The sequence below is a fragment of the Cupressus sempervirens genome, chromosome 2 (assembly GCF_028749045.1).
Source record: "Cupressus sempervirens isolate cs-2001-9-10 chromosome 2, ASM2874904v1, whole genome shotgun sequence".
NCBI lineage: Eukaryota > Viridiplantae > Streptophyta > Pinopsida > Cupressales > Cupressaceae > Cupressus > Cupressus sempervirens.
The window spans coordinates 299660355-299804533 of record NC_143119.1 but is presented as its reverse complement, the minus strand read 5'-3'; the positions used below and the strand labels follow the sequence as shown (position 1 = coordinate 299804533).

The 144179-nt window shown below is 36.7% G+C and overlaps 2 protein-coding genes across 4 annotated transcripts; one reads left to right on the top strand and one right to left on the bottom strand.

Annotated features, from left to right (window-relative positions):
- Positions 1-32455: 32455 nt before the first annotated feature.
- LOC149572267 (ARM repeat superfamily protein) lies at positions 32456-133484 on the top strand. Of its 3 annotated transcripts, none has more exons than XM_089813501.1 (20): positions 32496-33159; positions 79820-80363; positions 81059-81313; positions 86510-86601; positions 87208-87417; positions 87493-87684; positions 87843-88076; positions 126807-126985; positions 127154-127247; positions 127344-127400; positions 127603-127737; positions 127897-127965; positions 129857-129970; positions 130758-130919; positions 131031-131159; positions 131266-131367; positions 131461-131552; positions 131707-131847; positions 132086-132728; positions 133109-133484. In XM_089813501.1, the coding sequence occupies exons 1-19, from the start codon at positions 32635-32637 to the stop codon at positions 132699-132701; spliced, it is 3942 nt and encodes a 1313-aa protein (XP_089669627.1). In that variant the 5' UTR covers positions 32496-32634; the 3' UTR covers positions 132702-132728; positions 133109-133484. The 3 variants fall into 3 exon arrangements, with proteins under 3 accessions (XP_089669626.1, XP_089669627.1, XP_089669628.1); XM_089813502.1 differs by having other exon boundaries at positions 133213-133302; XM_089813500.1 differs by having other exon boundaries at positions 32456-33159; positions 132086-133484.
- Positions 48277-49804, bottom strand: LOC149572268 (uncharacterized). Its single transcript, XM_089813503.1, has 3 exons — positions 49435-49804; positions 48914-49312; positions 48277-48787 (listed from the first exon to the last, which is right to left on the bottom strand). Exons 1-3 carry the CDS (start codon positions 49654-49656, stop codon positions 48401-48403), a joined length of 1008 nt encoding a protein of 335 aa, XP_089669629.1. The 5' UTR covers positions 49657-49804; the 3' UTR covers positions 48277-48400.
- Positions 133485-144179: the final 10695 nt, after the last annotated feature.

Sequence of the window (144179 nt, the reverse complement as noted above, 5' to 3'; positions counted from 1 at the left end):
AAACGAAAGGATTTCGTATATATAGCAGAAAAATTAGATAGGTTTTTCATCAAAGGAAACCTAGATGAAAGCAATTTAAATATTCAAACCACCATTTTACTAATAGCAAGTTCAGATCATTTTCCAGTTAGAACTAAATTTTTTGAGCCTCATAAACTTGCCAGGAGTTCATTTAAATGCGAGAAAACGTGATTTTAAGACTCCAATTTCCTAGAAAACATCAAGGTATGGTGGTCACAAAATGATTTTAAAGGATCAAAAATGTTTATTTTTGTATCTAAAATGAAAATGCTAAAAGAGAGAATTCTTAGGTGGAACAAAGAACATTTTGACAATATCTTCAAAGAAAAATTGGACATAGAAAATAAATTAAAGGAGTTAAATCTAGAAGTGATTAAAAAAGGAATGAATATTGAAAGTTATCTTTTAGAAAAGGAACTGCTTGTAAAACAAGAGGATATACTTTCTAAAGAGGAAATCTTCTGGAGACAAAAAGTCTCGAGAAAGATGGCTAGAAGAGGGAGATAGGAACACTAAATTCTTTCACAACTCAAATCTTTATAATAGAGCTGATAGCAAAATAACAAGCATCAAAAATCAACTAGGGCTTTTTACAAAAAAACCAAATGAGATCTCAGAAATCTTTGTAGAATATTTTTCAGAAAACATTAAATAACTTTAAAGGATCTAACTGAGAGGCTCAAACTAGTTTACTGGGAGTAATACCTAAATTGGTTATAGTGGAGGATAATAAAGAATTAAATAAACCAATCACCTTAGAAGAAGTAAGAATGGTCATTTTTAACATGAACCTGGACAAATCACCAAGTCCATATGGTTTTTAGGCTTTCTTTTATAAAAAATGTTGGGATATCATTAGCATAGATCTTTGGAATGCCATTGAAGCCTTAAGGAAAGGAGGATCCCTTCTATCAGAAATTAATTACACATTTCTCGCACTAATTCCAAAAAAAGCAGGGCCAGAGACTCCAGGTGATTTTAAGCCCATTGCACTTTGTAATACCATCTACAAAATATTCTCTAAGATACTAGCCAATAGGATTAAGTTAATTTTCCCAAAGATTATTGCCAAGGAGAAAATAGGTTTCATTCTAGGTAGATCTATTATGGATGGCATTCTTATTCGAGAAACCATTCACTTGGTTCAAAAAAATAAAGAGGTTGGTATATTCATGAAGCTTGACATACAAAAAGCATACAATATGGTGGATTGGTGATTCTTATGTAAAACACTTCAAGCATTTGGCTTTTCACATCAATGGATTAACCTTATTTTCAAATGCATCTCCACCACCCAAATTTTAGCCCTTGTTAATGGATCCCTGGAAGGCTTTTTTTAGATTTCAAGGGGCATTCAACAAGGTGATCTCGTATCTCCCTTTCTATACATTATCATGGCTGAAGCTTTTGGGAGATTGTTGAATAGAGCTCATAACACTCAAGATATCAAAGGTATAACCGTTACTAAGAATATCCCTAATATCACTCATCAGCAATATGTTGATGACACGATTCTTCCAAGAGAAAGTTCAATTAAAGAAGCAAAGGCTCTAAAATCTATTATAGATGGATACATGATTGCATCCAGTCGAAAAGTGAATGTTTTGAAATCAGAAATTTTCTTCATAACACAAATTCCAAGGTGGAAAAATAGATCTGGCACATTATGGGATACCAAAAAGGTTCTTTTCCATGTAAGTATCTTGGTATTGAGTTAGAGAAAGAGGCAATGTCAAACAAAGTTTGGCACACCATAATGAAGAAAGTAGAAGCACAGATTGGCTGTTGAAAAGAAAAGTGGCTCACCAAAGCTGGTAAGAGCACCAAGATTAGATCGACATTATTAGCTATTCCTACATACCCTCTTTCCTTTCTTCCTCTTCCCAAGACTCATTTTCATAAGATAGAAGCTAATCTCAAAAAAAAATTATGGAGTGATTGCAAGGAATCCAAAAAATTGGCCCTCATAAAATGGGACAATATTTGCCGACCTAAGGAATGTGGAGGTTTAGGTATAAAAAATTTACAATGGCAAAATGAGGCTTTAGGAGCTAAATTAATATGGCGTCTCTATACAGAAATAGGGCATAAATGGGCCAAGATTATGTATAATAAATATTTGAATAGAGAAGATCCAAACTTGATTATTAGGATGAAATCTCTCCCTAAAGGATCAGAAAGCTGGAATTTCATGGTTAAATGTCGTAACCTAGTGGGAAAACACCTTACGTGGGACATTGGTAAGGGGGATGAAGCTCTTTTTTGGGAGGATTCCTAGGATGGACATCCTTCGATAGACAGTAGTCCAATCCCATGAGGCCTAAAAGAAAAACTAATCAATTTATGGGGACGTAGAGTTTGTGATTATAAAATTAAGGTCTCCTCAAAGGAATTTTTAGGATGGATTTAGAAACTAATAAACGAAATTGATTTGGGCCCAAAGGCTATAAAGGCATATGAAAAGATTATTCAAGGAAGGAAAGTCAAATAGCTTGAAAGGAGAGATCAGCTCATTTGGGCAGCATCAAATGATGGTAGGTATAATGTGAAAAATGGGTACAAAGCTTTGATTAATTCAAAAAGATGGGAAGAAGTGGAAATCCCCCTCAAACTCTACTGGGATATTGCTTGATTGCCTAAGCCTAGATTCTTCTTGTGGTTAGCTTCTCAAAACAAGATAATGATGGCCAACAGAATCTACAAGTTAGGATTTGAAGGTCCATCAAGGTGTGTTCTTTGCAAACAAGACAGTGAAAATGTAGATCACCTTCTCTATAGATGTTTGTTCTCCCAAAAATGTTGGGATTGGTTAAGACAGAATCTGGGCTAGTCCTCTCCTTTGCCTAGATCTTTTTCTGACATGCTTACAAGATGGCCCAACAACCTTTGTAAGGGTATATACAGTAAACTCTAGAATATTTACCCTTCCATTCTTGTGTGGTAAATCTAGAAAGAAAGAAATAGAAGAATCTTTCATGGTTCAGAATTAAACTCAGAAGATTTATTTCATAAAATAGAAGCGAGCATAGTGGAAATAGTTAATGCTCATATAAGGAAATTGAGAATAGTAGAAGGATCATTCTTGTTCTAGGATGGCCAAGTCAAGAAGGTGTAGCCTAATCTGATCAATCCTCCTCATGTCTATCTGAAGAATAGTAAGGAGTCTAGAGAGAAATGTCATTGGACCCCTCCACCGAAGGAATGGTTTAAGCTTAATTTTGACAAAGTGGCTAGAGTAAACCCTGGGATTGCAAGAATCATATGCATTATTAATGATCATATAGGTCATTGGATAGCTAGAAAAGCCAAACCCATCAGCCCCACTTCTAACAATTTAGCAAAGCTTGAAGCACTTGAAGAAGTTCTGAAGCTCTGTCGCTCTCTAGGATTATCTAAAATTATAGTTGAAGGTGATTCTTACATTGTATTAAACGTGATAAGAAGTAGAGGTACTCCAAACTAGGTTCTTAATTCTAAGTTAAAAGAAGTCATTAACATTCTAGATGAATTTGAAGAATCAAGGATTTGTCATATTTTTAGAGAAGGTAATTGGAAGGCTAACCTTCTGGCAAACAAAGGAGTAGATGGAGTTAGCCTCTATTTATTCAGGAAGGATCTCTGATTTTAATCATTCCAATAGTAAGGCAATTGTTTCTCTTTTTGATCAACAATAATAGTATTTCTTCCTAACATTTTAGATAGCTAGTTTAGGTACTCTCAGATAGGATAGACTTTTAGAAGGTAATTATTATATTTACTTTTCTTGTTTTTTATTATTTGGATCATAATAGATGGGCAACTAGGTTTTAGACTCTAATCTTCTTTATCCTCTGTGATAGCCTAATGATTTCGAGGGTTCCCTGTCACCTTGCTTTTTGGCTTTGGAATAACACCACATAAGGAGGTTGAGATGATGATTAGGTTTGTTTTTCAAGCCAAAAGCCTAGTCTTGTTTAGTGAGTATGCCTTATGATCATGTAGTGATGTCAGGCAATGAAGTGTGCGAGGGACTTTCGTGAAACTTTGAGAGACTTCATTATCTTTTTCCCCCCATTTTTTCATATATTTTGGTCTCTTTCTTTGGATTAGCCTGCCACTGATGCATTCAAATATTTGTGTTTACCACTCTGTTGAAGCTCGCACCATGGCCTTTTGGTGTAATATCAAACCTGAAAGATGGAATCGCATTCTAAGGAAAGTCAATGGTATGACCAAAATTGCAATCAACAGAGCTATTGGAGAAGGGTATTTCAATTACAAATACACTTGGAGTACAAATAGTGACATGATCGACATTTTCATTGGATGCATGGCCAAAGCAGGGATCTCCAAATGGGCAATGGTAAGGCTATGTTTAAACTTATTTGATTCCACTTGGAGCAAAGGTATCACTAAAGCCATTTCAAGCCTAGATGAAAACTTTCATGTGCCTTTACCTGAGATGTACATGAACCATCCTCCTAATAGTTTTATCATAGCTAATATTCCTAGGAGGTTGGCTTTAGTGATTAGAGATTCTATTACTTTCAATCTGAATTGGCCCAAGATGGAGTCTTGTTTTCATTTCTTGCTTGGATGGAGGAAGATTATGATTGGTGTTGACATATCATGGTTAAGTAATTATCTTGGTTTTTTCAAAGCATATATTCACTCGAGTGTCATTTTTGATCATCTTCATCTGGTCAATTTTTGCACACCTAACGTTAAGGAATCCAGTAGAGATAGATCTACGTTTGAATTTCCACCTCATTTCCGATCTGAATGTTAGAATGATATCTTGGAAGTTATTATGGTATATTGGAAAAAGTAAATTTTGTGAGGTTTCTGCTAGGTTCCATATTTGGTTCGACTCTCAGTTAGGGTGAACATTTTGGATTATCGACTATGTCATCTGGTCCTTTTTTGTAGGAGGGTTTGATCTTCAATATGTAAAAAGATAATAGGCTCATGTATTTTCATCTCTTTATAAGAAACATGTCTTAGTTACCTCATATGGGGGTTTTTGTCCAGCATAAGGTGAGTTATGGATTGACAGAGGCATATTGTCAATAGTCAAGTATATTCATGCTCTATGTGATCTATTCAGTTTAGACTTAACTTTTATCTCCCTGAGGGATCCAACAACATATGATCCTCAGGATTTTATATATATTTAGAACTCATATATGATACAATTATTATAAAAACGGGTTGTATGGTTTTGGTTATATTGATCTTAAAGTGTTTTGGATGCTTGTTTCAATTAGTATAAATATGGATCGTTATGTTTATATCGGTGTTACTATATGTTATACAGAGTGTCCAAAATTAGTGCGAATTTGAATTTCTTTCTGTTGGGCTTTCTGCATTGATAATCTAAATAGTAATACTAAAGGGTTTGGCTCTCTTTTTATTTCATTTCTTCTTTCCAATTTATTCATGGTTTGCTGGATAGTAGAGGTTGTTTCTAAACCCCAACTAGTAAAAATGGTTTGATTGTATATTCCTCTCTTAAGTATATGTTTTGGATAGGTAGATACATACTGCTTTAGGTTCACTTGAGGAAGTTGAATTCCAACCTCGATTTAGATTAGTTTCAAGTTTTGACCCTAGATCATCATTCTCCATTTTATAGCATATTATCAGGAGAGATGTTCTATTTCTAAACACCCATTTGTTAGGATTGATCAATTTCTTTAGTGTAGTTTTTGGGTAGGAGGAGTTAAGATCAGTGATAGTTTGGCTCTTCGTCACTTTATTTGAAAGTTAAAGTGGACAGCATGCTCCATGATAATAAGGACAATCCTATTAAGAATTAGTTTTAAGGAGGTTAAATTATGTTCAAATCTCCTCTAAACAGGGATATATGCAGTACGATTCAATTAAGGATTTTTGTTCGATGCTTAATGTTTGGTATTAGGATTTAAAATGATAAAACCAGAGTTTTTATTTGTTATTGAGCACTAATACTTAGCATTTTTGGCTATTTACTTAAGCTCCTTTTGAAGATTAGTATAGGGTTGGCTATTTGATTTAAAAGATAGATTGGTTGCTTCGATGTTAGAATTTGATAGGTTCATTAATAAACTTCAACATATTTTGCAAACTAAAAAAGGATTGACTTCAATTATTTTGATATATGAATAGTACATATAAATCAATGTAAGTTGCTAATTATTTCCCAAGGTACCCATTATTTTTAATATATGATCATGCAGTTTTATTACTAACAATTTTGATGGTAAGTTAAGAAAGTAGGGCTAAGTTCTATGCACAGTTACGTAGGGATACAAAAGAACAAAAGTTTAAACGGTCACTCCACAAAGATCACAACTATATTCAAGGATTAATGACAAATATATTCATTTGGATTGTATATTGTTGGAAATAATGAACTTTTGAACTAGGGTATGCCCCTTTTATGCTGTAATAATAAAGGATGTTAGTCCCAGGCTAGACTAGAGCTTTTCTTCTCTATTGTTTCCTACCAGTGCCCATTTGAATGGAGAAATGCTTATGTAAATTAGTAATTTGATTTAATAAATATAATCAGGGCCTTGGTCATTTACCAATCAAAAAATATTTTCTTTCTTTTCTTTTTTAGTAATAAATGAAATTTAAATTGACGTTAAAATATAAATAACATATTAATATTATTAGGTCCATATGAATGTATAAGAAAGAAATCCCTACATAATATTCATCATTAAACTACAATGCTTGACCTTTCCTTTGGGCCTCTTCCAATTTATGTATGCAATCCTCAACATCAAGAGAATTGTAGGATACTAAGGAATACATGATAGATTTTTCATCTCATATCTCTCCATTGTTTGGTTATTGGGATCTCAACATAGGTTGGATAGATAAATTATATTGTGATTGTTGGGTGGATATTTTGCAACTGACATTTTTGGGTAAAAATCCAATCACAAAATAGGATGACCAGCCACAATGTGTGAGACAAAGTCTCTCCTACCTTAAAGGGAAGGCTCCCCCCTTCTCACCATTCCTTGGATCAACTCAAGGCAAGCAAAAAGTTGAAAGATATTTATGAAATGGGTGTTTCCAATAGCCTTTCTTCTTAACTTTCAAGATAGAATCCACTTATTAGTGGAGCGAGTAATGGGTGTATCACCTAATCTAGTAGTGTTAATTCAATACTACCTAATAATAAAATCATTAACAATACTAAATAGGTCAACACATGTTATAGGACTAAGGTTATCACCAAGCAAGAAGGCAAACCAAGAATGGTAGGCTTCTTATGATATAACCCATGATGAAGTGGATATGTCCCTAATGGATGGAGATGTGTGCTCAAATGGATGGGTGATTATCAAGTGTGCATATGGATGAAGGTTTCAACAATCGAGGTATAGAGGGATTTCAACATTATGATGGTATTTTGATAGTTTTAAAGCTCTCAAAATAGCATTATAAGTTTCCATGAAGGTGATTGATGAATTGTGAAAGGGAAGGCCTTTATTTATAGGCCAAGGGGTAGTGAAATGGAGGGTCAAGATGCAAGGATGGAAGATTCATGAGGGAGGGCTAAGATGCTTTCAAAGAGAAGCACATGGATTGTGCTTGTTTAGATCCAATAGGGGAGTGACACTTGTCACAAGGAGGATGAGTGTGAGGGGATGAGATAAGGGTTGGTCAAAGGGAGTAATGAGGGAGGTTGAGTATACAAGAGGAATATAAGACTCATAAAGAGGGATGTAAAAGTCATTAATGCTCTTGCATGGGGATGGAAGAGGATAAGGAAGATCTTTTTACTTTGGTTTGGGTTAGCAAGTCTTAACCCTTGTTTAAAGTTGTGCACATGTTTACGAGGGGGATTAGAATTAGCTTAGGAAGGGGGTTAGGGGGCAAGTGGCTTAGCTTTGATGAGATGAGTTAGTTAGGAAGCTAAGTGAGGTTAGTATGGGTGAATGGGTTGGATTAGGGATAAAGTTAGGTTTTAGGGATGTTTTAGGGGTTTAGATATTTTATTAAATGATTTATTTAATAAAATGGGGATAGGGGATTAAATTAAATTTATTTGAGAATTTATTTAATTTAATAGAGGAATAGGGATTTAATTGATAAGTTATCATTTTATTTTATCAATTGGACTATAATTAATTTAATTAATTAATTAACTAGGGGATGACGATTAATTAATTAAATAATAAATATTTAATCAATAATTTCCTAGGATATGACAATATATGGTTACCTAGTTATGTAATCAGATTTAGGTGTCTACATTTTGCCCCTCTTTGATATAGTGTTAAAAATAACACTATTTCAAAGAAGTTTAGATATAAATGACATGAAGAAGACTTTTTGAAACAACATGGTTGCCCCAGTTTTGAGTAGAAGAGGAGAGAATGGACTAGGTGATGCCCCCTCAAGATGGTGGTGGGAAAGAAGGCAAGGCCCAACGACTTCTTGAAAAGTTGTAGTTAGCCAAGGAGAGCAGGAGAACATAGAAGGATAAAAAAGGGATGGAAAAAAGGGGGATAAAAAGAAATAAGGTTAGGGGACAAGGAGGACACAGGAGGAAGCAAAGAAGAAGATAGGGCACCCCAGGGGAGCTATAAGGGGCCTAAGGGGGGCTAGGTAGGGTTATTTACTTTCATACAGATGAGGAGATATTGCTGCTAGGAGCTCTGAGTTGGATGATATGATGGTTGTGCTTGGATGACCACAACATTGGGTGGACATGGTACGGTGAGTACGAGTGCGGCAGACGCCAGATAGATTGATAGGGTCAAAAAACCAACCTTCAAGTTTTTTACTTTCTGTCTTTTTTAGCATTCCCACAATGATAAAAAGGTGATCCCACAGACACGGGTCTAGGGGGATTGCTAGCAGGATCGACAAGATCAAATCCCATGAAAATGGCTTAGGGTAGGGTTTAAAAATAGGCCCTAAAAATAGCTCACGAGATCACAAATTGGGGCAGACATTATCCATGGGAGTGAGGGTAGGGTATGCACTTCGCCTAGCGGGGGCATAATCTCGTCGAATAAATTGGGTCAATACAAGAACAAGATAGGGTTTGACCAGGAGAGGAAGGTGCAAGTGAGATCTCGCGAGAGCATTGGTCAGCAGGATCGCTAGGTTTAGCCAATGCGAAAATGCACTGGAAGGAACGTAGGTTAGGCTAGCTGAGGGGTCAAAAGTCAAAGAGCAATCTTGTGAGAACATTATTCCACAAGATTGTGAGTTTGCAAAAATTTGTGGGAACGTGGTGACGAGGACATGGAAAAAAGGGGGAAAAAGGGGAAGTGTGTAGACAAAATAGGGGTTTGAGAGGGGAATGGGTGTTTAAGTGAGGGGATGCAAATTATGAAAAGGAATATTGATGTATGAGTAGTTTTTGTGTGTAGTGGTCTTTGGACACTCTGGTGTTATGCAAGCAATGGGCGGTCATGCTACATGTTAGAGAGCAGTTGATTCTGATAGATTGGATGAGGATTAAGGGCATCACCCTAGGATATCTAGTGAGGTTTCCCCCATATACACACTTGTATGGCAATGGTGACAGCATTGTGCGAGTGGTGGCACAGCGAGACAAGCACATTCCACCTGCCTATAGGGGAGATGATTGTGACACTGGAGGACGTGTATAGGATATTTAGATTACTAGTGTAGGGGATGCTAGTGATGGCGATGCAAGAGATGACTGCAAAGGTAGTGGTATAGGGGCTAGTAAGGCCAAGCATTGCATTTTGGATTCGGAGAAGGCAATTTGCACTGGATGAGCACTTGGACTGAGTAGTCGCAAAGAGGTGGATCTATTTCTATGTGTATGGGTTAGTATCGAGGTACATTGCTCCAGATATAAGTGGGACATGAATTACCTTGGCACTGATACTAGTGATTATGTGGATAGTAGATACAAGGGTCCCAGTGGCCTAGGGATCTTTGATGCTGATAGAGTTATATCATAATTTGCACCAGATTGTGTATCAAGGGGCCAAATGGTAGGGGAGGAGTATAGGGTTCCCCACATTACTACAGTTTTGGGCATAGGAGCACATCACGACATTTAGGTCAATTTGGTAGAGAGACAGGCAAGTGGAGGAGCCAGTAATGTACAACTAGGGAGAGCCCTTGACATATCACCACACATAGGATTTGGGCTACTGGCGAGTCTAGGTAGATGAGATAAGGGCAATATTATGGAGACCATACATGGGTTTGGGGTCATGGGCGAAGGAGGGATAGTATCTGCAATATATTATCTCACCATGTTTTATTTTTGGGTGATGGGAGTATATAGCCAAGTAGTATCAGCCAGATAGGGTGTTGTGGCAGTTTGGATGGAGGCAAGTGGCTCCAAGGGAGCCAAACTGGTACCAACGAGTTACTCATGAGCTAGTGTCTATGTATGGGCCAACACTAGGAATTATTACAGGCCTGGAAAGAGTTAGTGCCATAGCCTTGGGATTGGTTTGGCAGGGTGGTAGATGCAAGCTCCACACAAGAGTACCGAGACTGGTTCTAGCAACTAAGGCTGATAGGTCGAGCGTAGGTGATGAGGGTTGTAGTGGTGGCAGGGGAGATAGCCCAAGCAGCCAAACAGGACAAATATGTAGTGAGAGGGCTACGACAATGGGAAAATGATGTGGCATGGGAGGAGGGGTTGGTTAGGTAGAGGTAGAGGAGAGAGGAGAGGCAAGAGGAGAGGCCAGTGGTGGAGAGGGGATAGGGGTGGAGGAGGAGTAGAGGCCCGTAGGTGGAGGAGATGGGAGTATAGGAGGGGGCTCATCTGCAGGGGGAGGAGTTGATGGAATAGCGAGCTAGTATGTGTCACTCCAATAGACACATGAGGCAGTGAGCCAACTACTATAGGATACCCAGAAGGAGAGGGATCAACTCCAAAGAGAGTGTGATCACGTGAAATAGAAGCAGGATGTAACAAGGGGGTAGGCAGAGAGGGCAGAGATAGAGGTGGGGACATTACAGGTGGAGGTTGGGCAGGTGGAGGGGAGGTTAGATGTGGTGAGCTTGGAGAGGTAGGTAGTACAGGCAAGGGTGGATGCTCTTCGACAAGAGCAAGATAGACTGGTGGTGGAGGTGGTGACCCTGAGAGCATAGGTGGCAGTCGATGGAGGGATGGAGGAGCTGAGAAGGTTATAGGGAGAGGTGGAGGATTTGAGGGAGATGGTAGGGTTTTACCAAGGGAGGTACAATGTAGCAATTCCCTTGGATCAGATTGAGCATTACAGGTGGCCGACAGAGTCAAGGACAGTTGGGACCCACATTGGTATGTACGGAGGAGGGGGAAAGAGTGGATGGAGCATGGGGAAATCAGAGAGGATAGGTGGGTCCCAACGCACAGGGTATAGCTAAAGGTGAGAGAAGGGGATGAGCGGGAGGAGGGATGAAGCGAAGAGCTTGAGGACAGTAGGAGGATAGATGGGGCCACCACCTCCACCATCAGTAGTGTCAAGGCAGAGAGGGACACATATGAGTCCCATGATGAGGAGGCGGTAGATGAAGGAGAGTAGTGATTTGTTGGTTTTTGATATATGATACTTTTTTGGATCTTCTGGTTGATGTATTTTTGCAAGTACAGACCCAATGTATTTTATATGTATGATATGGATATTGGATAGCTAGACTATGATAGACTGTGGTATTTTTGCACGGGGGTGATTTTTTCATTTATTCTTTGTGGATGATATATATATATATATATATATATATATATATATATATATATATATATATATATATATATATATATATATATATTTATATATTTATATATTTATATATATATATATATATATATATATATATATATATATATATATATATATATATATATATATATATATATATATATTTATATATTTATATATATATATATATATCATTCTTTGGGGTGGGATATGGATGTATGGACTTAGGATGTCATGATTATGTTTATGATGTGGATGTTTATATATGATTAGATGTAAACGAGAGACTAATGTTTTTGTATGCAGGATGTGATGTGTTATGAGAGATATGATATTGTTGGCAGTTTGTGATGCAGGATATGATGTGATTTGTTTTTATAGTGCAAGATATGATGTTATTTGATGATGTGATTTGTTTTGATAGTGCAAGATATGATGTTATTTGATGATGTGATTTGTTTGGATAGTGTAGGATATGATGTTATTTGATGATGTGATGTGTTTTGATAGTACAGATGCAAACTTATGATGATGGTTAGGCTAAAAAGAAATGTTAAACTATGATTAAAAAGATGATATAATGAACATAAACTAGGATAATGACTTATGAACTAAATGAACATAAGCTAAGATAAAATGAATGTGAGTTTTATGATGATGGCACATATTTAAAATGAACACCAACAAAGATAAAATGAATATGAGTTTTATGATGATGGCGCATATCTAAAATGAACACCAAAAAAGATAAAATGAATGTGAGTTTTATGATGATGGCACATATTTAAGATGAGAACCAACAAAGATAAAATGAATGTGAGTTTTATGATGATGGCACATATTTAAAATGAACACCAAAAAAAATGTGATGACTGAAATCAATGTTTTTAGCAGAACATGTGAGAAGTGAACTAAAGAGTATGATGATAAAACATGAGAAATATATCTAACATGTAATGAAAGAACTGAACCTGTGATGGGGAAGTATGATAAGATAAATCCAAGTTATGACAAGATAAATGAGCTCAATCTATGATAATACAACAGGCTAAATAAATTAGACACTAGGATGCGAGGAGATAACAAATAGATATAAGCAATGATGGTAAAAAATAAGATACAGGAAAATTTATGATGGTGGGAAAGGATAAACAAAACTCAATCTAGGATAATGATCTATGATAAAGAATGAACTTTAAAACATAAGAGATACTGAGTCTTAAGAAGATGATGTTGGAAAATGATTAACCAACAAACTCATAGTCAGGATGATAGGAAATAGGATAGGTGAACTTAGAGCTAGGTTAGTGAACTATAATAAAGAACATAATATGATGGTGAAACCTTAGTGTAGGTATTAAAAATTTGTAAGAGTATGATAATGAAGATAGCTCAATGTTAGATTCTGATGATCGAAATGGCTTGGGGTAAAAGATGATAAGGTAGGAATGATGAGGGGTTATGATATGAAAGGTAAGTAGGGTGATGGGAAAACAGATGTGGGGGATAGAGGAATAGTGCAGCATATCACTGATCGATGATGACCATGGTCAGGGGATAGGAACAATATGCACAACTTTAAACAGGACATGTGTAGAAGACTCTATGTATGGGATTGAGTAGGAGATCAGGATGATGGGGAGAGGTTAGGTCATGGGGAATAAGAGTTGTGAGGGAGTGGGGGTAGAGAGGATAGGAGACTAAGAGAATGTGTAGGAGAGGGTGAGTACAGATTTGCATGTGGGTGATATGAAAATATAATTCTTTGTATGGGGGAAAATAGTGAGAGTGAGGGGATATACTGGAAGCTTGAGAGTGTGGTACTTCGTAAAGAAGTACCACCATGTAGTGTGAGCACTTTATTTGATATAGGAATATTAGGGATCTACCAAGGTTACTAAGAACGTCAAGGCTATTTCCTCAACATTACATAGGACTAACTCAAAAAAGCACGCAAGGATTGCCTTAGCATCACACATGAGTTCTGGAGAAATCAACATGGAAACGATGTTGGGTGATCCACAAGAAAATGATATTTTCCAACTAGATCATGTGATCATAAATGAAAACATGTTTGGAATATGAAAGGGTGATATTCGACTGACTCACAAGCAAAAAAAGACCATGGTCAAAACCATGCTTTTCGAGTTGCCCCAGTCAAAGCATACCATGATATGGAAGACCATGGTGACCATGAGGAGGGAACAACTAAATCACCTAGAAATGACTGATCAAAATATACAAGGAAAAAAAAACCAAAAAATAGAAGAAAGAACAAAATCTAGAATATAGTAACCTTTTGCCAAAGAGATCGGAAGAACTGGATACTGACAGGCCAATGTTTGGGATAAGGAAGGAAGCATTCTATAAGGATTTAGTGATGGTATGGTTAGGATGGTGAAAAATATTGGCAATGATACTTTTCCTACAAATGACTTGGCCAAGGATGCAGGGTCTCGATATAAGATTCGAAAATGTACAGGCATGATTATACAATGGGTGACTCAAGAACATATGATAGAATACAATAGTGGGTATGTGTATGATGAGGGAAAGCTCAAGATGAGGAGATAACATTGTTGTAATATAGTTATTGTTACATGGGTATGATACATAAAGTACTACTATTGTTGCAAGGATAGGATACATAGGATACTGTTGTTTTTTCAAAGACATGATACATAGGATACTGTTGTTGTTACAAGGATATGATACATAGGATACTATTGTTGCTACAAGGATAGGATAGATATATGAATTATAGATATAATACAAGATCTAGGTAGGGTTTTTTAACTAATGGATGTTGAAAGGTGACGTCATGAGGCATGTGGGAGTGTGAAAGTGATACTATGGGGAACACCTTGGAAAAATAGGGAGATGGGTGATGAGGTATGAAGGGGTGATGGGGGAGATGTATGCCATAGATACATAATAAAAAGGCTAACTACACTTGGCACTTAATTGCTAGGTTTTCACCAGGGTACCTGTCTAAGGCTCTTGAGTTGCCAAGTTTTCACCATTGGACACTCATTTTTCTTTACCTAATTTTTTTCTTAAAAGGGGGAAGGATACACTAAGGATGTCTTAGGCATAGAATTTCTTGAGGTGAATGATGTTGGTGGGATCATTCAGAATATCACCTTCAAGTGTGGATAGTTGATAGGCCCCTGCCAAAAATGTTGTGACCACATAACGACCAAGCCACGTGGGCTCAAACTTGCCTTTCTTTTCTTGGTCAGCTTGGACCTTCATGTTTTCCTTGAGGACCATTTCTCCTTCTTGAAAGTGGTGCAGATGGACCTTCTTGTTGAAGTTGTGCTTGAGGCAATTCTGGTATACCATGAGGTGGTCATAGGCTTGTTGCCTTTTTTCATCAAGTAAATCGAGCTAGGTAAGTCTAGCCACTTTGTAATCTTCATCTGATATCTAGCTCCATAAAGAAATGCGATGGGATGGGAGTTCAACCTCAATAGGTAATACTGCTTCAGCACCATAAACCAAGGAGTATGGAGTTGTGCCTTTGGATGTACAAAACAAGGTGCGGTAGGCCCATAGGGCAAGGTTGATTTGTAAATGCCAATCACAGTCAAAGTCGTTGACAACTTTCTTTAGGATTTTGAGTAGGCTTTTATTAGTTGCCTCTGCTTGATTGTTACATTATGGGAAGTATGGGCTAGAAAAATGGTGATGTATATGAAGGGAAGTGCACAATTCCTCCATAATGAGATTTTCAAAATTACCTCCATGGTCAATAAAAATGGTAGCTGGGATGCCAAAGCGAAATATGATATGATATAGGATAAATTTGGATACCTAAACTCTCGTGGCAGTGACAAGGGGGATTGCTTCTACCCACTTAGTGAAATAATCAATGGCAGTGATTATCCACTTCTGTCCTTTTGAAGAGAGAGGTGTGATAACACAAACAAGGTCAAACCCCCAACAGGAAAATGGCCATGGTGGTGCAATAGGTTATAGATCCTGAGCTAGGGTGTGGATGAGATTAGCATGTTGTTGACAAGGTAAACATCGTTTCACAAAGTCACACACATCATGCTCTAGAGTTGGCCAATAATAACCAGTCCGAAGGATTTTCTTAGCTAGATCTATTCCACTCATGTGAGCACCACAAAGTCTGGCATGTACCTTCTTGAGAGCCATTGTAGCCTCATTTTGATCTACACATTGAGAGAGATTATAATGATAACCATGATGATATAGGGTTTGAGTGATGATAGTATAAAGGGAAGCTCTGTGAATAAGGTTCTGGTGTTGGGTTCATGTGAGGTGGGGAGATATGATACCATTTTGTAGGTAAGCATAAATTTTGTGGTCCCATGGGGATTGGGGGCCAACCAAGACGCACACCTATGTTGATTCATCATTCTCGTACACAGGCTCATATAACTACTTGACTAAGAATTAATACTATGTAGCCTCCTGTGGGATCTCTAAAACTGAGCCAATAGTGGCCATGGCATCCACAACTTTGTTTTGCAACTGGGGTATCTGTATGAACTGTATTTAAGTAAAATGTTCCCTTAATTGATCTACCAACTCTTTATAAGGTTGCAACTTGTCATATTTTGTTTGATATTCATCTAGAACCTATTTGATGATGAGTTGTGAATCTTCGAAGACCTGTAACTCTGTGATGTTCCATTTGACTACTATTTTGAGTCCTACAATAAGGGCCTCATACTCTGAGATGTTGTTGGTACACTAAAACTATAGTTTAAAAGATTTAGGAATGTAATCTCCTTGAGGTATGACCAAGAGTATGTTGGCTCCGGAGCCATTGGATGTGTAAGATCCATCAAAGTATAACTTCTAGGACGGTTGTTCATCTATTAAGCAGAGGTGCTCGTCTAGAAATTCCATAATGAGGGGGTGATCTGCAACCAATGGTGCATTTGCCAAGTGATCTGCTCTAGCCTATCCTTTGAGAGCCTTCTAATCAATATATTGGATATCAAATTCACTAAGAAGCATGACCCATTTAGCCAGGTGACCTGTAAGCACCGTACATGAAAACATATATTTTAAAGGATCAATTTTGGATATGAGTTGCACAATGTGGCTTAACATGTGATGATGCAACTTCTAAGAAGCAAAGACTACAACTAAGCAATCCTTTTCCATTGGTGTATAATTGAGCTCATATCCCACTAGAGTATGACTGGTGTAGTAAAAAGCCCTTTCCTTACCTGCATCATAAAGTGTTGTTGGGGTAACTGTGATGTAGAGTATGAGCAGATGGCCTATAACCAAATGAACCAAAATAGGTGGATTAGCTAAGTATTGTTTGATTAGTTCAAAATTGCTTTGGAAAATGGGGTCCCACCTAAAATTCTAATCTTTTTTAATTAAATGTGTGAATGGTTGACACTTGTTAGCAAGCTGTGAGATAAATCGCCTAATTGATTACAACTTTCCTTGAAGAGGGCAGAGTTGCCTGAGTGTCGTAGGAGGAGCCATATCCATGATGGTTTTGACCTTCCTAGGATCAATCTCAATACCACACCATGATATAATGAATTCGAGGAGTTTTTCCCAAGGTAATGTTGAAGACACATTTCTTAGGATTGAGCATGAGACGATATTTAGCCAATCAATCAAACACTTCCTCAAGATGAGACAAGTGATCAAGGGCATTAAGAGATTTGACTAAAATATCATCCACATAGTCCTCAAGAGTTTTATGGATGAGCTCATGGAAGATGACTATTATAGCGCACTGATATGTTGCCTCAACATTCTTTAACCCAAATGACATCATGTTATAACAAAATGTCCCCCAAGGGGTGCTAAATGTCATCTTATGCTAGTCCTTCTCCACTATTTGAATTTGATTGTATCCAAAGAAACCATCCATAAGTGATAAGTTTGTAGCCTGTTGTGAGATCAACAACCATGTCTATGTTTGGTAATGGGAAATCATCCTTCGGACAAGCCTTGTTGAGATCTCGAAAGTCTGTGCAAATTCTAATATCACTAGAAGGTTTTGTGATAGGTACCATGTTGGAGATCCATTTTGAATAGTCAATTGGGTGAATGATCTTTGCCTCTAGAAATTTTTCTAACTCCACTTTAACCAATAAAGCAACTTTGGGGTGCATCTTACAAAGCTTTTGCTTGATAGGTTTAGCCTTTGGATCCATGGCCAAATGGCATACTACTAACTTGGAGTCCAACCCCAGCATGTCTTGATAGGACCATGCAAAGTGACCAACATTTTCACAAAGGACTTTGATGAGAAGGTTTGCCTGCTCAGGTGGTAGATATGTCACGATATTTAGTGGTATCTTAGTTAGACTAAGGTCTAGTTTCTTCTATTAAGACTGATGATATGGCAGGCCTATGATCCTATAGGGGGAGGATGAAATCTCCATCTTTGAGTGCCTCTAAGAGGTTTTCACCATCGGATACGTCCTTTATTTTCTTTTCATTTTTTGAATCATTCAATGGTGCTCCAGTGGAGTTTTCAATAGAGGATGGTTTTCTTTTACTTTTTTGCTTTTTAATTTCATTTTTCAACTCAATTTTGCGACTAGAGATTTCCTCCTCCCCAAAGTAAACTGTTGGGTCCAGTTTGTAGACATATGCTGATGGTGGCGGCGATTGTTTTTATGCGGTGCTTGTGCCCCCATAAATTTAAGGAGCACGTGCTCTATAGAGAATTTGTCAACATGGACAACACTTGGTTGGTCCCAATCAATGAGTTTGAGGTGAGCAAGTGGTAAGTCTATGAGATTTAAGGATAATTGGCAAAGTACACAGGCTCCTAGGATAATTTTGTCAAGGAAAATATCATTGTATGATTTCTTTTCTACCTCCTTAGGAATGTCTTAGACCTCAACGAGACTATTTTGGATGTCTGTGAAGGCATGGCCTTCTTTCGTAGTGCCCCCAGTTATAGGGAGTCCATAGCCTAAGCCTTTCTTTTTCTTTTCTTGGTATGCTTCTATAGGCTACCTAATGCATGATTCTAGGTGACCCATACCGCCTCCTTGATAATCCCATTGTTCAGTGGCAAGGCGATGTGACCAGGGATATTTTTGTTTAAAGTGATCAAGAAGTTCTTTAGTTTTTGGAGGTGGCTCTTTTTAATAGTCATGTGCTAATGTCTAGAGCATTTTCCTCTCCATTGAGGATACCTTTGGTAATAAATGTGGTAGGGCCCAGCTATTTAAGTTGAGAGGTGGTATTTGGCCTTGACCCTTGATGTGGCGGGTGCCCTTGAGTATGCGGATCAAGTGGTAGAGTATCGACAACAAAAGCATATGTGAGACTGTATTCACCATAACCTTTGCAGTTGATCTTAACCGTGGAAAGAGTGGAGGCTAAAATGGTATCTGGGTCATGGTAGGTGCCAGAAGAACTAACTGTGGTGTGGCCAACTTTGATTCCAGGACAATGGTTGGTGTATGAAGCTTTGACTGCATTGTAATAAGTAAAGGGTTCAGGATCTACGTGGATGGTTACCTCTGTGTCATCATGAAAAAATTTAGTGCATTGATGGTATGTGGATGGAATGGCTTTCATGGCATGAATCCATGGTTGGCCAAGGAGGATGCTGTATGGAAGGTTAAGATCAACTATGTGGCAAACTGTTTCTTAAGTAGCTGGGCCAACTTTGAGAGGGAGCAAGATGGTTCCTTTAGTGGTGTGCTCCAAGTTGTCATATGCTTTGATGGTAGTTACCTCATGAATGATATTTGCCTTAGCGTATCCTGCTTGTTTGATGAATTTTAAAGTACATAGAATTAAAGTCCATCCATTATCTATCATGACCCGTTTGACTGCAAAGTCAGAAACCATGGCAGCTATGTGAAGTGGAAGTATATGATCAGGTTCAACTATTGGGATGTTAGAAGTCCTAAAGGACAAAGCACATGATGTGGAAAGGTGGCCGACCAAGTTGCGAAACTCGGTGGCATTTATGTCAATAGAGATGCATGACTCATGGAGAATTCTATTGAGGATCTCTTGATAAAGTGGGCTTCTTCGTAAGAGATCTAGAATGGAAATATGAGCTAGCATGTTTCCAAGGTGTTCCAAGATATTATACTGTGGTCCTAATGGGGGTGATCCTGATGAAGGTGCTCTTGATGGAGGTGGCCTTGATGGTGTAGATATAGATGGGCCAGCTATATAAAGTCGAGCTTAGCGAGTAGTAACTGCATATTGGGTATCTGGGCCTTTGATGTTTATAACATTGATAGACGACTTGACTTGTGATATGCAGCTAATAAGGTTTCCATAGTCCAAGTATGTTGAGGTAAAGTTTTGAGACTTATCTCAATTATCACCTTGTTTGTTTTGAGCATTGTTGGGTTTCTTGGTAGGAGCATTTGTAGGCGCTTTTCCTATGTTGGTGTTATGAGGAGGAAAAGTGTTTTGATATATCATTAACCCTACATTGGGTGAGGCTTGTGCCCCCATTGTGATCTCTTTTTGGTCAATAAGGTCTTGGACATAGTCCTTGAGTTGCATGCACTTGAGGGTGGTATGTCCTTTGACGTGATGAAATTTGCAGAACTCATTATCCTTATACCATGATGCTCTAGATTGATTGGGTTCCAAGGGTTGTGTTTGTGGATGTTGGATAAGATTATCCTTGGCTAGTTTCTCAAAGATTGCATCAAGAGGTTACCCCAATGAGGTGTATACACAAGGTTGTCTCTAAACACGTGGTTTAGGTCTAGCCAAAAGTGTGATAGCATTAGTCTAATTTTGATGGCTAGGCATTTGGACATTGTGTAGGAGGTTGTTGCTAGATTGACGGTTATTGCTAATAAGTTTGTTGTTAAAAAATGTGGTAGGTATGTTGGTAACTACCCCAATGATATGAACATGTCAATTGTCAATGACGCCATCTGTTACTATGTTCTTATTCTTATTCCAATATCGTGGTTTGTCATTGCTTGGTCCTTACTCCTGGGTGTTTTCTTTGTAAATTTTGATGACACCATCCTTGATGAGCCCCTCCTCAAGCCCCATCCCCTTTTCCTCATTGTCCTTGTATGTTTGTAAACAGTTTATAACCATGTGATGGGCAAGACTAGGATGTGCATTGTTTATGAACATTTTGACAAGGTGATGTTTGGGGATGGTACATGAGATCCTAGTTGTGAGGGTTTGCCAATGTTGTAAGTATTCTACAAGGCTTTCTCCTCCTTTTTTCTTGGTATGAACTAGGTCTACTACAGATAGCTCAGTCTCAATGAGATGAGCATATTGAGCCACAAAGGCTTCAAAAATATCAGTGAAGGTTTTAATGGTACCCTAGGGTATACAATATAACCATTCGAGGGTAGGCCCCCCTAAGCTTTTCAGAAAAAGTCACATGAAGAATACATCATTATAAGCTACTTCTTGGCAATGCATATAGAATTCCTTGACATGTGTGACTGGATCACTTTTTCCTCTAAATTTATCAAACTTGGGGATCTCAAAATGTTTAGGAAAAGGTGTCATTATGATGGTTTTTTCAAACAGATATGGACTATCATTTTAAAATTTAAAATTTTTGGAGTTTGTCCCATCCTTGAGGGCTATGAGAGCATTTTTTATCTCTTCCTGTTTAGAGTTTATAGGCGGGGTAATGAGTGCCCCCGATCTAGGTGCCCTATTGTGGAATGCGTAGCAGATGTTGAAGGTTGATATAGGAAACATTGACTGCCATATGGTGGTTACAAAAAAAAAAGGTTGTACAACTAGTGGGATGGATGCTATGGGTTGTTGGAATGTAGTTTGTGCATATTATCACATCTGTTGAGAAGATTGTTGATGGGAAGGGTAAGTATGAGGTTGTTTCCCTACTAGATAATTCTGTGCGGATACTTGGGCATACTGTTGGTGTGATGATTGCAGCTGAAAAAATTGTAGCGTCGGCAGTGCCCCATGCTTTGGGAATGTATACTTTGCCCAATATATGTTGGTTGTGCTCCTACTTGAGAGAGAAATTGACTATTAATAGAGGTAAAGTAATTAATGTGAGGAAAAGTGTTCATAGCAGGATATTGCAGTGGAGGGGTGATTTGACTATTACCCAAGGTGGCATAGAAAAATAGTTGGTCATGGGTGGTAATAAATAGACTTGAGGAGTGCAGGATGAAAGTGATTGAGGTATGGACATGGATGCAGTGCTGAAGGGGAAGCTAGTGGCAGGCCCTTGTGCCATACCATTACTCCAAGGTCCTAAAGGGAATGAGGCCGAAGTACTTTGGCTAGTAACAAATGGATTGATAGTGATGTTGGGTGGGATGGAAGATGAGGTGTTTGACCCAAGTGGAGGTATTCTGGTAGTGAATGGATTGGATGTGTTTTGATATGAAAGGGAAAATGTAGTGTTGATGTGTAGAAAAGGGGGACCTTATGAAGCAAGAAAGTGGGTAGTGGAAGAAAGTGTAGATGATACACTTGTGGTTGGTTAAGATGTGGTATGTAATAAGGGTTGAGTGATGACTGGATGGGTGTTTTGTGGAATGGGAGCACTCACCTAGGTTGAGGGTATATTTGGGTTTGCTGGTTTTGTTTGTGGTGGTTAGTACCCACTATTGGGTGAAGAGAAAGGATAATGAGGGACAAATGACCCTGCAGATGGTGGTTGCCACCCAAACAGAGGATGTGCAAGATCTGTAATGTTGGTAGGTGGTAGGCGTCCAAACTCAAAGGCACCAACATTGTCCCTTAAGAAATTTGCCATTATGGGTGCTTATTTTGATCTATGATGGCATTAAAAATGGTTGCATGGCTAGGTTAGTTCATAAAAGTATCAATATCTATAGAAGAACCTGTCTCTTTTGGGGTTTGCGATGCTGGGTCCAGTGGGGTTATGGAAATTATGGGGTATGGTTGAGCTCGAGCTATGTTACTACTATGACTAGGATCCATGTCTCTCTTTTTTCATGTGTTCTTACCAAAATGTGTGGTGGGTGGCATGAAAGGATAACTTCCCTTAGGATGAAAAGAAAGAAGGATGATGCTAAGTGTGTGTGAAAAGGTGATTTGCTTAAGTTTGACTAGGGTGGATTAATTCCCTAAAATGCAAAGAAGAGTAGGTGGAAGTGTGTTTAATGATGCCTTTAGGGACCTAAATGATATAGTACTAAGTGAAGGAGATTGTGTTCCGCTAAGTGTGATCCTGAAAATGTGATGGTGATATCAAACCCTAAGGTAGCCTAATGTCTATTTTTGGAAGATAAAGAAGGATCAAGTGTGTAACCCAACCTTTGGCTCAAGGTGATGTAGGACACAAGTGATAACCTATCCTAGGTAATGCTTAGTTTCAAGGATCACTATGATGGTGAGATGGATGGAAACTATTTTTAGGGAAACAAAGCTTAATGATTTGATGCTAAATGCTTCTAAGTAGGCGAGTAAATGGTGGAGGGTGCTAGGTCTTTAATGATGCATGTGGATGATTCTTGAAAACCTATGGTTGATGTGAAAATGGGAGGAGGTGATTCTATTTTAAATGCTTGTATGGGATAGTGGTTTTATGTGAAAGACTAAACTTATGAGGAGATAATTGGGCAAATGTGTGTGGAAAAATAAGGACCTAATTGGAGTGAGTAGCACTAGAGTTGTTGATAAGGCTATGGATGACACCTTGTTGGAGCGTTAGGTTTTAAATTTTGTAATCACACTCAGTTTGTAGTGCAATGTCTGCGGCATCATTCTCAATTTGGTTTAGTTTGGAAATCCTTGGGTTGGGGGTATGTTTTTTGTGTTTTGCTTCTATTTCCTTGTAAATTGGTATTTGTGGAAGTTTAGCCTTTTTGAACTTAGTCTTGGTTTGGCCTAACATAAGATAACTCTAAAGGATTTGATCATAATTGTGGGGATTTATAGGCAGTGACTACACTAAGTATACCTTTTAACCTTGGGTTGGAAACATAAATTAGTTAAGGAATAGCTAAGTTTCCAGAAATGGTAAAGTAGTGAAGTGGGGCAAACTAGGCTTTAGGATTTGTTGAGAATGAACTTGCTAACAATCCTTTTGGAAAAAAGTAAGGAGCACCTGTTCTGAAGACAAATGTGTTGTTTTCAGTCAAATAGGATAGGTAACAAGGACAATTTGTAAAAGAAAAATTTGGGCTAAGGAGAAAAGGGTTTGCTTGCAATTAGATTTTGGTACTAGTTGTTTTTGAGATAACAAGTATAGTTTTGGAAAAGGTAAAGTTGAACCAACAAGATAAAAGTTGTTGTGAATGGTCTTGCTAAAAACTATTTGTGAAATAACAAGGATGGGATCTTTTGAAGACAAATGTGTTTTTTTGGTCAAGTAGGATAAGTAACAAGGATATTTTAAAAGGGACAAACTTTGGACTAAGGAAAAAAAAGATTTATAACTAGATCTTGCGTAGTAGTTTGTTGTTGAGGGAACAAGTATAATTTTGGACAAGGGAAAGTTGAACCAATGAGACAAAAGTTGTTGCAAATGGACTTGCTAACAACTACTTTCTTTGAAATAATAAAAGATGGGATCTTCCTGATGCGAGGGATTTTTGAGCAAATAGTTTCTCAAAGGACAAAGCAACTTTGAGAAAGATAGACAAATGATCTCTTTAGCAAAAGGATTTGATAATAACCATAGAATTCTGTATGTTTTTACAAATGTTTTTCACGGATCTTGAGCACAAGTAAGACATTTCAAACACACTCTTTATTCTTAAGGTCAAATTTTTGGTTACAATATGCTATTCAACGACCCACAACTTGGTGTCTCCTAATTCTAGTGCAAAATGTCCCTCTAATTAAAGAGGTGAGTCGATACAAGAGTCGATCAAAAAATGATACACATCAAAGCGTCTTCAAGTTATGGCAAATAGAAGTTCCCCTTCTACAAGAACGACCCTTGGAGATGAAACCCAAGTGGCCTTATGCCTCTACCAGGGGAGCACAATGGTGAGTAATCTTGAGGGATGTTGTTTCCCTTGCACCGTGAATGAACATACCATGAAAAATTGAGAATTTTAACTAAAAAGGGTTGTAAATGGGTCCATGGCATCTCACCAAACTTTCTCGCTCTATCACCCAAGTTCAGGCAGTGTGTTTCTGGGGGTAGCCTGAGGTGGGAAAACTTTCTTACGATTTGAACATGTACATGAGATACAGTTACCAAGAACACAAGATAACATGAATCAAAGATAACTTAGATAAATTATAGACAAAGCTTATAACTCACACAAGTAACAATCTCACTTAATAAAAGTCAAGTCTCAAATGCTCTTTTGTATTCACTTTCTCTCAAAATAGTGCTACACAAATAATTGCTGCCACAATTTCTCCAAAGCTCACTTGCATAAAGATTAAAGATGATTTTTACAATGAGGGGGCACTCCTTTATGTAGGCACGAGATTTGATAAAAAGGTGGAGGAAAAAGTGGGAGCAACTCAACCAACTTTGACCTAGTTTAACTAGAAGAGAAATTATAGGGTTACATGCAAATCACATTACATATTTTTACATACATGTAAATTGCATTACATGTAATTACATATTTTGATGTAATGCATCCTCTTAGACCTACAAACAGAAATACAAACAAAAACAACAATCTTAAAGATTGTTTCTCAATGCCTTGAATTTGGTGATGATATCATGCATTGTAGGAAGATCAACAATTTCCATCGTCTTTGATATGGTTCAATCCTTACTACATCTACATATGCTAATTGTAGAACCTTGGAATTTGTTTCCATAGAATCCAACAAGTGTTTTGTTGAGGATTTGTACATGAAAAACTTGTTCATTGTGTGTGAACCAAAGTCTTCAGAATCTCCATCAGCATTGATCCTGATTGTATGTTCTGAGCTTATCCTTTCAACTGTAATGAGATTGCCATGTTCATTAATAACCTGACATCCCATTTGTTTCAAGTCACAAGTAACACCTGTTTCAACTACTTGACAATCTCCACGGGCTGTCTACAACTTTGTAATCAACTTCCTCAATGTTTCCTCTTTGTAGCCAATAAGTCCTTGAAATCTTAAGAACATTTCACATGACAAAAGAATGTCACATGAAACCAAAGCATATAGATCAAATCTTTCCATTTCATCCCAATCATTGAGGATTTCTTTCAAATCATCTACCTCTTGAGTCAAAGAAGAGATCAAGTTTCACTTAATTTCATTCATCTCTTTGACACGCTTAAGAATTGCAAAGGTTTCTGTGATGGCTCGAGAGATGATTTCCCCTATCCAAGACTTGGCGGCTTCAATTAGCTTTCTCTCCTTGGAAGTTTGAGACACAAAAATAATACTTTGAGATGATTGTTGTGGAATGGCCTCGTTCAAGCGAGAAGCCTCCTATTTCAATTGATTTTCCTTCTCCCATAGCTCATGATTGCTCTTTGATACATTATCTAATGCATCCTGAGCATCTTGTAAACAACTCAGAAGTGACTATTTCTCAATTTCAACCTTAGTAAATGTGTAATCAGAATGAGTAAGTTATTCAATAGGTTTGTCCACCAAGGGCTCAACAACTTCAAAAAAATTGGTTTTATCTTAATCAACCAAAATCCTTGAAACAATCTTATCTTTCAAAGATTTGGATTTGTTCTTCTTGACAGGGATATTATCTGGTGGTACAACCACTTTTCTTCTCTTTTCTATTATTATGCTCAATCATGCAGGTAGGTTGAAACCTTTATTTGTAGAAGCAGGTATAGTGGAGACCATTGGCATTGATCTAGATTATATTTCCATTGTAACAGAGCAAGATTCAATCTGCATAACTGAAGGCATAAGAACATGCTAAGAAGACTCTATCATGAAAAGCTCAAAACCTATCAAAGATGTATCAAGTTGGGAAACTTGACCACTTGTAAGAGTTGGAAAATCCTCAAATACATTTGCCAAATGCTCATATTATTCATTTGCAGGAATGAGAGGAGCAGCAGAAGAAATAGGAAGAGCCATTGTATTGACTTTCGAGACTAGAATTGAAGGAGTGAAAATAGTGGAGAATGAATCCACATCATTATCTACTTCATCCAGAAAAGGTGCTTCATGTATAGATGGTGCACAATTTTGTGCAAGTTTTTGTGGAGATATGATCATGACATCCCCTTCTTCATTTGTATCTTCTTTATCTGATTTTGTCTCCAATTCCTCTTTTGATTCTTCCTCTAACTCTTAAACTAGTTCAAAGATTTGAGGTGACTTAGAGCCTTTTCCACCCTTTAATTTGAATTTGAGAGAACCCTTAGCATTAGAAGATGAGGCATCTTCCCTATAATCTCTAGCTACAACTTCCTGCCTGGAGGGCCAAAGATTCCACAATCCAAGCCCATTTTAGGATTAACTCTTTTAAGGCCTTTATTTTTCAACCATTTGTTAGTGTTTACCAAGATGGATTGAAATCTATCCATGATAGATGTACCTTCTTTCAGTTTCCACTAAATAGGAAAATGACACTTCTTATCGAAGCTAACTTGATGAAATCCTGGATCAAGGATGTTATCGTCATCTTCAACTTGGAAATCTGAAGGAATTGCCAACATGTTGAGATCGATTATCTACTGCAGGGTTAATCTATAGTAGTCCATCCTCATTATGTCAAGCTCTATTCTCATACCAATCTAGATGTCCTCGATGTGATAAACATGCATGTAAGATATTTTCATTTGAGAATTCATTTCTCAGTAATCAAAGTCAAATCTAGCTTTGAACTTCTTCAAGGTGATCAACTGCAACTCTGCTTCCATGTTCTTTGCTTTGGGCACAAAATTGATTGAACAGTTGCCAATCGCCAAGGGTTTGGCTGAAGTAATGATGAAACTAGGCCTATGCATAGCATGTTGATCACTTTGCACGTCCACGAGCCATCTAGCCAGCTTCATCAAGATGATTTGATCTATAGCATACTTACGTAAGGTATATGGTTTTCCTTTGTAATACCCAACTCTCAAGTCTGTAAAAGTTGGAAACCGAATGAAAATATAGCTGTATTGATTCTCCTTTTCCCATGCTACATCAGATACCCTCTTGACTAATAAGCGTCTATTGAATAAGCACCAAAAATGCCCAAAGAAAGCATCTTGGACTCTTCTATAATGGAATTTACTATTTTCCAGAGTGGTTTGGTCATAGTAATCCCAAATAGGAATCTGAAGATGATCTCCCTTGGTTGAGAGACCAAAGAAAGATCTCATGGAAGCAACAATCTAGACAAGGTAGGAGTTCATGTAGAAGGGCGTTGAAGTTCCCATGTTGAGCAACTGCTGGCAAAGTGTAGTGCTAATCAACTCTCTCCAAAAGATGTGTTCTCTGTTTTCCATGATTTGAAAGATGAACTTGTACATCCATGGCCCAAAATTAGTAGAATCTTTAAGACCACAAACTCTACTGAGAAGGATGACGAGGTCTTTGTAGTCTTGTTTGAAATTAGACTGATGGATGGTCTTTGGCCATCTTGAGAAGTTGTTCCTTTTATTGTCTAGCCAGTATTGGTTGACATATTTCAAATAATCACCTTTCTTCGAATTCCAACATGCCAAAGATGATTCATTGGTTAGATCTGCACACTCCACTTTATGTGGCACTTTGAAGATCTACTTAATGACTTCTAGATCAAGGCTAATGATAACCTTGCCATCAATGTCCTTGATATTCTTTGATTTTGGACTAAAACATTGTGCACATCCAAGAACAAAATTAGGTTCCATGGCTACCATAGGAAATGTAACCACCAAGTGAATGTTACTTCTTTTGATGTGCTTCATCTTGTGGCCAACAAGAGCTTCAACTCTCCACAAAAAATAACCATGTCCACATGACTGATCATTGTGTCCATTACATTGTCAAGAATAGATATGACTGATGATGGAGTTGCATGAGCCAACTCTTTATCATATTGATATTTCATCTTTCCTTTGGATTTTGATGATGAGGGCATCTCTTGAGTTTGCGCTACAATACAAAAATCCCAAAACATAAACACATCATCAAAAGGAATCGCCATAAGTTGATTTGTGATCAACAATGAAATTCAAAAATGGATTAGAGACTTTATAAATTCAATGAAATAATTTAAAAAAGAAATCATATGCATATGTAGTGAATCAAGATGAATTGTGAATGGAATGCATAATGTGAAATGAAGTTTTATGAAGGTGGAAAATGGAAGATGGAATGAAATGAAAATATGTGAAGGTGGAATGCATGGGAATGCGTGCAAATGAAGATTGTCAAATTTCAAACGTGATTTAGGGTTTTCAAGACATTATTGCATGAAAAATGATTACATGTAAGTGAAACATGCAACGAGGGATGGAAAGTGAGATGAGAAGCGAATGCAGATGGAGGATGCACTTTACATGCAAGTGTTAATGGAGGATGAGGTGCAAAACATGGAAAGACATGCAAACATGTAGTGAATGAATATGGAGAGATGAAAATGGAAAATGGAAGAGGGACAATGAATTTTATAGTCTTCTTTAGTGAAAAGGTGAAGTCAAAGTACATAGAAAATGAAAGTGACATCTTTTTGACTTTTCAAAAAGTGACTTTAAGTCAAAATTGGGGTTTTGAGATGCAATTACATGTAAAGATTTTTGTGTAATCATGTCATGCGAGTTGATGTGAAAAGTGAGATGAGTGAAAATGGAAGTAGAAAATGGGATTACATGCATGTGTAGATGGTGAATGAGATGGAAAATATGTAATTGCATTCATTGGATGAGATATGATGTGTTGTGACATGAAAGATGGAAGTGAAATATGATGATGCTTTCACATGAAGTGAAACAACAAGAAGTTCTTGGGAAAGAACTTGTAACTTCTCCAAAGTGGAGAAAATAGGAAAGGAAGCACAAAACACAAAAACTTAAAAGAAAAATGTACCTTTGGAAAGTGACTCAAACATGTCAAGATGCAAAACACTTCACACAAATTCAAATTTGGAGTTTGGGGAAAAATCAAAAACATGAAAATAAACAATTTCTTCATTTTTAAAGGAAAAATGCACATTCCATGGTATAGATTTCGACAAGTGGCAATAATCAAGCAATAATATGCATAAAATCAGCAAGATAAGCACAAATTAAATAGCAAGAAAGAATAAGTTCACTTACATGAGGATTAAGTGCCAAAAATGGTGGAAAAAGATGCTCCAATGTTGAAAATTTCTTTAAACATACTTAGACTTTTTCCACCTTTGTAAATATGAATGGGAGAAGGCAAAAAACAAGGTGTTTTAGATGGAAGATACCAAAATGTGCCCTATTATTGCTCTAAGATTCAACATTTTTTAGTTGCTTGTGCTACGAGACACTTTTAGATAAAAACATTTTTCACCAAGCATATGATCAATTCTTTTTGATAATTAAACACCAAAACAAGTGCCAAGATGCAATGTAATAACCAAAAGAGACCGAATTGATTCCTGTTACAACAAAAATGTGCTCTAAAAATGATACATTTTGAAGTTTTTTTTTCCAAAAATGTGCCCTAGGATAGAGCTTAGAAAAATGATTTTCAACAAGATGAATCCATTTTTGATGTTAGAAATTCCATTACTAAGAGAAAACAACCCTATTGGAGAAGATCTCATGCAAAACCATCAAGAAAATCTCTCACAATCTCCAAAATTAGGTTCCTGGATGCCCAATACATGTGTTCTTCCAAAATCAAACTTCTTGTAGGCAAATGCATGAAAAAGGTTAAAATCAGACCTTTTAGTGTCCATAACATGTTTTAAAATGTGCACAAGTCATAAATCGGACATTTTATAATTGATTGCATATTTTAAAAATTCCCCACGAGGCAAATCACACCTTTTGGGAGGCATGACACATTTTAAAACATGGACATGGTTAAAATTAGACCTTTTGGGGAGGACTGCATATTTTAAGTGAAATCTCATGTTTTTAATGCAATGACACATAAAACTCTCTTTTTGTTGTAATGACACCAAAAAGGTCCAGTTTTGATAGTCTTATGCTTTTTAAGTTGAACTTTATACGCAGTGACATTTAAAATGTCCACTTTTGATGGATTTTACATGTAATATCATATAAAATGTCCACTTTTGATAACTTAAAGTCATTTAACAAACATATATCAATTTAAATTCATTAAAATGTTACTTTAATGGGACATAAACCACATTTATATATCATATAAAAAATATAACATATAAATATCATTTAAATTAGCATTTTATTTAAATCTCAAAAATTAAACTAAAACTATATAGTTTATATAGTCACTTTAAGGGAAAAACCAGAAAGTAACTCAACTTAAAATTATAACATAAAGTGCACTATAGTTATTTAAGTGAAAATTTAAATGATAAAGTAACTTAAAAACATAACATAAAGTGAATTTAAGTTATATTTTTCAAAAGTGAATGTCACATTAAAAATATGATATGATATTTTTAATTCATGTTGTTGTATAAAAAATGTCCACTTTTGAGGCACTAAAACAACTATAACGCTTCACTGACAACTCCAATTACGCTCTAGGTTAGACCAAATCAAAGAGAAAACTGAAAGCCATGACATGAGCAAAACCAAGGACTAAAAACCAACAAATGCAAACTCAAAAGCAAAAAAAAAAAGATGATGAAGACTTCAAAAATCAAGCAAAGGCTCAACATAAAGCAAAACGAAAAAGACTTGACCAAAGCCTTCAGTAAAACAATTTGATATACGAATTGAAGTTGATTGATTGATCACCATTGAGCAATTGAATATCAAATTCAACTTAGAGAGACATGAAATGAGCTTGAAAAAGTTTTGTGCTGTTACCAACATTTTGTGGTGACAAAATGTAGGACAACAGTAAGAAATATGGATTTGAGCTAAACATTAAAAGTCAGTGAAAGGAGTGCTTAGAGAGCAATGCACAACGAAAGAACTTGAAACATAACACAAATCAACAATAAAATCATAAAAAACTTGAAACAAAACACAAATAAATAATAAAATCATAAAATTTATTCCTTCACTCATGCAAACTTCATTTTGCATATTGTAATCACCATCTTGAACCGTTTCTTGACCTTTGACCTTCAAATAAATTCATAGCAGAAGAGAAATTTAAATACATGACAACTTAAAAAGGTTATACATGGAGAAGGAAAAAACAAGTTAAAAGGAAACAGTTTGATACAACAAATCTTAAGAGGAGGGAAAAAATAGAAACAAATAGATAATTTCTTTAGTTTATGTGGTATATAAAAAGATATGAATTACAAAAGCTAGCTTAGTCGGAATGCTGTTCCATTGGATGTTAAAAATCTATCTATCTATCTATCTAAATAAAAGAAAGTGAAACAAAATATAAATAATAACAAATAAGCACAAAATAACAAAGATTTTTTTTTTTTTTGGACTAGCACTAACAATTTTCTGACAATAAATTGTAAAATCCGAAAGCAAAGCTTCCACATACAAACCTAGAAACTTAAAAATATATTCAACACCAATGACAAATTTAATTGAATAAAAATTATATTAAAAAATATTATTTTTTGATTGGTAAGAGTATATTATAAACTAATTATTATACTACTAGACTAAATCAAATAAATTATTAAAAATTATTACTATACTCTTTACCAAGGCAAGTACTAACGATTAGTAATACTTGTTTAGTGAAGTAACAAAATTCATAAATTAAAAATATTTTTAATTTTTTTAAAGGTTAAGTGACTATTTGAACCAATAGAAAACAATATTGAGCAAATTGAAAAAACACTCGAGATATTCTTTGAAAAAAAAGAAGACAGGAAATCTTTTAATTGCTATTTTAATCACACGATTCCTTCTCTAAAACCCTAACACTTCATTCCGCAATAGCATTCGTGTAATACCAATAGGCAGGCTGAGGATTTTAGGAAACTTTCAATTGTTTCAGCATAAATCACAAGGGCTTCGGCAGAGAATTTTGAGGGTTTTTGTAAAATTTTACAACTGCTATGGCGAAAATGGATTCTGACGACTTCGACGAATTTTCGATTAAGGGAGAGCAGCACGAGGATCTCTACGATGACATCATGTTGCGGTTTCAAAACTCCCAAGCTCCCGAGCACAAGCATCTCTGTGCCATTGTGGAGGGCATGTCCCAGGTCTTGAAAGATCAGAATCTGCCCCCTTCTTCTACTGCATATTTTGCAGCCACAATGGCGTCTCTTGACCGTCAAATCAAGGACGGTTTATCAACATCTGAAGGTGACGGAGACCCCGTTGTTACGGCGCTTTGTACCTTTTTAGCCACGGTTTTGCCCAGGGTTTCATCGGCTGTAATAAAATCGAAGTGGAGACCTTCAGTTGACACGCTTACTAAGCTTCTCAAGAATAGTTCTTATGTGTCCGCGAGTGCGGTCAAGGCTGGAATGAAGTGCATTGCGAGTTTTCTTTCTGTGGCGGACACTTCAAATTGGCCTGTAATTGCTCCTGCGTATGTGATTCTTTTGAATTATTCCACCGATCGTCGTCCCAAGGTATATTCATTGGACTCAAAAAGCTAGGAAAAACAATCACACTGGAAGTCCAAATGCCGAAGATATAGATTAACTAATCCAATAAGTTTTCTTGCAAAGAAGAGCATGCTTTTAGTTCAATTTAGATGATAATAATCCTCATTAGCAGAATAGACTTGACTATGGGGTTTATGGAAATGCATAGCTTATAAGTGTATAACAATGGAGTGAACAGGAAAATATGAAAAGGGAGGCGATCAAGAAGCATAATTCAATTATCTCAATATCGGTGCCTAAAGGCTAAAACCCAAAATCTAAGTCAAGCAGCCACACTTCTGGTACCGGAAGCAAGAATGCCCAACGTGATCGTTTCGTCAACAAAAAAAACACCTTTAAATTTCGCACATATTTAAAGAACTGATTTCTTAGACAAGAATAGATTTCCACAATCAGATAAAGTATGAAGATGCGCATTCTGGATTCGATTGTGTGCCATTTTTTTGCATCAACGTTTCGAATCACACTCTGTGATTCATCATCAGGATATGAATAGCTGGAGGAGAAAAAATGATGAATCACAGAGTGTGATTCGAAACGTTGATGCAAAAAAATGGCACACAATCGAATCCAGAATGCGCATCTTCATAACTGATTTCTTTAAAATGCATTTTAAATTAGAATAACAGCAATTACGTACAAAGTTCCACAACTAAGCGCGTTACTTGCCATTGTCAATTTGTTGATATACATAGTTATAGTGCGTAGTATTAATCCAAATACAAGAAAATGAGCCTTGTACATAAAGGAAAAATGCTTCCAATGCAGCTTCGTTTTGATGTTTAAAGCAACTGTCAAACGAACTAATTGAAAACTTAAAACTAAGCACAAGAGGATCTATTATCACATAGGACAATACTAATTTTCCCACAATCAGTGTTGGTATCAAAATCTTTGCCGGCAATAACCTGGCAAATCAAAAGAAAGAAAATCTCTTTAAAAATGAGGATTTAATCGGGAATTGAAAGTTTTTGATATTAGCAGCAGCAAAACAAAGGTGCTGTTCCATAGCACAACAATTCAGAAGGATTACAAGCTGATTGCCATTAACAGCACATTAACAGCAAGTAAATAAGATCAGATAGACAGCAACCTAAACTTACCTCTATCAAAAACAACCCAACATCTACTGAAAATAAAATCAGATAGCAGTACTAAAGATACTACCTATACCGGAAGAGTTAAAAGTACAACATAGAAATATTTAAACTTAGCCACGCAGGGCTATCCAACCACAAGTCATTATCAAGATAGAACCTATCAACATAAATATTTAATGCAAGGTCCAGCAGGTTGAAAAAAAACCAAAAAACCAAAAAGCCAGCAACACGCATTAAGTCTTCTTCATAGTCAGGGTCTTCGACAACAACACCTTGGTCCAATTTTCGGTCAGAAACTTAAAAAGTTCCTTGTAATCATCTTCCTGTGCTACCTTCCCACCATTCACTATCTCCTGCAAATGACAGATTGTGTTTGCTGAACTGTGCATGACCTTGAGGGTGAAACAGCTGACCTTCTGCAACCTCTTCCTGATACCAGCAATTTCAGTCCCGGAATCCAAAGTTAACACTAAATATAATATCCAAAATCTATGAAAGTTGTTAATAAATAAAAGTGTCCATCTACAGCAATTATAATTCGCTAAACATATAATGCTTGCTTCTGGCTAGCATCTCTCCGGCCATCAGAGACCTAAATTTTACCAAGGAAAGTTAAAAAATACGCAAGTCCCTCAGTCAAGTTTAAGTTTCTGATGGTTGGATGGACATCTCCATGTTTCTGCGTCAAAAAGTAATTACAGCTGTGCCAGCTGGAAAAGAACACCAGCTGAGCAATAAAATATTAGCAAGTTCGTCAATCAATTAAAATTTGAGAAATAATATAAAATTTCCCCTTTACTTTCATATAAATAAATTTATAAATCTCTAAATCAAAATAAGATTTTTAAAATTAAAATATAATCCAGATGTATGTATTAATAATAAATTAATAAAATTATAAACTTTAACAAAAAATGAAAATCCTAAAAGATAAATTGTAGAAGTTTACAAAATTATAATTATTCATAAATAAATGAAAGCTATTTAAGCTTTTAATAGAAGTTTACACAAATATGAAGCTATAAACAAAATAAATAAGCCAAACTTCCATTTAAGAGAAAGGACTTGGCCGTTGGCATCAGCCTTTCAGAGCCAACATTGGCCCTGCTATGGCCACATCGGCTGCAGCTTAACTATTCTTTCTTTATATTTTAACCTTTACTAATAAAAATATCAAAAATTGCTAAGTTGGATGTTTTGGTATGGGGTTGAGTATAGGTATGAGGTTTTGGTATGCCATGATGACATCAATTTTTTTCTTGGGTACAGCTCTATTATGTGTGTGTGTGTTGTATAATGGTTGGTAGAGCTTTATTGTAATTGTGTATTGGAAGCATGGTGCTCCTATGGTTGGGCCCATATTGCACCATCATGTTTAAAATATGATAACAGCTTGAGGTCAAATAGAGACCGAAGAAGTTGATCCTTTTGGAACGCTGGTGAGTTTTTGGACTGTTGAATGTTTGAATTTGAGAAACTTCAATGCCTATCTGTCTATGTCAAAGACCTTAGTCTTTACTTGCGGATTGGATGCACTTGTTAATTGTAGTACCTAGTAATCATTGTAAAGGCAGATGAAACCCAAGGTGGAATAGTAACTAATATCAATGTTTCACTTTTTCCTTATCAATTAGGACATGATCAATGTCTTGTTGAGATTGAAGGGGTCATTTAAGTCTAGTTTGTAATTGTGATCAAATATCTTACAGGGTTTTGATCAAATGAACCCTAGCCAAAGGGAATGTTTAACTCTTAAGTTGCCATTAGGGATTTTGGTATGGATGCGGGTTTGAGATTTGGGTTCAAAACTCGTCCAATTTTTTTTTTTGGGTTGGGTTCAGGTTCATTTTGGCTACGTCCATAGAAGATTTAAAAAATAAATTAATATATAAATACATGTAAAAATATGCTGCAGCAAATAAGTTCATATGCCACTATGCTAATATTAAAGCGACTTAGCAAAACACACCACCACATATACTAATATTTAGTTCAAATGACATAACAAAATGCCAAAATATACCACCTATATCAATGCTTTGGTTCAAAAAAAAATAATGTCAGTATTAATAATCAGTCATTAATGATCAAATATCATAAAAAATCATCAAACAAATCATTGTCATTCTGCTGTTGCAAATTAGGAGCACAAAAAGTGCCACTAGCATTAGTACTGGTGGCTTAATGCCCAGCCTCAAGATCTGCCTTAGGGTCAGCCTCATCATCAATTGCAAGTGTATCAAAATGGGCTTCCGATCCCGCATACTCTGGTTCAGCATCCCAATGCATTGCCTCCCCTTTTTTGTAAGTATTGTCTTCATGTGTTGCGAGCCTCAAGTTTGAAAGCACAAAAACCAAGTAATCTGCCTTCTTGGAGTTTAGTCTGTTGTGTTTTATTGAGTGGATGGAGTATGTGCTCCATTTCCTCTTAGATGATGATGAACTAGCGACCTATCAAATTTTACAATTTTGAAATTAGAGAGTTAAGAGTTTAATATATCTAAAAATATACGTTTTATATTCATCAACAAGAAAGCAAGAGTCTACAACACAACGGTAAACTGTGAGCCTCTTATCTAGGAAGTCTTGAGTTCGAGACTACTTGAGCTTAATAAATAATAACAATAATTAATCACAACACAATAAAATAATTAATCTTGGCTTCAACCTCTTAGCGATAAAAAAAATATTCATCAACAAGAATTTAGAAATTGGAATCTTAAGAGTTAAGAACTTGTGATAAAATTTTGATGGCAATGGGTTACAGGTTTTGGTAAATCTATCCATGGAAGTACCACCATTTATGAGCATCAACATTGTTCTTGTCTTTAAGAGCTTCAAGACCACAATTATTGGTGCTTGCGAAACTCATGAATTTAGACCTCACTGCAGGTTGGAGGTGCTAAAAAAAAAGTCTTCAAAGGGCTGTTTTGTACCCTTGGTTAAATTTATTAGCTACATATGAAATTTTGAGTAATATGTTTTATAAACTATGTACATACACTAACATGTATCAGGGAACTTTTATTTGGTTTTATTTATACTGACCACATTACAGGTGTCATCGTAATAGCTTGTCTTCAGCAGTGACTTGAAGATGTCTTCATAGTCAACTTTGTTTCCTCTCTGGTTGGTTTAAGGCTCGATATTTGCCTTGGTTACGTGTGCTTGCTGACATCGACTATATTCAACATGTCATATTGATGCAGGAGCATCCAGAGGTATAAGGGCAATCCTGTGTCACCTAAAAAATGTACTTAGACTTAGTTTCTGTTTCATGTCTTTACATTTTTGGATACCCATTTGGCTCAAATAAAGGTTCCAACTCTCATAGTTCAACTATCAGTGCGTTTGAAAATCCCGAAAAAATAGGAGCATGTATTTGGGCCATCATTTCGGTAAACTAGAAGGTGTGAATTGGCCAGATGAATGTAATCATGATTTAGAGCATTCCAGAAAAAGAATCAGGTCAATAGGCCCCACGGTTTGAAAGTTATTGCAATTTTTCGGATTTTGGAGACCTCCTAAGAATGCTTCAAAGTCAGGTTTGGGGCATTAAATGACCTCGAAAAGGGTCGAAAAAGGGGGACGAGCGAAGCTCTTTCAAAGGGCTATAGAGTGCTTCGAGAGCTTTTCGAAAATGTAAACGGTTCGTCAATCGGAGCTACGGTTCAAAAGTTATGCCTCTCGGAAGTTCGGCTACCGTTTCTGGATTCTTCTAGATTTGCACTGACTTCTAACGCAGCTTCTGGAACCTTCTATTTTGTCAATGGATGCCTACTAGCACTTTCTAAAATGTACTCCTAGTCCTTAACTCTCCGGGGTCTATTTAAGGAGATTTTTGGCATTGTAAAAGGCAGTTCGGATTGGAGCTTGAGAGGAGGTGCTAAAAGGAGAAATATTCTCCAGATTTATGCTATTGTAAGCCCGTAGGGCATGTTCTGAAGTTTATTTTCTCTGTACTATTTGTACTAGCTTATTTTCTCAGTTAATATAATTTCCCTTTTCTATTGTGTCCATTCTGTTGTTGGGTTGTGTCCCCATCAAGTGGTATCAGAGCGGGTTTTCCTGAGTGTGTAGACAGAGCGCCGACTGTGAGGCAATTTGCACCAGGACTGTGTGGTTGTGGGTTCGAGTTAGAAGATGCCTCCACGAAGAGAGCGTGGCGGAAGGGCCAGAGCTATTGATCCTGAGGAGGTTAGAGCCCTCCAGAGGCAGGTACAAGCATTGCAAGAGGAGCTTCGTAGAGGAGCAAATGTTGCCGCAGGTGACAACAGTGAGGATGACAATGAAGAGGAAGTAATGGGACCAGAAGAGGAAGAAGACGGGGAAGTTCTGAATCCTGTAGAGGAAAGGCTTTTTAGGGCCATTACTAAGTTTGGGAAGAGACCTACAATTGAAGTGGGTATATTTTCAGGAAATCTGAAACCAGATGAGTTGATCGATTGAATCAATGAACTGGAAGAATACTTTGAGTATGAGGATATAAGGGACCCAGATAGGGTTAAGTTTGCAAAGGCCAAACTGAAAGGCCATGCCAAAATCTGGTGGCAAGAGATTCAATTTGAAAGACTTAGAAGAGGAAAGGAGAAGATCACAAGATGGGATCGCATGGTGGACAAATTGAAGAAGCAGTTCATTCCTGTGGACTACGAGCTTGATCTGTTTAAGAAGATGCATGGGTTAAAGCAAGCAGGAAGATCAGTCCAAGAATATACAGAGGAGTTTTACCGACTCCTGATTAGAGCGGGGCATGCAGAAGCAAATAAGGAGAAGGTTGCTCGTTATATCAGTGGGTTGCGACCTAGCATCCAAGAGGAATTAAGTCTGGTAAGAATGACCAGCGTTGAAGAAGCATACCAGTTTGCCCTACGAGTTGAAGAAAAGCTGAGTAAAAGGTTTGAAGGAAGACAAAGAGGGCGCGGTCAAGGAGGAAGGGGAAGCGGTAGATCATCTGGAGGCCGCAATGAAACCCAAAAGAAAAATGAAGATGTGGGTACTAGCAGAAACCAGAGGAATGAGGGTTTCAACCCCTCCCATGATCAAGACTTTGGAAATCAAAGAGGAAGAGGTAGAGGGCGTGGACAAAGAAGAGGAGGCTTCTGTGGTACCTGTTTCCATTGCAATGAAGAAGGTCATCGTGCCTTTGAATGCCCTCAACGACAAGGAAGGATAGATAGGAGAGCTGAGGGCCAAGCTAGGGTTGCTCATGTGGATGAGGATGCACAATCATCACATTCAGAGGATGCAGAAAGAGGAGAGACCTTGGTAAATGAAAGAGTCCTACTAAGTGGTGAAAATGAACTGGGACAACGGAGGAGTTTGTTCCGTACCGGATGCAAGTGTGAGGATAAATGTTGTGATGTGATCATTGATGGTGGTAACACTGATAACTTGGTATCAGAAGAGATGGTCTCTAAGCTGAAGCTCAAGAGGGAGAAACATCCCCAGCCCTAGTAAGTGAACAATGTTTAGTAAAATTCAAAATTGGGAGTTACTATGATGAAGTTCTCTATGATGTTATTTTGATGGATGTTTGCCATCTATTGTTGGGTAGACCATGGTAGTTTGATAGGCATGCAATACATGATGGACATGCAAACACATACTCTTTGACAAAGGATGGAGTTCGCCACAAATTGAAGCCCATGAAAAAGGAAGGTGAAAAGGTATGTAGCAGTGCTAGGATTTGTCTTGTTGATGGAAGGAAGTTTTTAGATGGCATGAAACATCAGCGTATGTGCTATGCTTTGATTCCTAGAAAAGATAAAGAAGGTAGTAGTGAAATACCATTTGAAGTTTCAGATTTACTAGGGGAATTTGGAGATATTATCTCTGATAATGTTCCAGATGGATTGCCACCAGTAAGGCAAATCAGTCATCAGATAGATTTGATTCCAGGAGCTAGTTTGCCTAACAAGGCTGCTCACAGGATGACTCCTACTGAAATAGAGGAGCTAAATAGACAGGTTCAGGAGCTGTTGAGGAAGGGCTTGATTCGAGAGAGCCTGAGTCCATGTGCAGTACCTGCAGTACTTGCACCAAAGAAGGATGGAGAGTGGAGGATGTGTACAGATTCTCGAGCTATAAATAGGATAACCATCAAGTACCGGTTTCCTTTACCAAGGATGGATGATCTTATGGACTGCTTGAGTGGAGCTCAGTACTTCACAAAGATAGATCTGAAGAGTGGCTATCATCAGATACGGATTCGAGAAGGAGATGAGTGGAAAACAGTCTTCAAGACCAAGGAGGGTCTTTATGAGTGGTTAGTCATGCCCTTTGGATTAACGAATGCCCCAAGCACCTTCATGCGGCTCATGAATGAGGTACTTAAGAAGTTATTGGGAAAATTTGTTATTGTCTATTTGGATGATATTTTAATTTTCAGCAAGACTTTGGAAGAACATTTACTGCATATTCGTAGTGTCCTTGAAAGGCTAAGGGAAGAGAAACTGTTAATTAATCTAAAGAAGTGTGTCTTTGCAAAAAGGGAGATAGTCTATTTGGGATTTGTTATATCACGTGAAGGTCTCAAAATGGATCCAGAGAAGGTAAAAGCCATCTTGGAATGGCCTACTCCAAGGACTGCTACTGAGGTAAGATCATTTCATGGTTTGGTTAGTTTTTACAGGAAGTTTATTAAGAATTTCAATGGCATATGTGCACCCCTAACGGATACAATAAGAGGGGATAGAAAAGAGTTCAAATGGACTGCAGCAGCTGCGAGAAGTTTTGAATTGCTGAAGAAGAAGGTGATTGAACAGCCTGTGTTGGCACTTCCAGATTTTAGAAAAGTATTCCAGGTGGATTGTGATGCTAGTGGTAGCGCTATTGGGGCTGTATTAAGCCAAGAAGGTAAGCCTATTGCATATTTTAGTGAAAAATTGAATGATGCAAAGAAGAAGTATTCTGTTTATGATCAAGAGTTCTATGCAATAGTTGAAGCCTTAAAGAAATGGAGGCACTATTTATTGCCAAAGGAATTTGTTTTGTATACTGATCATCAGGCATTACAGTACCTAAATAGCCAAGGTAAATTGAATCAGAGGCATATGAAGTGGGTAGAATTCTTGCAGAGTTATACATTTGTGTTGAAGCATAGAAGTGGAAAATCTAACAGGGTTGCAGATGCATTAAGTAGGAGACAGCTGTTGCTTACAACAATGCAGGTTGAAGTAGTTGGGTTTGATGAACTCAAGAATTTGTACCCCGAGGATCCTGATTTTGCTGAAGCATGGAAAGCTTGTAAAGAACCTGTTGCTGTAGATAGAACCAAGTGGTTAGACTATTTGATTCAGGATGGCATGTTGTTCAAAGGTAGTCAATTGTGCATTCCAAGGAGTTCCATGAGGGAAAATCTGATTAAGGAGAAACACAGTGGAGGGATGGCAGGACATTTTGGTCGGGATAAGACCATTGCCATTCTTAGAGAACATTATTTTTGGCTTCAAATTACACAGGATGTGAAGAAGTTTGTACAGAGTTGCCAGGTTTGTCAAGTTGCCAAGGGGTTTAGTCAAAATACTGGCCTATATCAGCCATTGCCTGTTCCATCAAGGCCATGGGAGGACATAAGTATGGATTTTGTTCTTGGATTGCCAAGGACACAAAGGGGTAATGACTCAGTATTCGTGGTGGTTGATAGGTTCTCCAAAATGGAACATTTCATTCCATGCCACAAAACTCATGATGCTGTCCATATTGCAGACTTGTTTTTCAAAGAGGTGGTAAGACTACATGGTCTTCCAAGGAGTATAGTTTCTGACCGAGATACTAAATTTGTGGGGTATTTCTGGAGGACATTGTGGAAGAAGTTGAGAACAGACTTGAAATTCAGTTCCACGCATCACCCACCAACTGATGGCCAAACAGAAGTGGTAAATAGAAGTCTGGGCAATTTGCTGAGATGTTTAGTTGGAGATAAGCCCAAGGGATGGGATTTGATTCTACCACAGGCAGAGTTTGCTTATAATAACTCTGTAAATAGGAGTACTGGAAAATCACCATTTCAAATTGTATATGGGAATAGCCCAAGGACTGCACCAGAATTGAGGAAGATAGAACAAGGGGAGAGGACAAGTGCTGAAGCTGAGGAATTTGCTGAACACATCAAGTGTTTACATGAGGAGGTTCAAGCACACATTATCAAGATGAATCAAGAGTATAAAGCTAGGGCTGATCAAAGGAGAAGACATAAGGAATTCCAAGTAGGGGATCTAGTCATGGTGCACTTACGAAAAGAAAGATTTCCAGTTGGTACTTACAACAAGCTGAAAATGAAGAAATTTGGCCCCTGCAAAGTTTTGAAGAAACATAACTCAGGAAATGCATATGAGGTGGAGCTGCCAGATGGTATTCACATTTCTCCCATTTTCAATGTTGCAGATTTAACAGAGTATTATGATGATGGTGCAGATGAGGAGCTGGTTTTAGAGCCATGTCCAATTCCTGCTTCTAAGAAGGAGGAGATAGAAGACATTCTAGATCATCGTGCGGGTAGGAGTACCAGAAATAGGCAGTATGAAGAGTATTTGGTCAAATGGAAAGGATGGCCGATCGAGGACTCAACTTGGATTTCAGCAGCTGAGGTTTCCCATTTGGGATTTCCTCTACCATCCATAAAGTGACAGGGTCACTTTTCAATCTACCCTGGGTGTCTGATGCAGGAGCATCCAGAGGTATAAGGGCAATCCTGTGTCACCCAAAAAATGTACTTAGACTTAGTTTCTGTTTCATGTCTTTACATTTTTGGATACCCGTTTGGCTCAAATAAAGGTTCCAACTCTCATAGTTCAACTATCAGTGCGTTTGAAAATCCCGAAAAAATAGGAGCATGTATTTGGGCCATCATTTCGGTAAACTAGAAGGTGTGAATTGGCCAGATGAATGTAATCATGATTTAGAGCATTCCAGAAAAAGAATCAGGTCAATACGCCCCACGATTTGAAAGTTATTGCAGTTTTTTGAGTTTTGGAGACCTCCTAAGAATGCTTCAAATTCAGGTTTGGGGCATTAAATGACCTCGAAAAGGGTCAAAAAATGGGGGACGAGCGAAGCTGGTCCATAGGGCTATAGAGCGCTTCGAGAGCTTTCCGAAAATGTAAACGGTTCGTCAATCGGAGCTACGGTTCAAAAGTTATGCCTCCCGGAAGTTCGGCTACCGTTTCTGGATTCTTCTAGATTTGCACCGACTTCTAATGCAGCTTCTGGAACCTTCTATTTTGTCGGTGGATGCCTACTAGCACTTTCTAGAATGTACTCCTAGTCCTTAACCCTCCGGGGTCTATTTAAGGAGATTTCTGGCATTGTAAAAGGCAGTTCGGATTGGAGCTTGAGAGGAGGTGCTAAAAGGAGAAATATTCTCCAGATTTATGCTATTGTAAGCCCGTAGGGCATGTTTTGAAGTTTATTTTCTCTGTACTATTTGTACTAGCTTATTTTCTCAGTTAATATAATTTCCCTTTTCTATTGTGTCCATTCTGTTGTTGGGTTGTGTCCCCATCACATATAACGTATAAGACATATTGTGCCTGACGCGAACGGTGCATAATAAAGGAAGTCCATATTTCAATTGTTGTTAATAGCCTCGCATATGTTACTCAAGAACATGCGTATGTAATTGGTGGTTGTCACTAAAGGATCTTCGTTGGCAGTTACTGAAGACATATTGCTCTTCATTCATGGGTCGGGTCAAACAAAACAAGCCCTTGGGATTTCTCACATCTAAATAAAGACTTTTGTTTTGTTGCTTTAGTTCGGTGTTAAAAGTTGTTACAAGCTGCTCCATATAAACATTTCAAAGACGTCTATATCTCATTGATCAATGATTTGCTATTATTTGTTGGAATTCATTCTCGGTGCCATCCTTCAGGTCATAGCATGTTGTATATTGGTTTTATCGTTTCTTCTCATAAAACAATAATTTTGATTGATGCTATTAATCAACATTTTCTTCAAGCTTCTTTCTTATCTAAAGTGATTCATATATCATGCTTCTTTCTTATCTAAAGTGATTCATATATCACATTGATATTGAGATTATAAATCTTTTGGTTTCTTCAATATAAGTTTGATTTTGGTGGGGCTGGGTTGTTTCCCTTTGTGAAGAGGGTTTTTTTCCAGGATAATGGTTGTGTAAAGATCCTTATTTGTATTTTTGGTACAAGTTTTAACACCCTTGAGCAACTTTAGGATCTCTGTATGGGGCAATTCTAGTGGTGCTCCCCCTGAGGACCGATTGACTATAGAACCTGGGGCTCAATGTAAAGGCAAGTAGATGCAAAGGGTAGTCATTTTGTTCCATCTCTCTACCGTGATTACTCGTAGTTCCTTAAAGAACTTTTCGTCAGGATCTTCCTCTCTTTCATTTATGATGTTTCTAATATCCTTAATCATGGAGTCAATTTCATCATATACCTCACCCAAGCAAGGCCTATCCATGTCATTGTATCGGATCATGCTCAAAATAGGCTTAGTAAACTTTAGGAGTTACTTACAATAATCCCGCCAAGAGTCATCTAGCATCAATGCCTTAATGGAATTTGCCTGACCACTATTAGATTGCCTCCATATGCTCCAATTAGCATTGATCACCATTCCAAAAAATGCCTCCTTAACGATAGTGTCCAAGGCCAAAGCATTCTCAACAACCTATTTTAAGATCAAGATTCAAAACAATAATAAATTAAAATCTCGATTAAAACTAGAATTTAAAAACATACCTCAATTATACGTGTCACATTAGGGAAATTGAAAGAAGGTCCAAGAAGCATAACCCTCTAAAGGGGCTCAAACTAGATCAACACAATTTTAGGAGGATGCAAGGGGTGCCAATGCCAAATCTAAGTCCCTTATCAAGATCTATACTCCAAGGGCAACTATCTATCAATATTGCTTTCCTTGATTATTATGTTATGGATTGATTTGATTAAGAGACTACCAAATGCAAGTAAATCAACCAAATGGGATGTAAATGATGAATAAACTTGTTTAACAACTAGAACCATGCAATAATCAAATCTGAAACTAAATGCTAAATGCTACGAAATGATAAAATGAAGTACAAAACTCACCTTGTAAGCCAATGTAGAGGAAAAACTCAGATTTGTAAAATTGCTGTAAAAAAATGTCAATATGTTCCAGATCTAGGACATGCGAACTGATATATCTAGATTTTGTGAATCTGGGAGTCTCTCGATAGGGACGACTTGGAGGTCAAGGATGACTTGGGTGAGGGATGAGGTTCTCTCACTTGCTTTGCACAAATTTTTGAGATTTGAAGTCAAGTCTACAACCTTAACCCTCGATCTGAATTTTGAGTTCTTTGCTCTGAAAATCTGTAGATCTTCACCTACAAGTAAGAAAAAGGGTTTTTGGTGGTGGGGAGGGGTTTGCCTTGGTTGAGGCTTTGACCTTAAAATGATAAAGCTTAAATAAACAAGACAAATGCAAATATCCACCTTGCTTGTCACACCTCCATGAAGGATTCAAATTTATTCTCCTTAAACATGTATCAATACTTGTATGTAGATGATCTTGTAGGATGTCTCCACCAATGCAAATAGATCCACCAATACCAAATCATAGATCCATGAATGGAGATATGCTCTTGAACGCTTAGATGATTGAACTCTTGAATGCTCCTTGAAAGCTTGCTTGAATGATGATGCCTTGGATGAGTCTCGCTGTCAAATGAATGCTCAAAAGACAACAATGGAGGCTTGATAGTTGGGTATAATAGCTTACGTGATTCATGGATAGTTTGCATAGATCATGGATTTTTAAAATGAGGTGAAGAGGCCTTCTTTTATGGTGATTTCAGAACAAAAACCAAGAAGGGCCAATTCAAGAAGACAATAAACAATTGAAAAACCCAAAATTAAACTCGTGATTTGAGGCAAAATGCCTTGAGTAAGGGAGTACCTCGTCCTTTACCAAGGGTTAGGGCAAGGTTGTTCCTTATCTGGGGGTTAGGGATGACTTCGACCCTTACCCTAAGGAATTTCAGCCTCAGGATGAGCATTGAGATCTTGGGGATGGAAGATAATGACTAGAAACGGAGTGAAAACTTGAGAACAAGAGCAATCAAAGTATAAGTGCATTGATGGACCTAGGAGATCACAAAGGGGAGGGCTAAAAAGTCTCACAGAAGAAGTGCTTCCATTTTCAGACGATATATTTAGTCCCTACTTTTGCGGAAGTGTGAGCCAAACTGATGCAGTGCAAGGTTGAGTGAACCCCCAATGTAGCTGACCAAGCCCCCATTAAACATCCATACAACGAAAACACAACACAAGATACAAGTTCTGATAGAAAAATAAACTCTTTTATTCATAAAGAACTGATTACATGCAATGCACTAGGCTGTAAGGCCTTCTCGGTTATGACAAATACAAAAGCAATTACAATAACAGTTTTGGAAGACCTCGCAAGATCCAAATACTCCCTGTTAAAACTTAAGCCCAAAAATCAAAGATGATAAACAACAATAAGAAAGAACCAAAATTGAAACAATAAACACCAGAAATATCCTGGGAAAACTGTTCTAGAATGAAGGGCAAAACTCAGCCACACAACAAAATTATCATATATTGATTATAAAAGTTCAAGTGTGCAATGCCTATCACTTGAAGCGATGTATATAACTTAAGGAGAGACTCTTCACATACCAACCAAAGGTCTCTCCAAATTCCCAAAACGTGACTCCTTTTTTCAAATACAATTACATTTCTTTGAATTTCCATGCGTCAACACATGTCGAATGACACGTCATTACATTTAATATTACAAATTAAACTTAAGTGTCCTTATCAACTGAAGGTGATAATAACGGTAATAATGTTCATATTTCCAGAGATAAAGATCTCTATTGCAGCTACAATCTTCAACACTCCCTCTTAGCCAGAAAGAGATCTCTAGTTGAACAATCACACAAAACTGCAACCAAAATGTCAATGATAAGTTCTTATCACGTAGATCCTATAGAATTCATGGAATCCCTCAACATGAAACCGTGTAACAATTACTCATTGTTAATAATCATGGAATCACTGAACATGAAATATTTGTAAGACTCACAACTAAGCCTTTAATCACTGACTCTCTCAACGTGAATTGTCATGGAATCTCTCAAGTTGACATCCAACTCCCATCACGTAATCCCTCAACGTGATGACATCATGAACTCTCTCAACATGACGTTCACTATTGCACAGTGAAAGAGTTATCATAGCTGATCTTACAATCTCATTTATTCACACAAGAATATAAATATGCATAACAAAATAAGGACTTAGTTCCATTTAAGTCTCAAATTTTACAAATACCACAAGCATTGCAAGCATATATATAAAAAACAGGGATACTATAAAGACTCCGTCTCAACCCAAAAACAACTCTCTTTGAATAGTATATCATCTTCCTCTTTTAATGGAGATTTGAATCATCAGCCTAATGACAGTAAACAACATTCATATGTTCATTTTCATAGTCCACATAACTTTTGCATAGAATCATCCCATTGCTTCTTGTCATAATGCGAAGTATAGAGATAAATGCTAAAATTATATAATATTCTCAATAATATAAAAGATATGTGATCTTTACTCATAAGATAATACATATTCCTTTTAACCTAAGTTGCCGATTCGGGTTCGGGGACGGGTTCGGGTTCGGGGTTCGGTTCGTGGGTTCGGGCAATTTTTTTTTCCCCATTTGGGTTCGTGGGTGGGTTCGTTAGTGTATATATATATATATATATATATGCAAAAAAAATATAAACTCATATAGTTGTAAAAGTAAAACTAAGTCATTCCATAGTATGAATATATCAATGTTACTTGATTATTGATCAATGCCAAATGTCAAAGATAAACATTAAATACTCACTCATTAATCTATGCTAATGTTGTAAATAAAATCATACATTGAATTACTAAAATGCAAAATGGAATTTCAAAACATAGACTACTTCATCAGATTGATAGATAATAAATTATGACTTAATAAAGTTTGAAACTGTGAAACATAGTGATAAATCATAAATGACTCAATGAGTCAATGACAAATGTTTAAACATAGTTTATCAAAGATGCAAATGCCCTTCAAGGGTCAAATGGGTCATCAAAAAATGAGGGATCAATGGCTTCATCCTCATCTATATCATTGACATTTTCCACATCATTGGAACCCAAACCGGTTCCACTAGCCCCAGATGCAGCCACATCCTCCTCCTCGTCCTCCTCAACATCTAGCAAGGCAATTCTAGATATATCTTGGACAGTCATATCCAAGTTAGAAGTCTCAGGTAGTACATCCCACAACTTCTCTGGTCCCTTCTTATATCCTGGATCCTTGCGTGATAAGAGGCGCCAGTTGTTGTGAATAAATACCAAGTCCTCTGCTTTCTTTGAACCCAACCGGTTACGCTTCACTGAGTGGATAAAGGAGTATGTACTCCAATTCCGCTCAGCAGCAGAAGAGCTTGCAACCTAGAGAGACAACCAACAAATTTTAAAAAATTAGCTAAGTAATTTTACAATACAATAGGAATTTGAGAGTGCTAATTCGACAAGCTAAGTAGCCATAAGAAAAGGAAAAAAAACTTAAATACATACTTGTGACAAGATCTTAATGGCAAGAGGTTGGAGGTACATGTAACTTTCCCCATGTAAGTACCACCATCCAATGGCATCCAATTTACTTTGGTCATTGATTGCATCAGGCTCTGCATTTTTGCTTGAGACAAAATCAACAAACTCTCTCCTAACATTTGATGCCACATCAGGATCACTAAAGAGCCTGTTAAGTGCCCTCTTATACCCAGCAGCAACTTCAGGATCTCTATATGATGCCACTCTACCAGGAATCACAAGTATCTCACTGCTATAATATCTAGGAGAAAGTGCATATGCCAAGAGGTGCAAAGGTGTAGTCATCTTGTTCCAACGATGTAGAACAATTTTCTCCACCTTAGTGTACAAGGTATCAGGATCCTGCTCTCTCCTCTGAATGACCTGGGATGTCAAATGATGTACATGTAAGTTATCTTGATGTAGTGTTAATAACTTAATTAAAATCAAAAATCAAAATCTCTCAATAAACAAGGATAAAGTATTGTATAAAAATTTAAACTTACTGATTTCATTCTTTCTAGCATAGAGTCCATGGCATCATATATGTTTCCCAAACAAGGCTCATCCGTGTCGGCATACCGAAGCATAGACATGATGGGCTCGGTGAGTTCTAATGCATATTCCACCCTATTCCAAAAATTATCACTCAAGATCAAATCCTTTACAGTTTTGGCCTTTTCTGTATCAGCTTGCTTCCATCCACCCCATTTGTTGCTAATAACCATTTGACCCAATGCCTCTTTCACCCTCACAAGTCGTCTAAGGACGATTGTGTGTGAAGCAAACCTTGTTTCAGCAACCTATTACCATGTTAATTCAAATTGTAAGTTAATATGATAACACAAAAATTTAAGAATATGTATTAAATTTTGTAAAGTATGACACAAAAATTAATATGATAAATGAAGCTAAATAAAGTTGAAAATTTACCTTCAATAATTCCAAGCGGGAGAAAGTTCTAAAAATTGCTTGTGACATATGGTGGTTTGTCACAAACATTTGGATCTGCTCACCCTCCTCATACACATTTTTCATCCATTCAATTTGGCTGCCCATTGTTTTCATCACCAAGTTCAAGGTGTGGACAGTGCATGGTGTCCAAAAGATATGCTCATATCCTGCTTCTACCAAAGCACCTGCAGCCTTACAAACTTTAGCATTGTCCGTTATTACTTGGACAACATTGTCAACTCCCACGGACTCTATGGATTCAATGAGAAGTTGGGCAATAAAATTTGCATCCTTTACTTGCCCTTCACAATCAACCGCCTTCAAAAACATTGCCCCCTTGGGGCAAACAGCAATCACATTTATTAATGGACGGTTTTTGCAATCTTTCCATCCATCAGAGACAATGCTCACCCCCGTTTGGATCCAAGAATCTCTTATTGGTTTGAGGAGGTTTTCTACATTCTTTCTCTCCTTATGCAATATGGTGGTTCTCAACTTTTCATATCCAGGGGATTGGTAACCATGAGGTGCATCATTTATTGCTTTCACCATCTCTCTCCAATAAGGGGATCTCACTAGATTGAATGAAACACCATTTGTAATGAGGCAACGCCCAACCTTTATGTCAGCAATTTCTCTCTTGTCATTTTCAAATGCCGTATCTGATGGGCCTCTCTTGCGGGATGCGGGTGTTTCTATTTCATCTTCATCCATAGATGGGGTAGGTAGGAAGGAATGTGGTTTACTAATTGTTTGAGAGGGTGGTATTGGTGGTATTTGCTTTGACTTATCTTTTTTTACCTTTGACACTAACCTATCAGCCTCTTCTTGTTCTTTTAACATGCCTGCTATTTGAGGAGCTGACAACCCTTTTTTACCTCCCTCTAGGGGCCCCTCACACATGGAAATCCCTTGACCTGGTGGACCTATCAAATGATGTTTAACCCGGAAATAGGAGCTTCTATATTGGTTTTGGCAAAAATTGCATTTCCATATATACCCTCCCCCACCAGCACATTGCTCAATTCTTGTTGTATACTTCCACAAAGGAGAGCCTTTATCAATTTTAAACCTTTGGGATCCCACCCCACCCACTGAACCTTGACTACTCATTCTTGGATTCTTGCAATCTATAAAAACAAATTTAAAAAAATATTTCAAAACTTATACAAAACTTGATAAAAATTTAGAACAATAAATATAAAAAATTTAAAAAACTAAAAACAAACTATGAAAGGAGCAAAAGGAAGGATCAAATGCATACCTGGAACACTCAACACTGATTATTTGAAGGATTTGAAACTCCACAAATAATCTCTAAAACCTTCTCTTCAAACTTGCAAAATGGCCACACCAAAATGAGAGAGCAAAATGACAAAGCAAATGAGAGATTAGATGAATGAAATGCATCTAATAGGCCTTACTTTAGGGTTTGGCAAAAAAAATAATGAAAAAAACATTATTTTATTTCTTTTTTGGGCCACTTTTTGGCCCCACTTGCCGCGGGTCCGCCCGGATTCGCCCGGGTCCGCGACCGGTCCGGGCAGGGTCCGCATTTTGGCCTGCGGGTCCTCCCGGGTCCGAGCTCGGACCCGGACCCGAATGAATCCGGACCCGGACCCGAGCTCCAGGGTGCGAATCCGGTAACTTAGCTTTTAACAATAAAACCACATTAAAAACTTATTTGAACAAAGTCTTGTTTAACATTTCAAACTAGTTTTGTCTCATAAGAGCATATTTGTGAATACCAATCACCAATCTCAGCTCAAGCTTGGTTGCTGTTCAATGATTGTTGTCACAAAAACCTCCAACCGTCGAAAACAATATCTATACAAGGTTGAGGACTTTGTCAATTGACAACCATTCAATCCACAATTGCCATGACTTAATGCATGAATCTAAGTCTTTTGCTCAAAACCACAGGGTTCAAAATTTCTCCAATAGATTGTCATGCCCATAAGAATGAATCCACATCAGGAGATACTTGAATCTGAGGAGCACCTCTCACAATATCAACATTGCTATTCGTATGATAAGAGAATCCTCATGCCTAACATCACCTGCACAAATAATCACACTAATATGATGAAAATAATAGATTGAGATCTTCTCATCCTCGTCCTTATTTTACAGATGCAATCGAAACACAATTCACCATTTTGTTCAATTTGCAAAATTGTCTTCATCCATACACCCCTCTTTCTCAGAGATTACACTTGCTTTCATTGCTAAGGATCATTACACATGCACATTGATGTTTGAATCGAAGCAAGAGAATGACAATAGTTATGCCCTTACAAACTTCTTCGCTCATATAATAAAATGCTTGACAATGCAAAGATGACAGGAGGGGAAAAGAAAACTGTTGTTACAAAAATCCCGTCGGTTACATCATTTTGCAGATGTTGCATGATGCGTTGTCCCTCACATCCGTAACACTCTAGCAGTGATGATGGGATGTCTCAACAAGTCATGCGTCGACCGCCTTGGCCGCAATACTGCCTTAGCTGCAATATAAACTTTTTTAACGGTATCATAGTAGGTGTGCAACACATCAGCTGCAAGAGTCAATCCTATGTCCCTTTTCTTCTTAGAAAAGCTATCTAGTGGATTATCCTTGTGTTTGAATTTCTCCATCTTAGCCCTCGACTTTGCAGGTGCGCTCTTCATTTCTTCTTGATGCAAAAGTACGGAAGGAGACAAAGGAGATTTGAATCACTAAGAGTACATCTGCCAACAGAGATAATAGTACCCGCTTGCCAAGAACACAAGAAGACGACTTGAAAAATAAACGTTAAAGATTCGTAAGATATCGTAGGAAATGAGAATAGATATAGGCAAAAACTCTCGAAGAAAACATAAAGCATCGACAAGGAACCTTGAATGGAGAGAAGACAAAAATAAACAGCCTCAATATTAATGATACATGATATCAAAAACAAATAAAAAACTTACAATTGCCAAAAGAAAACACTTAGACAAAATCACGATGCCAAGACAAAGCATGCACGGTGCCATACATACACCTTCACACGATCACATTAAGAAAACTTTAATATAACTCCTTAAGTAGGGTTGAGAACAATAGCAATAACCAGAATAAAAGAATCTCTAATGAGGCATGGAAGGAGTTAAATAATATAAGAAGAAAAAGCTCTCCCAGAACTAACATAAACATTTTCTTAAATGCTGAAATCTAACTAGGCTTTGATACCATGTTAAAACTTTAGCCCAAAAATCAAAGAGGATAAACAACAATAAGAAAGAATCAAAATTGAAACAATAAACACCATAAATATCTTGGGAAAACCCTTCTAGAATGAAGAGAAAAACCTAGCCACACAACAAAAATATAATTTATTGATTATAAAAGTTCAAGTGTGCAATGCCTATTGCTCGAAGCAATATATATAACTTAAGGAGAGACTCTTCACATACCAACCAAAGGTCTCTCCAAATTCCCAAAATGTGACTCTTTATTACAAATACAATTACAACTCTTCGAATTTTCATGCCTCAACACATGTTGAATCAAACATGTCATTACATGTAATATTACAATTTAAACATAAGTGTCCTTATCAACTGAAGGTGATAATAATGGTAATAACGTCCACATTTCTAGAGATAAAGATTTCTATTGCAGCTGCAATCTTCAACACTCCTAACCCTAGCTAGCGTAGATTTGTAAAACCATAGCAATCTAGTAGAAACCCCAAGGAAGATACTCATTGCATCGACTTCCTTGCCTAAATTACTACCCAAACCCCTCTTTTATACTTGCACGACCACAAATTGGCCTGTTACAAATAGAATCATCTAGAATCCAAATAAACATAACATGCTTTAGTCGGCTTCCAACATATATTAAATGCACATAGGATAAAGAACCAAGATCCCAAATAGGTCCTCACACATCCCATGATTGTTCTACATCACGATCAAGCAAGACATATTAAATGCACCAAGGATGCTGATCAAATCTCCCAAGAACACCCAGTCGATGAGGCAAACCACCAAACGTTAGCAACAACTACCGAGCACGCCAAGTAGCACCGAGCATACTGAGCAAGCACGTTCACCGAGCTCCAACAAGCATCATCGAGTGCGAGTAGAATATCAACCAAGCACCACAAGAATCACCAAGCTCCTCAGTTACCAAGTTCCTTGGGTGAAACTACAACTAGGAACTACCCCAATAGTAACTAAGCGTCACCTCTTTTCAACCGAGTCTACCAACTCCAAGATCAAAACCACTCCAACACATAGGATTGCTAACTACCCCAGGGTGGAGTTGCATCACAAACTCAAACTCATGGTAAAGTAGATAAAAAACATAAGATAATCTTATCTAGACTAAGGAGAGAAGGAAACAATCAAGCCTTTAGTGAACTTGCGTCCAATGTCAAGTCCGAAATCAAGTCGAGAGATATTACTGACGAAAAAGCAAAAAAAGAAGAAGAGTGTGATTAACTTGTCTAATAAGATTTATGTCTCACTATGAATTACACTAGAGACATGCTTGCAACAAAAGATGGATTGATAGTCTAGCAAGCGTGTGTGATATGCTAGGCAACCAGTCAAGGATGCTCCCTTAGGGACTCTCGTCACCAAAAGGGAATTGCAAAAGATGATCTAGGGATAAGGATGTGTGTATCCTAAAGGGACCGAAAAATGCATAATTAGGGATCAGGGCTCAAGGATTGTTAGCAATCCAAGGAGGGATCCAAAAAGAGCAAGGATCACGCTTTACAAACTGTTAGTTGCCCAATAAGGGATCCAAAAAGAGCAAGGATTAGGACTTCCAAATTGTTTGTAGTCCAATAAGGGATCTAAATGAAATATCACAGTGCGTGTGTGCAAAATGTGAGTGAAGTGTATGCCCCCACGGTAAAGCAAATGCTAATGCCTCAATAGGAGCAATGGCTTTTATGACGTGTGTATCTTAAAGGGATCGAAAAATGCATATGCAGGGATTAGGCCTCGAGGATTGTTAGCAATCCAAGAAGGGATCCAAAAAGAGCAAGGACCAGGCTTTACGATTGTTAGCAATCCAAGAAGGGATCCAAAAAGAGCAAGGACCAGGCTTTACAAAAAGTTAGTAGTCCATAAGGGATCGAAAAAGAGCAAGGATTAGGCCTTATAAACTCTTAGTAGTCCAATAAGGAATGAAAATGAAATATAACAGTGCATGTGTGCAAAACATGAAGTGTATGCCCTCATGTTAGAGCAATTGCTAATGCCTCAACAGGAGCAATAGCTTTAACAAAAGTGTACATGCATCCACTAGAAACGTTTCCATTGTGACATGCCCCCAAGCAAGGGCACATCAAGGGAAATGAACAAATGATAAAAAGAGAGCACATAAGGGACTTACCAACTATGGGGTCAATATGATCATATGATAATATATGAAATATTATAACAAATATGAAATGTCACCATTCCTCAAAGGAAGTAGAACTACAATACAACGGAGGAAAGGCACGTAAGAGTTACAAAGAAAGCCTTTTTGGGACGACATCACAAAGACCATAGAAGGTTCGGGACTACCATGTTACAACATCCCAAGAGGACTACACAAGGCACATTTATGAACATCGGCACATTTACAACACGACATATAACAACATAGAGAAGAAAAGTACAAATAGAAGAATGAGTACAACATGCTCAGTTACATTATTACCTTGCACTAACGGAGCAACAAGGATCATTTAAATCAATCTAGACAAAACATATAGCACAATATAGGGGAAGCACATTACAAAATGCAATCACATAAAGACCACTGTGCAAGAGGAGTTAATCAACCATATTGCCTGCCCCCCATCTTGGTCTATAGCATTTAGGAAAGTTGGGCAGTAGCAGATCCTTTAATACAGAGGCATCAAGCCTCCCATTCACAAGGCAATAATCGCATTATAGGGTTGAGAGTCCAGACAACAATTATTGTAACAAGGGCTTAAAGACTAAATCAGAATTTCTTAGTGATTGATAAAGAAAAATGCTCATATTTTCAGAATGATCTAATGAAATTAACTGAGAATAGTGCATGTCCATTATCTCAAGTATTCTTGAGATAAGGTTAATGAAGTGGTGTCATCATCAAACCCATACTATAAATCATCGATCCTTCCAGTGATCGATTTAAATCATAATAGAGCTGGTCCATAGAATTCAGATTGGAGAATATAACAGAATTATTATATATTCTATGCAAATTAGCCTTAATTAGTATAAGGCACAAGACAAATGCTTTGATTGATTTCTCCACTGTCTAATTAATAAAGCTATGGACATTGATATTATTTGTTCAAAAATTAAAGTATACATTTGCAAATATGTACATCTATATCAAATAAAAGACTTGTGTACAAAAAGAGGTCTCTTGAAATTTATGTCATAAGAGACTAGTCAATACCCTAAGACAACTTAGAGGGGGAGATTACAACACTCCAGATACAATCAGCAAGGTGTGTTTTTAGTGAATTAATGATATTAACAATCTGTCATATCTCACTTCATACCTCCTTAACCACCTCAAATGAAATAAGTGGATTGCATCTATCCATCACATAAGTCTATTATGTGGCAATCATTAAGAAGAGTTATGACAATTATTAAAGGTCAGCATCTTCCAAAGGTTGTCTCTCTTCATAAATATAAAGGTATAAAATGTAAAAGACTTCGTTAGAGGAAGGCATAAATGAATAAAATAAAAAAAATTAGAGCAGATTAGTAATATATATACAACATTCGAGAGTGAAATTCTGATTAAGACTAGTATAAATGAGAATGTAAATATGCTTGATATGTATGCTTAGTGATATGTATTAGAATATTATAATGATTCTTTAATGGCCATCTTAGTAAATCTTTAGTTTATTAGGCAGTTTCTATTTCACGATTATTTTTTTTAGAAACATTGTCTTTGAGAATCTATACAAGGATCTTTCGTCTCCTTTTTTGACTATAACAACTTTGGTTTACCATAATATGGTATTAGAGCTAGATGATGGGTTTTCATAAATTTTAGAATTTTGAGTATTTTCTGATCTGGATTATTTTCCATAAGTTTGTTTTCCGATTTTTGGAAATAAAAAAGTAATAGGTATTTTATGAAAATTGTGGTTTGTCTTGGAAGATTTTTGCTGAAAATTGCAATCTTGCTATAGTTTTTTGATTGCGTGATTTCTTGGTTTGAGCATAGGTCTCTGATATTTGAGAGTTGCATGTACTTGCATGTTTGTTGCCAGCACTTGAGTGCACTTACATGTGTTGTTTTACCACATGAAGTCTCATGTTTTTTCCCGTGAAGGTTTCTTTGATGGGTTTACATAAGTTTTTCGCTTAAATTTTTTTTATGGGTTTTCATATTCCCCCCCCCCCTAAAAAAATAGGGCTGGGTATTAATAATTTTTCCCTCAAAAATTATCTGGTGGGTTTATAATTTTTCCTCAAAAACAATCCAGCTGGTTAGAATATTTTCCTCAAATTATTTAGTGGGTTTTGCTGATTTTTCCTCAAAAGCAAAGATTTGTATTCTTTGATCTGTGTTTCAGATTTTGTTGTGTGGTTTTGATAGGTTTTTACCTGGAAAATTGTGATTGGTGTTTCTGATTTTTCTTTAAAAAAAAATCGTGCCTTTTTTGTAGTCTGTTTTGGGGCATCATGCTCATATGCAAAGTTTGGAGGGTTTGTCGTTTTTTCCTCAAAATGGTGCTAGCTGTTCTCAGTGTTTGTCTTTGTCTCCAGTGAAGAACAACTCTATTATCCATTATCAGGTTGGATGCTTTTGTGATGATTTTTGGTTAGATGTTTTGTTGATTTTGGGTGGGCTAGTGACAAACTCATCTCTATGGAAGGCTCTTCTATATTTTTGCAAAGCATTCTGAAACTAGAGGCACCCTTCTTTGTTCTTTTTTGGACGGATTTTGGCTTCTTGATAATTAATATATTGCATATCCGAGGAGGGTCACAACAACAACATAATGTTTTGCAGAATTTGTTTCCGAAAGTTAGCAGTTAGACAATGACCTTCAAGGGAGGGTATTAGAATATTATAATGTTTACTTAATCGTCATCGTAGTTAGTCTTTAGTTTATTAGGCTGTTATTTTTCTCACGATTGTTTCTTTTAGAAACACACTCTTTGCAAATCTATATAAGGAGCTTTCATCTCCTTTGTTTAACTATAACAACAACATCGATTTACCATAACAATATGCAATGTGGCTAGATATTTATATTCTTTAATACATCATTAACTAAGATATTAAGAAATCCTTGTCAGTCTATTGTGTTTCTATAATTAAAAAAAATTATCCATTCCCTGTTTGCTCAAGCTACCATATGTGGAATGGACGAAAATTTGTTAGGGAGAGGCAGTAGACCAGTTTCCTTGAATCAAGTAGGTAACTCCAAGTTAATTGAATTCTCCTAGTTGGATGTTTATGCCATTTTTGGGCCAAGGCGTTAGTGTCTTAGTTGGATGACGCACTCTCTTGGGCTTAATTAGGCTAAATTTTCTTCCTTGATAACCTAGGTTCCCTCAAATTAAGTAGTCCACTCCAAGTGATGGAATTGTCTTAGTTGGATATTCCTTCCATTTTTGAGCCAAGATCGAGTTTTCTTAGTTAAATGCTGCGCACTCTTGGGCTTAATTGGGCTGAATAATCTTTAGACACCCCTTTGTGGCTTCTTTCTCTCCAAACAATGCTATGGTTGATTATCTACATTACTTGTGGATGCATCTCGGCTCTAAAACGTCGTCCGCATATTAGAAATGGTCTAGGGACTTGGGGACAACTAAGGGACGCCCTCTTCTCATACCTGATTTGCCAAAAAACCACTGGAAATGTTTCAAAACTTGGGATACCTTCAAAATTTCTGGGGACGTCCCTGTGTATTGGGGATGCTTTGGACACCCCTTGACTGCCCTTAGGACAGACAAGTGTCCCCAATGGGATAGGCAGAGTTAGCACTTCAAAAAGCACATTTTTTTCTCTAAAGCTATCTCTCAATTTTAAAGTGGGTCACTCTTTCCAAGTTTACCGTAACACGCATATTATTGTTTTTTAGTTAATCTCTTATGATTAGTCATGCTACATGCTCAGAATCATATAGCAGAAATTTTGCAAGGTGTTAAAAAGTCTGAAAAAGGCATTACAAACTTGGAACTTGCAAGTTGTATGTCATTTTGTGGCAATACATTAGTGCTGGGTTGGTTTGCGGTCGATTTTGAGTTTTTGGTGAATATTGGAGGTTGCATCAAAGTGCCATCTTGCTGTAACAGAGCTATATCATGATCAGAACTGTATATGAAACCAGTTCATATTAATATCATTCACTTACAATGAGATGGAGATCTTGTTTCAAGAGTGTAACCGTAATTTAGATCATTAGTGAATGTGGTCTAGAGTTGGAAGAGCATTAGGAGATATTTACTTGATTCATTGTCTATAGCAGCCCTTTCTGGAATCAAAACCTGCAACAGTCAACTCCAATACAGTTTCCAAGGCATTTCATGTTGGTATTTCATAGGATGTTATTTCATGTACTGTCACTGGTGTTTAAATGATATCTTCCAAACTAATTGTAAACACTATAATGTGTACACTGATAATTTATATTAGACTTAAAATGATAGTAGTGTATTTCAATTTGGAAGGTAGCTTATTGTTGTTATTGCTATTGACAATGAATTCTGAATTATGTTGTTGGATTATTTCAATTTTGTAGGTTATTGTTTTTAAATAACATGGAGATTGACAACGAATTCCAAATTATAATTTATAACTGCACACTGAGCATTTACTATTGCAGTGTTGTATCTTAAGGTTCTAAATATATGATGTTTAAAATTTAAATGACAAGCTTTATCCATGTTTTCATATTAATGTAATGCATATATACACATTTCCCTGAATAGTTTAAATTTTCCTTGTATTTTATATAGCTGTCCCCTTTGCCATTTCCTTGCCATCTTCAAACTTGGCAAAAAAATTTGTTGCCTAGGTTACTTGTCCCACCATTCGTTGCCACCCCTGTCCCATAACTTTGGGTAATCTTGTTGATTATGGGAAACAAAACTATTGATAGCTTGGTTCCTAAAACTTGGAAGCTATTGAATGGTTTTTCTAACTAGGTTAAGATGATTATTAATATGTATGCACTTATAATTGTTGTCAGATCCATAACCCCAATAAAAATAATTGGTCTTATGAATAATATTTCAAATATTGTCTGACATGATTGTACGATCTAAACCAAAGTTGATCTTGATACAGATATTTTATTGGTAAATATATAATTCTAAGTAAATTACATTTCTTATTTTTTTTGAACTTGTGATTTTAGGGCAAGATTTAGTATCGTCCCAAGAGGGGAGGGACATCGCAATTGGTACCAGAACATCGTTCCTACCATCTTGAGGTAATATAGGTGATGCAACTTAGCCAAAGAACTCAAAGGGCCTTGGACAGAGAAAAGAAGAAACTTGCATAGTCGAAGCCACTTAGCTAAAGATTGTAAAGGGCCTTAGAGAGAGAAAAGAAGAAAGTTGCATCCAACAATTAAAACGATACAATGGGTGAACAAATGGGAAATGAATTGAGAGCCTGCACAACTAACATACAACTCAAGCTTCCACCGAGCTAAATGTAAAAACAATAAAATTACTACTACAAACCCTGAAAAATATGAAGAACACTATAAAAACCTTCAATCCACCATAATTTCCACCTCCAATCAATTCTGAAAATGATAGAACTCTATTGGGGTCAACACCTAGAATAACTAGACCCTCCTTCATATGTAGAGAGGGTTCATAGGTTTGAGGAACTTGCTGAATCATATTCAAGAATTGATCTTAAGATCAGAAGAAACATTTGATTTAGAGAATTTTCTGAGGCTGGATCAAGAATTAATCCTAGAAGGGAATGAGGCCAACCTAATGAAATCTTATATCGCAAAGTAGGCAGGGAAGGCCACTGCTCGCTTATGCATCCAAAATTTGTATACCATCCCTAAATCCCAAGATTAAAGATGACACCTTCAAATGACCATCTTGCATTTATAAGGAGTTGCACATGATTGGTCGCACCGTTGCTTGATTATACAAGGCCACCAAAACAATAACATATATGGTGACTTGTTGAATATTTGTCGTTGATGTCAAAGGTTGACGATCAAGGTTGTATAAAGTTTGGAGGATTACGCAAAATAACAGAGAATTGGAATAAAATGCTTATCAAACTGCTAATAGTTCATCAGTTCTTCGGCAGCTACTTTGCTACTTGCCTGAGCTGACGGTTACATGCTTGAGCTTCTTGGTTGCATGCTTCACCTAGTTAGTTGTCTACTTGTGCTGGTTACTTGTCTACAGTTGGCTGGTTGTTGTCTTGGTTGTGTGCTTGAGCTGCTTGGTTGTTTGGTTGAGCTGCTTCGTTGTGTGCTTCACCTAGTTGTTTGTCTGCGTGTGCTGGTTACTTGTCTACTTCATTTTATTGGTTGTTGTCTTGTGTTGGTTACTTGTATACTTAAGCGCAACCTTGATTTTATTTATAAATTGGGAGCTTTTATTTAATTATAACACAAATGGGGAATGCTATTTAGGTCTAACCATATACAATCAGGTCTTCAATTTTTTTGATGAAAGGGACAAATTGGTGAAGATTGAATGGTCATTGCTCATATTACTGGACGCTATAGAATTCGTGAATATTTGTGGAGTCTTCTACATTGGAAAACATCATTCTAAATTGATATTGATTATTGTTTCAAGTCAGCTCATTCTACGAAGGATAGCCAAGCTTTTGTTATATGCTTTGGTGTCTTGAGTTTGAAACAGCAGTTGAGTGATTAAATTGATAGTCTAATGTTAGACTTTGGAAAGATGAGTTTATCTCTTGTTGCTGTCCCCATACTATCTAATGGGGCAGTGGATGTATATAGTAGTTCATAATTGCAAGAAAAGTTCCTATTGTGGTTAGCACGAGTGCCCGAAATCATATTGTGGCATATCTTCATTCTTGGCCACTTGTTTTCCTTTTGGCATGAAAATTAAAGACTTCATTACTGAAAGATGTGACAAATATTATTGGCGAGCCTTTTTAGAATATATTGATGAACAAAAGGAGAAAATATCAAGTGTCTGTGGAAATGAATCTGAAGAGCTAGACATTTTTGTAATTAGAGGTCAACGATTTCAGATGTATTGTGGCTGTATTAAAATGCTCTCACTATATTTTGTCAATGTTTTCTGGATGGTCAGAAATTAAAGCCTGGCAGTTTTGGTTGAAACAAATTCATTTATTCGTTTGTTCTATTTTGGGTGTGACATCTTCTTATCTTTGTATGGTTTTTATCTAGCATTAAAGAGTTGATGTATCTTTCACTTTTGCTAGAGTTTTTTGGTCTATCCGTGGCTAATATTTGCCATGTGTTACATATGTCTGTCATTGTGAAGTGTTGTGCAGAAAATTTGCATTTCAAAACTGGTGTTGTTGCCATAAATACTACATGAGAACTTTCTTGATGATTGAGCATTACACTTAATACCACTGGAATATTTGATATGAATGGCGTTAGGGGAATGAGGTTGATGATTGTGTTATATTGTCGAGCATGTAGTGGTTGCAATTTGCTTTTGGAGTTTGAGGGTCAATTATGATCTACGGGAGTCATGCATGGTTATTGAGTTTGAATAAGATGCCGAGTCAATGTATAAAGATAGGGCAAAAAGGTGTGGATTTGCTTTATGGCTATGAGCTGTGCATGATGGTGTCTGGTTTTTGTTGGAGCTCTGCATGATAGAGTATGGTTTTTGTTAGAGCCATGTGGTTGAAGAAAAGATAGGTGTATAAACATAAACGAATATATCAGGCATGGTTGTTTATTTTGGCTAAAGCACTTACTAGGAACAACTACTGAAGTCTTTCGTGCATAGAATTCTTAGGTGATATATATATTGTGTTGGTGACTTAAGTGATATGCTTTAAACTTAGTTAGCGATTCGTGAAACAAATCCGATTCGGGCACGTGAATCTAATCTGTGGATTCGTGATTTTTTTTCCTCAATTATGATTCGTGGAGGATTTGTGTATACACAGACACACACACACACACACAAATGAGAGAAATATACATAATTCTAAAACTAAATCATTTAAAAGTATGAATCTATGATTCTAAATCATTTAATAGTATGAATCTATGGATCAAATCCATAATGATTATAAGAAAATAATTGAAAAAAAAAACTCAAACAAAAAACAATAAAAAAATTTGGACGAATCCATCCATGGATTTGGATCTAGCCTCTAGGGCACAAATTCGGTAACTAAGGTTTTTAAAGAGAACTAGTCAAGAATTGTTTTAGATTTCAATGTTTTTTAAGTTGATGCTCAAATTGAGGTTGGTACCTCAGTTGATCAAAGTTGATGTCGTGCAGAAGCACCTAAATAAAGAATGTACATATGCCAATCAGTCAGTACCGAGCGTCAGTTCTACATGAGCCGACTGGAGGAGTTTATCTTGGGATTTGTACAGGTACTTGTGGGGTTGGTTTACCCTATTCTATATTGTTCTTGTCATGCCCAAAAATATATGGGCAAAACACAGACAAATTTTTTTATAAATAAGAACTATGATTAAATAAGATAACATGGTCGTAAAAGATTTTAGATGATTAACTATGATGGAACTAATTGTTCGAGTAGTTTAAAATTCAGATAATTATAGGTACCTTGAAGGTAGATACAGATTCCCATCGATATAAAAAGGTTACAACTTAGTTTGAGCATTTCGTAAGAGGGATGATTTCGGTGAACTAAAAGTTTCTTAGTAAATCAATTAATTAAATTAAACGACTAGTCCATCAATTTGCTATAATAATTCCTTAAAATATTACCTCCTAAGGATGACGATAGATTAACACAACAACTTATTCAATACGTCGAAATGACCTACTAACTAAAATGACATCTATCTCTTAATTACATAATCTTGTTTAGCATCAATTTAATCATGATCAATATATCACTAACCTCATAATGAACTAATTAACTAGTCCCTTCTATTAATTTAATAACTTGATCGTCATAACAATTTAAATCATTTAACATTAAGAGAATTCGAAACCTAGAAGATCAATTAAATTTAACTATTCAACGCATGCTACTACATTTTAAAACTTTAATTCCAAAGTCTAAACTAACTTAAATTTTTTTCTCTAACATACTTATATCAATCTATCATTTATAATTAAAATTGAAGACTAGACTTATTTCAATTCAATCGTTAAGTAAATCTAAAACTTTATTCTAAACTATTATAAAATTTAAGTTCAACATTAAAATGCCAATATTAAGACAAATCTAATTAACTCACAATTTTAAAAACTAATTAATAACATAAAATCAAATTCATCTATAGCAAAAAAAGTAACTAAAATAAAACTAACTAATTTAATACTATCTTAAAATAACACTAACCACTTTCTAAAACTATTTACTAACATCTATACTAACATAAAAACATTATACTAATTTCTAATAACATAAAATAACTACTGATCTCAATATTTATTAATGTTAATCATGATTTAAAATATCAATAATTTCTATCTAATACCAACATATCCTATACTAACCTAGTCTACCCACTAACCATCATCCCTAAAACTAACCTAACATACTTACTAGCCAAGTGGCCTAGCCACCACTTGGCTTCCCTTCCAAGACTCCCACACTGCCCAATGTGTCTGCATGCTGACATAGATCTGTCAGGGCAGACCTGACCACTCCCTTCCTTGCGTGAGAGCTGGTCATGCAAGCTTTCAAGCGCATAGGGGGAAATATGGAGTAGGGGGGGGGTGTTAAGTTTAGCAAGGGTTAAATTTTTAAACAAACTTTCTTGTCCCCCTTGAAATGACATCAGTACTTGCTGCAGGGGGATTTGGGATTGCCCACGCCTAGCCCATAAATGGGAAGGTAGAAAAAAAGTAAGAGAATGGGGGGAAATAATTAAGTGGGTGAACTTTGAATATTTTTTTTTGATTTAAAATATGAATTGACATGAAGACCTAGGCAAGTACCTTGCCTCTTTTGCCACAAGGAGTTTAATGCCAATGCATTTAACCTGCGCCCAAATTTGGCAGGAGGTGATTTGAAGCTAGATTTAGTGATGGCTAGATAGCTGTAGGTGTAAATACTAAAAGTTTTGTTGTTGAGAGAAGGTAATAGGATATACATTTATATGTTTTAATTTTGAATTTATTTAATTTATATGGCATAAAGAATTAGTAAATGATTTTGTTGAATTTACAAAGAGGAATAATTCAGAAAATATTCTCTGTGAACTTGGGGGAAATAAAATTTCCTCTCATACATTTTCCAAAGAGCTTTTTACTCTTGGAGATGCACATTTTTTTTTGAAGCCAATATTTTTCTAAGTGTTGATATATTTTTTTGCTATATTTTTTTTTGTTATACAAGGAGTGATTTCTTTCCTAGTAACAACATTGTTTCCTTTTTCAAGCATACTATTACAAAGATGTGTATAAGGTTATTCCTTTTTTTTTTCCCTTTCTCCTATAATTTATGTTTTATCAACCATCATATAACAAAGGTATATGTTCCTTTTATTCAGAATTCAAGGTGATGCATAATCCTTAACCAAATTTGATTTTTGTCACTGATATAATTTAACAAGGAGAGAGGTAAATTTGTTGTCCACAGTGTAAGATTGTTCGTTTCCTCTTAATGTATGTAACATTGCATTGAAAACTCAACATATCCAATTTCTTTTCCTTAACATATTTGAAAACTTGAGAGTTCATATTTCGAAAACATTATTCATTGATCTATTTTCTCACATACACATGCATAATTTGAAATCACATAAGAACAATGCAAGGAAGTTTTCACAATTTTTTTCTTTCTCTATTATTCATCCTGGTTCAAGGCTCCATTGGGAAAGAACCAGTAAGAAAACTCGATCTCCTTACCAAATACATCAAGTTTAAATACATTTTTACATAATGTTAATTCAATTGAAATCTCTTCTAGGGTTTTCACAAGAGATCTTTTTCAATGTCTTCAATGCATCAAGGGAACCATGGGAAAGACAAGAACCAACATGGAGGTAAAACAACATAATAAGTTGAACAATTCAAGCGTGCATTCCCAACCCGGTTTTGCGCAATAGGTTCAACATTGAACAAAAATAGGGGGGAGGTGGATTTTCTCAATAGGAGATGTCAATCACCATACCATAACATAGCACTTTCGGGGCCAACATTCAAGAACTTCCGTTCTTCTACAAATTCCCTTTCGGGGCCAATTTAACAAGGGTATTCATTCCTTCTCTTTTTCGAGAATTCAAATTTTCATACAAGATATGAGATGACAAGTAGGGGCCCATACACCCTACCCTCTTTCCCTCCTCTCACCATGGGAGGAGACTCTACACTATTGAGGTCCAACTAAAGCCCTTCCCCCATACATGACCACTTCTTTCCTATCCAAGGGTGAGTGATGCCAAAACAATCCCCATGAAATCCTCTCAAAACAAAACATCAAGACCAGCATAAGAATAACATCAAGAACAAGTTAAAATCCCTCTAAATCAATTCCAACACACAAGCAAGCAAAACAAAGAACAACACAATGCCTTATGCATGATTCAAGCATGAACAACATGAAGAACAAATTCAAAAGAGTGAAGAACTCCTACCTTCACAAAAAGTTATGGTAAAATGGTAAGTTGAGAAGAGCTTTTCCTTTTCTTCCTTCAATCTTCCAACTTTCTCTAAAACTAGAGATTGGGTAACAACCCCAAAACTCCTCTAAAATGCCTTAACTCAACTAGACTTCAAGTAACCTCAAGATGAAGTTTGAGTCACCAACTCAAGAAAAGAGACAATCCATTTTCGCAATCGACCAAAAATAGGGTTTTTGAGTGACCCTAAAAGTCAACCAAGGAGGCTAAGGGGGTGGAAGGTACTCCCAACCCATACCCTTACCCCTAGGGTACTTAAATTTAATGTTTTTAAACCTTAAAGACTTAATAGGAGACAAATAAAGCTAGGAGAATAGTAAGACCAAAGAACAACTTTCAAAGAATTACAACACAAAGATAGCACAATTTAACAAGGGGTTCAGTTCTGTCTTTCCATTGGATTTCTCGGCTAAATTTCCTGCACACTCATTGCACACATCAGTAGTTCAAGAAACATATGTATATATGTAAAAATACGTATCAAGAAATTCAAGTAAATTAAAACATCCATTTTTCTACAAATCAATTGTTTATCTCATTCTACTCATTAAAATTGGAAAAATCCAAGTGTTATTTCTGCATTCATTCACTTCATCATCATAAATGTTCATAAGGCATTAAATGACGAAATCAAATATCTGAAAGTAAAGCATCACACATTATAAATAACATAATAATGTTCAGTGCATCAAATAATGTTCTGACATATCGAGTCATGAGTATCAAAATAATAATGTATCATCGATGCTAGGATGGGTCGGGGTGAGGCCTCACAGTTCTGGAATAGTCTATAAGCCGTTTTGGCAAGAGATAAAGATCTAGACCTTTCTGTAAGCCGTTTTGGTCTTGTAGGGTCAGTTTTCCTATGTAATAATCTAGAATGTTCCCTAGACCGTTTCAGCTTGTATAAATGGAGTCTTCGGGTTTAGAGTTGGATAGGTTTTTTTCTGAGTGAAGATGCTTTGGATAAAAGTTTTTGGATATGAAGTTACGGGGGAGAAGAAATCTGTAGGAGAGCAAGGGTAATTACAGTTCATTTGATGAATCAATTAGAAGAATATTGTTATCTATCTCTTTTTGGTGCTAGTTCCTTTTTTTTTGCTTCTGTTGAGTTTATCTTTGCATCATTTTTGGTATCAGAGCTTGGGGAAAGCTCCTAAGGTGCTTGGGAAAAGCTTGGGGAAAGCTTTCAGCTTCTAAGGCGAATGGGATTTTGCAATAGGTTGAAGAAAGAACCTGTAGGTGTGGCCAAAAGACTAGGTTGAGTGGAGAGAACCTAGATAAGAGACGATGGTCACAAGAGGAGATTTATCTCATGATCAGAAGATACTATTCGATGCATGGGTTTCATATTGGGATTTTCAGAACAAGGAAGAAGCAAGGAAAAGAGTGGAAGAGAAAAGGAAGAAAAGAGAAGAGGAAGCCATAATAGATCAAGAGATAAAAGAACGAATGGAATTCCTAATGTAGGAACTGAGAAGGCACGAAGAAATTTCAGTGCGACTAAAAGAGGAATTGCAGAAAAATATGGAAAAAGAAAATACGGATCTGGAGCATCAACCAATTCAGATTACAGAAGCTTGTACTGAGACATTGGAAGAGAAGAGTTGTCTGTTGAAAGAACAACCTGATCGCATTGATGTTGATATACCAAATGAATAGATCGATGTTGACATACCAAATGAACACAGTGATGCAGATATACAAGGTGAGCAACAACATGTTTTTGATGAAACTTATGATACAAAAGTTCTTGAAGATAGAAAAGAGGTTGAAATGGTTGATGAGCATTGTGATGAAACGGTTCATAAAGAGCTGGATGTGATGGTCCTTAATGCAACCAAGAAATGACATTTGAAGTTAAGAAAGAAGGTGGTCTGGCCTATCAAAAAGATACTAGCAGCAAGGAAGAAGACTTGTGATGAAGCTAAGAGGATAGAGGAGGCTCCAATAGTGATGAATTTGTCTCCAAGCATGGAGATATTACAGCATAAAGACATCACAGAAAAGGATGCAGTAGTTCCTATAGCAACCCAAATTGGTGAAGTCATATTTAATGAGGTTCCATCTAATCCATGAATTGTAGGTTTGCAGGAGTTCCATCTGAATATGCAAAAGTTTACGCACATATGACAGTTGTTTTGGATACTAGTCATGAGTACAAACGATAAATACCAAAGAATTGGAAGGCACGAAAGAGGAAGGCCAATCCAAGGGACTTGGATTTTATTGTCCCCAGGAGTATGGTGTAGAAGCACCCAAATAAAGAATGTACATATGCCAATCAGTCACTACTGAGTGTCAATTCTGCATGAGCTGACTGGAGGAGTTTATCTTGGGGTTTGTACAGGTCCTTGTGGGGTTGGTTTACCCTATTATATATTGTTCTGGAACAGTCTATAAGCCATTTTAGCAAGAGATAAGGATTTAGATCTTTTTGTAAGCTATTTTGGTCTTGTAGGGTTAGTTTTCCTATGTAATAATCTAGAATGTTCCCTAGACCGTTTTAGCTTGTATAAATGGAGTCTTTGGGTTTAGAGTTGGATAGGTTTCTTTTTTGAGTGAAGATGCTTTGGATAAAAGTTTTTGGATACGAAGTTTCGGGGGAGAAAAAATCTGTAGGAGAGCAAGTGTAAATACTGTTTGTTTGATGAATTAATTTGAAGAATATTGTTATCTATCTCTTTCTGGTGTTGGTTCCTTTTGTTTTTGCTTCCGTTGAGTTTATCTCTGCATCATAATGCTTCAAGGAGAGTTGGTGCTCGTTTATTTAATCTAGGTTGGCACCTATTTTGTTAATGAAAGCTTACTGTGTGCCATTTTTTTTAAATCTAGAAAGGGTTTTCTACGAGAACTTTGGTGTTTGCCTCTTGATGTTTGCTCCTTTTATGTTTAATGCAGTTTCATGTTTTTAAAAGTTTGAAATACTGATTCATCCCTTGTCTCACTTTTTCTATGTGCTCTTCAAGCTTAACTGAGAAACTCATTGAAAGGTTTGACCAAAATCACTCAAAGAGGTGTCAAAAAATTAACTCAACTAACACAAGAAGGGACTATCAAGGACTATGTGGTAGAATTTTAAAAGAATCTTCTCATAGTTCCTGAAATTACAGAAAACAAATTCACTTATATATAGAAATGCTAGTAGAAACTATTCGTGGCTTGGTAAGTGCCCTTGATCCTTCCACTCTCCAAGATGTAATCTTATAAGCCCTACGACTTGAAACCACTAAAACAAGGGATAAAAGTTACTCTAATATATATCATCAAAAGATAAACCCTTCTAGGAGGAAGATGTGCATAAAAGGACATTTCTTCCTAGAGATGACTGCGATAAACTTCAAAAGGAAACTTTATGTTGCAAGGAAAATTGGGAGCATGTAATTAATTGTAAGCAAGAGAGGGTCAAAACAAAGATTTGTGTTTCAAGTGCAAATAGAAATGAAACCCACAATACATATGTGGAAAAAGAAGTCAAGCACACAATATAGAGGCATTCCTTGACAAGGAACTATGGGAAGAAAAAAATAAAAATCCAAGCAAAAAAGGTGTGATGAAAATCTCAAAAGCAGTCGATCAAAGAAGCAAGGACAACAAATAAGTTGTGACAATCAATTGGACAATTGGAATCATGATGGGTTAATAAATAGCTTTCATGTGGAGGAGCAAATCTTGTTCTCAACACTAACAATTGTAATAAGTCAACTTGAAATCTCTCCAGAGAACTCCTAAGGTTCTCCTAGCAAATAAATAGATTCAGCTTTGTAGAACATTGTATAGATGCGCGTCTTGCTTCTAATCCTCATCGTAATATATAAGTTCTTGCTTTAAAGATATCTATGATATTAAATAGACTTTGGGTCAACTTAATAAAAAATAATTCTTTCACAAGAAGGGTGTAAAGATTACAAATTTCCTAGGGTTAGTTTAGGGAGGCTTGCATTGAAAAGATTTGGTTAAACTCATGGCTCGAGGACAAGCAATCTCGGGAAGGGTGGATTGTCATGCCCCGATCCTACGCACTAATTAGCAAATAAAATATATATAGTGAATGAATGATATTAAACTAACAATCTGTCATACCTCCCAAATATCTCCTCCATTGCCTCAAAGAGAAGAAGTAAATAAATTAAATATGGATCGACTCATTACTTAAGTCTATTATGCAACAACTAAAGCCAGCAATCCATAAAGAAGCTATTCTGGTAAATAAACGGCATCAAGTTAACTAAATCAAATACACAATCCACCGATTGGTTTTGAAGAGGCATCATTAAGAAGAGTTACGACCATTCTCAAAGGTCAACATCTTCCAAAGGTTGTCTCTGGTCATAGAGACATAAAGGTATAAGGTGTTGAAGACTTCATTAGAGGAAGACATCAAGGAAGTAAATAAAAGAAACCAGAGCAGATCAGATACATGTATACAGCATTCAATAACAGAATTCTGATTTAGATTGGTATACATGAGACTGTATATATGTATGCTTTGTGATATACAATGTGGTTAGACATTTATATTTTCTAATACATCATTAACTAAGATATTAATAAATTAGAACGATGCAGCTTATTCTGGATTGATTGTCTGTACTATTTTTGCATCAACGTTTTGAATCACAATCTGTGTTCCATCATCAGGATGAGAAGAGCACGAGGAAACAATAAATGAATTGTTGCAAATCAAGCCAAGAGTATATAATGATGCCTGAAAGTGAGCCAAGAAGAGGAGGAACTAAGGTCAACAACAGAGAGGTCATTAATCCAAAGGAAAATAAGAAATCGTCAACCAAGAAAGAGGAAGCAAGAAAAAATAAACAAAAAACAAAGTAATAAATTGTTTTCAATCTACTGAGTTTCTTTAATTAATAAAGGGTACATTAATAAATTGTTTTCAATGTATTGTGTAAAATTTATTCATTCCCTTTTCCCACAAGCCATCCTGTGTGGAATGGGAACTATAGAGTCAAACATTGCATACCTTTTTGCAGTTTTACCTACACTTTTGTAGTCATTTTCAGTGTCCATTCCTCTAGCATTTGAGTAGGCTCATTTCAGCCCATGCATTAACCGCATGTTGCCTTTGCCACTCATCGTTTTTGAGCGTCATTTGTTTGGAGACAAGGACACTGTGTGGATGTGTGCACTGTGTGCATGTGTCTTGTTGGGACTCAACAATCCGCATGGATTTTGAGTACTTGAATACCATATTTGCAAACTTTGCAAAAGTAGTACCCCTATAAATGCTTTTCATGCATATGTACTTGGCTGTCATTTTGAGGCTTATGATGCGTTTCAAGCGTTCCACTCCTTTCATTTAGTATATGCATGTGTCTCATGGTGTTAGGTTGCAATTATGAATCATTTCGTGAGAAGGCTAGTTTGCATTTGAATATCTTGCACCCGGTTTAGTTTCATGACCCACCACTTGGGGATGTTTAGTATGCATATCAAAGAACCTATGTTTCAGATTTCAAGTCATTTTGACATGTTTTGATAGGGTTTTGTGTTTCCCAAAGTTGGTTGTTAATTGATGTCCTACTGTTGCACTTTGTTCAGAAATCTGAGAAGCCCTGGTTGACAGTGAATATTTAATGACCCGTTGATTATTTTAAAGAAATGGTCATGTCATTGCATTGTAGTCACAAATGACAACGAACATGTGTAACTTGAAGCCTTGATGAATCCATACGATAAGTTTTTCAAGCTGATTCCATTTGCAAAAACTTAAAACTGCCCAGTGTCATTTGTAACAAGTTACCTGGTAGCCTTGTTTGATTGACTGTAACTTTGATCTAGTTTACCCAAATGAGAAAATTTCTTTTCCGTTGCTTTCCAGAGGTCAAAATTTTTCTATGTTACAAATTTGAGCTCATGATGAATCCGTTCGATCACTTTTCAAATGTGATTCCGTTTGTAATTTCGAAGGTTTCACTGGTAATCATATTTGTAGAATTGTTGGAAGGCTTGTTCGTGATGCTATAATTTTGAAACCATGATAGATGATGCTAAACTAATCACACCACTGCATTTTATACAGAAAATACTCCAAGCAATGTCAGTTTGCAAGTATCTACGAATTAATTTGAGCATTTTCCTAGGTTTATTCCATATGTGAAATCTCTGTTTTACCAGTATTCCCAGTTCTGCATATTTTGGGAGGCAACTTTGCTAGCTTGCCAATTGCACCCAGATTATTGTCGCGAGCCCACAATTTTACTTGCATACTCTCCATATCAAATTGAACAAGTGCCCCAGGTTTCAAGTCCTTAAGTCACTGTTTGACTGCTTTTCAAAGCCAAATCCAAAATGCAATTATCTGTTACTGATATTTTCACTTGCAGGATAAATTGAAAAGGGCAATTTTGACAGTTAATAACATTTGATCTAGAGGTTGTCATGAGATAAAATTTTGTAGGATAAAAATATGTGGAGCAAAGATAATGTACGCTAGATGCCATGGCCTAGTTACTTGTTTTTGTTAGTTTTTGAGGCCAGTCAATCATGCATTTCCAAACGATTGTCAAATGTTTTCAAATTAATTAGGGATGTTGTCTAGTGAATCTCAGACAGTTAGTTGTTTGAGTTTGAAATTTGTTTTAGTCGGGGCCTACTGGGACCCAACTTGCTTCAATTAGAAGGTGTTAGGATAGTTGATTAGTGTTACATCTTTGGACATCATGTATTAAGGCTCTATATGTTTTAGGTGAGTTGCTCCTATTATAAATTTTTGAATATTATTTGGGGGTTCGAATAATAAATGATGCCAAGTTTTCCACGGTGAAATGCCAATACAAAATGGGCCTTCTCCAAATAAGCAACAAGATTTTGCATGGTTAATGTTTTAAATTTATAATTGCAAGAGATTGGGCGAGTTTTGCCCACGCGTGCATAAGGGAGCAATAAAGGACTTGTGATCCATGACCATAGGGGGCATCATTTTATTGCATGTTGATGCCAAATAGGAGAACGCTCATGTTTGAGGCATTTTCAAATATTGCAGCTCTGCAAATTTACCAGAGGTCGACTAAGCTATTGCAAAATCCTTATGTGGTTAATGGGGAGGTGTTGCATTTACTACATATGTTTGAATACATGGAGAGTGGTAGAGATTAAAATGAATATGGGTGACTTGTAGTGCCAGTCTGAAATAGGAGCCCAAGCCTAGGCATTGATATGCAAAATGGAGTTCATAGGGAAATATGAATGAACCAAATGTTCATTTTTATTAGCGAGAGGACAGATTAAATTGTAATATGGCCTAAAATAACATAAGGACGACTGTTTCCATTTCTTTTGAATTCTCTTTCTGAATTGCGCTACTTTTCATGAGATATTGTGTCTGCACTCTTCATTAGTGGGATGTGGCTTGAGTGCAAAGGAGGCGTTTGCACATCAGTCTTATCATGACAATAGCCAAAGTTAAAGAGTTTGAATCATTAAATTCCCTCCCAGCCTGCCCACAAAGAATAGAAGAAAACAAAAGGATTGTATCAAATGTCCTCCACCATATATGCTGAAAGTCACATAGTTCTTTGCAAAGTCTGATTTGTGGGTCGTGAGAGATGATTGTGTTGACTTCAAATATGGCCAAGGTGTGATGAGTAAAACATTAACTGGTGTTTTAGCAAGGGCCTAGCCAGGCCAAAGTACCAAGACTGTATGGAAACACACAGAGCAGAGATGAATAGAGAGGACTCCTTGCTAATTCAAAATGGATTCCCACAACATTGTTCGCGAGGAGATATTTTGTCAACTTCCAATGCAAGGGAAAGATATTGATTTGATGATTAGATGTGCCAAGCATCTTGGACCACACACGAGTGAGATGCCTAGTTTGTTTGGGGTGCCAACACTACAGATTTGGAGATTTATGTGTGGGGTAAGAGGATAGAACACGATATCAGTATAAATTGGAAGGAATAGGCACAGTCAGTTTAGAATTGGAGTGCACATGGTTTTCAATATAAAGCTTTATCCCCACATGCAATGGGTGGATTGACTTATTATGTTTTTTATAATGCACTTATAAGTGTCAAATGCAAGGTGCTCTTGGACACAAAGCTGTTGCATTATGCATGGGCCCAGCAAGCTAGTTCGGCGACAAAGAGTAAATTTTGATTGACAACAATGATGACATGAGCTATGATGAGGCAGGAAACTAATGAATTGGAGAGTGCCATGTGGCACGAAAAACAAGTTGTGTAACGTTGGATGATGAGATTGCAGTTAGTGAAAAGGAGTCGCGAGGTTATGCGAACAATTGAGCACGAGTTCTCTAGTCAAATCACATGATTAAGGAGAAATGTTGCAAGGTTACGACTAACCGCGAATGGTTAGTCGTCGCTTTGCAGCGGTTAGTGGCAATTTGTGGTTGCGGATGACGAAATTATGTTGGAGGCTGGTCGTAAATAGGTTAATGATGCGGTTAGAAGAAAGAGTTCCAAGGTCGCGACATAGTCATAACATAGCATTGGTTTAGCCACTTGAAGGGTCTTGTTACACAATGATTCCCTATGGCGGTCCAGCCAATCATCTATGTGGCAAAAGGAGCCAATCTGGAGATGACATGCGGCGCTCACAAAACAATTGACCATGTTTGTCCGGAACTTGGAGGAGAAGCTAATGTTAAGTTTCAAATCAAGTATTTCAAATTATTAAAATGTTTCTCTCCAAATTGAAGGCATACATAGTGAAAGTGAAATCGATAAGAGATCATCATGTGGGGCCCACCTAAGAGTTGAGGACAAATCTAGGTAAAGGACAATAAAATAAATATAAGTGATTTGTTTCAACCGATGGGAATGACTTGTTCATTTATCTGCCTGTGTGATTAGTAAATAGGCCTGCACTTTATTTACATGGTTTGACCATACAATGAAATTGAATAAATTTAAATGTTGCAAAGGGCTTGTTCATTTTGAAAGTTTGCTGACTTCAGAGGCATGCTAGGGGTGCAAATGAGATACAAACATACAAATATTATATGTTTTCGGAAAGGTCTACTTGGGTGAAATTTTTTCCAAATTTGTAAAACAAGGATCTTCTCAACAAATTGTTTTGGTTTTTGCCATGGAGCTTTAAATTCAGTTTCTGGCAAATGGGTTTGTCCCAAATTTGGTGAGGACTGTTCTAGCAGTGTTGTTTTGCCTACAAAACCATTTAGTAGGGTTTTTAACAAGATTTTTGGCAGCAGTTTTGGCTTATCTCTAGCAGTTGGTTTCTTCATCATTTGAAGATATTTGGGTCAGTTTGCTGAGGCAAATGATGAAAATTTGATATTCAGTTGAAGGGTGAAGAAAGAAGAGAGATGTTTTGCAACAACAAGAGGAAGATTCAAGTGGACAGATGACACACATAGATCAGATCCAGGATTCTCCTCTTTTCTATATCTTCTTTGTCTTTCTAATTGTATGGGGTTGGTTCCAGCCTATTGGACAAGTTTCCATTGAGTAGGCTGAAGTAGAACCATTGTTGTGAAGTATTGTAAGGCAGAACCTCATAAATCTGAAGTTGTTTCGTAATTTGTTTTGCAATGGTTTATTCTTCATGATTCTATTGCCCATAAAGGATAAGGCACTGATCACAACTAGGAGCTTGTGCATTCTTTGTTGTCTCATGTCTGTTCTTGCTGAAACAATCTTTTATTAGAATGAACATTTCCCTTTCATGTTTAACTTATCGTAAGGTATTTTCCAGCTCCATCCTCCACATGTGAAAAGCAGATCCGAAGGTTCTTAGCCCAAATCTTCTCATCTTTGGTGCGTTCTAGTTGAATAGTGGAGCTACTGCTTAATTGATTCCAAGAGAGAGGCAAGTGTATGAGAAATTCACGGAATCAGGGAGTACCCACTAGGTCTTGCAAGGCCTGGAGTGTAGAAGGTTTGTATGAAACCTTGTTTGTTGGTCCACCCCCACTTTGTTGTCTCCTCGTTATTGAATTTGGCTAATTCATAGGGTTTCAGCCAGGGTGTGGTGGTTGCTATTTTGTAGTGTAAACTTGGTGCAATTTTAGGAGTCAACACGTCCTTCGACATCTTAACATTCAAATGTCGGTTTTGAGTGTTTCGACATTTGTCACCTACCCAGATTAGTGGAAACGGCTCTGTATCTTCCAAAACAGATTGAAACCTCTTGTTCCCTCCTTTTCTATCTTTTAATCCATCTTTTCATTCCATTCAATCTGTCTTGGGTCCTCATTTATCTTCTCACAAAAAGATCTTGCATTCTCTTAGCTTTTACAACTCTCCCTCTATCCCTCTCCCCCCATCTATGACTGTCTAGCTTGCACAATTATCAACAGCTAGGCACAACCATCTCTAATAGCTATATCCATAGGTCTCTTTGCTTTTTCAAGCGTCTTTGGTCATATGTTTCTACATCTCATGTATCTTTGAGCATCTTGAGATTTATCACATCCTTATCTATCAAATCATTAATCATTAATCATTATATGTATATTTATCTATTTGGCTGTTGTGTAGGTGGAAACACCAAAATGAGGACTTGATTGAGTCTACCCTCCAATCCTCCCTTGAGTGTGCAGATTTATTGGAAGAACTCAAATGCATTGAGGTTTTATTGTATTTATTTACCTTATTTCTGTTCATTTTTGTTATGTTCCATTTGGTATTAGGTTTCTAGTTTCTAGGTTTTGCAGGTTGGTCAAAATACAAAGTTGGTTTTTTTATCATTTTGAGTCTTTTCTGGTTTAGTGCCACAGGACTAAAACATGCCGGACTAGCATCTTTGGCCAAAATGCTTAGATTTGGACTAAAAACCCCCTAACACTTGCACTTTCCACTTTTGTAATCAGAATCTTCTCTTATATTATACATATAATAAAATATCTTCCCCAATCTGTGTCATGTCCCCTCCCGATAATTAATGTTTTTTGAGGAGCGCTAAGCCTATATTGACCTCGATAGGCTTAAGTGAGTTCTTTAGGGGCATCGTTGTGTGTGGAGTGATGCATTTAAAAAACTATTTCTTTAATTTTAAAACTACACCTCCGTATTCTAATTTGCATCTCTAGTTGGGACTTGCCGTGGATGTTTCCGTGGCATTTTGACGTGGCAACCCACTCCCATTTCATACTGGCGTTACCTTGCAACTCCCGACAATAATGTGCATCCTTAGTCGTGCTTGCATGTTCCGGTCTTGTAATGCCTCTTCTCTTGTGTGCGTTGAGGAAGCAAATGCCTTTAGAGTGCAAGAGGATGGGGAAATGGAGGACGAAATTGATGAATGCGATTTTCAGTGAGGTATGCTTCTATCGTTGAGAAGGATGTAGCCCATTCTACTTTGGATAGGATGAAATCCCTTTCTAGTTTTTAATCTATTCTTCTGATTAGAACTTCACGACAATTTACAGGAGTGTTGTTGTTGTAGAATTCAATCTTGGGACAGAGACTCTCAAAGTAGAAGTTTATTGTTCCTGTGCACAATAGCAACATATCCACCAATTGTGGTAGGAGGGACCTCGAGTTACAAATAGGGGATATTCACCATCATTGAAGCTTTGGAGGAAGCACAGTTTTGGCAATCGCATGAGGGGACTTCTTTAATTAGAGGGACCATTCGACTTCACCATAAAGAGGAAGGTGAATGCTCGAGCACGTCTGCAATGAATACAATTATGATTCATAAGCCACCCAACAACGAGAGTCACGGATCGTGAGATTAATTGTTACTTAGTAGGTGCACGATTTGTATCGGGTTGATTTAGTAGTTTAGATTGTTGCAGTTTGTAGCCTAAAAACTTTATCTTCTAAGAGTACCAATGTACATTCCACAGTCCTTACTCCCTGAAGGAGGAGTTTCATCAAAATCTGATTGGTTAGAGATATTTGAATGTAGATTGTCAACTTGGCTCTCAAAGGAATATAGTTTCCTTTCTGTAGGGTCCAATTTACTCCACTATAGAAGTAGACCAATTCCCTCGAATTAAGTAGGCTACTCCAAGTGGATGTAATTGTCTTTGTTGGATGTTCTGCCATTTGTGGGCCAAGTAGTGAATTGTCTTAGTTAGATGCTCTTTGCTCTTAGGTTTAATTGGGCTGAATTGTCTTGCTCGATAACCTGGGCCAGGGCTCCGTCGAATTAAGTAGGCCACCCCAAGTGATGTAATGGTCTTGTATATTTCTTCAATTTGTGGGCGATGAGGGGAGTTGTCTTAGTTGGATGTTGCATGCACTTGGGCACAATTGGGCTGAACATTCTATGGGCACCCATTTGTGGTTTTCCCTTTCCAAACCCTACTATGGTTGATTATGTGAAATTGAATTATTTATAGCCTGGTCCATAAAGTTCAAAAACTATTGCATCATTTGTCTAAATAGGTTAAGATGATTATTGATATATATGCACTTATGTTTGTTGTTGGATCCAGAATCTAAATAGAAATATTTTGTCTTGTGAGTTATATTTCAAATATTGTCTAATATGATTGCAGGATCTAAACCACGATTAATCTTGATATAAAGACATTTAATTGGTAAGATATAATTCTAACTATATTGCGTTTCTTATTTTAATTGAACTTGTGATTCTAGTCCAAGGTTTAGGATCATCCCAAAAGAAGACATCACACAACTTTTCCGTTTAGCATTTCTAGGGAGGTATGGCCCTGAAAGAAGTGGCTATTAGTATCTCTTTATGAAATATAACTAGTTTTTCACTTAGCTGAGGATGATGATTTCTCTGAATATCAACTTTTACTGGGTAGTGTATCAAATTCCTTAACAATTTTCAAATTGGTAGGGGATAAATGTACGAGGTTATGATAAAAAACAAACATAAATTATAGTAATTGTTGAACACATGGTATCCTGTCTTCTTTGCTTCCATTTGGTACAAATAACATTTTCAGTGGTGCAATGGGTCTCTACAGATTTTCTATTATGATTATGTTTGAATTTCAGAAACTCTATATGTGTTCCTAGCATCATGTAAAACACTATATGGTGTTCCTAGTATTATTTTTTGTAACAAATCAAAACGTTAAACCTTGTTTTTCCTGTACATCATTGTATTCTAAACTAAACTAAAGGCCAACTTCTGTTTTCTGAAAATCAATGGTTGAGATTTTTTTTTTTTTTCAGTTTTCTGTTTTCTTCTGATTATGCCGTTGCATTGTTATGGATATTTTCAGGTGAGAGGATGTGCACATTTGTGTCTGGAGGATGTTTTGAGAAGTTACCAAGGTTTGCCTATCTTAGGATTGGCAAGTGAAGCAGTTGGAAACCTATTTGAAAAGTTCCTTCTTATGGCAGGTGGATCAAATGCTGTTGGGACAATAGGGAATATCCAAGCAGATTCAAATGGTGCTAGTGGTGCCATGGAAGTTCTACACATCCTTAATGCCCTTAAAATTATTTTGCCTTTAATGTCTGGAAAAGTTATTTCAAAACTTCTGGCACATTTCAAATTGCTGATGCAATTGCGTCAACAATTTCTTACAAGGCATGTCATGAATGTGCTGCATGCTTTGTGTATCCATCCAAGTGCTGATGTTCCTGCTACAGGACTTGCAGATTTATTGGGTTGGCTTGCTGCTTCTTTTTTTTCTGAGGAGAAATCAGCTGATGAAATAATGTTTGCAGCACGTTTACTGGACCATGGCATGAAAAAGATTTATGATCTTGATAAGAATTTGTGCAGAGTTAAACTTCCTCATGTTTTCCATTCACTTGCAGGTCAGTTTTTCTAGTTAGGCCTACTACAGAACATGCTCATATCTTTTGAATTATAATTGTTGTTTTTGTTTAATCATATGTCTAATGTTTCCAATGAAAAGATAAATGAAGTTGAATATGATTAAATGATAACATTAGATGTTCTAGGATGAACTAAAGCTAAAGTACTATTTAAAAGATAGTAAATATGAAAAATTCTCAGATTTGCAATGGACATTGCTAGATTGAGTCTGCACCAAGTGTACCTTATTCTATACAGCATGCTTGTGTTTTGTTATGCTTTGTTCTGATTTTTTTCAATGAAAAACAAAAAATCTTGTTTCAAGTCGTTTTACCAGGAAGTTAACTTGGTGGCATAAATTATGCTTTCTCTAAGTTCATTTCCCTTTATGATTTTGGTTGGCCCACCGGTCTTTTTTGATATGCATAAAGTATGTATGTCAAATCTTGTGAATATACATGCCATAGGTGGAGCCATTTGATTGTGGCTAACAAATATTTACAGCACCAATTGCAATTTTTGAGTTTTTGCAGAACCCAAAACATGTTCAAATTGAACATCACAAATAACCAAGGTTTTCCATTGTTGCTGACAATGCAGAAAACTTCTTGTAGAGAAGGATGGTTTGTTGTGTTTTTTTGAAACATATTGTTTTGACCATGGATACTTCTCTGAATCTATTACTTTTTGGCAGAGGTACTGGCATTTCAACATGAAGAAGCAATATTTGCTGCTTCAGAGGCTTTGCGATCTCTTACTCAGAATTGTATAGATGATAGCATGATCAATCAGGGGGTAAGTGAAATCCGGGTGCAGACTGGCATGCGCAAGTCAGGACCAACTCCAGTTGAAAGGATATGCATAACTGCAGAGAGTTTGCTTGGATATCAATACAGCACATCTTGGGATTTGGCTTTGCAAGTGGTTTCAGTACTCTTTGACAAATTAGGTAAATTGACACTAGATATAGAGGTTTTCCATGGTACTGTACTAAGAATGTTATTAGTTATAGATGAATGGTTTATTTCCTTTTTATGTACATACTATTTTTAACTGGAATTAATTATAGATACTTTATGGTGGGTATATTGCAGTGATTGTTTATTGTTTCTGTACAGCAATTAAACTTTCTTGCTTGAGCATGCAGCTTATATGCAGTGATGCTTATCATATTCCCTTTATTCGTAGGACATTTTAAGCTCTTTAGGTTTTTGTAATCCTCTATTGCACTAAATTAGTCTTCCATTTTCCCAGAGCTTATTTAATTTGGACTGGTTTGTCAGATAAGGAGCTATGTATATTGCACACTTCAACTCAATTTGTATGATAGACACTAAATATAATGAATATTCAAGTTGGCAAATTTCACTGCTTATTGAAAAACTAAAAAGACTGTTACCCAAAAATCTTGCTCCGGAGGTGAATCCATAAGGTGACTGAAATTATTGTTCAAACTTGCTATTTTTGTGAGTTAACTGATCTCAGATTGAGGCTGTTATTGACTGACATCGTTTCAACTTTCAAGATTTATTCATGTTTGAGAACCCTTTGGACCCAGGCCACATGACTTTGCATTTCTGCTCCTGTTTAAGTGGCTGATTGCAAGACTCTGATGCTCTAGCCATCATGAAATCTGCCTGGTGCATGAAAATAAATGCTTTGCATATGCTTAGCTGTTTAGATTGCATGAGTATATGATTAATGCTTGGACACACAAGGGGTGATTTACAACTCAAGTACTTGGTGAGTCTGCAAGTACTCAGCAAGTATGCCAACTATGAGATAAAATGACTTAAATATATTTTTGGAAAGCCTTCCAAATTTCCAAGGAAAGAGAAAGATCTCATAGAGAAAAAGAACTTGTCTTGTGCAACTCAACATAATACTAATAGACTTTCATGGTTGGAGGTGGACAATATACAAATGGCATACATTGGGCATTCAATGGCACATACAATAATAGGAACCTGTGGAGCTTCGTTTAAAGAGGCATGTAAACTAATCAATGTCATGGTTGCCTTATTACAATGTGTTACATATTCAATTCTACTACTTCATATCGTCGTCAAATGGTTTCCTAAGCTCCTTTTAATATTTTGATGCTCAATTGTATCTGTTTTTTATTGCTGTGACTACCTCATAGCTTGTTTCTGGTGCTTACTTGTTTGGGTTTGTTATACATCTATTTAGTTGTAGGAAGTTGCTAATAAAGTTTAGACATCCTATAGATTATAGGTTTCCTACACATTTAGTTTGTATGCTTGTATTTGAAATCTAATTCTTCTTCACTTATGCTTTCTTACACCATGCATGATGGTTGAATACAATGGTTGAAAACCAACCTGAGAGGGCAAGAATATGAATAATTATAGCATACACAATGGTTGAATGATCAATGGTTGAAAACCAACTTGAGAGGGAAAGAATATGAATAAATACAAGTTTAAAGATGGACGGTCAAGTCTGAAAAGGAGTTGCCCTAGGCTTTTGTGTCTCGTTCAACTTAACTCTCTGTGGGGCTTATTAATGAACACATTGTGAATTATCAACATAAAATTACCATGGCACTTTTGGTGTAGATGTGTAGCAGCAGTGTTTTTACACATACTGAGATTTTCCAAAAGTTGAAAGCCCAAGAGGCTGTACTACCATTTTGTAAATGCAATTAATCTTCAGCTGGTGTCACGAAGCCATACTGATCAGTACTCAGTTATAGATATTTCATAAGTAATTCATAAACACACAGATACATTACCAATTTCTTCAAAAAACTTAACTCAGCATATGATTTTCCCTTTATGAATTTTTAAAAATAAAACTCTATGCAAAACTAATGAGTTTTTAAAGTGCTTTATATGCCAAAGGTTTCTCTATGCATAGATTGTAACAAAAATGGAAGTGAAAACGTCACAAACATACCATAACAAAAGAGGTTATCATCTGTAAACCAATTTGGGAGAAAATTCGAGAAAATAAAGCAGTTCTCCTTCTCTCCAATCTATCTTTTCAATCTTACAATCTCATTGCCTGCACAGGGTCTTGAAGTGTACTTATAACACTTGTATAGTATTGTACACTTGGAAGAGCTTTCTACCTGCTGCTATGCACACTCTCAGTTGCACACAACTCCTGCACATACCCTCAACAACTGGCAGTTGAAAGAATGCATAAAGAGTAAAAGGATGTATCAGTTGTTCCTTATAATCCGTGGGTGAGAAGTGATCCTAGACTAACATGTGCATCAACCTAATTTCATCCTTTTTCACATACATCATTAGAAGAGGTGTAAATGGATTCGACTATGGCCCTCAAGGGAGAGTCAGGTTGTTCAGGATCTGCTCCTTTTTTCACATTGTTAGTGGTTGAGGATTTGGTTGAATTTATGCAATGAACTAGGCTAAAGAAAGCCATTGGAGAAGTTAAACTGAATGCAGAAAATATAAAACAAAAGTTCAAAAGAGGAAAGCAAATGTGGAAATGAACTGCAGAGAGGAATGCATGATTGAAAGCAAAGACTGACTGGGTACGGCTGCAATTCTAGGCGCTAGCATCAAAGCACCCTGCAGATGGGAGTTGATGTCAGGGATGGTCAGGGATGTTCTGAGTAGGAATTTGGGCAGCTGTTCTTAAATCAGATGACAAAACAAGAGGACACTAGTGTTGGGTGCTATAGTCCTAGGGTATTGTGATCGGTGCTATATCTTTAGGGTTTTGGGCTGTTAAAAGTCTGAAACTGTAAGTCATAGTGTGCTCTGTCTGTTGGTGCAATTGTTGCTGTCTGAATCCTTCGGATCTACACCTGCACTCTCAAAAGAGGGGAAAATGATTTTGTTGTCAATTGGCTTATCTTAGTCAAATTCAGTGTTGGTGTTCCTACCACGGTGACAACTATGATAATGATATTAACAGTTGTGTGCCCTCAGGATATTTGATGCAAAGCAAATAACATGAGTGCTGAAATGATAGTTGTTAGGTAGGTTAGGTTTTGGCAGTGATGTTGGCAGTTTTGAGCTTTAAAGACTGAGGGGTGAGTGAGAAATCAATTGGCCAAGTTGCGGTTTAAAGTGGGAATGTTGAAATTAAAGTCCTCCTGGGTCAAGTTGTAGTGGGTCAAGTCTAAAATATCCTAAGTATATTTAAATTTTGGCTAGTCAAATAGTCCAAAATACATTATAAATATAAAGACATATTTTGTGCATAAGGGAATTGAAGATGTTATAGAACTTGATTTTTCGTACTCTCTTTTTTTGATCGTTAAGAGGCCGAAGCCAAGATTAATTATTATTATGTGTTGTAATTAATTATTATTATTCATTAAGTTCGAGTTGATTCGAGCCCAAGACCTCCCACGTAAGAGGCTCACAATTTACCCTTGTGTTGTAGGCTCTTGCCTTGATTTTTCATACTTATAATTGCCAAAATCCTAAAAATATCAAATTTTCTTTATAAAAGTGCACAAAATCCGGGCTTAGCATGAATTTCCCCACTTATCTGTGCTACATGAATTGCTTTCCAGAGAATTTTGTCCTGGCCACAATCCATGCTCGTACTTTGTGAAATAAGTCTGAAACTCACACGTTTCCAAGAATGTTTGGGCTTGGGACAGCCTGGACAGGTAATGCTGAATCAGAACAATGGTTTTGGCAAGTGTTGAAAGGATCAGTAGGTACAGAAGAAATTATTGTTCTGTGAGATGTCAATGGAGGGTGCAGCACAAATTCATTTAGGGCACAAATAATTTGTTAGTGTAGTCATATTTCATTGAGTTTGTTGTTGCTGTATTCTGGTAGTGATGATGCCAAATCCAGCATGGGATCTGTAGCCAAGAAATATGTTGTTGTGCTTGAGATTATAATTGTTAATTGTGAATAGCTTAATTATGTCTTGAAATGGCTTGATTTTCTTGCTGGCACCTGTATTACAATTTATTTAGGTCCACAATTTTTCCACCCATGTCACCCTCTAGGGGCATGAAGCGGCCACTTGCTACACCCATCTCCGGACAGACCAGATCTGTTAGACTGTGTCGCCGGTTCACCAGAGATGGTACCACACCTCCAGTTCTTCTCAGAGACAGGCCCGGACCCCTGTTCACCATGGACCTTATCCTTCGGTGCTGGATTTCTTCTCACCAAGAAAGGATTTATAGTCCTTCTCTCGTTTGTTACTTGTCTCATTTCTTTTCTTTGCTTTCTCGTTCTCTCTTTCCCGGACACTGTTTTGGTGTTCCCGCTGGGTTACTCCTCATCACTGTTGTATCTTTCAGTCCCTTGGACCCGTTTGTTGATCTTTTGTTGGAAATTAATATTATTATCTTATCTTATCTTATACAAACTGGTAGAAGCTGTGCATTCTATTCCAAATCTGTATAGATTGGTGCCTATTATGAGTAAAAATCCTTTTCTAAGCAGCAATAAGAAAATTAGTGCAGTGAATTTTATGCCTTGTACAGGGGTTCAAAATTTCATTTATCATTTCTGATGGTCCTGAATACTTATATGGACAAATGGCATTGGATGCCCTCAGTAGAACTGGCAAAGATGACTCAATGGAAAGTTTTGCCTTTCAAATTCAAATTCTCTTCTTCAGTGCCCTCAGTGGAATTGGCAAATATGACTCAATGGAAAGTTTTGCATTTCAAATTCAAATCTTCTTCTTGAGAGAAAAAATGTTGTTTGCTAGTGCTGATTGTTATTTCCCCTTTTACAAACTGATGTATATGGACAATGGAAATTGTGATATAAAACTATCCAGTGGTAGTGCTGATTGTTATTTCCCCTTCAACAAACTGATGTAAAGGGACAATGGAAATTGTGATATAAGACTAGCCAGTGGTTTCTATGTTACAACTTTATGCAGGTTCACACACTTCACATTCATAAAGCTTGTTATATTATATATGAAAGTTCTAGGATGTCCTTGAGGCATATGCCATTGTATGTAACCTCTTGTAATGCACTTTCAGTGTGTTTCCAAAGGCTGTTTTGACATTAGAGCAAATTGGGTTAAGAGTTTTGAATGAGGGAGAAGAAACTGAGAGATTATGCTGGCTTTTTTCTTTTCTTTTCTTTTTGGTAATGTTTCATTGACAGCCATCAAGGGCTTTGTTTACCATTTGAAGTGCTGACATTGGTTTGAACTGCAGGAGAATCTTCTTATTTTCTCATGGGGGGTGTCTTGAGGAGTTTATCTGACATGCAGAATTTGTCAGATGAAGATCTCACATGCAGAAAACAGGTAGCTAGGATTTTGTACATAGTATTTTGATTGATTTTCTGATGACTTTGAAATTTTGAATTTTTACAATGTTTACAAATAACGTATTAGCAAAATGCTAACGATGGGTTGAATATTATATGGTCTGAAAGTTTTATTTAAATTACAATGTCAGTCATGTTGTAGACAGTGGAGTAATGATTAATATAATGCCATGAATACATGATGCTTATGTTTGGATACTATAGTTTAAAGTTTTCCACTTTCTGCTTCATCTTTGACCAAAAGATGAAGCTGCACCAGGGGAATGAATGGACACATAAATTAAACTGCACCTCTTGTTCTCCTTTCCACTTCAAGTTGTGCTCTTTTTAACTTGCAGCTATAGGAAATTAATCAAAATATCATGGCTATGTAATATACTTATGTGACTCAATTTTTCAAAGTAAAATCGTTTGATTTTACAGGAGTTCATTGCCTCAGAAATTGTTTGGAATGTGTCTGCTATTTTGCAGTAAAAGTTTTGACATTTTATATACTGCCTCATTTAGTCAAAGTCAAAGTATTGTTTGTGTTTGTTGATATTTTTCAGTTATGTCTCACAAGCACATTTTTGTCATCTTTCAGCTGCACATGAGTGTTGGTTCAGCTGTTGCTGCAATGGGCCCAGAGAAACTTTTGCATATACTGCCTCTGAACTTAGACCATGAAGATTTGTCAGAGTCCAACATATGGTTGATCCCCATACTAAAACAGCACATAGTTGGAGCTAGCCTGAAGTTCTTTGCTGATCACATTCTCGGTTTAGCAAGGAAATTGCAGGAGAAGGCCTTACTGGTAGACATCAGTCATTCTTTACATTTTTCATTTGAGTTTTTCTATAATTTATTCAGTAGGCATTTTGTACTGCAGCTTGAAACGGAGGGGCGTCCGGTTGCTTCACGAAACAGACAAGCCTGTGTTCATTCTCTGTGGGCATTATTGCCATCATTTTGTAACTACCCTGTGGATACAGCTCAGAATTTTCAGTTTCTTGCAAAGACGTTGGGTGATGCACTAACTAAAGAAGCAGATTTACGTGGCATAATTTGCTCAAGCTTGCAGGTTTTAATTGCATCCTCTTCTTTTTTTACGAAGCATAATCAATATCAAAAGAACAAATCTACTTTATGCCAGTGGTAACGAATACCCTTTTTAGGTAATCATGTTAGATACTTATACAACAAAACAAGAATACTCATTTTAAGTAATCGTGTTGTCAGATACTTATACAACAAAACAGAAAGGCTCAGGATGAAAGCCAAGGTTACTCAAATATTGTTGAAGATTTTGAATCTTTGGAAGTTAGTGATGCCGAGCAAAGAGCCAAGTTTCATTATACATCAGAAGTTTCAGCTAAAAATATGAAGGCTTTGACCTCATATTCGCGAAATTTTCTCTCAATTTTGTTTAAAATCTTTATCTCATCTCCGGCAGACAAGCGTGGATATTTGCAGGTTTGTTTGAGTTCCCTGTATTTGTATTTCTGAGCATATGAATCAGCAGGACCTTTGTGAATGTTTACTTTCTTCATTTGCTAGATGGACTAGTTAAGTGGCATAAAATCCATAGCCTTAGGTGTTATCTTTCTGAAATATGAAGAAAGAAATTAAAAGTTTAGCCTTGGGTTTTGTTGAACTTCCCAGCATCTCTCGTATTCTACACATGATTTTGTTGAGCTTGACATTCTTGTTTGACAATATATAATGATAATGAAAATATCTGATAAAACAAAAGAAGCAAAATTTTAAAGAAATATATCTTATTGAAAGTCGACTAATGAGGTCATTTCTAAATAACTAGCATCTGACACCCTCATTGCATGCATTACTGGGAAGTATATTCCCCTAAAATAATATTAATAGCTTAATGGAGAATTTAGGAAGCAAGTGGATGTTTGGAAATCGTTGGTATACTCTAAAGATAATGCGTGCTTGATCAGAAAAACCTATCCTTCAGAGCTTTTCCATAACTTGCTTGATAGTAAGGATGCCAGAATCATTGCTTGAGAAGAAAACTGTACGAAGAACGAAGTCTTCAAATTGATCAACATGAGAATAACCTTGATAAAATGACAGCCTTATTTTGAGGGAATGATTGAAGTCTACAATTGATCTGGCTAACATAGATGTTCAAATGCCAGAAATTGAAAATTGTTGAATGTTTGGAACTGACTCTACATCTGATGGATTAATAATTGTATTTTTATGAACACACCAAAATATATACTATATTACTTAGAAAAAGAATTACATACCAGTAGCATTCATTCGGTGTAATACCGGCACTGGGGGATGTTGGGATGCCAGGACAAGTTTCTAGGACAGGGAGACAAAAGGCCTCAAGTTTGGGACAGTGGGGGGATGGTGGGGGGTGGGCGCTGTATAGTAGTATACTGTACGTAGAGAACTTGAAATGCTAGTGATGAAATGATGTTTCAGTATAACATATCAAATTAAAATACTTAAACATAGCAAAATTGCAACACAAACCAGAATCATTGGACATTCAACATTGTAGCATTCGAAAAACAAAATTCAAAGTATCAGCAAATAGGATTTATATTAGCTCACTTTTATCAAAAATTACTTTTTTTTAAAACTTGGATGGTGGTTGCTGACAGGAGACGCCCAGACGTCCCTGGGATGGTCGATGGACAACTAGGAGTCCCTCCTATGTAGCGGGGATGTCCGTGTGTCCCCGCGTTCCAGACGCATCCTGGCAGCGCTTGGGTTGTGGAATGGTGGAGGTGGGGGTACTCGGGTACTTCCAAGTACCCGTGCTTGAGACATCAATGCACTAGGTGCTTCGGGATTTTGTGGGGAGTGGGTTGCATGTTCCCGGGTTTCAAAGCATTCATGTGGACCTTCTCCTTATAGATTTCAAGAAAAGGCAACATTAGAATCAGTGAACAATTTTTCCTTTCAAAACAGAACATAATCATCATAACCACTAACACATAAAACACAGCTTACGATCATCTTTAATTGACCACAAAAAACAAATGCTTATGTGCTGCTGACATATTTAAGATCACAGGTTATAATAACAGCAGGAATCATATCAATGAAATTTCATAAAGACTCATCAAGTTAGCAGCAACGTCAAAACCAAAGTAGTAAAGAAAGCACAATCAACAGAAAATTAACTATCTGTGGTGAAGTAGCTAGCTATAACTTAGCCCCTCCCTGAGCATCTGTATCCCCATATCTGTATCTATTGAATGTGGTCCCACATATACCCAAAAAATGTTGATTTTCCAACAAAGTCATTTGTTTGTGTGATTTGATTGTAAAAAATATTGACATTATTTTTTCTAAACTAAACTAAAAAAATCTTTAATCAGACATTTTTTTTTGGGGTATAAAGGAAACCCAAACCAAATGAGGAAGACAAATGAAATATTTGTCTACTTCAGCAACTTATTTTTAGGTTATCTTTCAACGTAACTCACGGTTTTTTGCAAATTGTAAATTGTTAAATGAACTTATAAATATGTTAGTAGCAATTATGTCCATATTGCTTTCAAAGTAATGAAAATCCCCTCAAATAACTTAGAAAATTGTGTAAAATATGTCTTTGTTTTCATGAAGGTCGTATCCATATTGGGGTCTTTGTAAATGGCCTATTTGTATCTGATATTTTGTATCTCAATTCAGTTCCATGCAACATTGATTTGTGGGTTTAGCATTTTCACCATGTAGTTCACCTTTAGTTAGTCACAGTAGGACTGTGAGCAGGTGTTATTGGGCTGGCAGCATGGCTGCTCTAATTGAGTGAAACATGAGGGTAGCTTTGTGGGTTGACCATCTTGCCTGTCTAGGATTCTCATAAGTCTCCTACAGGCGCATTATTAGGTATCTTTGTAGAAGTTGAAATGGTCTTTTTCGGAAGTACTTGCTCCATTATATCCTTAATGCAGCTGAAGAGCTGTGGCAACTATTGACACAAAAGTCTGCACCCTTGCTTGAGGTATGACCCTCAAGCGACCTTATGTAACATGGAAACAATATCCAAGCTATGGGACTTGAACTATGAGATTGAGTCTCCGGAGAAGGTCGACTTCCTTACAATTAGGATGCACCTAACTATTGCTTGAGAGGAAAAGGGAGAAGGAGATGCAAGAAAGCAAATGGCTGAAAGGGAAAGGGGGGGTGATGCACCTAATTGAAACGGTTACAACTTTGCCCTTATATGCACAACACATCAATGAAAAACCCAAATACATAGTTCCTGTTTCTATTCTACTCCGAAAGAATCACATGCAGGTTTGGAACTAATCAAATGCTGAGGGGAAAAACATCTTTGCAATACAACAATCATCAACAATTTGAACACAACATACAACCTTTAGAAACTAGGAAAGAAAACATTCAAAACCAGGCAAGATATATGCACAAATAATGACTGGCAAGAAGAGGTAAAGAAGAGAGCTATTTCATTAATGGAAGGCAAAGAATACAGTTGCAGAGCACAAGGCTACTACAAGTAGACATAACAGAACAAAGAAGAACCTCTAAAACATATTTACAACTGTCTTTTATAGAGTTCAGGCATAACTCTAATGTTACATTAAGTTCAAACCCCAACCAGGTGGAGTTGAGATTGCAGAGGAGAGCAATAACTGAGAATCGGAAAGGAAATCCAATCAGATGCACGTCTCCATGCAGAAAATCTAATTTTGCGTGCTAATTGAGCCCTGAAGAGACAGAAATGACGGCCATAACTGCTCTGGCTAGTCGATGGATAACCATGACGGTGGTAGGCGGAAATCTGCATTTATCAGGTATAGAGAACACCAAAAAGTTATTGCAGATGATCAAAAGGACTTGTTCGCCATCAACGAGCTGCTTAGTTTGGCGTTCACAACCATGCTAGGTCAGCCATGTCATCATTCAATAGTGAACTTTGCCAGGTGGCCTCATATCCCTTGAAATATTCCTCCACCTCACCTGTTCTTATTCTCCTTGTTGACCTGCGACACTGCGCCTCTTTCTTGTTCGCTACTTCACAACCCTTTACCTTCATTAACGGCATGGCCTTGCAAAATTGCGACAATATTTATGCCTTATCGCTGCTTTGCAACTTGAAATCATTTCAATTCATTAACTGGTGCGACCCAGTGATGACCCGCAAACTGACCGCTTCACACCCTCGCAACTGCTAGACATAACCCTTGCTTTAACTGTGTGATGTTGCAACCACTGTTCCAGATGACTGCTGGCTGATTTTGCAGCTTCACAACTCAAGAAATTAATTGCGGATGAAACCTTCATAGCCTAAATTTTTAACCACAGTATTAACCCTGGGAAGATGCAACCAAAGCTTTCGCCACTTCGTAGCCTAAACCAGGTGTTAGCATTAACTCCATGCGACACTGTGCCTGCCCTGAATCTTAACTGCCATGATCACCATCCGCACCTTCGTAGCTTAAGATTTCGCTATAGCTCAGACACTTGCGACGACCACTTCCTTTAACTGTCAGTTGTCCCTCGCAGCTTCACAACTTAAATTCTTTACTCCTAGCTTAATCGTGCGAGGCCATGATAATTGAATCTTGACCGAGGCTGTTTGACTTTCGCACCGTCGCAACTTGAAACACTAAAGCTTATCGATGGAGTGGTAGCTATTTAAGCTTGTCTGCATTTATCAAAAAGACACTCCTTCGAAACTGATTACATTAACATACCTCATAACCTTGTGACGATGCGATGAAAGCATTACATATGAATCGGGCCTACCATGACATGTGTCCACTCGGTGCATTCTCGCAACTTGAAACTGGAGTTTAACATTTAACCTTGTGAAAGTGCGAACAAAGCATTCCACATCATTGCAACCCAAACCACAGGTTACCCTTGACTGCGTGTGAAGATGCAAAAACTATTTAAACTTGACTATTGCTCTCCATTGCGACTTCGCAACTTAAGACTTCATATTGCTTAAACGATCTGCGATCATGCGATTGGCGGCCTTTGTGCCTTTGTGACCCAAATTTGAACTAATCACGAACCTAACTCCTTCAACTCATGAATTGCACTGCTTAGTTTCGTGCACCTAATTTTGTTTGAAACTACACAACTGATTTTTGGCCAAAAAATGCAGAAATTGCATCATTGAGTGCCCGAAAACCACATAACTTATCCCATGGAAGATGTCTTTGATCTGCAATGGGATAAATGGTGACAAAATTGTCAATATCAACACTTCTTCAATCTCTTAGAAGCCAGCAATCTCCTTTGCTTAAGTCTTGGGTGAGTTTTCTTTGTGAGTTCATCTCATCGTTGGACTTTTTTAAGTCCTTTTTCTTTGCAATTTTTTTTTGATAATTTGATAAGACACTTTGGGTTTTGGTCCTATTTTTGGCCATTATCTCCTTTGTTTAATTACATTAATGACAAAAGTGCTAGATATTGGGGGTGGAACAAGCCCCTTCGTTTTAATCATGGTTTTGGGTTCAAGGCCATTTTTTAGGGCCTAGGGATATGTTGATGTGAGTTTTTTGACCACTCCAACATACAGTATAAGATACCAAGTATCCTACTCTCTCTTGAACAAGAAAACCTCAAATGCCAAACAATGAAATAAATGTGTGATCAAATGAAGAAACCCCAATGTTTGCAGTGCAAACTAGTGACTTAATGTTGGATATAACTTAGTGAATATGATGTGATCTTGTCGATGTCTTATGTAAGTTTTCGTAGACATAATCAACTCTTTTCCTTGAAATGGTTGGAGCTTGAATATTGGCTCAAAGTTAGACTTGAAAAAGATAAAAAGGTCAAGGGTTTAGAGAATCTATGCTACTTTGAAGGACAATGATATCAACGAATAATGCTTAGATGAATGAATTCCTTAACCAAGCTTTATTTTGCCAATTGAAACAACTACACAGATGATGCATTCTCCAAAGGTAAAGGAGGATTTTCATATTGTAATCATTCATCCAAATACCCAATATTGGTGCAATTGAAATATTCATCCACAATTGAACTTAATGCTTAAAATGTGGGGAAGTTTTTGGAATGTGAGCACTTGAGCACTTGGGGGAAACATCAAATTGTTAGGAAATCATTGAGACAACGCGATGTCAATAGGTTGTCACAGGGACTCCTAGGCTTTGACTTATTATCTTGGGGACACTTGGGAGTCTCCCTTCTTCCAATTAGAAGTTCCAACCTAAAAAAAAAGTAGCGGTCTTCCCCTAGACCTTGTTGGGGCCTTTGCTCCAAGCATTTGCAAGGGGCAATGCCCCTTGAACCTACACCTTTATGTACCATTCTTATTGTTAATGCTACCATTTCTATTTTTATTGTTTTATTAGTTTAAACTTCACTGAAATGCCAAAGTGTCAGTCGCTATTCTTGGTTTGCCTCCAAATTTGCAAAACTCAGCCAACCATTGTTAATGCTCAAATTTCAAAGCAATTATTGTCATGTTTATTAGCATAACCTGTATGTAGTGCGACAAGGTTTCATTCATTGTTCTTATCCTTACACATATTTTTGTAACTAATTTTCACAGTCTAAATTTATTTGCGTTGCCCACTGCCATCCCCAAACTTAGGTGCTTGGTCCCAACGTTCTCGTAGCTTGTTCCCTATCCCCTTGTCCCGAACTCCATGGAACACTATTTAAAAGTGACTTTTATGTTACTAGGAAGTAGTGTGCTAGTACTTTGTGAGAATGTAGACTTACATTTTTTTGTGCGGAACTCTCCAAAGTTTCTATCAATGATTAGGGGCATGAGGCATGGAGCAACTATCGGGAGGTTGGTGCCTCTGTCCCCTTTAGGTGAAGGTACTGTTCAACATAGACCGATGGATTTGTGACATGTGCTTAATCGCCTCCTGTGGATCTTTGTCTCTGGCTGTTGTGTGGCTGTTGTGACGTTCATTGAATGCTCGAGCTTTTGGTGTAATGACAATGGTGATTCCAACAATTGGTATCAGAGCGCTGGGTTATGGGTTCAAATCCCTCGGGTCATGTTGGGGGGGGGGGGATTGTTGGGAGGTTGGTACTGTTCAGCATAGGCTAGTAGATTTGTGACATGTGCTTAACCGCCTCCCATGGATCCTTGTCTTTGGTTGTTGTGATGTTCATTGAAAGCTCGAGCTTGGTGTAACGGTAACGGTGATTCCAACAGCAACTACACAAGACTTGCATACTGTAGCTAGTAGGGGTAGCGCTGGGGTTGCTTGTAGTTCTAGTGAATCAATTGATTACATGGATGCTCTCAACATATTACAATATGATGATTATTGATTTGTATTGGTTTATATGTTATCGCCATCAATTGTGTTCAGTTTTGTGTGTGATCAAAGGGTATATTACATGAGTAAACAATAGAAACGGAAAACTCAATATTACCTTGTCTTTTACCTTCTCATTTCATGGATTGAGTGGAAGCAAATGCACCCTTCTCCACTTTATTTAAGCCTTTCAAAGTTGTATAGGGTGGAATGTGGTTGCTCAAACCAGAAGCATGATGTTGGGATGAAGATGGTGAGGATAGAAGAGATGAAAGCATGAGGATACAAAAAGGTGGATGATTGCATGAGCATTATTCTTTTTACATAATAGTTTTCTTCTTATTTTGCTTGTTATGTTTTGTTTTGGTTTATCTTGTTAGACTTACTCACATTGTTTAGAAAAAAATTCTTGTTGCTAAATAGACCAAATCGTTTGTCAACAGTTATAATAACCAATTGGTCGGTGGACAGGGGGTGATCAATTCATGAGGAAGAGGGACTACTTGAGAAAGTGTTAGCTAATCGAGGAGGAGATTAGTCAAGGAGGAAGGCATATAGAATCGATGGTAGAATAGTCCAATTGCAGAGTGAAATACGATGATGCTTGCTAAGCCAATGGGTGTGATTTGGTACTTCCTGTAAGGAATAGAAGCCGAGTCAGTGGGCGTTAACCAATTCTTGAAGGGTCAAATGTAATTATTAGCTGTTCACAAAACACGAAGGAATACATTAAAACAATTGGAAGAATCTATTCTACATATTTGTATACTGTATAGTCATTTGTTTCTTTTAATCAGGTTATAATCACATGGTTCTATTGGGCTTAAATAAGAATATTTTTGAGCCTATCCTGAACTTTGCCCAGTGAGTTGAGTCCTATGAGGAGTATTAGTCACCATGTGGATTTGATTCCAAGAGCTAACCTTCCAAATAAGGCTGCATATAGATTGACTTTAAAACAGAATGAGGAGATTAGAGCACAATTGGAAGAACTACTCAAGGAAGGCTTGATAAGGGAAAGCCTTAGACCTTGTGCTGTTTCTACTGTTGTAGTGTCTAAGAAAGGAGGTGAATGGAGAATGTGTACAGATTGTAGTGCTATAAATAAGGTAACTATTAGAAACAGGTTTCCTATTCCTAGAATTGAAGATTTAATGGATTGTCTGAGTCCCTTGATGAATTTTTCTGGAATAGATCTGAAAACCGGTTACCATCAGATCAGAATCAGACTTGGAGTTGAGTAGAAAACAATGTTTAAAACTAGTGATAGATTATATGAATGGCTGGTTATGATGTTTGGACTTTCTATTGCACCCAACACTTTTATGAGGCTTATGAGTGAGGTTTTGAAACCATTCCTAGGGAAGTTTGTTATTGTATATCTTGATGACATTTTGGTGTTTAGGAGGTCCAATGAGGAACACATGTAGCATTTGAGGATGGAGATGAAAAGGTTGTTGGAATCATTTGCCGTTGCACCAAAAGCTCAAATTATCAATGCCTGATACAAATGCCAGATTTAAGCCGATCCATGGGAGGCAGTTAAGCCATGTTGCGAATCTTCCAAGGAGGTGTTGACCACCAAGTTAACAGTCTCCCCCTCAGCATCCATTGAAGGGAGACTTGAACCCATGCCCAAGGCTCTGATACTAATTGTTGGAATCATTTGCCGTAGCACCAAAAGCTCGAACTATCTTTGCTGCTCTGATACTAATTGTTGGAATCATTTGCTGTTGCACCAAAAGCTCCAACTATCTTTGCTCGATACAAATGCCAGATTCAACCCGATCCATGGGAGGTGGTTAAGCCATGTTAAGAATCTCCAAGAAGGTGCTGACCACCAAGTCAACAAAGGTTGAATGAGAAAAAGTTGTAGATCAGCCTAAAGAAATTTGTGTTCATGCCGAGCGAACTGATTAACTAGGGTTTTGTTTCATCCAAAGATGGATTGAAAATGGACAGCGAGAAGTTTCAAGACATTGTTGAATGGCGAACACCTAAAAATGCAATGGAGGTAAGGAGTTTTCATGGTCTTGCTAGTTTTAACAGGAAGGTTATATATAATTTTAGTCATTTTGTTTCTCCTATTCTGGAATCCTCTAAAGGGAATAAAAGGCAATTTGAATGGACCCAAGAATTTAGGAAGAATTTCTGATTTTTGAGACATAAGGTGAGTGAGTAGCCTTTTTTTGTTGCTTTGCCTAAATCTGATAAGGCTTTCTAAGTTAAGGGTGATGCAAGTGCATTGACTATATGGCCTATACTTAGTCAAGAGGGTAAACCTATGATATTAGTGAGAAATTGAATGAGGCTAAAAAGAAATACACTGCTCATGATCTTAAATTCTATGCCTTAGCTCAATTGCTGGAAAAGTGGAGACATTACTTACTGGCCAAGGATATTGTGGCGTATACAGATAATCATGCTTTGCAATTCATGGACAACCAACATAAATTAAATCAGAGGCATGCTAAATGGGTAGAGTATTTTCAAAATTTTAATTTTGTATTGAAGCATAAAAGTGGGAAAATGAATAAGTTTGCTGATGCATTGAGTAGGAACAGTTTATTGTGCAAGAAATTCAAATGAACAGTGTGGGTTTTGAAAGCTTAAAGAAGTATTTATGCAGATGATGCAGATTTCAAGGGGGCATTTGAAGCTTGCAATAGTCCTATCAGCAGAGATAGAGGACCATGGATGTATTTTACACTAGAGGAAGGTTGCTGTCTGAAGGATACAAATTGTGCATACCTAGATGGTTTATGATATACTTTATTGAAGGAGAAGCATTGCGGCAGCCTTGCTTACATTTTGGACAGGATAAAAGTTATTTGCAGTTAAGCACATTACCATTGGGCAAAGATGCAAATGGATGTCAAGAGACATGCGAAGATGTGCATGGTTTGTCAACATGCCAAAGGAAGGAGTTAGAATGCTGGTTTTTATTAGCCACTGCTGGTTCCATCTAGACCATGGGATTCTGTTAAGTATGGGGCAATGAATTAAACTTTGTGATTGTGGATAGGTTTATAAAAAATGGTCCATTTTATACCTAGTAAGAAAGGTAGTGAGAGGTGGTGAGATTGCATAAGTTTTCCAAAAAGTATAATAATCTGATTGGGATACTAAATCTGTGGGACATTTTTGGAGAACCTTGTGGAAGAAATTAGGGACAAATTTGAGTTTTAGTTCAACTTATCACCTCCAAATGGATGGCCAACTAGAGGTTGTTAATAGGAGTCTTGGAAACATGTTGAGATGTCTTGTTGGTAGCATACCTGGATATTGGGATTGACTTTAGCCCGAGTTGAGTTTGCACACAATGATTTTCCAAGTAGGAGTACAAGCTTCAACTCTTTCTTGATTTTGTATGGTGTGCATCCAAGAGGGGTATTTGAACTTATTTGATATCTTAGAGCTATGGAGAAAAGAAGTATAGACGGAGAAGATTTTGCTACAAGAATCTATAGCTGCCATAGACATTGTAAGCTCTACGCTGATAAAAAACCAAGAAAGTTAATTTTCAAGTAGGTGATCTTATAATGGCTCACCTTAGGAAGGAGAGGTTTGTGAAAGGTTAATACAACAAAGTGAAAATGAAGAAAGTGGGACCCTGCAGAATTTTGAGAAGGATTTAAGCCAAGGCTTATGAAATAGCCTTGCCCTACCTTGAGACCTGGGCATTTCTCCAATCTTTAGCGTGGTAGAGTTGCACCCTTACAAAGAGGATGGGGAAGAAGGTACAATAGAGGCAAAGTCACCTTCCTACAATGAATAACATGGAACTATTTCACATTGTGCCTGATATATAATGGATTCTAGATTAATAATTGTTGAAGAAGAACATGAGACGCAAATATTTCAAGTATCTGGTCAAGTGGTTAAGTCACCAATTGGAAGATTCTTCTTTTCTTATTGAACAAAAGATTAGCAAGCTGGGTCATTTGGTAATTGAATGCATGAGTAGGAGCTCATGAATCTTTTTGGTGGAAGAGCATTACTCTTCTTACATTTTGATTTTTTTCTTCTAAATTTATTTTGTTATGTTTTTGTTTTTGGTTTATCTTATTGTCAGACTTCTTGTTGCTATTCAAAACATTGTTATTGTCATCGAACTTACTAATTTGGTTGTGGATAGTTATAAGAACTGACCAATTGGTTGATGCTCGATTGAAAGGGTCAGTCAATTCATAAGTAAGAGCAAGTACTTTAGAAGGGGTTAGCTGATCAAGGAGACTGGTCAAGGATTAAGGCATATATAATCGGTGGTAGAGCAGTCCAATTGCAGAGTGAGATACGATGATGCCTTGTTAAGCCAATAGGTGTGATGTGGCACTTCTGTAAGAAATAGAAGCTAAGTTAGTGATTACTGTTGACCGATCCTTGAAGGATTAAAAATAATTTGTAGTTGTTTGCAGAAAAGGAAGGATTAAAATGAAACTATGCAACTTTGTTCTTAGTTTGTTTGATACTTCATTGAAATAACTTGTTATGAATAATCGTATTGTGTGTAGTCATTAGTGTCTTACAATCTAGTCATCATGACATGGTGCTATTGGGGTTACTAACCTATACCGAACATTCCATCTTTCGTACCATAGAGTTTTCTTTTTAAGTCTCTTTTCCTTTATTTTGTGTGAAAGGCTACAATTAGAAGGCTTGGCCTTGCGACAAGTGTCACAAGAAGAGTGTACGTGTAGGAGTTAGGTATGCTCACACGTGTGAATACATATTGAGAAAAACTTGGAAAGAGAAATGTCTATGACATGTGTAAGAGATGGTGTAGCTTGGGAAATATACATGCTTATGATATGTGAAAGAGGTAAAGTGGCTATGATGTGACCTTTTATTATTACACATGTGAGCAAGAGGAGATTAGGGACAGTTGTTACTTGATGACAAGTTTAGATCTTGATTGATATAGATGGATTCTAGGGCTATTGACTAATTTATTAAGTAATTAAGTTGTTATTGACTAATTAATTAAGTAGGAAGTTTCATGGGATAAGGCTAGAAATAATTAAATAAATGTAAACTTATTTGGTTAAAGGTGAGATATGAAGGTGAAGGTTGGTACAATGGGCGAAGGTCAAGTTGGTTGGGCATAGACAAAAATTTATGTGTCTATAGACACAAACACAACATGATGAATTGATGCAATTTTTTTTTATAAAAGATGGTAGAAAAGGTATATGGACTAGTAGCATGATGCCCTAGTTACTAGTGGGTTGAGGAAGGATGACGTGAAGGTAGTAATAGTCCCATTTGCGAGAACATGTAGTTCTAAGAGTACACGTGTGCTCTCAAAGTGGATAGGACTATATTATTAAGGATGAAGGGATGCAAGAGGAAAATGATAGGGGTGATATGGATAGAAAGTAGATTGGAATGATGAAAGAATCTAGGAGAGGAATAATGGAGTAGGATCATGTTTTGATTATATAAGCAACCTATATATTATATTCTACTTGACATTATGCAGCAAGGTATTAAGAACCAAGATGACAATGTGTCAAGTATTGATAAAAACTGTCAAGTGCAGACATATGCTTTATGACACCATGATATTGAAGACCGCAATGCCTTTGTAGCAATAGAATGCAAAGACCATGATAAATGTAATTAATGATAACACATACTAACAATAATAAAAAATGCACAAGAAACCATAGGAAAACCCAAATTTTGCCCCTAGTCCAGTTGAAAACCAATTAATTGATTGATTAATTATGAAGAGGATGGCAATGTTAACGATGTCTGGTTATTGGGTAGTTAGATGGTTGGCCCATCCAAGGGAATTACACAGTCGTGACGGTTCACCTCGTGACCCCTCACACACTATATGTATGCATCATTTCCTCATTTGAGACATGTTGGTATGGAGCACGTTTGTGTATGGTGATCAATGAATGAATATATTACTATTATCTCTCTTTACATTTCATGTTCAGTACTTTATTTTCTATACGCAAATAGTCTTTGTTACCCCATGAGGGTAAACATTTGGTGCCGTTGCTATTTCGAATCTAGGGAAAGCCACACGATCAATGACATACCACAAATAGAGTAAATGGGAATACCTCTGGAGGAGAACGTGAGAGTGAATGAAAACGGAATTCCCGAGTTGTTCGAGGGGGAGCACGAACTGATAGAGAACTTCCACATTTTGTTCCACTTGAGTATGGAGACCTTTGTCCAGAGAGAAGCCATACGGGAAGAAGTTTCGGAGGACACTACCTGGGACTCACTGAAAGTGAGCCCCACAACCAATCGAGTGATGCATCAATTTCCCAGACTGTTTGCACAAGCCATTCTAGCTTAGAGATGGTAACGCGAGGAGATCGCACAGGAGCAGCGAAGGCAACAAACTCTTCAGAACTTTTGAGAATGCAACTATTGGGAGATAGAAGAGCATGATGGAAACAACTGAAGGTCCAACCCATGAGCCCTAGGCCATGGGAATGTGAGTAGAGTGCGAGTGAAGAAGAGCACTAACCTCTGTAATGGTCGTAGAGACAACTATAATGATGTACAAAGACTATATAAATAAAAGTGTTCTTGTTAACTATGATGTTTTTAGAGGATTAATGCCAAATCAGTTGAACAAAAATAAAAATAGGAATGAACAAAATAATGATGATAGTCACGCTGTATAGCGAGCTTTGATTCTTGCACAACAAGTTGAGTGACAACAAAGGCTCTGGCAATTTGCTGAAAGGTATGATGGTGGGGTAACGGAGGGTGACTTTTGTGCCGCAGGAGGTGCACTAAATGGAGAGCAGGGTTCGCCTAACCATATGCAACTGAGAAGTACTGAGTACTTACTCAAAGAGACGTGGCAAATGTTGAATTTGGTTGAGGGGATGAGGGAGGAGTTTTTGAACTTACATACGCCATAGGTGGAGAACTTGGACAAAAGTAAAGAGAGAACCAGTGTGGCTCAAGGTGCTGAAGGGACACAAGTGCACGATGATTACTTTGTCTCGGATACATCGTTCGAGTGAGTACAATTCGATCGTAGACCACGCCTCTTCCCAAAAGTTATCACACCGCAGTGCATACAAGCACAAGTGCACAGACAATTGTTACGGACACAACAACCACCTATAGCACCACACCCACCCATAGCACCGCAGTGATTGCTAGTTATGGCAGGGCCGAAACATAAATTACCCAGGTTTAGTGGTGATGGGAAAGAAGATCCTGTAAGACATTGTTGTACGTGTAAAACTATTTGGGTGGCAAATGCTGTTACTGACAAAGATGAATGAGTTCAACTGTTTCCTGCAACACCATGGGGTGTTGCCATCGATTGGTATGCAAGCATGGACAAAGCAAAAAATAAATACATGGGATGATCTCAGGAAAGAATTCCAAGCCATATTTAATTGCTTTCGGATGACAATGAGATCGTCAGAGGGATTTACAGTTGTAAGCAAGGAAAGAAGGAAATTGTTATAGCATACAATAGAGGGTTGAAGGAATTGCTCGGAAAGATGGAAACCCAACCAATGAATGAATTAAAAAAGAGATGGTTCGTTGACGGATTAAATACATCCTTGAGAAGAAAAATGAGGATTGTACCGTCGACGTCGTACGCTAATGCATACAATAGAGCGATGAATTTGGAAAGTGAAAGCAAAACTTTAAAGAAGAAAAAGAAAAGCAAGTCATCATCCAAGAACAACGAATCCTCAGACGAGGATGAATCTAATAAAAAGGTACAAGTGTTATAAAAGGATATGGAACACATGATGCAAGAGTTTAAAACAATGAAAGGGGGTGCATGGCGAAATGATGAATGGGAAATGTGGTGCATGAAATGCAAAGAGAGCGGACACACGAAAGGAGCATGTCCCAAAAAGTCACTATGTGACATCTGCCAGGTGATTGGTCATTCCACGAAGGAATGCCCGTATAACTTAAAGACAAGGGGGCCACAAATCCTGTTCACTCAGGAACAACCATTTACCTATGGGGCCACCAACTAGCAAATAAACAATGCATCATCTGGTGTGTTGCGAAATAACCGACGAGGAGGAAGAGGAGGTAATGAAAATAGGAGCCAGATACAATATGATTCAAAGGTCCTTTTGATGATTTAGTGTCGGGTGTGCAGCCAGTGGGGCCACTTCGCTTGACACTATGACAAGAGCGATACACTGCAAAAGTTGTGTCGATGGTGTGGTCCTAGAGATTATGAAGAATCCAATTGTCCGAAGCCTCGAGTAAACTTACTCAACATTGTAGAAGTATTGGTAGTTACTTTTAATCAAGCGAAACAAGCAATGTACCTTGATCCTTGTATAGAGAAACAAAGAGTACGAGAGGCAAAAGAAGAGATAGAGAAGGCAATAAAAGTGAAAGGGGATACACTTGTGGTTACAAGTACCTCTCAATGAATAGAGGCTGAGAATAACACAATAGGGTGGATATTGCAAATGGAGGTTCCAATTAAAGTGCTAGACCTCCACACCTTACCCCAGTTGAAGACGACATTATTAAACACTCGTACCGCACAACCAAGTGCCAACACTGTACAACAACTAATCGTTTCAGGAGGATCAGTAGTAGACCCTATGCTACTCATGTTGAACAATGGACGATACACTGTGGTAGTGGAGATGGGTATCCTTGGGACAATCCTCAGCGATACCATAGTTGATGGTGGGTTGGGGGTAAATGTGCTTTCGGAGGAGACATGGAAAAAACTTGGGAAACCTACCTTGTGGCCCCCACCTTCAACTTACTTAGTGTAGACCAGTAGGGAATCAAACCTCTGGGAACATAGATGGGTCAACTAGTCACCATTGGAACCTAGCCATTCATACTAGATTTCGTTTTGATTCCATTGAAGAAGGGATATGATGCCATTCTCGAAAGGGGATGGCTAGTATCAACAAGGGCAAATCACAATTGGAAGAGAAATACACTTTCATTGGAGAGCGGCAGAAGGAAGTTTGTTATTGACCTCCAAACACAAATGGTAAGTGAGGAGATGGCGTCGAAATCTGAGTTTGACGGAGAATCTGGGGGAAGGGACGAGGGACAAGAACGGATGGAGCCTAATGACGAAGGCGTGCTAGAACTTGAAAGATGTTCAGAAGATGACTTAGATTCCTTGAACAACCTTTTCCATTGGCAAATGGAAGATTACGAGTTATTTTCGAGTTGCAACATGCTAGGAGTAGAAGGAATGGATGTAGAAGAGGAGGTTTTTCCATCAGAGTTCGAAGAGTACAAAGAAGGAGAATCTCGGGTGAATGACAATCCTACTCACATTTTTGACACAGGGGATCCAATCAAATACGAAGAACCATCCATACGTATCACAGACCTCAGGGATGAAGAGAATCCACACAACATCTTGGTTGGCGATGATTGGAATCCTGTGTTGAAGGCAACAACATTCAAAATCATCATGGATTACAAAGATGTGTTTTCCTTGAGTAACAAGGACCTGAAGGGTGTACTGCTAGAGTTGTGTGTACACCGAATACCCCTAGTGCCTGGTGCAATATCCGTTTGGAAGAGACCGTACAAAATGAACAAGAATTACGTGGCTAGGGTTGACGAAGAAATCCAACACATGTTGGAAGCAAGAATCCTATTTCAATTTGAAACAAGTAAATGGGTCTTGCCCATTGTGATATCATTGAAAAAAGAGGCAAACCAGACTAGGATCTGTGTTGATTTCTGCTGCTTGAATGTTGTCACTATAAAAGACCCTTTTCCCTATCCCCTTCACGGATACAATACTTGAAGAAGTTGCTGAGCATGAGATGTACTCATTTATGGACGGGTTTTTCGATTATAACCAGATATCAATTGCGGATGAGGATAAGTTAAAGGCCATTTTCGTGGTAGAAGATGGCATCTATGCATATAATTGTATGCCCTTCGGGTTGTGTAATGCACTGGCGACCTTCCAAAGAATAATCCTCCATATCTTTGATAAAATGTCCATGGGGAACTTTTGTGCATTCTTGGATGATTGATCGATCTTTAGTGGACAAGACACGCATTTGGCAGCACTCAAGGAATGAATGGAAAGGTGTTGTCGGGCTAGGCTGGTGCTGAATTTGAAGAAATGCAAATTCATGGTACCCCAGGGTAAACTGTTGGGGCACATTGTATGTAAGACGGTACTCAAAATTGACCCAGACAAGATACGTGTGATCGTGGAGATGGAAGCGCTGCCTAATGTCAGTGGCATCAATCATTCTTAGGGCATCTTGGCTATTACAAGAGGTTCATAAAGAACTTTGCTCAAGTTTCATACCCCCTTGACAGGATGACAAGAAAAGGGGAACCCTATGTTTGGGGTATGGAGCAAGAAACCTCCTTTAAGGAATTAAAGGCAAGATTGCTAGGGGAACCAATTTTGGCATACCCAATTTGGGATAAACAGTTTCATGTGCAAGTAGACGTGTCTAACTTTGTAATTAGTGCAACACTAGCACAAATGGGTGATCATGGCCTCGATCATCCTATCTACTTTGCTAGCAGATTGTTGTTAAAGGTTGAGAAGAACTACAACACGATGAAGTGGGAGGCTCTAGGAATGGTGTATGCTGTACAAAAGTTTAGACACTATTTGTTGGCAACGCCCTTCACATTCTATGTAGACCACCAGGCATTGATGTACTTGGTAAACAAACCAATCATTCAGGGGAGGGTGAGTAGATGGTTGTTGCTACTCCAGGGATCTACATTCACCATCATGGTGTGATTGGGGAAGAGCCATGTTATAGCTAATCAACTATCTCAGATGAGGTTGGGGGAGTCATCAGAAGGAGTTAATGATGACTTCCCAGATGCACATTTATTTCATATAGCCATTCTTCCGGAATGGTATAAGAGCATTGGAGAATATCTATCCACTTCACAATTCTTGAGGGAAATGCCACAGGGCGAACGACGGAAGTTGGCATTAAGAAGCAAAACATTTTCCCTGATCAATGGTATATTGTGTAAAATGGGGCTAGAGCAAGTGTTGAGAAGATGCATCATGGAGGAAGAAGTACAAAGCGTCCTTCAAGAAGCCCATGAAGGCTTGACATGAGGGCATTTGGGACTAGACATGACAGCAAGGAAAGTACTTCTATCGGGGCTACGATGGCCTACACTATACGATGATGCCAAAGAGTGGGTGGTTAGCTGTGATATTTATTAGTGCATGGGTAAACCCTTGAAACATGATTTTATGCTGCTCAATTTGTCACATGCCCAGGAGTTGTTTGAATGATGGGGTTTAGATTTCGTGGGATCCCTGAAGCCAAGTCGAGCTCGGAGATGCTGCTACGTTTTGGTAGCAATGAAATATCTCATGAAGTGGGTGGAGGCACGAGTGTTACCTGATAACTCGGCCATAAGCACAACGAAGTTCATGAACAAATGATCACGCGTTATAGCATACCTATCTAGTTGACCAGTGACAGGGGAGGTCACTTCGTCAATCATGTCATGCGACTGCTCACGATTGAGTTCAAATTTTTTCACTTCCTGTCAAGCCCTTACTATTTGAGAGCTAATGGCTAGGTGGATGCAATAAACAAAATTCTAGTGTCGGTCATATACAAGTCATGAGGGGTGGAGCAAGCCGATTGGGAAGAGAAGCTACCATCAACATTTTGGGCGTACAGCACAACCTACAACGTCACAATAGGACAAACACCCTTTTAACTCATGTTCAGGCAAGAAGCGATCGTGTCGACCAAATTTATGGTCTCAAGCCTCCCAATAGCAATTAACAATAGACTTTGCGATATGGGAAGTCTCAGGGTAAACAAATGATGAGAACAATGTATACCCTATGGACTAGGAAAGATATATCCTATGATGATAAATTGTGAGCTTGGATTGTATGGATTAGGATTGATTGAGTTGGATTGGATCAATTTAATTTTTTTGGATTAGAGGGATAAAATAAGGATAGTTGGATCAGATAAGATGGCAAGAGGATAAAGGGATTAGATAGGATGAGAGGAGGATACATGAATAGATATGAGTGGATTGCATGGAGGATACGATGACTAGGATGAAGGAATGGGAACCAATGACAAGGGAGAAATGAGGCTTGGTGAAAGGATGGATGGATGGATAGATTGTTACAAGCTAGGGTTGTCGTTGTACCAAAAGATCGATTTGTTAATTGTCAATACAACCACTAGACTTATAGAACACAGTATGCGGTTAAGCCATGTCACAAATCTTGAAGGGGAATGTTTGCTGTTACTCCAATAATCCCCCTTAGCGTTACCAGAGGAGACTCGAACCGGTGACCAAGCTCTAATACCACTTGTTACAAGTTAGGGTTGCTGTCTCAACAAAAGATTGACTTGTTAATGCCTAATATAACCACTAGACTTATAGAACATAGGAGGTGGTTAAACCATGTCACGAATCTTGAAGGGGAACGTTGGGGGTTAGTCCAACATAGATTTCTTGACACGTCTATGGCATGTGTAAGGATTGGGTGGCTTGGGCAATAGACATATCTATGACATGTGTGAGAGATACAATGCCAATGATGTGATCTTTTGTGATTACACATGTTAGCAAGAGGACAATTGCACAGTTGACAATTGTAGATCTTGATCCATGTATAGATGGGTTCAAGGGCTAGGATTGAGGGTGATGACATTAAATTATAGGAAAAAGTGTAACAAGGGTTAACTAGCCTAATCAAGTAATTAAGTTGGTGTTAATTATTTGATTTGGTAAGAGTGTATATGGGATAAGGTTTGATATTGTTAAATAAATGTAAATATATTTAGTCAATGATGATGGATGATGGTGAAGATTGGTATGATGGGCTATGGTCAAGTGTGATTGGGCATGGAATGGGATTAAATTATAGGAAAAAGTGTAACAAGGGTTAACTAGCCTAATCAAGTAATTAAGTTGGTGTTAATTAATTGATTTAGTAATAGGGTATATGGGATAAGGTTTGATATTGTTAAATAAATGTAAATAATTTAATCAATGATGAGGGATGATGGTGAAGATTGGTATGATGGGCTATGATCAAGTGTGATTGGGCATGGAAAAATTTATGTCTACAGATACAATACCATGATGTTATTCCAAAGAACAATAAAACATGGTAGAAAAGCATACAAACTAGTAGTAAGATGCCCTAGTCAATAGTGCGTTGAGGAAGAATAATAAGGAGGTAGTGATATGCGCCCTCGAAAGGATGTGGGTGTTGACAATATATGTGTGCCCTCATAATTCATAATAGAAATACATTGGAAAGAATGAAAGGATAGATGAAGAAAAGGATATAGGTGATATGGTAGGAAAGGTGGTTGGGATGATGAAAGAATGTAGGAGAAGAATAATGGAGGAGAATCAGGAGTCAAAGATATAAGCAACTCAGATTTGATATTCTTTTTGACATTATGCACTGAGGTATTAAGAATCGAGATGACAATGTGCCAAGTACATGATCAGAAAGGTCAAGTGCAAAGATATGCCTTATGACACCATGATATGGAATACCATGATACCTTTGTTGCAATAGAATGGAAAGACCATGATAAAAGCAATCACTGATAACACATGCAAACAATAATTTACAAGATGCAATAAACCAAAAACAAACCAAAGTTATGCTCCTAGTCAAGCTGAAAAGCAATTGATTGAGTGACTCATGATGAAGAGGATGACAATGTTATTGATGAGAGCAATGCATACCCTAAGGATTGGGAAGGATCCATCCCATGGTGATAGATTGCGAGATTGGATTGCATGGATTAGGATTGATTGAATTGGTTTGGATTGAATTGTGATTTTTGGATTAGAGGGATAAAAAAGGATAAATGGGTCAGATAGGATAGGAGGAAGCTAAAGCGATTGGATAGGAGAGAGGAGGATACGTGTTTGGATATGATAAGATTACATGGAGGATATAATGGGTAGGATAAAGGAATGAATGAGACCAATGACAAAGGAGAACTGAGGCTTGATAAAAGGATGGATAGATGGATAGATTTCTTGATAGGATGTATATGGATTGAGTGGTTGAATAGTGATAGGAGATGGAGGAGTAAAAGATGGAGGATAGGTGGATGGAGATCTAAGGTCTATGGTGCAAAGGAGTGAAATAAGTCACACTAGAGGTAATGCAATTAATGACAGAGGGATGGGCAAAGATGTATGAGATGGAAGGATAGTGCAAAGGGATATGGATGGAGGAGGAATTAAGGCTCGCATTGTCCAAAGCATGCATGGATATTTTTCCTCTAGCTTTCTCAAAATCAAATATGGATATGGAATATGGGTTTGGATAGGATATATGAGACGAATGATATAGATATGATATTCAATATCAAAGATAATAAAGGAGAATGGATCTGGACAAAATGATGGATAAGAGATGGAGGATAGAGAAGTATGTGGATGGTAAGATAACATGGATGGAGCTTGGCCCCGAGTGTAGAGTGCAAGTGGATGAGAAATTACACACAATGCTGTTTACCAACTTTTTCATCATGGTACTTACCCAAGGCGCTACATGAAGTGGTTTTCACCATTGGATGGATTTTTCTCTTTACTTTTCTTTTTCCTTGAATTCTCAAATAGTTTTGATGGATATGGATGAGGATAAGGATAAGGATGGCTAATTATATTGGAAGACCTGCAAACATAGAACAAAAACAATTTGATAGAATTTTTTTAGTCAAACTATATATAACTACATTGCTGTTGCATTATTGAAGATTTGTTTATAAAGCCATTGATTCCCATGAAAAAATAGCTTATTCATGAGTTTAACTCCCACGGAGCTAACATCTAATATTTATTAATCTATCGATGAACTAATCTATATTTATGTAAGATTCCAACATTCCCCCCTTATTACATTAATTTGACCTAGAGTGGAATGTTGCAAGGGTTTCGAACCAACCTTTTTGGAGACTTTGATGAAAATACTTCACCAATCCTCCTTGCTCACCCATGAGCACTAAACTGATTACATCAGTGGATCTCTTGATTGTAGAACCTGTAACCACTCCTGCAACATGAGAGAACATAAAAGTGTCTACACCCTTTGTACACAATGAGACACGTTTCCTCCAAAATTCCACATCTTCTCTTAGTGTGTCTAATGCCTCCCCTAGTGCTGGTTAATGTTGTAGCTTCAATCGGATTGAATTGATCTAGAGTTAATCTCTAATGGTTATTGGTTAAACATTATTGCATTTGATTAATCATAAATTTTAAATATTGCTGTTAATAATGTCTAATGATCAAAGTAACAAGAATCAAAATCGGATAGGAATCAACAAGACCAAATCGAATTGCGAATCGGCCATGAATCGAAATCGAATCAATAAATTAAAAAAAACCCCTTGAAATTTAGAGATTTTAACAATTTAAAACTTATTTCATGCAACCTTTATTGAATATAACTTAAACACACCATAACATCATAAAAAAGAAGCTAACATACATAAACAAGGAACATAAATGATAAATCCATTGCATATGTTATATGTAAAATATAAATTGTAGCTGAAGTAAATAGAAATCATAGGATCGTAATGAGTCAAATGATAGAATGTATGTAAGATGAAGATCTATAAGACATCAAATCATAAATGTATGTAGGATGAAGATCCACGAAATGTATGTCTATCAGTATTTTTAAACAAATTGAATAAACAAGGCTCTAGCTCAAGCCTCATCATCATCTTCAAGTTCTGCCGTAGCCTCAGGCTCAACCGTTGAGTATCCTGTTTGCCTTTTACAAAGGCGTCTAAGGTAAGTCCTACAAGATTGCTGAGCCATAGCCCTCGCATGTAAGATATCTCACAAACAACATCACTAGGGCCTATGTCTATGCATGCGTGTGTGCGTCTACCAATGCCTAAACGTGCTCTAACCGCCTCCTCTGCCATGGCTACAAACTCAACCTCTCTATCTACCTGGTCAACCCACTCATGGTTTGCATCAGTGAAGACTGGATCCACAACCTCAGTGAGCCACTTTGATTCTGGATCAATCTCCTTCTAAATGATCGGAGAGGAGTCAGCGCCCAAAATTTGTCCGATCTTAAGACTGAGGTTGTAATGAAGAAAGACAAGATCATTCAACCTCTGAATAGACAACCTATTTCCCTCTTCGAGTGGATATGCTCGAACATGGTCAAATTGCACTTACATCCAAAAGCATTGCTTGGCTGACTTAGAATACAGATGACAATTTTCTTGAGTTTTGGGGTTGTGGGCCTAAACATTTGCCACCATCTATTTGAAATAAGGGAAAACAAAAACAATTAGTCTCATTTACAACTATAAAATTACAAAATAAAAAATTAAAATGCACAACTTATAAGCCATAAATTTAAGATTCATGAATACTTTTTTTTTTTTTTCACCCGCCTGTACTGTTGTTTGAGCATCTATAGCCAACCCACTAGAGAAAATTGACCCTTCTTTATTATTGAATTTGTCTAGCTCAATGGTTGTAGTTATGCTAGCCTCTATCACTACCCAACCTCTGGATCACTGATATAGGCCGGTGAGAACCTCCTCATCCGCCTTGAAATCAGGACGAAATTGAAATGTTGGATTTAGATAATAAGCTGCTGCATGGATGAGTCGGTGGAGCTGATTCCGCCATTGCCTATTAATTATCTTCCAAATAGGGGCGCACTTCTCCTGCACTCCTCCATATTGGGTTATCTCCCTCAACATGGTACAGAGACAACTGCAAATGCACCAAGGATTTTTTTTGTTTTACTAGAGGAGTAGCGGCGACAATTATAAGTGAAGCCTGCGACAACACTAAGGCTGTCTTGGTGGAGCTCTTCCGTGTCATGCTTCATTTAGGAATTCATAGACTATTAAGATTCTAAAGGACATTAATTTATAGACTTGTGAAAGCATATCTTTAGGCATCAACTTTATAAAGAGTGACATTAAAGGTGGGATATACGCAAAATGTTATATTAGTTCATGTGGCAGTTTTGAATTAATACAAAGAGGATGTTTTCATTGAAAGGAGTAGCAATTATTAATAAGGAGCCCATTTACCCCCACAACATATAGGATTATACCTATACCCAAGAGGTCCAATAGTTCTATTATATGCCATTGGGAATACACACACACAAGTGATTGTTGGATACATTAAAAGCATTCAGATTCAATCTTCCAAATTCGAGAGAAACCCTCCCGATAGCAAATTGTTTGACAAATCAAGACTAAATATGTTGCTTGACAAGCTGTTGTTGCTAGCTTCGAATTCTTGAAGTTTGCGAGCTATCCAACTTCAGGAGGAATTATTCCTTCGAACCGGTTGTTTATTATTCTCAATCTTTTTCTCTAATATTCAATCTTGTCAGGTTATTGGCTTAGCCTATTGCTGGTGAAAGCTTGCCTCGGAACTTATTGTTGTTCAAACACAATCCGTTGAAATTGACAATACTCCATAGCCCTAGAGGAATCTCATTGCTCAGCTGGTGGTTGTCGATACTAACATCTTCACCATTTTTCATAGCTTGCTGTGAACATAAAGCTGGAGAGTGTGGGATCAAGTCTATACACAATTTTGAATGAATCTTCAGAGCTTGTTCTTCGCAAACACGCGGAATTGAAGGAAAGTATGGCATCAAGGAAAACTACTTTTCCAGAAAGAGGATGTTCCTAGTGTCCATTTCCAACTTCAACTTTTTTTTTTGCTTTGACTTGGGCTCAGGCTTTTTCTCCATCCCCTATTCTAAGCTCTGTAGAAGTCAAGTTAAAGAAGCGGAATGTGAGATTTGAAGGTTGGTGTTAATCTTCTAGATACTATAAGCTTCAAAACGATTGTTTGAGATGAATCATTGGCAATACAGGTTAGTGGCACTGATCATGCGACAAAGAATTTTAAATAATAATACTTCTTCATCCTTATTGATGGGCCAGTCTTCATTGTTATGCAATGACTAAAACACATATCCAAGGTTGATCTACAAACTAAATTAAAGGTGGGCCAACAATAGTATGTATGGTTGAAGAGTTGTAACCCATGGACCTTGTAAAGTTGTTAAAATGTTGATGGTTTTCAACTTTTCAGTGATAATATCTTGGGGAGGTGAACGATCAAAGTATATATCGCAAAATAGCTATAGACATACGTTTTAGAGAAGTATCGATACGTAATATTTAGTTGGTATATCTATTTAGATGACAATATTCTTTAAGGATTACTACAATGTCTTCATATTACAATTTAAGATTAGATAGAGACTTTTATATGGAGAAATATATATTAATGTGCCTTGACCATCAGAAGGAGGCATCAATTTGTTCATGGTGTATGTATTTGGTTTGAATAATATATTGAATCATTTTCTATGACAAGGAAATTGATTAAATTAACCACCCATATACATTGTGCCAACCTATCTATAATCTGAAGAAATTATGAGTTAGCACAAAATAATTGCTAGATTGTGATCCCTGCAACAAAGACATTGTTGATTGCACAAACATTGTTGTTTCATATCACCTCTACCAAAAAGTTAATGATTATTCTTGAGCATTGACATCGTAGCGAACATTGGAGAAAAAATTAATGACAAAACTTTCATAAAGAATGGTTGTATGAAAGCTGTTTGGCAGCTGAGTTGTGGCATTCATCATGTCTTTGGGATATGCAGAGAAGTTGTCATACAATGAGGATATTGGTAATGTGGAATTGTCTGAGCTAGTTGATCGTCCTCAAATTCTCCAGGCCAAGAGAGCAATGGGAATGGAAAGTCTGTAAATAACATTGCATTTGGGGAACATGTGGAGACTGTTGGTTTGATTGAATAAGGAGTTTGGGAATATATAGGGTCTGAAACAAAGATCAAGAATATACTAGAATTTTTGTGCATAATATATAAGAAGAAAATATTATTAGATGGATCTACAAGTCCATATAGAATACCATCGAATATAAATAAAAGGGAAGATGAGTGAGTGCTTGCAAATTCTAATAAGTAGGAATTTACATTGCGGGAGGGAATAATAACAAATGTTCCATTCCCACTTGAACTACCTTTAGAAAGGAGATGTTCCATTCTCAAATGCCTATGGATCTTCATGGGCAAATAACTATTCTACTCATTATAGTCTCTCTCCTATTTGTAATTCTACTGTAAGAGTTATTAGCCTTGATCTTTTCCTTTATGTTTGAAGAGGGTTGGTACTTTACACATACTACAAAATATTGTGCAAACTCAATCTTATGACAGTAGCTCCAAAGAAGCTGTGATCTAGAATTTATTAGTCATTTGATAATCAGCCTAGATAAAGTGAGGTTCTTCAAGCAAATATCTTTGATAATTGAGATTGTGAGTATCCTTCTATATTAAGAGGGAGTCTTAAAATAATAGAAATACATGTGTATGCTTGCATGATTTTGATGGGCCTACCCCCGCTTACATCACGAGGAAGTGACGACTTGTCACCAAAAGTCAGAAGATTGATATCAGATTTAGAGGGAGTTTGACAGTTAATTTCAGGCATCCTTGGACAAAGAGAGCTTCTAATTTCAGGCATCCTTGGACGAAGAGAGCTTCTAAGGGAGCAGCTAGAGGATTTGACTTCTTAGAATCTTTGTTCAAAGGGAGAATTTTGAGGTGCAATTCCTTGTCAATGAGTTTTTTCTCTATGAAAGAAAAGTTTGATGTGAAATTCCTTGTAATGCACTCTTCTATGTGAGAGAAGTTTAAGGTGGAAGCCCTTGTTCCACCCTCTAGGAGCAGCTATGGTGGATCCACCCTCTGACATGGTTCATGGTGGATTTCTTGTGAGTTTCTACATGATTATGTTGGAAAACATCATGAAAGGTGACGATCTTTCATTGATGTTTGTGTTATAAGGTCGATATTGTAAGGTGACGATCTTAACAATGGCTTAACCTATTATCATGATTGAGTACATTAAGTTGTTGTCTCGGAGTGCCGAAAATCATGATAAGGAACCTATCATGATAGGTTCCATTAAGTTGCTGTCCTAGAGTGCTGAAGATCATGATACTACATGTGTTGTTCTTGAGTTCTTGATCTATTATCATGATAGACCACATTAACATGTTGTTCCAGTGATCATAATAACTAATGTATCCCGATAGACTACATTTAAGTTGATGTCCTAGAGTGTGTTGAAGATCATGATACTTTTCATAATGGAGACTACTTTGTTGTCCTTGAGATCAAGGCTATTGTTTGATAGACTATATTCAGTATTATCGCAGAGTGTGCCAGAAATTAGATAACTCAAATCTTTCTAGGATATGATATTCTTGTTGATAGGCATCTTGGTGTTGATGCTAGTGCTCATATCACAAGAATGTGAGATTGATTAGATTTTATAGAATCAGATTCACCATTTTTGTCAGTAGGTTGTGTTGTTTAAACCCTCCCTCGCTAAGAGGAGTCTTGGTGAAATAGCATTAGTTGGATTATATCTGATTTGGCAGATATATGTTGATATCCTTAAAATACATCATTCCACGAATATCATATTGAGATGATATCTCTCTATATGCTTGAGAGCATAATGTGTTCTATAACAATCCTCCCTAGCTAAGAGGGAGTGTTAATGGTGTAGCTTCAGTTGGATTGAATTGATCTAGAGTTAATCTCTAATGGTTATTGGTTAAACATTATTGCATTTGATTAATCAATAAATTATATATATATGTGTGTGTGTGTGTGTGTATTGCTGTTAATAATGTCTAATGATTAACTTACCATAACCAATATTGATTAACATAGAGACACATCCCTTCTACTCTTATATATATGCATTTGAATTTGTACTTGGAACACACATAAATATGGTAGTGTTATTACATTTACAGTGATCCTGGCCCTTAACACTGCCCATGAGAGACCTTTAAAAGTTCACATCTGCTCGATTTCCTATACCTCCAAAGCACACCTTTCTTACTGGTTTGATGCATGCAATATTTCCAAAATCCCAAACTTTTAATCCTCCAATCCCTTCTAGTATCCACTAATTTTTCAACTTGCTTTTGATTCATGAATTTAAACCCTTACAACCAAGAAACTCTCATGGAGATACCCATTATGGAAATGCCCCATATAATTAGTGTCTTTTACATTTGATTTCCCTATATACTCTGCCAAATATTTCAAATGATGCTTATCAAAATGAAACTCTCAAATAATAACTTGCGACAGATAAACTTGCGTCCTCTTGAAATTTTGTCCTCTCCCCACTCTTGTGTGTTTTGCTTCAAAATGTGGCATAACTTCTATGAAATCCCAAAATTGGGATTTCATCTTGTTTGATGAAACTATAAGTGGCGGGGGAGAATAATTTTCTAGCATCTCTCAGTGCGGGTAAAACTCTTCCATCATGATTTGAGTCCATTCCATGTCGTTAAAACTAGTGTTTTCATTTGAAAGTGGGAGGAAACTATGCCTAAAATTAAGAGACTAAAGCCTTGCCATTTCCCAATTTACATAATCTTAATGAAGCCTTTTATAGAGCAGCATTGCACCGACATGCTTGTCATTTCTATGGTTTCCCCTCGATTGGAAATTTCAACTTCGTGTGCTTCTCACACTGGCAGTGCTGTCTCAAATATAACATACTGCCAATCATTTTAAAATGTACTCAATGAGTAAACAAAGCATTCTCTTTTGCTACCACAACTTCAGATAAAAATATGAATTAGGTTTCAATTCTTCTGTCAAATCATTCTCACACATTTATTTACACCATCCTTTAGCCTCCAATCTGTGTAGACATCAACTAGTGTTTAAAGATTCATCCTTCTTGCTTTCAAAGTTTTGTTATAAGTTCTATTCTTGCATTTGTCTCACATCTTCAGATTTCAAGCAGAAATAGAAATCACATTTATCTCTGTGCTGACTTGACATCCACAAGATGATTGATAAATTCCTCATTAAATTTCTTGACTGCATCAAGGCACCATTGTAGTACAGGTAGAAAAACAATACATGCTCTGATACCAAGCATAAACTCAAATCAAAACAACCTGATATAAAAATTGTATTCAAATTGTATTCAATCAGATTTCTATTACGTTATGGCAGATTGGCTTATAAAGCCATTGATTTCCATATAAAACAAACTTTTTCACGGGAATAACTCCCAAGAAGCTAACATCTAATTATTTATTAATCTAACTATGTTAATGTGAAACTCCAACAATAGGGTGATGGAGGAAGGAATCAAGCATCTATTTCATGGATGGTCAGCTATGGATTTTGGATCATAAGGATCCAAAATAGATGGAGAGGATGGACTGAGGATATTGGATATTGGTTCATTAGGGAAATGAAGTTGGATTGTGAGATGTTGTTGATGGAGGATTGGAGAACTTATGAGTGGAGGAAGATTTTGTATTAGCTAGTTTGGTTACCAATCTGTATTTCGCTTTGTAGTGTATTGCTTCTTTCACATGGTTTTTGATTTTCCTTTTTGGGCTTTTGTGAAGTTTTGGATTCTTTTTTTTTTTGAATCATGATTTTTTTTTTCTAGCATGTCTTTTTGATGGGACGTGTTGAACCTTGAAGTTTTGTGTATTTTTAGCTTTATGCATTTTAGATTTGGCATCCAAATTACTTCCAATAGTAATGGCATGGGTGCATGATAATGATGAGCATTTATCGATGGGATGATGGAGGATGTTGGACATGGATGAGGAAAGCATGGAATTTAGGACATTTGGGGCCAAAATGGAATTAGAAGATGGGGGATGGGAACATTCTGACTTAGATGGAGGGATTTTGGATTTTGAAGGAATGGAAGGAGTACCAACATCTTGAGCATGAACTTGGTAGTCGAAGCTAGGAACTTGGATAGGTTCCAAGGTTCCTTGTTCATGGTGGTCAAACCTTTACCTTAATAGTTCATGTTTTTGCAAATCCTTTTGCCAATGAGATATTACTTTTCAAACAAGTTGCAAGTCCATTTTTCAAGGGGATATGAGATGACAGGAATTATAAGTTCTTGGAGGAAGCCATATTGAATAAAGGTGGAGAACTAAGGTGATATTTATGGGATTCATGGAAGGCTTGGACGGGGTTGATGGGATGTTGTGAAGAATTGGGATTACATGGAGGATTAGGATCATGAGGATAATTAGGAGAAATACCAGTTTCTTAAGATGGATTTGGATTTTTCAAGAAGTGAAGGAATATGTTGATCTTATCTATAGAGGGTATCATGTGGGGGAATAGGGTCAATGTCTTGATACGATGCAAGGGGTGTTTGGAACATGAGATAGAAGGGGACCATTTGATATGATGGAAGGGATATATTGGTCTTGATTAGGATTGGGATCATGAGGGGGATGGGGAGGGATAAATGGATCTTGAGATGGAAGGGGATCATGATACGGAGTAGAGGGGATGCTTGAATCTTAAGACAAAGAGGATTCTATGCTAGCATGCTTTCGAGCAAGGTCTTGGCATTTTTTTAGTTGTGAGGGTGGTATGATGGAGGAGATGGACTCTTCAACTTGGGTGGATGGAGGATGGGATATTCATGAAGCTTAGGTGATCGAGGTTTGTCTTTATTTGGAGGGGATGGAGGTGGATGCATGATATCTTTCAGAACTTTGTTTGGAGGGGTGTTTTCGTTCCCTTCACTGGTATTTATTGGATAAAAGTATGCACAAAGGATATGGAGGATGAGGATGATGTGGATTTTGATGGAACAATTTGGGATTTATGAGGATTATGACTATATTGAAGATTAGGATTATGGATTAGGGAATTAGGATTAAGGTGTGGGGGATTAAGTGGATGATTAGGATTATGAGGGGGATTTGGATTAAATAGGAGATTAGGATTAGATGGAAGATTAAGATTATGGTTTGGAGGATTGTATTATAAGGGACTTGGATTATGAGTGTAGGTGATTGAAGAATTATACAAAGATGAAGATCATGATGTGGATAGGGTGTAATGTGGATGATGTATGTTGGATGAGAGCTATATATAGGTGAGGAATAATATTGAGACATAATAATATTGAGACATAAATGAGGAATAAGATGGATTTCCCTTGTCATGGGTAGTTTAAGCAATGAGAGATGGATTAGGATTGAATATGATTTCTTAAAATGGAATGGATTGAGATATGCTAAATGGACGCGAGGCTATGGGATCTTGGGTTGAGATTATGAATAAGTGGAGGTCGGTTAACTTTGAGGTGTGGATGAATTGGATTGGTATGGTTAGTGGGTTGGATGGGTTGAATGTACGATTTGAAGAATGTGGATTGACATTGATGATTGAACTTTCATAAGTGTTTTGTCAAACCAATTTGTGATGATTGGTTATGGGTTTGGGATTAGGATTAAATGTTTATTTGGATGAGGATTGAGATTGAGAGTGAAAGAGCTTTTGAAAATGGATGATGAATGGTTAGTGTTAATGTTATAATTCTGTCGGATAAATTATATTAGATATATGAGATATATAATATATGACAAATATTATATATCGAATAATTAACTTATATTAAGAGTGATATATATATATATATATCTATATATATATATATATCTTATTTTATATATTGTTATATAAAAATTATAATATATTGAGGGTATATTACTTGTGTTATAACTATAACTAATGTAAGTTAATATGTTAAAGAGACATGTCTCTTCAAGAGACATGCCTCTTCAAGAGACTTGCCTCCTTATTTCACATATTTATTCATTCATATAGTAACTTGGAAAACACATAAAAATTCCACAAGTGCTATTACAAGTTACAAATCCTATTTCACTAACATGGTATCAGAGCAGATTCGAACTCTTGGAATACAAGATATAGAACAAACAATGTTTGATCTTCTATATGCGATTAAAACCACATTATAAATGGATATATTCTGAACCATATTAAATCAAGACATCATTGTAGATATGATTTCTCCCATTTGTCGCATGCTGCAGATGCCCTAAGTGGGTAAAGTTGGCACGGTTATTCCACCTTGCGTGGACGAAGCTCCCTGTACGAAGTGACAATTGTTCCTGCGCCAACTTGCCATTGAATACTCACGGGCGTAGTTGTGGTGATTGCATCTTGGACATAGATAGTCATCAGTACGTCAAACAAAGTCTGCAATGAAAAAAAAAAGATCTTACGAGAAGGGTGAAAATTGTTATAAAATAGAAGAGGAAATTAAGCACAGTGACAAGGAAAGTTGCCTTCTTTAGTCACAGACATATATACTTGCATTGGGATATGGAAGATGGTTGCAGTCGAGGAAATTTCTCAGTTTCAATCTCCAATGATAAATTGAGGGATGTTGTGCAAGTTTATAAGGAAGTGAAAGACGCGTTGAACAATGCAGGGCTTCTTCCTAGTTCTTGTATCACGCTAGATCCTCAAGGCCACCACTACAATTATTATGGCATCAGAATGAGTTTCTGGATATCATGCCCCATCTCAAATATATGCATATTGTCAAAGATGGATAGGAGATAATTGGGAAAATGAGACAGGATACCATGTATACCATTGAGGAAAGGGTGATAACAGATGATAATGGGACATCATCAAATATATGAATGCCATGAAGAAAGAAACTAGAACAAGTGGAATAATTGGACTCGCAATATAAGAGTGACATAGTTGATGGGAAGGTCCTAGATGCATGGCTTCTTTGAGCTAGCTTGCGCAATCCACACAGAGATTATGATAAGGAGACCTTGTCAAATAAGACACAAACTAGGTCGTAGCATAGGCACCTATTCGCAATAGGTATCACCAAGTTCCACGTGCCATCTGACTCCACTTACGAGTAAGGTAAGGGAATGATATATGCTATTATCAAATGGACCGAAAGTTGGAATATATTGATAAATAAAGACTAAGGAGGAGAATTGTATATAAGTAGTTGCATTCATTATGAATGAGGATTGAGCTGATAGGGGTTCACAGTTCAAAATCTTAGTTATATATTGGAACAAGGCCTTTATAAATATTGGATAAATCGAATGAATAAATTACAGTTCCAGCCACGTAGAAATGACATCCTACAATGCCACTGCCCCACACATCCACCAAGGAGGACATCGGAAGATACGTTGGATGAAAGTTACCAATATGGTGGATGGAACCCTATAACGACATCCCACTTCAATCATCTATGTCAGAGCAAATATTAAAGTACATAAGATGGATAATGCACATTGTATTCAATGAAATAAGAGCTAAGGAGCCCCACTCATTGGCTCGACCCAATGACTACGGGAATGGAGGAGCGTGAAGATCGATACAACTAGACACATGGAAGGTAATGCATGTAGTTACTTCTATTGGTGAGAAAATTGTATAATGCACAAAAGGGTTATGTGTTAGGTTATATAATATTGACCGCACACACAGAACGAGTTGTTGTAATGACAACATGGAGATTAATGAGATTGGAAGTACAACAGTATCAAATCACGAAGAGAAGGACTCTACTCACATATAAAGGAAAGATCCGTGTACACTATGCTGACTGGTTGAACACTACTTCAGATATAAAGGATATCGAGCACAAGAAGTATCCGACATTGCACACCACCTGACATAATTAATAAGAAAGTCTTACGTTTTTTGACGTGATCGGTCAATAAGGGTGATTAGATATCTGCCAAGAGAAGCACGGGTAACACAGCAATATAAAGGACATATACAAATACCTGATTAAGGCAAACATTAAAGGGACTCATGTTATGGATAGTTACGAGGATATCCACATTAAGAAAGGAGAGCTCTAGCTAGTATTAAGGTATCGGATCCCAAATAAGGTACGTCAAGAATTTCCATATATAAATATATTAGAATTGATATAGATGAGCATGGAATGGTGGAATTTACAATGTTAAGAGGTATTTATGTAATGGAAACCAATCCAAAATGCCTTGGATCCACGTAAAGACGAGGTTTGCAATAACTTGGAACTATTCCAATGTGGTTTAGAATAGTGAGATAAGTATTCTCTCTCAAGACTAATATTTTTTATTTTGCAATTAGGCTCTTATTTGTATCCTTGTATGTATTAAAAGTGTTATTTATCTCCTTATGCTCTTGTTCTTTTCTTTTGTCTCTGAGTATGTTCAATAATATAAGAGTGGGAATCTAACATTGTAAGGGGGAATGATAACCGATGTTCTATTCCCATTTGAATCGTCCTTATATGGGAGCAGAAAATATGTATTCATATTGTTTGACAAATTCATATTACATGTATCTACTCATTGTAGTCTCTCTCTTATTTTGTATTTCTATAATTACTATAAAGAGTTAATTGCCTTGATCTTTTCCTTTGTCTTTGAGGATGTTCTTGCAGGAAAAGAAGATTGGTACATTAGGCATGCAACCAAATATTTTGCAGACTCAATCTTATGATAGTAGCTCTTAAGAAGCTGTGATTTAGGATTCACAAATCATCTAATGATTAGGTTGGATAATGTGAGTTCTTGAAGCAGATATCCTTGATGATTGAAATTATGAGAGAGAGTCTGACAGTTCATTAGAGGCAACCTTGGAAAAAGAGGAGCAGAAAATAAAAATGCTTAAAATCAAATTTTTGATGATATTGGTTTAGAAGGAGTAGACCTTGTTGATGGATTCAACACTAGTCAGAAACTATAATAGCTAAAGGACTATGATTCATGGGATAAAGTCTCATGTATGTAGGTTGGAAGGCTTTATGCTATCAAGATACCCATTGCACTAGGGAAGCATGGCATGACTTGCTTCCAAGAGGTTAGAAGGATGATAACAGATTCAGAGGAAGTTTGACACTTCATCGGAGAGAACCTTGTGCTAAGAGGTTAGAAAAGTTGATATCAAACTAAGAGGGAGAAACCTTATTCTTTGATATGTTTTATGGTGAATGTTGTGACAACACTACATGATAGTATTTGTGGAGACTTCATGCGAACTTGCGAACTTTTGATGTCATACATGTATGAGCATGTCCCTTGTGTACATCATGAAGTGACGACTTTTAAATGATTATCACTTGTATTAGGAGAAGTTGTAAAGTGACGTCCTTACAATAACTTGTAGCATGATTCATTTTTGCGAAATTGTTTCATGTAAAGGCTTTGTCTTATAAATCAACAACTAGGCGGTTGATATCATTAATTTGATTATCTACAAGTTGCTTGTATAGATATATTTTCGGTACTTGGTGTATATCTTGCCTTGATATTCTGATGGGCCATTACCACATTGAGTACTTGGTGGATATCATTTAGTCGATGTTCTGATGGGCCATTACTCAAGAGTATTTGGTGAATATCATTTGATTGATACTTTAATAGGCCAATGCTCATGTTACCAAATATGATATCAAATAGTAATTGGTGAATATCATATGTTGATATTCTGATAGGCCAATACTTACAAGATATCATATTCTAGAAATCTTCTGATCAAAGATTTCCTATACGTATTATTTTTGAAATATTACCTATGGTGTAATATCTATGTGTTTTATCCTTCTTCATTAAGAGGGAGTGTTAATGTTATAATTCTGTCGGATAAATTATATTATATATATGAGATATATAATATATGACAAATATTATATATGGAATAATTAACTTATATTAAGAGTGATATATATATATATATATATATATATATATATATATATCTTATTATATATATTGTTATATAAAAATTATAATATATTGAGGGTATATTACTTGTGTTATAACTATAACTAATGTAAGTTAATATGTTAAATAGACATGTCTCTTCAAGAGACTTGCCTCCTTATTTCACATATATATTCATTCATATAGTAATGTGGAAAACGCATAAAAATTCCACAAGTGCTATTACAAGTTACAGATCCTATTTCACTAACAGTTCGGCATAAAAAGTGAAGACCTTATAATTCTGATTTTTAAAGGATGATTTTTTATTAAGGCTTGTGATTGGAGGTTTGATTGAGATAAGTGAATTACTAATGGGTGATTGATTTTGGATGAAGAGTTAGATGGATTGGATTAAGATTTGGTTGGTACGGTATTAGGTTGACAAGGGGATTGGATTAAGATGATGATGATTAAGAATGAGTGATGAGATTGGATTAAAGTGGATGTTGATGTGGATTATGACAAAAGATTAGGATAAGAATTACGATCTTGACTGGATTAATAAAGTTGGTAAGGATTAGGTTTATAATGGATGGATTAGGGATGATTAGGATGATTATGAAGATTATGGATTGCTAGGATGAGTAATTAAGATGTAGAGAAATAATTAGGATGATTAGAAGAATAGCTAGGACGATTATGTATGCCTAATATAGGAGGATGAAGATCAAAGATAATTAGGATATGAAGGATAATTAAGCATGATTAGGATAAGATAACTAGAAGGATTAGATACGACTAGGATGGGAAGAATGTTTAGGAGTGAGATAATTGGGGATGATAAGAATTAAGATAGGTGATTATGAGGATAGGTATGATTAGCCTAAATCATGTAATAAATAGGTATTGATTAATTGAATTAGTAGGAGGGTATGTGGGTAAGTTTAGATATAATTATATAAATGTAAGGTGAAGGGTAAAGGTCAAGGTTGCACGGGTACGTGGGTACGGGAACGGGGACGGGTACGGGTACGCATATTTTTCAAAATAGGGGACGGGGGTACGTGTGTATGCCTATTTTTTCTATATTATTAATATTTTATAGAAAATATAAAAATCAAAATATATGTTATGATACATGACATTGAGCATTCAAAACAAGAAATTTGAAATATATATATATATATATATATATATATATATATATATATATATATATATATATATATATATGCTATTGCTGAATGTTTAGTGTTTAAAGTATTTTTCGTAATAGGGGACGGAGGTACTTGGATATGTCAAACTTATTTAAAAATTATACCTTTATATTTATAAAAAATCTGAAATTATGAGTCATGACAATGGTTTTTCAAAACAAGAACAGTGATAAAGTTTGCAAATGTAATGTATTGTTTTCAGTTTCAGATTTGCTATATGTTTGAAATAATAATACATGATAAATGCTTAGATGCATAACAAAGAAGGCAGACTTTAAACATGAACAAGAGGATCCTAAATCATATAACAATGACATATTGCAAATGATAAACTTATGACTTGAACAGTGATAAAGTTTATTGTTAGTGAGTATCAAAGTTTCAAACTGATTTGGTATTGAATTAAGTTTGATAAACAACAAGCTAATACAAAAATAAAAAACCAAAAAAAAAAATCAGAATCTTAATCAAGGTCCTTAGCTATGATGCTCTCCACCGAGTACCCGGTACGTGGGATACGTGTACCCGGTACTTGGATACGTGGGTACTCGGTGGGTACGAGTACCAGGGGTGTGGGTACGAGTACCCATGCAACCTTGGTAAAGGTGAAGGTTAAATTAAAGAAATAATAAAGATATATTTAATTGGCAACGATGGGCCAAGGTCATGTGTGGTCAAGTATCAATAAATGTGTTTGTGTATAGAAATGCATCTTTTGGTAGTGGGAAATGATTGATCTGCATTGTTGGCTTTGCTCTTTGTAGAGAATGTTTGCTTTGTTCATTATTTAATGTTCTGCCTAGAGAGAAGGTAGGGGCTTCCACGTTTTCTATTAATAGTTGGTACTAGAGGAGAATTAAAATCTCTTACTATGCTGCCTTGGCTTGGGAGTTAAAAGTTTTAATTCTCCACAAGTGCCAACTGTAAAAAGAAGAGGCGAAGTCCCTACCTTCTCTCTTGGCAAACCATTAAATAGTGAGCAAAGCAAAGATATATACTTGTCCTGAACTGGCAACATAGTTTTATAATTTAAACTATGGTTGTGTGGCACATGAAATAATAAAAACAGGTTTTATCCATTTTAAAAAAAAATGCTACATCTTTTAGTTTATGATAGGTACACTTTTGCAGCTACGTTACCACATTCGCTTGCTAGATAGGGAATTTGCAAGTTGGTTCACTCATAAGTTGAAGTCGGTTCAAAATTGACTCAAATTCATTGCCAAACTGAAAAATTCACTTGTAATTCATCAAGAAGGATCCAGTGAGAATTTGAAGCGAATTTCATCGTCTTTCTTTCAGCCCGCACAAACTCAAAGCAAATTTTAATGACTTTGGGCGAATTTGGTCCTCATAGGTCAACTATTGACCTTTTTAATAAAGTTGTTTGACATTTTTTTTTGCAAAAATGAAATCTAAATGCATACACGACATTCTTAACTGATAATACATGACACTTTTGGTATTACACCACATTTTAATACACAAAACGAGCATGACAGAGGGGCATTACTATTAGACACTCACGAAAGAGGGGCATTTGTTTTTAATATTTATCGTTGCATTCTCAGAGCTCACACTCACGAAATGCAGAGTCTGAGTTCTCACTCATGACATTTTGAAGGGAAACATTGATATGGGGTGTATTTTGGCATTTTATTATGTCATTTGGACTAAATCATTAATATATGTAGCAGTGCATTTTTCTAAGTTGCTTTAATATTAACATAACGGTGTATGAACTTATTTGCTGTAGCATATATGTGTATGTATATATATGTATGTATGTATATGTATGTATGCATATGTATGTATGTATATTCTGCAAAATTCTTGGGTGGACAAACCCAACCCAAAAAAAATTGGACAAATTTTGAACCCGCATCTGTACCAGAATCTGAAACAGTAACTTAGTTCTGCATGAAATTCAATTATGACTCAGCATTGGGATCTTGGGGTCTTTGTTTCTTTATGTATGTGCTTCTGTTCTATGATTCTTTATGTGCACGAAATGCTGATCATTTTTAGTTCATTAGCCTTTTTATAATAAAACAGAAAACTAAATTTTGCTTTTCTTGGACATTAACCTTCTGTTACTTATGTTGTGCTGACAGGCTACCATTGCAGACATTGCTTCTGTATCTGATAAGTCCCTAATCAAAGACTTCTTTATCACTGCTATGCAAAAGCTTCTCAAAGTAACACAAGAAGCAGCTAGATCTGTGCAAGCAAGAACATCATCTTCCATGCTGATAGATGGTTCAAATGGTGTTGATAATGCCACCTCAACAAGGTAATCTCTCATAACCTAATGTCTTCATGAGTGATGAATGCAGTTACTTCCAGTTGTCCACCGATTACCTGTTGTTCTCAATTGATATGTTATTAATACTAAAGGAACCACTAAACATCATCGAAGTAGTTGTAAACTCATGCATATTGATCCTGATATTTAATGCAGGGCTCAACTTTTGGATCTTGCAGTATCTCTTCTTGAAGGTTTAGATGCTGAATGTGTTAGTATGCTATTTATTGCTACAAAGCCCGCATTGCAGGTTTGACATTTTGAACTTGCTGATAAATATTTTCTTCTTTAAATGGTCATCTAAAAAGGGGCTAAAAATGTTGTGAAACATTATTTCTGAATCTAGGACAATGAGGGAATGGTCCAGAAGAAAGCCTATAAGGTTTTTGCGAACATTCTGAGGGTATGGTTGATTTCACTTTCCTATGGTAATTTTATTGATAGATTAGATGGAATTGTTGAAGTAGAATCTGTCTCTTGTGATGTATCTTGTTCATTTCATATTAGTATCTGATGAGCCTGTCTTTAGATGTTTGATTTAATGGGGTTATAAAGTTGATGACTTTATAGTACTGACTTTTACTTACTGGAATTGGACTGGGCAGGAACACAAAGATTTTCTTACAAATAACTTTGTTGAGATATTTGATCTTCTGGTCACAACAATGGCATCTTGCCATTTTTCTGCCAGGCGGCATCGGCTTGATTGTTTGTACTACTTGATCATTCATATTTCAATGGTGGGTAGTTGTCAAACCTTCTTGTATGGGTTATGTTCTTTACTTTTGGTCATTTTCTTTTCACTTTCATGATTTATCACCATCTTCTTTGGGTGTTGTTGACAACAAACATAAAGATCTTACATTATCCATATTTATTGTGTGGGACCTGGGGTGCAGACTGCTGAAGAGAAGAAAAATAAAGGTGTTGAGCATTTCCTTACTGAAATACTCCTTGCTGTAAAGGAGGTAAGTAACCTGCCTTTGCAACTATCTGGGTTGGTGTGGATCTTAATTGATGTGAATGTTTTTGTCATTAAACCTCTCGAGTCTTGAATTGCTTATTTATCTGTTTGGTATAGGACTATATTATAAAACATAGATAGATAATTTTATCCAACATGGTTGGCATTTTATAATTTAATTCAATATAGGTGTCTATTCAATTTTATTTCTTTATTTTACTGTTTAGTTGTGTTTATTTTCATATCTTGCCATACTGGTCTCTCTCATTAGATTTATTGTTTACTCTTTTTATTTTTATTGCTAAATCCAACAAATGATGACATTGCTTTATTCTTACAGATGTCAAAATGAGAAGCTGAAAAGTCCATTGTGCTGCATTATAAGTTTGGTGGTGATTTATCATTTTATTAATATACAACTTATCCTATTTTAGTGACATTTTTAAAACAAAAATTTTCTAGGTTGTTTTTGAGTGACTTGAATACATTTAATCGAAGGGTTGGATTTAGAAAGTAAGGTAGTCTCTGACAAGTTGCTTAGACCCTTTTTTTAACATCAAGGGTCATATACAAAGTACTAGATCCATGACCATCTAAACCTTTCATCACGATACACTTTTTAATCTAAAGTCATAAGAATACAGAACATAATGATGCCAATTCCAATTTTTAGCTAGGATATTCCATTACAATCTATGTTTCAGGAACTGACTGATGAGAAGGCCTAGCCTTCCAATTATGCAATTCTGCATCTAGGTGCTGATTCTGTTCCAAACTTATACACAATCTCTATATATTAATCTCTGTTGCCCATAGCCATTGGAAAGTTCAATTCAGCTTTTTGGAACATAGGCATTGGGAATGTGAAATTAGGAGTCAATATGTGGTCATCAGAAAATATATTCTAGGCATTGTAGCACATACCATACCTAACTACAAGGACCGTCAAAATACAACAAACTGGAGTAATTTTAAATATATAAACAAATTTATGTCAGCTGAGCCTAAAATTATAAGGAAAATCTCTACTAATGCACACACACACAACTAATTAATTAGATGTTACTGGGAGAACAAATATTTATCTCAGCTGAGTATTAGAATCACAAGGAAAATCTCTTAGTGTAGGCCAAGAAAGAGCACATAGGCCTATGCATCAGTGAGCAAAGTATTCACATCTTCTGATAATTATTTAAGTTCAGCGTGCAGTATCAAAGTCAATTTCCTAAAAAAAAATTGCAACATGCCTATACTGAATGAGGCAATATTTTCTGAAAGTTAACTTATTTTTTCTTAGAGAAACTGATTGCTATTAATATTTCCATATTTTTTCAGTGTGTGGGAGCAGACAGTGTTTCCTTGCTACCCACCCTTTTCTCTTGATTAGGACCTCTTATAGTGGATTCTTTGATGGTCAGGGACAGCTGCAAATTGATACATTATACTAGTTGTCATTATTAGTCAATATTTGATTTGTTTGTCTTTTTTATTTTATTTTCCTGAGCCCTAATTTGTACCTCAAGGCCTTCAGTTGGGAAGCAGCTCCACTCTCATGACATTTTGTAATTGTCCCAATAATATTCTGCTGTATTCTAGCTTCCCCTACAATTCTGAGTTTACTTGACTGGCTAGTAAAGTTGGTAAATTTGGTAAAGTTCTAGTCTGTACGGTAAGTGAATCATTAATTGCATATTTATGCTAAAATGGGAAGTGAATGAGAAAATTAATTCTGCACTTTCTTTTGTGAAAAGAGTATGGAAATTGTAAAGTGAATTTGAAAATTTATTATTTCCTTGTACTTCTTAGGTTCTATGTTCATATTCATTATTTCTTGCATGTGTACTAATGGAACTCATATCCAATAATTTAATGTTGTGTTATGATAATTTGTCCAGGCAAATAAAAAGACAAGAACTCGAGCTTATGAGCTGCTAGTCAAAATTGGTCACTGTCTGGAGGACTCAGAGAATGGAGGTTCAAAGGAGAAGCTGCGTCAGTTTTTTAACATGGTAATGAAGCTAAATGCCCTTATGTGTTGTGAACCTCCGTCTGGTTCATGCCTTCATATGTTGACAAATACTTGTTTAGAAGCATTTGAAGATAAATTCTGCATTATTTCTAGTCACATATTTGAAAGTGCAGCATTGGACTTTGCAAGATTATTCCTATTGTAAGGATGGCAAATACTTTTTTAGAAGCATTTGAACATAAATGTTGCATTATTTCTAGTCACTTGTTTGAAAGCATATAGTTGGCCTTGCAAGATTCTCTGATTCTTCCTATTGTAAGGAATATATGGCTTTTATGCGGTTCTACTTCTGCCCTGATGATGCTACTTTCCAGATGTCTGAAAGATAATTGCTGGCCTTCCAAGATTTGTCCTAGTGTAGCATGCTTGTGATTAATAACTGTTAATATCAGGCCATTTTTCATTTATAAGTTGTTTGGGATTGGACAAAAAGGAAACTTAACTTTTGGCGTGAATTGAAACTACATATTAATACTGTTATGATTTAAGGATTTCTAAGAGCTTGCTGTAATTCAATGCATCAACATCATTAAACCTTATCGTGAGAGTTCTGATGCAATCATTTCTGTTCATTATTTGGTTGCTGGTTTTGAATGTCATATTCTGTCCTTAAATGAATCTAATTATTTTTGGTAATCTGTATTTTGAAAGTTTTGCAAGATGGAGGTGTTTGTATAGAAGGACCTTCGGTGACAGCACTTACTTTTAAGCCCGCTTAATTAGATAGATGCCTTCCACTTTTATTTAAAAAAAACTTTTTATTGCAGGTGCTTGGGTGTCTGGCTGGCAGTACACCACATATGATGAGTGCAGCAATAACTGGGCTAGCAAGACTGATCTATGAGTTCTCTGATCTCTGCTTGACAGTGCCCAACTTACTTCCATCCGTGTATATGCTTTTGCAAAGTAATAACAAAGAAGTTATCAAAGTAAGTGAGCCCACATACAGTATGAAGTGTAAGATGTCAGCCATCCATTCATCCATTTTCTGCACAGTGTATTCTAAGCATTCTAATGGATATTTTGGAAATGCTTTCCAGGCAACATTGGGACTAGTGAAAGTGGTTATAGCGAGACTCACGGGAGAGGAACTGCAAAAGCATATCAAATGTATTGTAGAGGGTTTACTGCTTCGGTCAGATGACTCAAAAACTCCATTCAGAGCAAAGGTTTTCTTTAGTAACTTGTGTTTTTAAATGTTATGTTTAATCTGTTGCTGTCTTTGGATCTTATAGTAAGCACATGTTTTTATGTTGTTTGCTGTTTTAACCGCAGATCAGGTTGCTGCTTGAAATGCTGATCCGAAAATGTGGTCTAGAGGCTGTTAAAGCTGTTATGCCTGAGCAACATATGAAGCTCCTTACAAACATAAGAAAGGTAACCTATAATGTGTTATTTTGCTTTAGTTAACGTTCAGTGCTAACTGGATTTTGAATGTAATAGCAATTATGGTTGTTATTTTGCCTAAAGATTAAGGAACGTAAAGAAAAGAAGAAAAGTTCCTCATCTCAACATGGAGAAGATGAAACCAAGTCCTTGCATTCACGTGCATCTACAACCAGGTAAGTGTCTTTAGGAAGTACCAAAATATAAAAAACTTACAGAATAGTGCAATGTGTCAAGTTCAACAATATGTGCCATTGAGCTGTGACATTAGAAATCTGGTTGATTCTATTCTATTGCGATGAGCACTCATACTGAGTCTTATTGTATCAGGCGAAGTAAATGGAACCACACAGATGTATTTTCCGAGTTTGGAGATGAGGACAACGATGACAGTTGTGAAGACATGGATAGTAGAACTACTGAATTTGGAGTGAAGAGGTCAATACAGAAGTCAAAATCTTCTACATTGCGGTCAGTTGCTTTCTGTTTTTTCAAGTGTCATGATAGTATTATCTTTTTTATTCTAATACTATTACCTCCCAAAAAATGCATCAGATGGTAGAATATCTTGACTGTTAGAATGGTAAATGCATCAATGCTTTTCTTTGATTCTTATTTGCTAGATGAATGAGATTTTCTAAATGTTGGAAATATTTAAGTTTGTTTGAATTTTTTGTTGTCTTTCTTATGTTACAACTAAATATTGCAGGTCAAGAAATATCAGGAAATCCAACAAGAGGCTTCCTGAAGATTGCATGGACATTTTAGGTAATGAGCCTCTTGACTTATTAGATAAGCAGAAAGCAAGGGCTATGTTGAAAGTAGGGAAACAGATGGAGCAGCGATTTGACAGTGATGATGAACCGGTTTTTGCTCCCGATGGTCGTTTAGTTATAAGTGAGGAAGAGTTGGGTCATTCACGAAAGAGGAGAGCCAAAGATGACAAACCTGGGGAAGACACAGATGGTGGAAGTGAGCATAGCAGGCAATCAAAATCTCAAACCACTTCTGCATCATTGTTAAAACGTCGTGAAAAGCGACACAAGACTTCTGCATCTGGATGGGCTTATACTGGTAATGAATATAAATCCAAAAAGGCTAGTGGTGATATTAAGAAAGAAGGAAAACTTGAGCCATATGCATACTGGCCACTTGATCGCAAAATGTTAAATCGGCGAGAAGAGAAGAGGGCGATTGCCAAAAAGGGCTTGTCCAGTGTGGTGACTCTTACTAAACAGCTGCAAGGTAAGAGTGTAAAGCATGCGTTGTCAACAGCGAGGAAGCAAAAATCTCACAAGGGTAAGAGCTATAGAAAAAACAAGTAACGGGCTGTCTGTTGACGCATTGATAAGGTATTTTTAACAGAAGCATGATAATTAATGTCCGTCATATTTCTCTTACTAATTGCAAGTATTGAAAGTCTTTTTTTTTGAAAATAAGACTGCTCTTGATTTCAAAATGGTAGAACTGGGAGCTTATGGTTTAGGTGATCATAATGTCAAGCTATGCTTTGGTGAACAATGCACAGAATAATGGATCCGCATATTTCACCAAAGTGATTAGTATTAAGATCGCAACAAAATTTCTAACAGGATCATTTAAGATATATCACAAATTGATGTTCATTGGAAGAATGAGTGAGCTTGTGTTCCAATTTAAAATCTGGGTAGTTCAGATTTATAGTTTTGAGGGAATTATGTTTTGAAGTTTGTTGTTGTATGAGTTTTTGCAGCTACTTCAATTTGGATGTATGGACATTCCAACTTGAGAGTGTATATGAGTAATGACAATAGCGAGGGATGTTCAATTTATAGGCACATTGATTGCATGTGGCAGGGATTCTTTTGGAAGAGATGTGGAATTTTGTTCTTTTGGGAAATGTTATTATATAAGAAATGTCCCGAATAAGGGAACCATATGTCCACCTTTCTTGTGCATTAGAAAGCAGATTAACAGCCCCAAAATTATTTGAAGGTGTTGCTGTTTGCTTCCAACTTTAACATGGTAGTCAAAATATTTTTTGAAAATAACAAATCAGCAATACATGGTTGATTTACCTTAAGATGTAAATTTGAAATAAGAAATTTGTTATGGCTTTACACCTCAAAGTTACTTAAGTCTTAATCTGGAAAATTCTTTATTATTTTTCAATTTTCATTGAACAAATTTTCCTAGTTATTACATTAAATTATGTGCCTCCATATATTTCCGTGTCTATGCCAATTCATTGCCTTAAAGGGTAATGAATCAAAATATGTGAGTAGCCATAATCTGGTTCTTGATAGCAGGTCTACTGTTGCAAACCATAATTGGGGCCTCTATCAATTAACACTTATTATGTGGCCATCTAAACAATGTTTCAATAATGCCCAAAATTATATGTCAATGTGATCAGCTTAAAAAGGTGTCTTGTTGATGTGAGTTTTGTTCTACTACATGTAGCTAAATTCTTCCAATTTTCCTTTTCAACTCGAGTTTTCAAAGGCTTGCACAAATTTCAATCATTGCCAAAATTGTTCTACCTGGTCCCCATTTGCAATGGGGCGATAGTGTGAAAACCTCACAACATCTAGCACCCATCCAAAATAAACGTTCCTAAGTATTTGAAGAACATAACTTACTTAGAATCAAGAACTTTCGGTTAATACCCCTTTCACCTATCCAATGAATAGAAATTGTACTCCAAATAGGTGAAAACACAAATTATGCTAAGAACCTTAATCTACAGTTACCCATGTGTGTGCCAGTGAATTATTCCTCACTTGACAAGAACCTAGAAAGATTCTTAGGTCCGTTGGTCTTAGCTATTTTCTTATCCTTACTTCAAAAGCATCTTGGATAGAGCCTCACTGCCAATCAGGTGTTCATAGCCCTAACGAGGTTATTGTTGTGGGCAACCACAAACATTGCTCTATCTTTAGGGATTATTTTTATAGCAATGGTACATATATTCAGATACCCAAAGCCATATCACTTTATTTTATGTTCTCATTCTTTTTTTTTTCCTCTTTTGTTTTCTTTTGTTATTGCCTTTCTTTTCATCTCAATCTTTTATTCTGCTCTATCTTTAGGGATTATTTTTATAGCAATGGTACATATATTCACACACCCAAAGCCAAATCACTTTATTTTATGTTCTCATTCTCTCTCTCGCTTTTTATTTTCTTTCTCTTTTCTTTTGTTATTGCCTTTCTTTTCATCTCAATCTTTTATTTTGGGTTACAACTAGTAAAGCTTGTAGAGGGTTTGAAAAACCATAGTGGTGTTGAAGCGTGTGACTTTTGCTCCTTCCAACTTTCCTTTGATTCCTCCAAATAACTCACATCAATTAAGAATGAGCAAAATGTTGTAACTGAAAGACTCGGGTGCCTTAAAACACAATGAATGAATTCAATCCAAATTTAGTACATAACCTTTTCACTGGGTTAGCTATTATGAATAATTTCAAGTTCAAGGTATCTTGCAAGAGGTATTCAAAAAATCAAGTGAACAAATCTATTGGGAGAACACCAAAGTGTGTGGAAAACACATCGTCTTTGTCACAAATTGGAATCCCTTCCAACTAGACAACCCAAAGCAAACTCCAAATCTAAAGTAAACCGAGAAACTACTACCAAACAAGTTGGGTCAAATGACTCAAGACAAACCTACACACCTAAACTACAACGACATAAAGGAAAAATAACCTAGACTAGTTGAACCAAATGGTCCAACACAAACCTTCTCTAACACTCTTGAGCCAGATGATTCAAGGCCAACCTACTCTATCTATCTACAAGACTCCCAAACTAGGGGAGAGGACCTAGTACCTGAACACATTCCAATGGTTGTGGTAGGAGTTGGTAACTTTAACACTCACACTTGCTAATTTAATATCCAACAGTTTTGACAAGATTGTACCAATAGTTGTGACTTTAAAATTGTTCTTGCTAATGATGACTACCATAATTGAATGAAATGTGTCCATTTTAACCAAAAAAGAACCAATAGTGTGATGCCACATTAGTTGCACAAGTATGGGGGTCTCTAAAGCACTATGATTGGTCTCACATTTTTTTGGGCTGTTTTGGACACTTGTGCAAAAAGCATATTGATGTGGCATCATATTTGATGATGTGGCTTTGAAACCTTAGTTATAAGGAGGGGTCCTGCCAAGTAAATTACTGTTAAAAAATGGGAGTGATTTGAAATTTCCACATAGGATTTTGAGAAGTGCGAAGTAAGGGTGCTTAACTATTGGGTCCTTTGCCTTTTTCAAGGGTAGAAAGGCTTGGCTGATGGTTCTCAATTTTGTAAATTTATCGTTGTACTCAAAAAATTTATTTATTACTCTACTTTCAAACTCAAGAAAATTATCATGCAAGATCAACAATTGAAGCAATTTGTGGTCCACGGTCAATCCAATGCAAATTTTCTTTCAAACTCAGGAAAATTATCATGCAAGATCAACAATTGAAGCAATTTGTGGTCCACAGTCAATCCAAATGCAGATTTTCTTTTCCAAACCTCCATAATTAAAATAATAACTTTCAAAATGTGGAGATCCTTGTTTGTCGTTTACAACTTCAAGAGGTTGCAGTTGGTGGTGGATCACCCCTTTGGTGTTAGAATCGAACTCATGGGTGGTTAAGGAAGGATTACTCTAGATATCAAGCCCTTGGAATATTGCTTTAGTTTGCTTGTCCTTGGATAGCTTGTACCATGCATCCTTGTGAACATTGCTAATTGCATCCTCAAAAATCAAGGGATTCCTTGATAATCTCTATCAAATAACTTCCCTAGTTGTTCAAATGCAATGTCTAACTTTAGCACTAATTAGAATTGTTGTTCATCATCTTCCCCATGGTGTCACATGTAGATCTCTCCTTAGGTAGGATCAACTTGCAATTCTCTATGTCAAATCTCATCAATTTTACTCTCTTCAAAATTGGAAGGAAGCTCATTACCAAACAACCTCATGAGTTCATGAATTCAATCTCAAGTGATGAAGTGTTTTGAGTTTGAGCTCATGGTGAACCATGTAACTTGTAGTAACTTGATTATCATGAAATACCTTTGGCAGTCTTGTAATAACTTCTCAAAATTCTCTTCATAGCTTGATTTATCTATGATAATTTGTAATTTCTTGTTTAGTGCATCCATCTGACTGTCTTGTTCTTGAAGGGTATGTAAAATTGCTTGTGATTCATCCTCAAGAATTTGTCCTTGTAGTAGGAGGGAAAGTTGACCTAAGATCACCTCCTTAAACTTATGATGATCACCTTCTAGTTCGTCAAGTTGTTAGATATTTTCCTTTTATTCCTCCCCTTCCCTGAATAAAATCTATTGCCTCAATTTTCTTGTCCACCCCTTCTAGTGAAGTGATGGTTGAAAGTTCTTCCTTTTGATTATTAGTGTAGTTATGTTCAGCCCAAGGTTCCTTGATGCCATTGATTTTTTTCTTCAACATTTGGTTCCCAACTTGAGTGATGACTTCGACCTGCCTTTGACATCCAACTTGGGAGATGAAATAAATCCTTGCCAACCCCCATTAATATTTCCTAATACCAACCCATTTGAAATTTGATCAAGTCAATAATGTCTTGACAAGATGAGCAAGTAGACTCTGAATGTGAAAGGTCATGCACACTACATAGTATTTCCTCTATATCCAATACTCGGTTTGCTATTGATATCCTCTTTGAACTCGAGAAATTCCACTTTCTGAATTGAAAAGTACCACAAACTCGTATATTTGTGAAAAATAAATTCTCCCTCGTAATACGAAGTCTACCCTCAAGAGAAATATCAATTTGTGCATCTCCTCATGTTTGGTGGTGTCATGTGTATGATGCATATGAGCATTTTGGGTCAATGGCCAATCTTGCATCAACAAAAAACATTGCTTGTTTTTTTGTACTAGTGTGTTGTTCGTGGAGTAATAGTTGTTGCTTTGGTTCCAAGTTGTGCTGTTGGCATCTTGTTGAGGACCTATTTTGGATCCTTACCCTAAGGGCACATAGGTTAATGTGCCTTGTGCTTCGAGTTTTGTGTCAATTTCTCCGCCCTTAGTTTCTTATGATTTCATCAAGCATGGTGTGTTATTTCTTTCAACACCGTTTCTTGTGCTGATGTGGTGTCTTGCATAGTTAGGAACTGACTCCTTGCTCTTGCGAAGACTTATCCTTAATAGCTCGTGAACAATTGATGCCCATTGCTAGGGTTATGGTTTACTTCTCCAAGGTAGAACCTATTTGTAATCAAATGCCTAACATGCCAATTTGTGGTCTTGCTAGCTATATAATAACTTGGATTATCTTTAGAGAGGGGCAAACATAAATCATAGAGGAATGAGTAAGCTTTTGGAGATAGGAAGATAGTAGAGAATAGATGGAAGATGAAGAAGACGAGCTTCTAACTCTTCGATTGCAATTTCCTTGTACTGATTGCAACCCAAAAGGCCTCACAACCAGGTATGTTCAATGTTTTGCAAGTATATTTGATCATGCTAATTGTTTAATCAATCATTAAATCTTTTGGTTCGTGATGCTAAATATCTGTTTGCTTTTGTGTGCACTCTTAGTAAGGTGATAGGAGATCGGGCTTGGCTCCTTTCCCCTACCTACCTTGCGTCACAAGTTGTATTAGAGTAAGGTTACTTTCCCTGTGAAGATTGGGATCGTGGAGAACTTTAATTGGACTAGTTGTAGGGTGGAAGATTTGAAATCTAGCCTATAACTTGTAAAAGGTTACAAACTTGCATGAACTATTGTCAAGATGGTTTGAGGTAAAGAAAATGGAGATAGTGCCATTATGGATATGTTGAGACAGATTACAAGAAGAATTGAAGCAGTTGATATAGCCCAGAGAAGAGGTGTACATCTTGAGGATGTTAGTGATGATGAAGAAGTTGCCCCTAGTTCGAATCTTGAATCTGAGAGGCTTCTGAGAGTTTTGTCTAGGGAAAACTCCACACCTGTTGTTGAAGTTGTTTGTTATGATAGAAGACTTGGGACTAATGCAATGTTGGATTGGATATATGCTATGGACAAGTTCTTTGAGTAGGAAAGTACTCCTGATAATAGGAAGGTAAAAATAAGAGTCACCAAGTTGAAGGGTCATGCTTCACTTTGGTGGGATCATTTGCAGACTAAAAGGCATAAAATAGGAAAAGAAAAGATCAAGACTTGGGTAGAGATGATCGACAAAATGAAAAAGTTTCTTCCTACAAATTACCAGGTCAATATGTTGAGAAAAAATGCAAAATTTGAGACAAACGGATATGATTTTGAAATACTATACCGAGGAATTCTACAAATTGGATATCAGCTGTAGATGTTGAAGTTGAGGAAGTGGCTTGATACCTGATGGTTTGAGAACATCAATTCAAGATGAGATTAGTAATGTTAAGCTTAATAGTGGGAAGAAGCATATCAACATGCCTTGAAGGATGAGGACAAGTTGGCAAAGAAACATGATCAAAGACAAAGAGGAAGAGGTGACAGATTTCAAAGAGGCAGAGGTAGAACCTATGGAGAAAGTAGCAGATCCAACAATACAATGCAAGATAAGGGTAAGACATAATGGAAAGAGGAAACTGTTGGAAAAGTGGTAATTACACAAGAAGTAGCTATACTCGTTACTCTAGGAATAATAGTAGTAGTGGGAAGAGAGAAGAAAGATCTTGGTTTAAGGGCATTTGTTTTAAATGTGGAGATGAAGGACATAGAACCTTTGAATGTACCTATCCTGACAAAAGGATTGGAGATAGCATAAACACTTTGGCTTGTGAATAAATTCCCGAATCACCTAATGAGCCTTTGCATGGTGAGAATTTGATATTGAGAAGAATCCTATGGAACAAGGAAACTAATGAAGAACCTATTTTGAGAAGGAGCTTATTCAAGACTAGATGTAAGGTGAATATAAAATGTTACAAAGTAATCATTGACAATGGAAGTTCAATAAATTTGACATCAGAAGAGCTGGTTAACAAATTGTAGCTGCATTGATTGAGACATCTTAAGCCTTATCATGTTGCATGGATCCAAAAGGAGCATAATTTTCTAGTAAGTGAACAATGCCTTGTTAAATTCAAGATAAGAAATTATTATGATGACATTTTGTGTGATATTACGTTGATGAATTGTTTCCATATTTTGTTGGGTAGACCTTAGTGGTATGATAGACAAGGTTTGCATGATGGTAGATTGAATCAATATACTATTTGGGTTGATGGGAAGAAACAAGTATTGTTACCTTTGGTAGAGAAACTTGATGAGAAGCATTGTACCACATTAAGAGTATGTCTAGTTGAATGAAATCAATTTGTTAAGGATGTGAAGGAGCATAATGTTTATTTTGCCTTGAATCCTTGAAAGACCAGGAAACACGATGAACTTGAGCATGCACCTAAGATTGAATCTTTGCTGGCTAAATTTCAAGATATTATTTCTAATAATGTACCTAATGGTTTTCCTTCTATGAGAAGTATTAGTCATTGTATTGATTGGATACTTGGAGCTAGTTTTCCTAATAAAACACCACATAGGTTAACACCTACTGAAAATAAAGAATTGAATAGACAAGTACAAGAATCGCTTGATAATGGTTTGATTAGAGAAAGTTTGAGTCCATGTGCTGTCCTTGTTGTATTGACACCTACAAAGAATGGAGAATGGAGAATGTGCACTGATTCTAGAGCTATAAGCAAGATAACAATAAAATATAGATTCTCATTTTCTAGGATGGATGACATAATGGATTGTTTGAGTGGAGCAAAATATTACATCAGGATTGATTCGAAAAGTGGGTATCATCAGCATAGAATTAGAGAAGGAGATGAATGAAAAACTGTTTTTAAGACTAATGAAGGTTTGTATGAGTGGTTGGTTATGCCTTTTGGTTTAGCTACTGCACCTAGTACTTTCATGAGGCCAATGAATGAGGTTGCGACAAAATTTTTTGGTAAGTTTGTAACTATATATCTTGATGACATTTTGATATTCAGTAAGACTAAGGAAGAACACCTTGAACATATCAAACAAGTGCTACATAGATTGGAGGAAGAAAACTTGCTAATTAATTTGAAGACATGTTCATTTATGAAGGAAGAGATAGTGTACCTTGGCTTTGTACTTTCTATCGATGGTTTGAATATAGATCCTAAAAAGGTGAAGGTTATTTGTGATTGGCCTACACTTGAAAATGTTTGAGAAGTTAGATCATTTCATGGATTAACAAGTTTCTGTAGGAAGTTTATTAGAAATTTTAGTTATGTAATGCCATGACATAAACTATGAGAGGAGAAAAAAAGATTTCAAATGGACACATGAAGCACAGAAGAGTTTTGAAACATTGAATCAAAAGGTGGTAGAATTACCTACACTTGCATTGTGTGATTTCACTAAGGTTTTTCAAGTTGATTGTGATGTTAGTGGGAGCATCATTGGAGCTGTTCTAAGTTAAGAAGGAAGACTTGTAGCTTTCTATAGTGAGAAGTTGAATGATGCTAAGAAAAGGTATTTGGTTTATGATCAGGAACTCTACGTTATTGTTCAAGCTTTGAAGAAATGGAGACATTATTTGATGCCTAAGGATTTTGTGTTGTACATTGACCATAAAGCTTTGCAGTGTTTGGGAAGGCAAAACAAGTTGAATCATAGCCACATGAAGTGGGTAGAGTATTTGCAAATTTTTGGCATTGTGTTGAAACATAAGAGTGAATAGTCTAACAGAGTTGTTGATGTTTTGAGTAGTAGAAGAAATTTGCTGACATAAATGAGAGTTGAAGTACTTTTTTTTGATGATTTGAAATGTTTGTATGAAATTGATTCTAATTTTGTAGAACCTTGGAAGGATTATAAGAACTAGATGATGAGTAAACAAGATAAGTGGTCTGATTATTTCATTTAGGAAGACATGTTGTTTAAAGGAATTCAATTGGTTGGAGAATCTATGAGAGATAATATCATGAAGGAGAAACATAGTGGTGGACTTGTTGGTCATTTTGGAATTGACAAGACAATAAAGATGACATCTTACATATATTACTGGCCCTAGATATACAAAGATGTGCAGAAAATGGTTAAGAGTTGTAGAATTTGTCAAACAGAAGGAACTAGTCAAAAATTGGGTTTGTATTCACCATTGCATGTATTAAATAAACCTTGGTAGGATATGAGTATGGACTTCGTGCTTGGCTTACCTAGAACTTAGAGAGGTAATGATGCTATTCTAGTAGTGGTTGACAGATTTTCTAAAATGACTCATTTCATACCTTATAAGAAGACATCTGATGCAGTACATGTGGTTGAATTATTCTTTAAGGAAGTGGTGAGATTGCATGGGTTGCCTAAGACTATTGTTTTAAATAGGGATACTAAGTTTAATGACTATTTCTGCAGAATACTTTGGAAGAAATCGAATAATGAGCTTAAGTTTAGTTCTACATTTCATCCACAAACAGATGGACAAACTGAAGTTGTGAATAGAAGTTTGGATAATTTGCTAAGGTAAGCTTGGTAATTGAGATTTTTTTTTAGCACAAGAAGAGTTTGCATACAACAATTCTGTGAATAGAAGTACTAAGAAAACACCTTTTGAGATAGTACATGGAGTGCATCCTAAAGGAACTATGGAGTTGAGGGACTTGAGTATTGAAATGAAGAGGAGTGCTGAACTAGAGGAATTAACAAATTTCATAAATGCTCTACATGAGGAGGTAAAGAAGAATATGAAAGATAGTAATCAAGAATATAAACAAAGGGAATATAAAGGAAGAAGAAATCTTTTGAGGTTGGTGATGAGGTCATGGTTCACTTGAAGAACATATTCCTAGTTGGTACTTATAGTAAGTTAAAAATAAAGAAGTTTGATTCTTGTAAGATTTTGAGGAAGTTTGATTGTAGAAATGCCCTTGAAGTTGAATTACCAGAAGATATTTCACCGTTATTCAATATTGTAGACATCTTTCAGTATTTTGAATCAGATGAGGAATTAAAATATAACCTAGATTATCCCAAGAGGAAGATTGACAACATTGATAAGGTTTTGGATAGCAGAATAAGTAAGAGCACTAGAGGAAAAGACTACATGGAATAGCTTGTTCTGTAGAAGGATAAACTAGTTGAGGATAGTGCATGGATAAAACAAGCTAAGTTTATGATTCAGGTCAGAGCATCAAGATTTCTTGATGATGACATTAGCTCGTTACTTTTCCTAGGTGTCTGATGCAGGAGCATTTTGGCTCAAATGAGCAATCTTGTATCAACCAAAAACATTGCTTCTTTTCTCTACTAGTGTGCGGTTCGTAGAGTAATCATTGTTGGTCTTGGTTCCAAGTTGTGTACACTTGGAATCTTGTCGAGGACCTATTTTGGATCCTTACTCCAAGAGCACATAAGTTAATGTGCCTTGTGCTTTGAGTTCTATGCCAATTCCTCCGACCTTTGTTTCCTATGATGACATGACATCTTGCATAGTTAGAAGCTATCTCCTTGCTCATGTGATGACCTATCCTTAATAGCACATGAAGAATTGATGCCCATTGCTTGGGGTATGGTTTACTCCTCCAAGGTAGGACCTATTTTTAATTAAATGCTCGACAAGATGAATTTTGGTCTTGCTGGCTACATAAGAACTTGATTTGCTCTAGAGAGGGATAAACATAGATCATAGAGGAATGAGTAAGCTTTTGGAGATAGGAAGATAGTAGAGAATATATGGAAGATGAAGAAGACAAGCTTCTAGCTGTCTGATTGTAATTTCCTTGTACTGGCCTCAACTGTGAAGGCTTCACAACCAAGCATGTTGGATGTTTTGAAAGCATATTTGATCATGCTAGTTGTCTAATCATTCACTAAATCTCTTGGTTCTTGTTGAGTGTGTTTTCTTCCATATGTACTCTTGGCAAGGTGATAGGAGATTGGGCTTGGCTCCTTTCCCCTATCTACCTTCCATCAGTATCCAACACTACCTATTTGTGACAAGTTAATTCAAATTAGATGGATGAAACTCTTATTCAAATCAAACCAAATGGGAAGAGCATCCACCAACATATTCATTGAGAACCCATTTTTCTTGAAAACTCACTTGTTGACAACTCCATGAATGAACTTTGTTCAACCCTCCTAGCACCAATTTTCGTTGACATGAGTTTGGTTCCACTACAACATGTAGGATCGAATATTTAATGTTTCAAGGAGAAACACCAAGTGGTTTGGGTGAACTCTAGCCACTCTTGGTATGGTCTTCAGCTGCCCCACCAAAATTGCACATGTTGGCGGTAGATCAACTTTTTCCTTCACTCACATGAAGAAGCCCATGCCCTTGGAGTAGAATCGAGACCTAGGAAGAGGAAGACAATCATAGTTAAATCAAATGCCCCTATTGACGATTGGTTTCCCATTGGTGCACTATCCAATTCCCGTTAAGGATCGTGGGTTAGAAAAGGATCGAGATGTTTGTTTTGTGGAGGAGAATGCAACCATGACTAGGGTTGATGTTTCATTGTTGACATATTGTTCAAGGACTTCGAGCATATCAGTTGGGCGAGATGCAGAGAGCGATGCCTAAATCATCTTAGGGAAGAGCTATTCTCAATTTATGTCGTAAAAAAGCAACTAATTAGTTCAAGTGATTACTATTCTGGATGGTTTTAGTTTTGAGAATGGATGGTTTTTTTTGTTTAGAGTTATGCTAATCATGTTTTGACCTATATGGAAAGTGAAAGTGATTCCATTGTAATACTTCGATTCAGTATAGATGTCTAGGTGATGTCTAGATGGCCCAAAGGTGCAACTTCATGCTTGATTACGCCTTAA

What these genes read in the sequence shown, in the direction of transcription:
- LOC149572267 (XM_089813500.1), top strand. Translation starts at nt 32,635, where the DNA reads ATGGCGAAAATGGATTCTGACGACTTCGACGAATTTTCGATTAAGGGA. An exon ending in AGTACTCTTTGACAAATTAG is followed by an intron (nt 81,314 to 86,509) that starts GTAAATTGACAC and finishes TTTGAACTGCAG; the next exon opens with GAGAATCTTCTTATTTTCTC. An exon ending in TGATCATTCATATTTCAATG is followed by an intron (nt 127,738 to 127,896) that starts GTGGGTAGTTGT and finishes CCTGGGGTGCAG; the next exon opens with ACTGCTGAAGAGAAGAAAAA.
- LOC149572268 (XM_089813503.1), bottom strand. Translation starts at nt 49,656, where the DNA reads ATGGTTATTAGCAACAAATGGGGTGGATGGAAGCAAGCTGATACAGAA. An exon ending in TGCTAGAAAGAATGAAATCA is followed by an intron (nt 49,313 to 49,434) that starts GTAAGTTTAAAT and finishes TTGACATCCCAG; the next exon opens with GTCATTCAGAGGAGAGAGCA. An exon ending in CCATTAAGATCTTGTCACAA is followed by an intron (nt 48,788 to 48,913) that starts GTATGTATTTAA and finishes TTGTCTCTCTAG; the next exon opens with GTTGCAAGCTCTTCTGCTGC.